This window comes from Capricornis sumatraensis, chromosome 17, assembly GCF_032405125.1.
Source record: "Capricornis sumatraensis isolate serow.1 chromosome 17, serow.2, whole genome shotgun sequence".
Lineage (NCBI taxonomy): Eukaryota > Metazoa > Chordata > Mammalia > Artiodactyla > Bovidae > Capricornis > Capricornis sumatraensis.
This window is the reverse complement of record NC_091085.1, coordinates 42,834,788-42,978,966: the sequence shown is the minus strand read 5'-3', so window position 1 is coordinate 42,978,966 and position 144,179 is coordinate 42,834,788. Positions and strand designations below refer to the sequence as shown.

General features: G+C 39.2%; 1 protein-coding gene across 2 annotated transcripts; it reads right to left on the bottom strand.

Moving 5' to 3' along the window:
* Positions 1–41,875: 41,875 nt before the first annotated feature.
* Positions 41,876–115,295, bottom strand: TRPC3 (transient receptor potential cation channel subfamily C member 3). Of its 2 annotated transcripts, XM_068989992.1 has the most exons (12): positions 115,081–115,295; positions 92,481–93,252; positions 85,825–86,013; positions 76,363–76,527; positions 73,449–73,665; positions 71,497–71,730; positions 68,936–69,200; positions 64,648–64,843; positions 63,214–63,423; positions 59,922–60,005; positions 44,601–44,676; positions 41,876–42,018 (listed from the first exon to the last, which is right to left on the bottom strand). In XM_068989992.1, exons 1-12 carry the CDS (start codon positions 115,293–115,295, stop codon positions 41,876–41,878), a joined length of 2,766 nt encoding a protein of 921 aa, XP_068846093.1. The 2 variants fall into 2 exon arrangements, with proteins under 2 accessions (XP_068846093.1, XP_068846094.1); XM_068989993.1 differs by lacking the exon at positions 59,922–60,005.
* Positions 115,296–144,179: the final 28,884 nt, after the last annotated feature.

Here is a 144,179-nt window from a genome sequence, read left to right as displayed (position 1 = left end):
TCAGCCCTGGGAGTTCTTTGGAAGGAATGATGCTAAAGCTGAAACTCCAGTACTTTGGCCACCTCATGAGAAGAGTTGTCTCATTGGAAAAGACTGATGCTGGGAGGGATTGGGGACAGGAGGAGAAGGGGATGACAGAGGATAAGATGGCTGGATGGCATCACCGACTCGATGGACATGAGTTTGAGTGAACTCCAGGAGTTGGTGATGGACAGGGAGGCCTGGCGTGTTGCAATTCATGGGGTCTCAAAGAGTCGGACACGACTGAGTGACAGAACTGAACTGAATGTCTTTGATTGTGTGATTCACAACAAACTACGGAAAATTCTTAAGGAGATGGGAATGCTAGACAGCTCATCTTTCTCCTATGGGTCAGGAAGCAACAGTTAGAACCAGTTCAAGTTCAATCTTGAATGTTCATTGCAAGGACTGATGCTGAAGAGAGGGAGAGGGTGAGATGATTTGGGAGAATGGCATGGAAACATGTATAATATCATGTAAGAAACAAATCGCCAGTCTAGGTTCGATGCAGGATACAGGATGCTTGGGGCTGGTGCACCGGGATGACCCAGAGAGATGGTAAGGGAAGGGAGGTGGGAGGGGGGTTCAGGATTGGGAACATGTGTACACTCGTGGCAGATTCATGTTGATGTATGGCAAAACCAATACAGTATTGTAAAGTAAAATAAAGTAAAAAATAAATAAATAAAGCTCCAATACTTTGGCCACTTGATGCAAAGAGCCAATTCATTGGAAAAAGCCTCGATGCAGGAAAAAGATTTAAGGCAGAAGAAAAGAACAGCAGAGAATGAGATGATTAAATAGCATCACTGCTGATTCAATGAACATGAATTTGAGCAAACTCCAGAAAATAGTAGAGGACAGAGGAACCTCGCATGCTGCAGTCCAGGGGGTTGCAAAGAACCGGACATGGCTTAACTACTGAACAACAACAACAAAGACTTAAATGATGAATAGAAAGTCATGATATAAACTTTTAGATTATCTCACTGAGGATTTGCTATTCCTGTTCAGATGTGATCTGGAATTTTCTTTTTTGGTCACTGTTAAACTGTGGCAAATGTATTTTTGTCCCCTACACCACAATATTTTTTTTTTAAAGTTCTCCTCTATCTGACTAGAGTGATACTAATTCTGAACTAACAACCATGCTTTGGGGTCATCACAATACTAGAAGAGCTTTAAAGGCAGTATTATGAGCCTTCTAAAAAAAATCCATTCTTCATTTTTCCTTATTATAAGAAACTTGATATTTATAGAGCAGAAAAATAAACAGTTAAAATGTTTGGTTTTTCAAGGTCCTAGAAGGCTAGCTACTTAACATTTTAGGACAATCATTTCTGCTATTATTTGACTGAAAATCTTCTATCCTAACCTAACACTCTTCTATTGTTGGGGAACAATAAGCTCCCTCATTGTTTCCTCACTGATCATGATTTCCCATGTAGTGTGTGACCAAGACATGCAGTCCTGTGCAGGGTAGGGTTTCGTTGAGACATTAAGAGAGGCCAGTTGGCTGACTTCCGTCTGTACACTCTGATCTTTCTCATTTGCCCTCTTCTTGGCTACCTGCCTGGAGGACAGATGGGTTGACCAGAAGGGGAGCAGCCAGATTACAACTGTGAGGGGAAGCAATCATATGCTAAAAATGGTAGAGAAGGATGGATATGTCATTTCTGAACTATTTTCTTTCATAATTACTATTTCACTAGGAAAATAAACCCTCATGTAGGTAAATGAATTAACTTGTATATTTGTTACAATGCAGCCAAATGCATTGACCAACTTGCTCACTATTCTCCACATAGCCTGGCAGATGATAAACAAAGTTTTAAATTTATCAAGTTAGCAATATATCTTAAGGTCCAGGGGTTAAGTATCTGCCTGTCAATACAGGGGACACAAGTTCAATTCCCAGTCCAGGAAGCAACTAAGCCTATGAGCTGAAACTATTGAGCCTGTGCTCCAGAGCCCATGAGCTACAACTACTGAGCCCATATGCTGTAACTACTGAAGCCTGGGTGCCAAGAGCCTGTGCTCCACAATGAGATAAGCCACTGCAATGAGCAGCCTGAGCACCACAACTAAAGCGGAGATCCTGCTCACTGCAACTAGGGAAAGCCCGCGTGCAGCACTGAAGACCCAGCACAGAAAAAATAGATAAATACATATTTTTTAAGTATTAAAAATAATCATATGTCTTATATTGCTCAGATATAATATCACTGCTTGCAGCAAGGAAAGTTTAATCACAGCAGGTAGTTTCAGTATAAAACAAAGTTCTAAATTCTGTAAGAAACACAAACTATATTTAATACATATTAAAGAATTTAAATGCTTCCCTGATAGCTCAGTTGGTAATGAATCCACCTGCAATGCCAGAGACCCTGGCTCAATTCCTGGGTCAGGAAGATCGCTGGAGAAGGGATAGGCTACCCACCCCACTCCAATATTCTTGGGCTTCCCCTGTGGCTCAGCTGGTAGAGTCTATCTGCAGTGTGGGAGACCTGGGTTCAATCCCTGGGGTGGGAAGATCTGCTAGAGGAGGGCATGGCAATCCACTCCAGTATTCTCTGCCTGGAGAATTCCATGGACTCTATAGTCCATGGGGTCACAAAGAATCAGACACGACTAAGAGACTTTCACTTTCACACTCAAGGAATTAAAAGATATCAACTTTAGACAAAATGTCTAGGTAGAAAACACTGTTAATGACCATTTCATGCACAGAAATGAAAACTATATTATGCTTGGTTGGTGCATATTCTTAAGAAAGCTGTTTAAAGTTTCTATCCTTCTGCATCCTCATCTGTAAAATGCTAATAATATTTATATTACCATAATTTCATAATTAAAGCTCAGTAAGTAGTATATGTCAACTTTTTAATATGTTTTCAGACATAGGTATTATTAAACACAGAATATTTGCTAGAGAGCCCAGCTTTGTCCTGGGAGCAGAGGATTAATTTAATTTTTGTACAATTAATCTCTTGCAGGCTGATAAGTCTCCAAGGTGGGAGTTTTTTTCTATAGATGATATTAAAATCTATCTTTATTGAGTGTGCTACTATGAAAAAGAGGCAAGCAAAATATGGGGTATATTTTACCTAACTCTAGAGCTACGCAGAGAAGGGAAATCACGAAGGAAAAAAATAGAGGCTATAGAGAGAAGATCACTTGCTTGAAACTGTAGTATGCTGCATGCTTCCTAAGTTGATTGCCATTTTGCATCCATGCCTGACAGCTTCTAGAGTCTGTAAGGCCCAGAAAATAAACACTACTTTTCTCTTAAGCTCTTATAGGTAGAGTTCTTGGTATGTATATACTTAGTCGCTCAGTGTGTCTGATTCTTTGTGACCCCATGGACTGTGGTCGACCAGGCTTCTTTACCATGGGGATTCTCCAGGCAAGAATAAAACTGGAGTGGGTTGCCATGCCCTCCTCCAGGGGATCTTCCCAAACCCTGGATTGAACCCAAGTCTCCCACATTCAGGCAGATTCTTTTCAGTCTAAGCTGCCAGGGAACCCCAAGAAGATTGGAGTGGGTAGCCTATCCCTTCTCAGGGGATCTTCCCAACCCAGGGATTGGACTGGAATCTCCTGCAATGCAGGCAGATTCTTTACCAGCTGAGCTACTAGGGAAGCCCTTGATGTGTATTAGGAACTGCTCTTTGCATGCACTTACTCAAAATGTAAAATGTAGAAATAAAAACAGAATTCTTTTTTCATTTATTTTTGGGTTTTTTTTTTTTTTTGCAATACTGTATGGATATAGGGATTTTCCACAATATCACTGAAGTCTAATATCTGGCTACACAGTATTCAGAGGCTGTTGTGTTGACAGTTACAGTGATTCTATCTTTCATCTTGATAAACACAAAGTCAGTGAATTTTTAAGCTCAGAAGTTTCTATGGTGTTTTCTGATACCTTCTTACTTGTGCCTCAAGTAGAAGGTCCTCTGCAGGTCCATTTTTAAAAAATATTTTCATTTTATTTGGATAATTGCTTTACAATGTTGTGTTTGTCTCTGCAGTAGAACAATGTGAATCTCATATATATACACATATCTCACCCTTTCACCCCCCATCCCTCCCTTCTATGTTGTCACAGAGCACTGGTCTAGGATCCCTGTATTATACAGCAGCTTCCCACTAGCTATCTGTTTTACACATGGTAGTATATGTATGTATGTGTATATATATATATATATATATATATATATATATATATATATATATATACACACACATGTTAATGCTACTTTCTCAATTCTTACAACCCTCTCCTTCCCATGCTGTGCCCTCAAGTTCATTCTCTATGTCTATGTCTCTATTCCTGCCCTGCAAATAATTTCATCAGTGTTATTTTTTTAGATTTCATCAGTTCAGTTCAGTTCAGTCACTCAGTCGTGTCTGACTCTTTGCGACCCCAGGCCTCCCTATCCATCACCAACTCCTGGAGTTCACTCAAACTTATGTCCATCCAGTCGGTGATGCCATCCAGCCATCTCATCCTCTGTCATCCCCTTCTCCTCCTGCCCCCAATCCCTCCCAGCATCAGAGTCTTTTCCAATGAGTCAGCTCTTCACATGAGGTGGTCAAAGTACTGGAGTTTCAGCTTTAGCATCATTCCTTCTAAAGAACAACCAGGAATGATCTCCTTTAGAATGGACTGGTTGGATCTCCTTGCAGTCCAAGGGACTCTCAAGAGTCTTCTTCAACACCACAATTCAAAAGCATCAATTCTTCGGCAGAGGAACCAGAGATCAAATTGCCAACATCCGCTGGATCATCGAAAAAGCAAGAGAGTTCCAGAAAAATATTTATTTATGCTTTATTGACTATGCCAAAGCCTTTGACTGTGTGGATCACAACAACTGTAAAAAAATCTGAGAGAGATGGGAATACCAGACCACCTGACCTGCCTCTTGAGGAATCTGTATGCAGGTCAGGAAGCAACAGTTAGAACTGGACACGGAACAACAGACTGGTTCCAAATAGGAAAAGGAGTACGTCAAGGCTGTGTTTTGTCACCCTGCTTCTTTAACTTCTATGTGGAGTACGTCATGAGAAATGTTGGGCTAGAGGAAGCAGAAGCTGGAATCAAGATTGCTGGGAGAAATATCAATAACCTCAGATATGCAGATGACACCACCCTTATGGCAGAGTGAAGATAAACTAAAGAGCCTCTTGATGAAAGTGAAAGAGGAGAGTGAAAATGTTAGCTTAAATCTCAACTATTCAAAAAACAAAGATCATGGCATCTGGTCCCATGACTTCTTGGCAAATAAATGGGGAAACAGTGGAGACAGTGGCAGACTTTAATTTTGGGGAGGGGTCCAAAGTCACTGCAGATGGTGACTGCAGCCATGAAGTTAAGAGATACTTACTCCTTAGAAGGAAAGTTACGACCAACTTAGACAGCATATTCAAAAGCAGAGACATTAATTACTTTGCCAACAAACGTTCATCTAGTCAAAGCTATGGTTTTTCCAGTAGTCATGTATGGATGTGAGAGTTGGAATATAAAGAAAGCTGAGCACGGAAGAATACATGCTTTTGAACTGTGTTGTTGGAGAAGGCTTTTGAGAGTCCTTTGGACTTCAAGGAGATCCAACCTGTCCATCCAACACTCAGGAGATCAGTCCTGAGTGTTCATTGGTAGGACTGATGTTGAAGCTGAAACTCCAATACTTTGGCCACCTGATGTGAAGAACTGGCTCATTTGAAAAGACCTTGATGCTGGGAAATATTGAAGGCGGGAGGAGAAGCGGACGACAGAGGATGAGATGGTTGAATGACATCACCGACTCAACGGACAGGAATTAGTGTAAACTCTGGGAGTTGGTGATGGACACAAAGGCCTGGTGTGCTGCAGTCCATGGGGTCACAAAGAGTCAGAAACGACTGAGCAACTGAACTGAACTGAAAGCTGTTTTTATATAGAGGGATCCCCAACCTCTGTATTTAATGCCTGAGTATCTGAGGTGGAACTGATGTAATAATGATGGATATAAAGTGCCCAATAAGTGCTTTAATCACCCCAAAACCATCCTCCACCCATGATCAATAGATAAATTGTCTTCCATGAAACTAGTCCCTACTGCCAGAAAGGTTAGGCACTTCTGTTTATTAAACGGACACTTTAAAAATTTTATAGTTCTGCTCCTCCACTACTTAGCCTGACATGCTCACTTTATCTAGAACAACTGCTTTCTATCTAATAAACAAGCATATTTCGATTCTAAAGAGATGTTTCTTTAGAGAATGAAAGCTGCCATGGATTTAACTAAAGGTAAATCAGAAATCCAGAAGGGCTTTTCCGCTACAAATTTCTCTGTGATGAGAAGACATTAACCTCTAAAATGCATCTCTCTGTTCCTACTGGTATTCTTACCACCCTGGTATAGTCTTCTCCCAAATTCTGCTAGGATTGGTCTATGTGATCAGGAAACTAATAGAAGTGCTAAAGAGTCAGGTTATAAGGACTGTAGGGAGTTCTCTTGTGGATTCCTTGTTTGCTTATGCTCTTATTCTCTCTCTTTCTTTCCTCGGAGACAAGCATCCCCATTGTGTAAGCAACCCATAAAGAGGTCCATACAGCAAGGAATCCAAACACCTTGTGCTCAGACCTCTGAATGAGTTTGGAGAAGATTGGTGCCTTCAGGAGTGTATTGTCCCACAGACAAATTAAGTGTAACACATGACAGACACTGAGTCAGAACCACCCACTAAGTTATGTTGGGATTCTTGAGCCTCAGAGAGTGTGTGAAATAACACACAATTTCCCTAACTGTTAAGGTGATTTGTTACACAATAGATATCAAATACAACATATAGATATGAAAATAGATACGTGTTTATGTATACACATGTGTATATATATATATGCATATATATTTCATTTAACTGACAAATGTTGCTGATTAAATTTTTTAAGTATTCAAAATTAACATTGATTTCAGCGCAACAGTGGAATAATGATATATGCCTTAAAGTAACTTAAAATATAAACACTTACTGCCATCTATTGGTGATTTTAATAACTTCCATGTTTATTTAGTGATGCTTACATTTTTTAGTATGAGCTATATTTGAAATGGGGCTTTCCAGGTGGTTCAGTGGTAAAGAATCCGCCTACCGATGCAGGAGATGCGAGTTTAATCCTGGGCAAGCAAGATCACTTGAAGGAGGAAATGACAACCCACTCTAGTATTCTTGTCTGAAAAATCCCATGGACAGAGGAGCCTGGAGGGCTATAGTACATGGGGTCACAAAGAGTCAGACACGACTGAGCATGCACATAGGTGAAATACACAGATATATATTCAAACTCTTGGATATCAGCTGTTCTATACTGCAGAGTATTTTGTAATTCATATTATCTAGTTAGAGAAAAACTTATCTTAAGAAAAATATAAGTAAGTGTTAGGTTGCTCAGTCGTGTCCAACTTTTGAACCTCGTAGACTGTAGCCCATCAAGCTCCTCTGTCCATGGGATTCTCTAAGCAAGAATACCGGAGTGAGGAGCCATTCCCTTCTCTAGGTGATCTTTCTAACCCAGGGGTTGAACCCAGATCTCCTGCATTGCAGACAGACTCTTTACTGTCTGAGCCACCAGGGAAGCCCCTAAGGACAATATACATTTGTTATAATGCCAAAACTTCTTTAAAAGTCTTTTTTGCTACACATATTTATATTTTAAGTTCAAGTCTCCTTAAAGTGTTTACTTTTATGACTTAATAACTTATTTTATGCCAATAATAAATGCAAATTTATTTTCAACATGGTTTTAGTGTAAAGTGCATTGCATTTTCCCCTTAAGGTTTGATAAGCTGACAATGGCTATGAGTAATGAAGAGCTGGTTCATTAACTAAATTGCATTATTCTAAGCAACTTTTAATTAATGCATTTTTCTATTGAATAAATTGAGATATAATTTATGACTTATGGTATTTATAAATTACTAATAACACAAGTACAAAAATATAAAGTTCACATTAACCATTGAAAAAATACTAGGTAACTCTCAAAACTGAAGATAGTGAAACAGAAAAGCATCAGAACTCCCATTACATTCCATGCCTCAACTGTCTTAAGTAATAGAAATCAATGATCAATTTTCACCAAAATTTCATGCAAAACTCTTATCTTTTAGAATAACTGCTCTGATGGCAACTGTTAAATGTTTATATTTCATAGTATCAAGTTTCTCTCAGCTGCTGTCTTTCTCCACACAATTTATCTTCTATATTTTTTATTCTGTACATTGTTTATCTCATTTTGAATAGTTGCTAAGTGTTTAATAATCATGATAATGAATTCTCAGAAAGAACAAAGCCAGATATAAAGAAGATGATAGATAGATAGCTATTCCTCTTGCTTTTTTGGGTTTCCCTTGTGGCTCAGCTGGTAAAGAATCTGTCTGCAATGTGGAAGACCTGGGTTCAATTCCTGGGTTGGGAAGATCCCCTGGAGAAGGGAAAGGCTACCCACTCCAGTATTCTGGCCTGGATCCCAAAGAGTCAGACATGACTGAGCAACTTTCACTCCACTTTCACTTTTCACTTTCCTCTTGCAATGATTAGAATAAAAATTCTAAAAACAATATTAAGTCCAATTCAAGCAGATTGAATTTTTTCTCTTGTTAGGCTGACTTCTACCTATACATTTGTCTGTCCCAGTAGGCTAGTCACTGTAGATAATTGGTTAGTGTGCTATTTCCAGGCTGAGTAGAACAGTTATGTTACTAAAAGCATTTTTTATAGGCAGTATATTGATATTTGCATAATTTAAGAAAAAATGAATCTTCATTAGTACTTTTTATCTATGTATTTCCTATTCAATATTTTGATCACTTACTTCTGTGTAGATGACAGGAAAAAAAATCTCTTTCATAAGAAAGAATTTGTCTGTATGAGCTTCACATACAGTGCAATGCAGCACATTCATTTTCCTAAAGTCCCTTTTTAGTGCCTAAAATGAGGGAGAGTTAGTGAGGAGAAGGAAATGGTAACCCATTCTAGTATTCTTGCCTGGAGAATCCCATGGACAGAGGAACCTGGTGGGCTGCTGTCCATGGGGTCACACAGAGTCGAACATGACTGAAGCGAGTTAGCATGCATGCATGCATTGGAGAAGGAAATGGCAACCCACTCCAGTATTTTTGCCTGGAGAATCCCAGGGGCAGAAGAGCCTGGTTGGCTGCCGTCTACGGGGTCACACAGAGTCGGACACAACTGAAACAACTTACTAGCAGCAGCAGCAGAGTTAGTGAAGGATATGAAAATGTTGATTGAGAAGAAATTTATGAGGATCCAGTTGACATTATCTTGCTTTTTACTTACACTTTTTGCCAACTAATGGCAATTGTGGCTGAATGAGTCAGAAAGAAATTAGCAAAAACTAGAAGATAATTTCATAATGTACAATGAGCAATTTTCTATGATGGCTCTTTTATAAGTGTGGGATAATACACAAATTTTTCCACAAAGGACACTTCATTCTCCTGTTTATAATTAATTTTGACTTTGTTAACAAATATTCTCTTGCAATTATACTGACCTTACAAATTTGTGTTTGAAAAGCTGGAAGAAATATTTTAACAATAGTTTATTTTGTACTTATCAGTTGCCAAAGAGCACAAATATAGCCATTTTTGATGTGATATTGGTTTTCTAAAATGTCTTATGTTCAAATAAAATGTGAAAATAATTATAATACATATTATTACAAATTATACAAAAGGGTACAAAATTTTATAAAAAGAAATCAATAGAAATATATATACAGTCTACATATTGTATCAGTCTTCATACTTAGTGACTCAACTTGATCAACCACCTTGATACCAGTAATACATCTAATCTTTTAGTTTATTCTAACTATTACTACCATGTACTGTCAACTATTATGTATTTAGAATAAAAAATAATTAAAAATTGATGTTAACTATGGAAATCACAATTCTAATTTGTATTAATTATTTAATTACTAATAGGTCAACCTGTGCCACAAACAAATATCTACACAATGAATGCCTTAGTACATTGAACACATCAGCCATTAATTGCCTAGAACATGATGAGCCTGCTTAATATATTCCAGTAGAAATGGAATCTGGTGTTCTAGGGAAACAGACTAACTATGAAGATGGAGTTACAAGAATCTTTGGCAGCATGGAAGACGTCTTGTGATCATGAAAGCAAAAGCAAAAAAACCTGAAAGAGATGATGGAAAAAAAGAAGACAAGTATAAAATAAACACATTTAGAAAGTGGAGATGAAAGAGAGATGTTCCCAAAACATATTGTTATATGTCTCAATCTGTGAATTCTATGGGGTAAAGACTTGTTAGGTGAGTGAAAGGACCAGAGAATGTCACTGAAACCAGTTTATGGGCTGAGTTCTTGGAAGTGAACTGGTTTCTGGGCACTCACTTGTTCATTCATTTCTCCGTTATTTAATTCAATGAGTATATATTTAGCACTTTTCATATTCTAGAGACAGTTCTAGAGTACACAGTACTGAGTATTCCACAGTGAACAAAATATATATCTGCCCTCCTTGAGTTTGATGTTTGGTTAGGTATTGCTTCTGCGCTGCAAGAGTTTCATTGTCAGGTGTGATTTATGCTTACCTTACAAAGGATATTCGCCCGTGGGGGTGGACTTAGGTGCAGTACCCACTTCTGAATAACAATCCACTCCTGACTGATACTTGAAGATTGGTCTCTAAACTCAGTTAAATTAGTTACAATATTAATTTTTCTTTGAGATTCCTAATAGTATAGCACCTTAGTGTTCTGCTTGTCAATTTAGTTTGGGGTCTCTTTTTGTAACAAGTCACCTTAAGGCAGATTGTTCCCCAAATTAATAAGACTGACATTTTCCCTTTATGAATGTCTCTGTATTACTATAGTTTGCCCTTATTTTTCTCCTGGTAATGACTTTGATCTCAGAACAGATGGTAGCTAGGAGAGGATCAGAAGAATGATGAGCTTCAATATTTTCATAGTTGTCCTGATGGCCCTTGTTACATAAAAACCCCACCCTCACAGTGAAAGAATTTTCACCTTGAGGAAATGAGGAGAGAGACTCTATAGTATAAAGTCTTGGAAAGACCTGGGTGTATAGCTTCCCCAGTTATAGGATTATTCTCCTCTGTTTCTGATTCCCTTGACCTAATGACATGATAGTACTATAGAAAGTCTAAAGATAAAACTTCCAGAATCATCTGGGTATATAGGCTCTTGCCTCTATCTCATAAACCTAAATTTAGTAATACTGACAATATTGAACTTTACCACGAAACAGGTGAGTTATGAAATATACCCAACCTTCTGCTTTTCAACACCCTCCAACACCACCATTTTGTGTTCTGGGTCATGGCTTGCTACAAAGCACCAACCACTTTTCCCCATATGATGTGGGTAAGATGCACTGTCTACTCCTTCTCGGGACTTCCATAAGACTCATGTGACACCCTTGTTTGCCTATGACAAGCCCAAACACAGACCTTTTCCCTTCTGCCTGAACATGCTGACAAGGTCAGACACAGATTGCCAAACTCCCTGTATTCTGATGAACAATTAACTGATATTAGAACTTTTACCTCTGAAACAAAAGAGACACAGAGATGAACATTTCCTATAACTAACCAGGACTTCCTCTTTTTGCAAGGCAATTCCAACTGTAAACCACAACATGTATAATGTCTCTATTCTTCCCATAAACAGTAAGCTGAAACCACCTGCTGATACACTGTCATCTCAGATCTGAGGCGCTCTCTCTATTGCAATAGCCAGAAAGAGATCAAAGTCTTTACCTATTTGATTTTCATCTTTGACATGTATTTAGACCAAGGTCTATTGTCCTGTATCAGCTGTGGATGTTAAAGATAATTTTTAGTGAACATCAATAATCATGTACTACTCCAATAACGATAAGATATGACTAATCCAGTGAGATCATCTGTAACTGCATCTAGGCTGTGCTGTATGTTTATGGCTAGACCCGCTGGCTGCAGAAGGACAAATATACTTCCATTATTTAAACATTATCACCCGGACCCGTGCTTCTTTTAGAATATTACTAATCTCTATATTGGTTATCTTTATATATATATATATATAAAGGTTATATATATATATAGGTTATCTTAATGGTGCTGTTTTTCTTCTACATCCGTCAGATAACCCTTTTTAATTTTAAAAAGAAATCTTGTTTATGCCTGAATTTCACTTCAAACACAGCTACCACAGGGGTTTATCCACCCTCATCCATAGGCAGTATTTAGTGGAAAAACTGACAATAGAGAACTCTCTCCTCATTTTTGCAAATTGCATGAGAAATTGGTTTATCTGGTCTTTAGCAACCTAAGACAAAATACAGAAATGATTTAAGCAACAGGGATACAAAATTGTGAGGTTTTTTTTTCCCTGATAGCACTGAGGCTGTTGACCTGGAACCTGAATTTTTCTGTTGTATTATCATTGAGGCAAACAGAAGTGAGAAACACACTCTAACATATTTACACTCAGCTGTCATCAAGTTTCCACAGAGCACCCTCTCTCCTCTGTGTTAAAGTGTTCTAGGTTCTGAGAGACTGCAGGGAAGGTTTTGGGTGTTCCATCCCCACAACGGACTAGCAGTTTCCCATCCCACACAGTGCCTACATGATTAAGTTTACATAATCATTAAGGAGCTTTTTTTATAACCACTCTTTCTAAAGAGATGGTTTTGAAAGTAAAATGATAAAATATGTGTATTCTATATATAAATAGTGCCTTCCCAGCAAATATTAGTGCTATAGACGCTGCATGCACACACAACATTTTACTTTTACAATCAAAATAATAGCTTTGCTGTCATTAGGTTTGTTTTATCTATGCTTTTAAACATTCCAGGTAGCATGTGTTTTCCTCCACTTTAATGTTCTCCCCAAAAGGTCATTTAATATTAATAAATTATATCCATAGGGCAAAGGGAGAGATATTTCCTTTGAATTATTAGCCCATGTTTATCCAAGTCACATTCAGATGCAGTCCTTTCTACAAGTCATTGACATTTCAGGATAAATGAGATAACACATTTCAATGAATACGGGGAAAGTCAATTCACCAGAGGCTAGAGTGAGGGATTATGGGGAAATTCATTTTCCTTGCCTGTTGCCCTTCATTAACAAAAATGAGAAACTGAGATCATTAAAGAGCTGGTTGAGAATTAAAGAGGAAAATAACACTTACCAATAAAGCAACTCTCAAGGAATAATAATAGGATAAATAATGTAATACTCTGTAGGCCTATTTCTTCTAATTCCTGTTAAAGCACAAATCTTAGCACTGATAATTCTAGGAAGATTTTTAGAAGGACAACTACTAATTGATATTTTAGCTAACATGTCTTTTGAATTCAGGCATATTTGCCTTATATTTTAAAGAACATGTTGAGAAAATATGGTAAAATATACACTGTTTCTCGGGAGGTAAACTCAAGAGAAAGGGCTTTTCAGAATATAACACTACCAATCACTTTTATCTTATAATCTTGTAATATCAACATACAGGGAGAGAGGACTAGTGAATAAAATATGTTTTGTGCCTTCAAGTCACAAGAGAATAACCTGCCTTTCGTCATTTCGTTGAGATCTTGCCCAATAAATTGCAAATCCTCATCCTTTGTTACATTCTTGCAAAGTCTAAAAACAGGATAAAACAACTGAAAGCTTCAGTATTGTTCTAAACCATAAAGCCTAGTGAATTCCTTCTAGTAGCACAGGTCACAATAACAAGATTTGAGTGACAGGTTTTAGAAAACTCTATAAATTAAATTAATAGGCAATTTTAGCTTACTTTTAATGCATGATAATTAATGACAACACTTTATAAGATTAACACTGATCAGTAAATAATTATCATATTCTGCACATCTTATGTGTGTTCTGACATTCATGTTTCAGTATGACAATAAATGATGTTGCTACTCAAATTCCTCAGCATTAATAAATGTATCTAGACATTTTTGAAGTAAAAGTAATGCTTACAAAAGAAACAAATAAAAAGGAGCACATTGCAGATTTAATTAGGATTTGGTAAGTAACTCAAAGAATACCTGTAAATGTATTATTGAGTAGTTTAACAAAAAACTTTAATTAGAGTGAAAGAAGAAAGTGTGTTACTTGGGGCTTCCCTGGTGGCTCAGACAGTAAAGAATCTGCCTGCAATGTGAGAGACCTAGGTTCGATCCCTGGATTGGGAAGATCCCTTACAGAAAGGAATGGCAACCTACTTCAGTATTCTTGACTGGGAAATCCCATGAATGAAGAAAGAATAAGACATTAATTGAAGTCAGAATAAATAGAGTTGTTTTGAATAAGACCTAGTTAATGAAAAAAGTTATAAAAATGCTATTTTTATATAATATACAGAAAGAAGAACCCAAAGTACATCCATTTAAAATTTTTCTATCACTGTCCAGGAAACAGAAAGATAAATAGGTAGTTAAGGACCCAGGAGCTGAGTACTTGAAAATGCCCCAGGAAGAGTTCAGTGCTGTAGATGAACCTATTTCCAGGGCAGAAATAATAGAGATGCAGACACAGAGAATGAACATGTGGACACAGTTGAGGGGAAGCGGAGGGTGGAACAAATTAGGAGGCTAAGACTGACATAGATACTCTACCATGTGTAAAACTGATAGCTAGTGGGGAGCTGCTGTACAGCACAGGGAGCCTAGTTTGGTGCTTTGTGGTGACATAGAGTGGTAGAATGCAGGAGGACGAGGGTGGTCCAAGAGGGAGGGGATATACATATGTGTAAGGATGAGTCGTGAAGAGATACCCCACGCCCAAGGTAAGAGAAACCCAAGTAAGATGGTAGGTGTTGCAAGAGGGCATCAGAGGGCACACACACTGAAACCATACTCACAGAAAACTAGTCAATCTAATCACACTAGGACCACAGCCTTGTCTAACTCAATGAAACCAAGCCATGCCTGCGGAGCAACCCAAGACGGGTGGGTCATGGTGGAGAGGTCTGACAGAATGTGGTCCACTGGAGAAGGGAATGGCAAGCCACTTCAGTATTCTTGCCTTGAGAACCCCATGAACAGTATGAAAAGGCAAAATGATAGGATACCGAAAGAGGAACTCCCCAGGTCATTAGGTGTCCAATATGCTACTGGAGCTCAGTGGAGAAATAACTCCAGAAAGAATGAAGGAATGGAGCCAAAGCAAAAACAATACCCAGTTGTGGATGTGACTGGTGATAAAAGCAAGATCCAATGCTGTAAAGAGCAATATTGCATAGGAACCTGGAATGTCAGGTCCATGAATCAAGGCAAATTGAAGTGGTCAAACAAGAGATGGCAAGGGTGAACATCGACATTCTAGGAATCAGCAAACTAAAATGGACTGGAATGGGTGAATTTAACTCAGATGACCATTATATCTACTACTGCAGGCAGGAATCCCTCAGAAGAAATGGAGTAGCCATAATGGTCAACAAAAGAGTCCAAAATGCAGTACTTGGATGTAATCTCAAAAACGACAGAATGATCTCTGTTCATCTCCAAGGCAAACCATTCAATATCATGGTAATCCAAGTCTATGCCCCAACCAGTAATTCTGAAGAAACTGAAGTTGAACTGTTTTATGAAGACCTACAAGACCTTTTAGAACTAACAGCCAAAAAAGGTGTCCTTTTCATTATAGGAGACTGGAATGCAAAAGTCGTAAGCCAAGAAATACCTGGAGTAACAGGCAAATTTGGCCTAGGAATGCAGAATGAAGCAGGGCAAGGACTAATAGAGTTTTGCCAAGAAAATGCACTGGTCATAGCAAACACCCTCTTCCAACAACACAAGAGAGACTCTACACATGGACCTCACCAGATGGTCAACACCGAAAGCAGATTGATTATATTCTTTTCAGCCAAAGATGGAGAAACTCTATACAGTTAACAAAAACAAGACCAGGAGCTGACTGTGGCTCAGATCATGAACTCTTTATTACCAAATTCAGACTCAAATTGAAGAAAGTAGGGAAAACTGCTAGACCATTCAGGTATGACCTAAATCAAATCCCTTATGATTATACAGTGGAAGTGAGAAATAGATTTAAGGGCCTAGATCTGATAGATAGAGTGCCTGATGAACTATGGAATGAGGTTCGTGACATTGTACAGGAGACAGGGATCAAGACCATCCCCATGGAAAAGAAATGCGAAAAAGCAAAATGGCTGTCTGGGGACGCCTTACAAATAGCTGTGAAAAGAAGAGAGGCGAAAAGCAAAGGAGAAAAGGAAAGATATAAGCATCTGAATGCAGAGTTCCAAAGAATAGCAAGAAGAGATAAGAAAGCCTTCTTCAGCAATCAATCCAAAGAAAGCGAGGAAAACAACAGAATGGGAAAGACTAGAGATCTCTTCAAGAAAACTAAAGATACCAAGGGAACATTTCATGTGCAGATGGGCTCGATAAAGGACAGAAATGGTCTGGACCTAACAGAAGCAGAAGATATTAAGAAGAGGTGGCAAGAATACACAGAAGAACTGTACAAAAAAGATCTTCACGACCCAGATGATCATGATGATGTGATCACTAATCTAGAGCCAAACATCTTGGAAAGTGAAGTCAAGTGGGCCTTAGAAAACATCACTACGAACAAAGCTAGTGGAGGTGATGGAATTCCAGTTGAGCTGTTTCAAATCCTGAAAGATGATGCTGTGAAAGTGCTGCACTCAATATGCCAGCAAGTTTGGAAAACTCAGCAGTGGCCACAGGACTGGAAAAGGTCAGTTTTCATCCCAATTCCAAAGAAAGGCAATGCCAAAGAATGCTCAAACTACCACACAATTGCACTCATCTCACACGCTAGTAAAGTAATGCTCAAAATTCTCCAAGCCAGACTTCAGCAATACGTGAACCATGAACTCCCTGATGTTCAAGCTGGTTTTCAAAAAGGCAGAGGAACCAGAGATCAAATTGCCAACATCTGCTGGATCATGGAAAAAGCAAGAGAGTTCCAGAAAAACATCTATTTCTGCTTTATTGCCTATGCCAAAGCCTTTGACTGTGTGGATCACAAGAAACTGTGGAAAATTCTGAAAGAGATGGGAATACCAGACCACCTGACCTGCCTCTTGAGAAATCTGTATGCAGGTCAGGAAGCAACAGTGAGAACTGGACATGAAACAACAGACTGGTTCCAAATAGGAAAAGGAGTACGTCAAGGCTGTATATTGTCACCCTGCTTATGTAACTTCTATGCAGGGTACATCATGAGAAACGCTGGACTGGAAGAAGCACAAGCTGGAATCAAGATTGCCGGGAGAAATATCAGTCACCTCAGATATGCAGATGACACCACCCTTATGGCAGAAAGTGAAGAAGAGCTAAAAAGCCTCTTGATGAAAGTGAAAGAGGAGAGTAAAAAAGTTGGCTTAAAGCTCAACATTCAGAAAACGAAGATCATGGCAACTGGTCCCATCACTTCATGGGAAATAGATGGGGAAACAGTAGAAACAGTGTCAGACTTTATTGTTTTGGGCTCCAAAATCACTGCAGATGGTGACTGCAGCCATGAAATTAAAAGACACTTACTCCTTGGAAGAAAAGTTATGACCAACCTAGATAGCATATTCAAAAGCAGAGACATTACTTTGCTGACTAAGGTCCACCTAGTCAAGGCTATGGTTTTTCCTGTGGTCATGTATGGATGTGAGAGTTGGACTGTGAAGAAGGCTGAGCGCTGAAGAATTGATGCTTTTGAACTGTGGTGCTGGAGAAGACTCTTGCAAGTCCCTTGGACTGCAAGAAGATCCAACCAGTCTGTTCTGAAGGAGATCAGCCCTGGGATTTCTTTGGAAGGAATGATGGTACAGCTGAAGCTCCAGTACTTTGGCCACCTCATGCGAAGAGTTGACTCATTGGAAAAGACTCTGATGCTGCGAGGGATTGGGGGCAGGAGGAGAAGGGGACGACCGAGGATGAGATGGCTGGATGGCATCATGGACTCGATGGATGTGAGTCTGAGTGAACTCCGGGAGTTGGTGATGGACAGGGAGGCCTGGCGTGCTGTGATTCATGGGGTCTCAAAGAGTTGGACACGACTGAGCGACTGAACTGACTGAAGGATGAGTCACTTCATTGTTCAAGAGAAACTAACACAAAATTGTAAAGCAAATATGTTCTAATTACACATATATATGAGATATATATATATATATATATTTAAAAACCTGGATAGGATTTGTTTTCTCTTCAATTGCCACATCTTTCTGATCACTCCTATCCTCTGAAGTCAAATTTCATGAATACAGAATACATGAATATAGAATGGGTTGTCCCTAATTTGATGTCTTCAAAAGGCATTTCCTGAACATCTAACCTATTATAGGAGAAAGAAATGGCAACCCACTCCAGTATTCTTGCCTGGAGAATCCCAGGGACAGAGGAGCCTGGTGGGCTTCCATCTATGGGGTTGCACAGAGTCAGACATGACTGAAGCGACTTAGCAGCAGCAGCAACCTATTATAAACCAGGTAATGACAAAAAACAAATGGATAAAAATCAAAAATAATTTTGTGATTTCAGGGTTTCTAAATATTAAAATATAAATAATTAGAACTGGCATATATATGTATACATACGAACACATGTGTGCTATACACATGTGTTTATAGCATGTGTATGTGTATTCTCATTAAATCACTGATGATGCACCAAGAAGTATCCAGAGAAGTATATTCGCCTGGAGATTTGTCTGCCTCCCAGAGCGGCAGATTAACCAGCATATTTACTTTTGTAAATTCTTTTAAGTTTTTTGAAAGGTCAATTATGAGAACACATACATGAAATTTTAAAAAACAGAACTGAATTTTTGAATAACAAATGTAGATAATGAGAATAGAGAAATTCCTTTCAGTTTAAGGATGAAGCTCAAGTATTGGTTGTTACATTCAACCCTTAACCAGCTGGATTTTATAGACTGATCCCTAGGACAGAAAGTGTAGCTTCTCAGGTGGTCTGTGCGCAAGTAAAGGAAGTATCTCCACTCTTATTTCTTAAATAAGGAGAAGATGAACAATGCCTTGAACTCAATTAGTCATTATAAACATAAACATGATAGAAATCATTTGAAGTAGTTTCCAAGGTAAATTTCAAAAGTATAAATGCCAATTTAAAAGTGTTTTCTATATAAGAGAGAAGAATGAGGAAAACACAAAGCCAAGTAGATTTAATTTTTTTTAATTAAAAAAAATTTCATTTTAAATTGGAGTATAGTTGATTTACAATGTTATGTTAATTTCAGATGTACAGCAAAGTGATTCAGCCATAAAAATACACATATTAATTCCTTTTCAGATTATTTTCCCATGTAGGTTAATTCAGAATATTAAGTAGAGCTTTATGTACTATATAGTTCCTTGTTGATGATCTATTTTATATATAATTGTGTGTATAACCTAACCCCAGCCTCCTAATTTATCTCTTTCCTCTTAAGTTTCTTTTCTAAGTCTGTGGATCTGATTCTGTTTAATAAATAAGTTCATTTATATATCGTTTATATATATTTCTCAGATCCCACATATAAGTGTATCATATACATCTTTGTCTGATTTATTTCCGTTAGTATGATAATATCTAGATCCATCCATGTAACTGCAAATGGCATTGCTTCATTCTTTTTATGGCTGAGTAATATTCATTGTGTATACTTATACCACATCTTCTTTGTCCATTCCTCTCTTGGTGGACATTTAGGTTGCTCCCTTGTCTTGGCTATTGTAGATAGTGCTTCTGTGAGCATTGGGGTGCATATATCTTTCTGAATTAAGATTTTCTCTGGGTATATATCTAGGAGTGGGATTGCTGGATAACACGGTAGCTCTATTTTTAGTTTTTCAAGGAACTTTCTTACTGTTCTCCATAGTGGATGTACCAACTTACATTGCCACCTACAGTATAGGAGGGTTAACTTTTATCAATATCCACACTAAGATTTATTGTTGGTAGACATTTTGATGACAGCCATTCTGCCAGTGTTAAGTGATACCTCATTTGCAATTGTGATTTGCATTTCTCTTATAATTAGCAATGGTGAACATATTTTCATGTGCCTTTAGGTCGTTTGTATGTCTTCATTTGAGAAATATCTATTTACATCTGCCCATTTTTTGATCAGGATTTTTTTTTCTTTCTTTTTTTTTTTTTTTTGCTTTTTGTTTGTTTGTTTTTGCTATTGAGCTGCATGAGCTCTTTCAGTATTTTAGAGATAAATCCCTTATCCAGTGTATCATTTGCAAATATTCGGTACCATTCTGTGGGGTGTGCTTTTGTTTTATGGTTTTCTTTGCTGTGCAAAAGTTTTTAATTAAGTTCCATTTCTTTATTCTTGTTTTCATTTTAATTACTCTAAGTTGTTGTCATTGTTCAGTCACTAAGTCATGTATGACGTTTTACAACTCCATAGACTGCTGCATACCAGGCTCCTCTGTCCTTCACTATCTCCCAGAGTTTGCTCAAATTCATGTCTATTGAGTCGGTGATATTATCTAATCATCTTATCCTCTGCTGCCCCTTCTCTTTTTATCTTTCCCAGTATCAGGATCTTTTCCAATGAGTTGAATCTTTGCCTCCAGTTGCAAAAATATTGGAGCTTCAATGTGAGTCCTTCCAATGCATATTCAGGGTTGATTTCCTTTGGGACTGACTAGATTGATCTCCTTGAAGTCCAAGGGACTATCAAGAGTATTCTTCAGCATCACAATTCAAAAACATCAGTTCTTCAACACTTATGTGTATGCTTGCCACTTCTTAATCTATTCTGCATCTGTTAGATCCTTACTGCTCCTGTCATTTATTGTGACCATTCTTGCATGAAATTTTCCCTTGATAGCTACAATAAAAAATTATCCTGCCTTTCCCATTCTATTGTTATCCTGTATTTCTTTGCATTGTTCATTTAAGAAAGCCTTCCTAGCTCTCCTTGCTATTCTCTAGAACTCTGCATACAGTTGAGTATATCTTTTACTTTCTCCCTTGATATTTGCTTGTCGTCTTTCCTCAGCTATTTGTAAAGCCTCCTCAGACAACCATTTTGCCTTCTTGAATTTCTTTTTCTTTGAGATAGTTTTGGTCACTTCTTCCTCTACAGTGTTATGAACCTCAATCCATAGTTTTCCAGGAACTCTCTATACAAGATCTAATCCCTTGAATCTATTTGTCACTTTCACTGTATAATTGTAAGGGATTTGATTTAAGTCATACCTGAATGGCCCAGTGATGTTCCCTACTTTCTTCAATATAAGCCTGAATTTTGTAACAAGGAGCTCAAGATCTAAGCCACAGTGAGTCCCAGGTGTTATTTTTGCTGACTATATAGAGCTACTCCACCATCAGCTGCAAGGAATATAATCAATCTGATTTCAGTATTGACCCTCTGGTGATGTCCATGTGTAGAATCATCACTTTTGTTGTTGGAAAATGGCATTTGCTATGATCAACATGTTCTCTTGGCAAGACTCTGTTAGCCTTTGCCCTGTTTCATTTTGTATTCCAAGGCCAAACTTACCTGTTACTCCAGGTATCTCTTGACTTCCTACTTTTGCATTCTAATCCCCTATGTTGAAATAGACATCTTTTTTTGGTGTTAGTTCTAGAAGGCCTTGTAGGTCTTCATAGAACCAGTCAACTTCAGCTTCTTCAGTATTTTTGGTTGGGACATAGACTTAGATTACTGTGATGGTGAATGCATTGCCTTGGAAACCAGTCAAAATTGTGTCATTTTTTTTTAGGTTGCACCCGAATACTGCATTTCAAACTCTTTTGTTGACTATGAGGGCTACCCCACTTCTTCTAAGGGATTATTCCCCACTGTTCAGTTCAGTTCAGTCACTCAGTCGTGTCTGACTCTTTGCAACCCCATGAGTCGCAGCACGCCGGCCTCCCTGTCCATCACCAACTCCTGGAGTTCACTCAGACTCATGTCCAGCGAGTCAGTGATGCCATCCAGCCATCTCATCCTCTGTCATCCCCTCCTCCTCCTGCCCCCAGTCCCTCCCAGAATCAGAGTCTTTTCCAATGAGTCAACTCTTTGCCATCTTGTCCTGGCATTCTGTTTGGTTGGGGGCCTTTGGTTACTGGCTCAATCACATCATTTCAATAGCTTCTTTTCTGTCTGGTATGACAGGATGTTGCAGAATCTTCTTGTACATTTTCTAAAACAAACTTTCAGTCAGTCATTCCCTAAGTTATATTTGGAGACACCACCATTTTTCAAAGGGATGTTCATTGAAACTTAAATGGCATTTTCAGGTGATATAGCTAGTCATATGCTTTAACACACAATATAACATGATTAAACTCAGGATCAGAGTGTGTTACTTATCATTTTCTATTATAATCTTAATTTCCCTTTTCTCATTCCTTAACCTGACTCAAAGAAAAACTACAGATAAGAGAAACATGAGATAACAGAGTTTCTGGTTTGTTTTATTGTATATTACATATACAATAATCTGAGAATAAAAATATTAAAGTTACAACAATATGATTAATGATAAGCATTTCCTTTGCATGTGTATTCAGTTAGAAATATGAGATTAAATAATCTTTGGAATGACTTGTAAATTTTATGTGATATATATATATATGATATGTTTATGTTATATATATATGCTGCTACTGCTACTGCTAAGTCACTTCAATCATGTCCGACTCTGTGCAACCCCATAGACAGCACCCCACCAGGCTTCACCATCCCTGGGACTCTCCAGGCAAGAACACCGGAGTGGGTTGCCATTTCCTTCTCCAATGCACGACACTGAAAAGGGAAAGTGAAGTCACTGAGTCGTGTCCAACTCTCAGCGACCCCATGGACTGAAGCCCACCAGGCTCCTCCATCTATGGGATTTTCCAGGCAAGAGTACTGGAGTGGGGTGCCATTGCCTTCTCTGATATATGATATAGATGATATGATATATATATGTATATGATATGATATGGATACATATGTATATCTCTCAACTTTTATTTTTACTTAAAATATGTAACTAGAGATCTGTATCTGTTAAGAGCAGAGCAAGTTAGTTCATATTTAACTGACTCTCTCAAAAGTGAAAACTATAAATGTTCAATAAATGAATAAAATTATCTGAAAGAAATAAAAGGTAAATAAATGAAGCCATTCTATAACGGAAAACTGATTATTGCTAGACAAGAACGGTGAGTTTGGTTTTCTAAGTGTTTTGGCCTTTAGTCTGAGAATGGGTTACATTTGGCACTTTGGCTAGAGACAGATATTATTTCTTATGTGAAGGAAAGAAGGTATATTTACAGATAACCTCAACACTGAACAATAAGAGGGTACTTTTGTAAAGGAATGAGCTAAGATAAATTGTCCCAAATTCTACTTATAAATTATTTCAAAATTTTCCTTTAGGAGAAAAAAGAAAACTGCTATATTGGTGTCATCCCCCAAATGTCAGCAATATTCACAATGTTCAGAATAAAAGCCAGCATTTCTTGACAAACAAATATACAGAAAAACATAACACACTGCGAAAAGAAAAAATAATCAAGGGAGAACACATCTGAGATGAGGCAAATTAAGCACTGCTTAATTAGTTATTATAGCACTGCTTAGTGATAACACGGAAAAACTGCTAATAACAAATGAAAATATAAGAAATAAGCCTAGAAACATAAACTATAGAAGAAACCAAATGGAAATTACAATATTAAAGAAAAAATATATTTTGAGAATAATGGAATTAATTAACTGTCTAATTGTGATAAAAAGGAAAATCAATAAACTTGGAGAGATATATCAATAGATATTATACAATATAAACGGTGGGAAATGCTTTAAAAGAAATAAATAAAAATTAGGAACTGGTGGGAAAATCTTAGAACATTTAGTGTATATATGATGAGGGTCACAAAAGCGAATTCAGAAAAAATATTTGAAAAAATAATGACATAATTTTTCAAATTTGTTGACAGGTATAAAAGTACTGATTCAAGAAGTACTAAAAAAGAAAAAGAAAAAAAGAAGTACTTGCTTCATGAACAGCAAGAAAGAATATGAAGAAAACCATGCTGAGGCACATTAGTGTCAAACAGTTGAAAGTCAACATATAAATATCTTATAAGAAACCACTGAAAAAGCATATTTTGCATACAGTCAAAAACTATTCAAATGATCACTCACCCACTCACCGTGCTAACGGGAATTATGAAACTCAGAAATGCAGTGGAACAACATCTTTAAATGTTGGAAACAGAAAGGCAAGTGAGAACTCTAAATTGAACAAAAATATCTTTCAAAATTGAAGGCAAAATACATTTTCAGATAATAAAATCTAAGATAATTTGGTGACAGAAATGCTGAAGAAAGTTATGATCATTTTACTTGTAGTTAGATTGCTGTGATTTTATTTTCACAGTTGCTGTTTTCTGTGAAAAATTGTTTATCTTTTATTACTTATTTTTATTATTTATTATATTATTATTCTCTTTACCTGTTATTTATCTTTTATTATTTTTAGATATTTTTCTTGGGTAAAACATTCTATGATTGGTGGAATTCTTAGCAATCTCTGAGCAATATGAATGCTATGGCATGTAAGGCAATTTGTATATTACATCTAATACCAATGGTGAAGTGCTCAGCCCACTCAGCCCCTGAGTGTTAACTCAATAATCTCACCTCAGAGTATGGATCCCTGAACCACACTTGGCAATAAAATAAGATTAGATTTCTTCTAAGCAGTACATTTATTTTGTGAGTGCTCTCAGAAGAGCAGTGAGGGAAATAAAGCAAGGTGAGAGGAGAAAAGCAAGGCAAAAAATGGGATCTCGGTTGGAGACTTTGTTTCCACTTGAAGACTCTGGAGCACAAAATGCACCACTTATTTAGTCTCACCTTGAGGCAAGGGAGTTGGCTTACTACACCATGCCAGTTATTCACTGACTGAGGTTAAAGATGTGGTGTTGCGTCTGGTGTGAATACGATGGGGAAGAACCTCTAGGGAGGATTAGTCAACTATGGATGAAGCATCTGGCTCTTGTATAAAAAAATACAAGCACAGTTTTTTAAGTCTGACTATAAGAAATTATACAGCCTTTCCCTTACAGGCCTCATGGGAGAAAATTGCCCTCCAAATACCACTTTCATATCATCGTGGTAAATGATTAAGTTGACTGTTATTCCATTCTGGTTTATCAGTTTAATGGCCTATTTTGACAGTTGTCAGCTCAGTGCTTTCTACAGTTCAGCTGAGTTTCTGCCAATGAGTACATCCACCAGCTAAATGGAATCTGGGTGAGATGTCTAGGAGCGTCTACATAGCCATTTTCTGCTGTGTTTATTCATTCTGGTTAATGCATCACTTTTGAAATGACTGTTTCTTTTGTCTTCTTAAGTTCTACCATCTCAAATTTACCTGTTAAATAAAGCTAACGTATGTGATTTTCTTTTCTGAAATCATTATTTCTGTGCTACTCCAGGTGAATTCTGCTCTCCACTCTTCCTACCCGGCAGGAGTTTCCCCCAGGAAAAGACCTTCGATGGTTTGTTACAAAAGGTCATGTGATGAAAGGGCTTCCCAGATGGCTCAAGGAGATGTGGTTGAACCCCTGGGTTGGGAAGATCCCTTGGAGCAGGAAATGGCAACCCATTCCAGTATTCTTGTCTGGGAAATCCCACGGACAGAGGGGACTGGCAGGCTACAGTCCATGGGGTCACAAAGAGTCGGACATGACTTAGCATGTGGTGAAGGCTTCTCAACACTCTTCAAAACATTATCAGAACTTCCTACCGACCTGTGAATTCATGTGAGCAAACTCCTCCCACTTTTAGAGTTTATAGACAGATTGTCTTCCCACAATTCCAGTGAAAGCTTGTTGGCTATTTTTTAGCTTTACTGTTTTCAGATTCCCGTTCCTTATTTCAGCTTCCAAATGAATTTTTACATTATGCAAATTTTGTAGCTCTCAGTAATTTGTCTTCACTTTGGAGGTTCTGTGAAACCATATCACTTATCTTTACTGTATATGTCCATAAAGTTTTAGCTTCACTACCTTAGTAATTCCATCAGCTTTAAAGGAGAGATTTTAAAACATTGCATTTTCCCCCAGAATTTCCCTGGTCTTCTGTTTTAGTCCCTGAGGTTTAAAAAAAAATTTTTTATTATTTAGGAGGCCAGTGTTCATAAGTGAATTATCTAAAATTAAAAATCAGTATTTACCACCGACATAATCCTGGGATTGTATGAATATAATAAGTGCAAATACTCCTAAATAAGATTAATATATGGACCTGAATTATTTGTACCTATTCAGTGGAATATATTCTTTATGAAAATGCAATTATTATCTAGTTTTAATCCCAATTCTAGTCCTTGCCCATACACCTAATTTTTAAGAACTAATAATTTTCTTTCTATTCTCCAAATGTTGTCCCAATATCTCTTATCTTCAGACCTTAGCTAAAAGAGAATTAGATTCTCCCTCTGTCTGAAAAATCCTATCCTAGTCTCCCTTTTCCTAAGCTTTCCAGATCTTAGTAGGATCTCAGTTACATTTGAATTTCAAACAAATAAATATATTTTAGTATAAAAATGTTCCATGCGATATTTCACATAAATACATTCTAAAATTTTATTTGTATTTTTTCTGAAATTCTAATTTAACAGGGCATCTGGTATTGTTACTTGCTGAATCTGGCAAGCTTTCCCTTTTTTTTAACCATTGAAAATGCATTAAAGACTCAGCTTAGAAGTCACCCACTCAAAAAGACCTGGTCTGAATTTCAAAGTTGAGTTACAGGTCTCTTTTGTGTGTAACGCTAAATATATATGCAAATATTCAGACAGTGTGTACTGGATGAATCACCAATACATGTTTACACATAATTTTTTTAAACTTAAGATTCTGAATATATGGCCATAATTTAATAAAAAGATAGTACAGTGAGGTCACATATAATATTTTATAAACATGGGATTTAATCTAAATTCAGAGTTTTAAAAATAACCATATTTATTCTTTTATTAAATTAGAAGCATATTTTCTTGTCCCACAGCTGAACATACTCAAAAAAAAAGGCAATTCTCCTCAGTAAGAAAACCAGGATTTTCCAGCCACTGACACATTTTAACATATCCAATACTGATATCACCCATACTGTGTTTTCACGAGTATAAATTCTCATTCACAAGCAGAAAATAGTCATAAACTTCATAACAAGTGGTCTAGAAGCTAAAGCAATGAGAACAAAGGAGTACCACAAATAATCCTTATTGGCAATCTAATTCAATTCCATATTTCTTTGAGTCATCACTGATTTAAGTTTGTTTTCATTTGAATTGGACAACATTTTTCAAACACAGGAGAAAATTTTCAAGGTTCAATGATTCCTTGAAAAGCGAAACATAGCCAATTTTCCCTGAAACCTGATTTTCCACAAGCATACTTTCAGTTGTGCACCTTTTATTGTCAATATATTTATGCACAGATGAAGACAAATGAAGTCATATGTATTTCATGTTAAAAAACAAACAAACAAAAATCAAGCTCCTTCATATATTGAGAAGAAAAGCAATGATTACTGCAATGTCACCTTTAAATTTTGTTTTCCAATCACCTTTTCTGAGTGAATAAAGCCCTGAGCTGTTATAAGTTGCTATATTATATTGTCTGGGGGATTGCCATTGTTCAGCCCCTCAGTCCTCTCAGACACTTTGCAATGCTATGGACTGAAGCGTGCCAAACTTCCATGTCCTTCACCATCTCTAGGAACTTGCTCAAACTCATGTCCATTGGGTAGGTGATGCCATCCAACCATCTTGACCTCCTCTCCTCCTGCCTTCAATCTTTCTCAGAATCAGGGTCTTTTCAAATGAGTCAGTTCTTCTTATCAGGTGGCCAAAGTATTGGAGCTTCAGCTTCAGCATCAGTCCTTCCAGCGAATATTCAGGGTTGATTTCCTTTAGGACTGACTGGTGGGATAAAGTTTCTTAATTGTATTGAAGCTACAATGATATGCTTAGGGGGAAAACAGTAATATTAAATTCTACTAAAGTGTTTCTGAGTTTGATTTCCACTTAATCTTGAATACTGAAAAAGTATTTCTTGGATTAAGGGGAAGGTGGATCTAAAAGGAATTCCAGAATAAGGTATGTTACCATCCATCCCGCCATGGGAAAAATGATACTGTCAAATGCTGAGGAAACCACCACCAAGAGACAAGTACAATGAACAGGAACATCCTCTCTCAGAGAACAAGCTGCTGCCTTTAGGTAGGAATTCTTGGAAGCATTGGAGGTCAAAGATTGATGGTCTTTCAAAAACTTGAGTGAGACAACATTAGGTGTCAAATTCTGATAAGATTGCTGCTGGGCTGGAACTTTGAAGGTGTGTTATGGGACTGGGCCCATTTCTAATTATTTGACTATTTAAAGTAAAAGGCTGTCACTGATTGGTTTGCTTGTAAAAAAAAAACAAACAAACAAAAAAACTTGTCATCAATTGGATTAAAATCCAATATGGGTGAATGCATGATAAATAGTTATAGAATAATTAGTCTTTCCTTAGGGCTGTGGTAATATTTTATTCTGTTTCTTTTTTCAGTTTTGCACAGCCAAAGTCAAAGGAGTCAAGGATTGCCCATGACTTCACTACTATTGTTAAAAGGAGGCTTCAACAACTGCTGACAAATATTTTTCAGTTTGAGCATTAGTCAGCATGATTTCATTCCAATTTTTTCTTTAAATCACTTTTTAAATTTTATTTTTATTTTGGAGTATAATTGATTTACAATGTTGTGTTAATTTTAGGTGTACAACAAAGTGTTTCAGTTATATATATATTCAGATTCTGTTCCCATATGGGTTACTTTTTGAATTATCTATTGAGAAAATACCCAGAAGCATTTAAGATTCTGGACAACAAATTTCAAAGCTCTAAGGCAACCATAATAGAATTATAAGAAAATAATAAAAGATTCTGGGACTATGACCCAAGACTTTGTTTGCCTGACAGAAAGCGAGACCCAAAGGCATCCTGTCTAATATAACTGGGTTTCCATTTCTCTAAACTGACATGTAGACTATTTCACATTACTGGTTCAAATGAATTATTACCAGTAGAATAGACTCTCCTTTGAACAAAAGAATGAAAATCCAAGAAGAATCTATTGTTCATAGCAACTTTAATGAATAAATTCAAATGGTTTGTGCTGCCCTAAAACTTGGGCTGTGCTCTTTGTTCACTATGTCAGCCAAGAGATGGACACGTTCTAAATGACCACTCTCATTAACAAAATTAATACCATTAAATGTTTGTTCCACTAGTGGTAACTTGTATCCCTAGAAAGAGTGATATTAATTTAGATTCTTAATGAAGCATCATCTTCTTAGGGTACTGGAAAGACATTCACTTGAAACAGTCTATTTGCCAGACCAGTATACAATCAGTCATGAGTCTAAGTTTGTCATTGAAAAGTCTGATTTCTGTACAGAGAAGAGAATCCAAAAGGTGGAATGGTTATCTTTTCAGCCACAGTCATCTTATTCCTAGTTGTTGACATGACAAGCATTATTATATCTTTCTTCATTAGTGTATCAACTACCACAAATATTATTATCACTAATGTTAGTATAACTTTCTGACAATTTAGAGAAACACCCACAGATTTCACAAGGCTAAGTCTTTGGGGGGAATTCATCTACTTTAACAAAGACATCATACTGCTGCTGCTGCTGCTGCTAAGTCACTTCAGTTGTGTGACTCTGTGCAACCCCATAGATGGCAGCCCACCAGGCTCCCCCGTCCCTGGGATTCTCCAGGCAAGAATACTGGAGTGGGTTGCCATTTCCTTCTCCAACGCATGAAAGTGAAAAGTGAAAGTGAAGTCACTCAGTCATGTCCAACTCTTCGCGACCCCATGGACTGTAGCCCACCAGGCTCCTCCATTCATGGGATTTTCCAGGCAAGAGTACTGGAGCAAGGTGCTATCACCTTCTCCGAGGACATCATGGACAACATTAATAAAGGCATCTATTTATTATTCATTAGTATATTTATTATTTAAAGTTTCTTTTTTGGGGGGGGTTATATTATTGAATAAAATCTTGCAAACTCCATTTTCTAAAGAAAAAATGAGAGTTATAAATCTGGATCCAACCAGGTTATACAGCCACTCAGTAGTTTAAACATAGAATAGTGAGAGTGAAGTCATTCAGTCATGTTCGACTCTTTGCGACCCCATGGACTGTAGCCTACCAGGCTCCTCCCACCATGGGATTCTCCAGGGAAGAGTACTGTAGTGGGTTGCCATTTCCTTCTCCAGGGGATCTTCCCGACCCAGGGATCGAACTCAGGTATCCCACATTCCAGGCAGACGCTTTAACCTCTGAGCAACCAGGGAAGCAAAGTTTAATATAAATAATTATTCATCAGTAGAATAGAAGAGTAACTGAAAAGACAGACAGATGTTACAAAACATGGTAGGGCTAAAGGAGATTATCAGAATACTGTAACACAGGCCTGTATTACAAGGCATCTGAACTGGAAGTGGTCATTAAAATTGACAAGTAATTGTAACGGGCAGTGTTGTTGGAAACATGGTCATTGTAATTAGGCAGAAATGTGACATCGCCAAGTGCCTGCACACACACCACCACCGTGTCCCACAGGTGCACTGCTCTTGGACTTGTGCAGCAGGGCCAAGGTAAACAAAACAGGAATTGAGACCAGAAACCCTTTCACCAGTAATGTCCTTTCAGCGCCCTCTACTGGACGCAGCCTAACATCAGGCTCACTGTATGGAGGAAATGCCTAGCCAAGTCTATTTTCATAGAGCAGATGATGAAGGGAGAATTGGAGCTGAGAGACAATAAACAGATGGCTACCAGGGAAAAACATATAAAATCTATTCATGTAAATTAGAGTTAAAGACATTGTCAGTTAACGGAGAAAATTATTTTAGAAACCACCTTTCTAGTGAAATACAATAACTAGTTGATCACAAAGTTTTAAGAATTTCAAATACATAAAAGAAAACTAAATTTTAAAAATAGAAAAACTATGCATGGTTTTATAGTTATAAAAATGGAAAATGCAAGAAAATTATTACAATTAGAGAGAGTACAGCAAGTTGTCTAAATTTAAGGTCAATATACACAAAATCTATTGTCTTTCAAAATGTCAGCAAAGATCATCTAGAATTTTACAAAATACAATTTTAAAAAGCAACCAAAAATGTCCCATGTAAATATCGCTCTGGAATAGCTATGAAATTCTTTTATAACAAAAATCATACAACATAAGGAAGTGTAATTAAATGGAAACCTATATCACACTCATACAGAAACATTCTGTATCACTGAAAAGCAGTACTCCTTTCAAATATTTCATAATTTAAATTCATTTCCAATAAACATTACCAAGTGTTTTTCAGAGATCCAGATTCTAAAATATGTGCATATATACATGCACACATTTATGGATGTGTTCTGCTGTGCTGTGCTTATCACTCAGTTGTGTCCAGCTCTTTGTGACCCCATGGAAACTGTAGCCCACCAGGCTCTTCTGCCGCGGGAATTCTCCAGCAAGAGTGCTGGAGTGGGTTTCCATGCCCTCCTCCACAGGATCTTCCCGACCCAGGGATTGAACCCAGGTCTTCTGCATTGCAGGTGGATTCTTGACTGTCTATCATCTGAGCCACCAGGAAAGCCCATGAATACTGGAGTGGGTAGCCTATCCCTGCTACCAGGTAAGTTCCATATGTGTGTGTGTGTGTGTGTGTGTGTGTGTGTGTGTGTATAATTGCTTAGGATAGCCAAGGGAATTATAAAGAGAAACAAGGTAGAAAACTGATGAATCAAATATCAAAACATGAAAATTATTATAACTTAGACACTGTGAGGAATTCACAGAGTTATTTGTACAATGATTTTTAAAAATAGGTCATTGAAACATAGCAATTAGCCCAGATCAGAACTCACACGCACATTTGCAGTGTGGTATTTGGCATGTGCGGCATTACTTGTCAATTGGAAAAGTGAATGTCTTCAATGCATGGTCCATATGGGACAAAAAAAATGAAACTTAATGGTTCATTGCCCTCTACCATGTTATGCTGCTAACAAAAAGTCTGATACTTCTTCATTGATGGCTGCATTCTTCTATCAATATTTATTTTCAGTTTTTTCCTTTAGATAATTCCTTTAGATACTTTCTAAGGCTTACATTGGTGAAAACTCACAAGTATACCTGTAATTGTGATTATTCTAGTTTATCATTGGTTGAGGCTTTTACTGACAATTTATATTTTCCTTGGCTCTGACAATTTGACAGCACTGCGACTTTGATTCTTTTTCCCACTCCATTTTTTCTGTTGCCCTTTTTGGGACCTTTAGTAAATAATCATTAAACTTTCCTTTAGTTTAAGATTAGTCTTCCACTTTTTGATATGTCCGCTTTCTTGTTCTTTATGTTTTGTAGATCCCTTATAATGTCATATACATCCTTTCCGCTGATGGTCTCTTTAAAATTATCTCAATTTCTTCCTTGTTCTCTAGATATTCAATTCTCTATCATTTTGGGCTGAATAATCATCTAAACCTGATAAAAATATGGATTTAATTCCCTATTCTACTGTCTTTATTCATTAAGCAAATATCTATGTAGTAGTGACTGCAATTGTCCAGACATTTTTCTGGGACCTCAGGATACATTAGTACAATATGACATGGTCATTCTCTTCATGAAAGTTAAAAATCTAAACTCCTTAATAATACTGCTACCTCCAGGTTTAATTCCTCAACTTTTTAACTTTGTCTTTCTCTTCTATTCTTTTTGGTTTATTCAGTTTTAAACTTGTTACCAAACCAAACTTGAGTCATTTGCCAGATGCACAGCAAAGCCAGTCTACTGACACCAGCCTGCTGTGCAGAGAAGTGCAGCATTTACTGCGGAGTTTATTGACAAGCAAGGAGAATAGGCAGCTCATGCTCAAAAGACCCAAACTCCAAGATGGCTTCCAGGGAACGGGTTTTAGTGTGAGGGAGAGTGCGGTGGAGTGCATGATCAGCTACTGCTCAGTTCTCTGGTTGATGTTGAGAGTGATGTTTCAGAAATCTCAATCATCAACCTTCTAATTCTAACTAGTCTAGGGTCTACATGCTGGTGGGAAGCATGCAGTTAGCTTCTTCTATCTTGTGGGAGCTGGGCCTTTTTCAAATAACTCAAAGATATGGCTCAGGACATTATCTGTAGCCCTGAAAGAGGGACTGAAAGTTCTTCACTGTTTTATGGTTTAACTATTATTATTTTGTCTTGCTTGACTGTTTTTCATTGTTTCTGTGGTTGCTCACTTCTCTGATTAAATTTTTTTCTTTGAAACTTAGGGAAGGTCTAGGAGGCTAAAACTTTTCTATTAATACAAACAAGATGGGGGAGGGGAGGGCAAAAGACGGGGTTCTGTCTCTGGGAATATCATTCAGGGTCCTGCTCAGTTCCAAACTAAACATTGGATTTTTGTCATATTTGCGATGAAAGAAATTAACTGATTTTCTAGGTGTTGAGTAGATCCATTCCCTGAATCTGACTCATTTTAAAGAAGGAATACAAAATAAGACTCCATGTATGCAGGTAGTAGGAGAGGGCAATGGCACCCCACTCCAGTCCTCTTGCCTGGAAAATCCCATGGATGGAGGAGCCTGGTGGGCTGCAGTCCATGGGGTCGCTAAGAGTCGGACATGACTGAGTGACTTCACTTTCCCTTTTCACTTTCATAAATTGGAGAAGGAAATGGTAACCCACTCCAGTGGTCTTGCCTGGAGAATCCCAGGGACGGGGGAGCCTGGTGGGCTGCCGTCTATGGGGTCGCACAGAGTCGGACACGACTGAAGCAATTTAGCAGCAGCAGCAGCATGCAGGTAGTGCACATCACCTGGTGGGCTTACATTTAGGATTCAAAGACAGAAAATGAAAAGGTAGACTATGTACAGTTTGTAATATCAAGTATGGAGGTCTTATTCTGGGTCACCAAAACCAGCACTAAAATCTATCATTTCCCTCCAAACAAGTGGCTTCATGTTTTAGATAGGACATGCAGGAAGATTATGCAACGATAAAATGAAATATTGCCATTTGTATCAATATGGATAGACATAGAGAATATCATACTAAGTGAAATAGGACAGAGAATGACAAATATCATGATATTACTTATATGTGAATCTAAACAGTAATGCAAATGAATTTATCTACAAAACAAAACATACTCTTGGGTATAGAAAACATAGCTATGAGTTTATCATGAATGACTATTATGTTGAGGTATATTTCCTCTATCACCTCTTTGTTGAGAATTACTATGATGAGGGTATGCTCATCAGATGCTTCTTTCTGCATCTATTAAGATGATCCTATGATTTTTATCCTTCAGTTTGTTAATGTGGAGTATCACATGGATTGATTTTCTGATGTTGATCCTTGCATTCCTAGAAAAAATTCTATTGACCAGGGAATATGATCCTTCTAATGCAGTTTGTTAAAATTTTGTTGAGAATTTTGCTTCCATGTTCATCAGGAATATTAACCAGTAAGTTTCTTCTTTGTAGTATCTTTGTCTAGTTTTTGTATCAGGGTGATGGTGGTCTCATAGAATAAGTTTGAAGTGCTCCCTCTTCACTTTGGGGGGAATCATTTAGGAAGTAAAATGGCAACCCACTCCAGTACCCTTGCCTGGAAAATCCCATGGATGGAGGAGCCTGGTAGGCTACAATGCATGGGGTCACAAAGAGTTGGACACGACTGAGCGACTTCACTTTCAGGAAGTAAAAATGTTAGCTCTTCTTTAAATGTTCTGCACACTTCACCTATGAAACCATCTGGTTGTGAACTTTGACGCTGGTCATAGCAAACACCCTTTTCCAACAAACAGAGATGGCTCTACACATGGCTATCAACAGGTAGTCATGACAAAAAATAATGATAATAATAATAATAATTTTGTTTTTTGCAGCCAGAGCAGGAGAAGCACTATACAGCCAGTAAAACCAAGACCTGGAGTTGCCTATGGCTCAGATCATGAGCTCCTTATTGTAAAATTTAGGCTTAAATTGAAGAAAGTAGGAAAAACCACTGGGCCATTCAGGTATGACCTAAAAGAAAAAATCCCTTATGATAATTCAGTGGAGGTGATGAATACATTCAAGGGATTAGATCTGATGGACAGATTGCCTGAAGAGCTATGGATGGATGTTCATAACATTATATAGGAGGCAATGACCAAAACTGTCTCAAAGAAAAAGAAATACAAGAAGGGGAAGTGGTTATCTGAGGAGGCTTTACAAATAGCTGAGGAAAGAAGATAAGTGAAACGCAAGGGAGATATACCAAATTGAGCCCAGGGATCCAGAGATCAAAAAGAGATAAGAAGCCCTTCTTAAACAATGTAAAGAAATGGAAGAAAATAATAGAATGAGAAAGACTAGGGATCTCTTCAAGAAAATTGGAGATGTCAAGGCAACACTTCAGGCAAGAATAAGCATCATCAAGGACAGAAAAGATAAGAACTAAAAGAAGCATAAAGGATTAAGGTGGCAAGAATATTCAGAAGAACTATACAATAATGATCTTAACAACCAAGATAATCACAATGGTGTGGTCACTCACCAAGAGCTGGACATCCTGGAGGGTGAAGTCAAGCGGATCATAGGAAGCATTAGCATCAACAAAGGTAGTGAAGGTGACAGAATTCTAGCTGAGCTACTTAAAATCCTAAAAGATGATGCTGTTGAAGTGCTGCACTCAATATGCCAGCAAATTTGAGAAACTCAGTAGTGGCCATAAGACTAGACAAGGTCAGTTTTCATTTCAACCCCAAAGAGCAATGCCAAAGGATGTTCAAACTACCATATGACTGCACTCATTTCACATGTTAGCAAAGTTATGCTCAAAATTCTTCAAGCTAGACTTCAGCAGTATATGAACCAAGAACTTCCAGATGTACATGCTAGGTTTCACAGAGCCAGAGGAACCAAAGTTTAGTTGCCAACATTCGTTGCATCAGGGAGAAAGCACAGGAATTCCAGGAAAACATCTACTTCTACTTCATTGACTATGCTAAAGCTTTTGACTGTGTGGATCACAACAAACTGTGGGAAAATTTTCAAGGTACCAGACCACCTGACCTGCCTCCTGAGAAACCTGTACGCAGGTCAAGAAGCAACAGTCAGGACCGGACATGGAACAATTGACCAGTCAAAAGTGAGAAAGGAGTACAACAAGGCTGTATATAGTCACCCTGCTTATTTAACTTATATGCAGAGTAGAATATCATGAAAAATGCTGGGCTGGATGAATCATAAGCTGGGGGAGAAATATCAACAACCTCAGATATGCAGATGATACCACTCAAATGACAGAAAGTGAAGCAGAACCAAAGAGCATCTTGATGAAGGAGAAAGAGGAGAGTGGAAAAACTGGCTTGAAACTCAACATTAAAAAAAAAAACAACTGAGATTTTAGTGTCCAGTCCCATCACTTCATGGTAAATAGGAGGGGGAAAAGTGGAGACAGTGACAGATTTATTTTCTTGCGCTCTGAAATCACTGTGGATGATGACTGCAGGCATGAAATTAGAAGAAGCTTGCTCCTTAGAAAGAAAGCTATGATCAACCTATGCAGCATATTAAAAAGCAGAGATATCACTTTGCCGACAAAGGTCTGTATAGTCAAAACTCTGGTTTTTCCTTTAGTCATGTACTACTGATGTGAGAGTCGGTTCATAAAGAAGGCTGAACGCCAAAGAATCAATGCTTCCAAATTCTTGCGCTGGAGAAGTCTCTTGAGAGTCCTTGAGACTGCAAGAAAATCAAATCAGTCAACCCTAAAGCAAATAAACTCAGAATATTCATTGGAAGGACTGTTGCTGAAGCTGAAGCTTTAATGTTTTGGCCTCCTGATGCAAAGAGCTGACTCAGTGGAAAAGATCCTGATCCTGGGAAATACTGAAGGCGAAAGGAGAAGGGGGTAGCAGATTATGGGATGACTAGACAGCATCACTGAATCAATGGGCGTGAATTTGAGCAAATTCCAAGAGAGAGTGAAGGACAAAGGAGCCTTGTGTTCTACAGTTCATGAGTCACAAATAGTTGGACATGACTTAGCAATGAAACAACAACAAACATTTCAGCTATGAAGCCATCTGGGTTGGAACTTTTATTTTGGAGGGAGTTTGTTTTATATTTTTCGATTCTATTTCATTCCTATTAATTGGTTTGTCAAGATTTTCTGTTTCTCACTCATTCAGTCATGGGAGAGTGTATGTTTCTAAGAATTCATCCATTTCTTTTGTATTTTCCAATTTGTTGGTTTATAACTCTTTATAGCAGTTTTTTTATTACACTTATGTGGTTTCAGCTGTAACCTCTATTTTATTTCTAATTTTATTTATTTGGGTCCTCTCGTTTCCTTATGAGTCTTGTCAAAGGTTCATCAATTTTGTTTCCTTTTTGAAAAAAAGCTCTTAGTTTTGTTGATCTTTTTGATTGTGTTTTTAGTCTCTATATCACAAAATCTATGGCACACAAAAAAGCTATTCTAAAAGAAGCTCTTCTAAGGGAAGCTATTCTGTTCTAATTAAGTTTATAGAAATACAGGATTACACCAAGAAATGAGGAACATCTCAAGTAAACAGCCTAACTTTCCATCTAAAGGAGTTAGAAAATAAGAGCAAACTAAGTGGCTTACAAAACAGAACGTTATTTTCCTACAAGATCTCACAGGCTAGGAGAACAAAATCAAGGTTTCAGCAGGGAGCCGAAGCAGTCCTTGGAGCATGTCTCCGTGGAGCAGCGCACTGGCGCCTTCCCCATGTCATCACGCAGTCTTCCCTCTGTGTTCTCCTCTGTCCCAATCTCTTCCTCCAATAAGGACACCAGTCATGAAGGATAAAGACTCAACCTAGTGACCTAATTTTAACTTAATTATCTCTTTAAAGGTCCTTTCTCCAAAAAGAGTCACATTCTGAAGTACTAGGGGTTAGGACTTCAACAGATGGATCTGGAGATAAGGAGGGGGGGTGCACAATTCATCCCATAACAGAAAGAAATCTGTCTCATCTTAAAAGGAATAGAATGTCCCCCAGCCTGCAGGGGGTGGTCTGTGGGAGGTCAATGGCGGCCTCGCAGAGGACATGTGGGAGAAGGGGGTGGGAGGGGGAAGCAGGGGCTCTGGCGGTTGGAGGGCAACCACCGGATGTCAAAGAAAAAAAAATTATAACAACAACAACAAAAGGAATAGAGGAAGGCACAAAGGAGAAAACAGATATGAAAAATAAAGATTAAACATTTCAGTATGTTACAAAATTTTAAAATACAAAAAAATGGGATAAATGTATGAAGCTAGTATCCTTATAAACTATTCATACAAATATTTTAAAAAGAAACACAATATTTCCAGTAAGAAAAACATGGACAGTTCACAAAGAAGGTGGCAGCTGAACAACCATGTAAAAATGTGTTATCTTCACTTGTAATCAATAATATTAAAGATACTTTTTTTTGCCTTTCAAACGAGAAAAACATTTAAATGATACCACTATATGCTGCAGAGAGAGCATGAGCTCAACTATGATGCTTTAAACTAGTTATAAAACTATTTTCAAAAGCAACTTAGTAGTATGTATCCAAATCTATAAATTATGAAGCTATATTTTTAACTCATAACCCCAATTTTGGATATTTAGTCTATGAAAACCACAAAAAATAGGTTAGAAGCCATACTCAAGGCATTATTTAAAAGAGTCTTAACTATCCACTAATAGGGAAATAATGCATCTGCTTTGTAGGCCATTATGCAGCCATTGAAAGTGATAACAGGGACGAAGCAGGATAGACAATGGTAACAGGGAAGAAGGTAGACAAAGATTTGGTCTCAGCTGGAGTCTGTGCGGTGCTGAGTGCTGTTCTCCTTGTGACTCCATGGACTGGAGCCCGACAGACACCTCTGTCCATGCGGATTCTCCAGGCAAGAAAACTGGAGTGGGTTGCCATGCCCTCCTCCAGGGGATCTTCCCAACCCAGGGATCAAACCCAGGTCTCCCACGTCGCAGGTGGATTCTTTACTCTCTGAGGCACCAGGGAAGCCCTGCTGGAATCTAGCTGTAGCCTAATGCTTTCCAGAGTTCTGAAGTACAACCCACACCAAAAGAGTTGGCCCCACCTTGACACAAGGAAACAGCTTTCCATGCCTTCACAGAAGTTGGTTGGCTACTACCAGACCAGGACAAGGCTTTCTTTCAGCCGATGGCAATTCCCTGGGGAACAGGATAGTTGGGCAGTATTAAGGAGCTGACACTCGGGATCTCAGAGACACACGCACTGGTCCATGAAAAGGGACATGGGCAGAGGGCATCCATGGTACCAGTAGCTAGCATCTACCATGCCTTGGCATCACATCCTTCTCTTGACTCTCACCAAGAAAGTATAAGGAGAGGAAAAATGTGAAATATCAATAACATACTAATCTTACACACGATGTGGGGACCGGAGCCCCTGGGAAGATGACCCAAGAAGAGACCCAAAGGTAACAGACCACCAACACGGACACTTTTGCTTCCGTGTGACATAAATGTTTGTTACATATTATTATTTTCATGTTAGACTGTGATTATAATATAAGCTCCAGGAGGATGGGGATTTTTGTCTGCTATGTACACTTTTTCCCCCTTAAACATTTTTAAACACCTATTAACATTCAATAAGTACTGATTGAATAACTTAATTCTTAAACACTGAAAAAAATGCTAGTTTTACAGAAACACAGTAAATAAAGGAAAAACAACCTATGTTGAGAGTTCTAGAATTGCAAAACTCATGTATTAAAATATTAGATGTATGGACTCACGTGGCATAGATGACATGAGTTTTATCTTCACTCAAGACTCTCAGAATCCTAAACTACCTGAATTTGACACTTTTACATTCAACATCTTTCCACCCTCAGTAAAAAACATTACTTAATATTCCACTCTGTAACTGTAGTCAAAAATATTCACAGTTGGAATTCTAAACAATTCTATACGTAAGACTGAAAGTGTTGCCTACAATGGAAACTTGATATCTTTACTGTTTTCATATAAAGTATAGTAACATATAGCAATGAAAAAATTCAGTATTTTATTCAGTTGAGGCATAATATAAAATACATAAAGTTTTAAAAATGTTTAAGACAAAATACTATTATCATAGCACAAAAGTTAATGAAATATCCTACAATGGTAGCAAAAATGTATAAAGTTCTTTTCTTAATTTAATAAGTCTCCAAAAGTAGAAATTAAAAAATAATCTTTAAAGAGCTTTATGTAGTTCCGTATAATGTTCATTTTTGTCTTCACATCTAGAAAGCCTTCCTGTGTGATGTAGTGACTATTAAAATATTATGTATTTATTTGGCTTTTAGAACCTATAAAACAATCTTTGAGCTATGACCATAATTTGTATTCTGGTATGATTTGATAGGAACAGATGGAAGAGAATCAGGACAGTAATGAGAGATTTAAACCTAGCTGGTAAAAAAAAAAAATACTTTGAGTATTTTATTGTCTATGAAGAGATGAGGGAGCTTACCAGCCTGTATCCCTTTCCTAGTAGTCAAGAGGCCTCAATATTACCAGTGTTCAGCCCACTTATAAGTAAGTCAGATACAGATATATCACAGTCTATTCAGTGTAGCAAGTGAATTGAAATGCCTTGATTAAAACAAAACAAAACAAAATGTCAATCAGCATAAGCAATAATGGCAAGAGATGTCTCAAAGGGTGAAACACACCTCGTGATTCGTGGCCATGCCTTTTCAGGTACACGACCATTGCTCCATTTCTTCCCATAGCATATCCTCCAAAACTCAGAGCGGAGCTAACAGGCAAGATATGAAGTCAGTTGTTGATAACTTATTTAGCATTAAATCATCAGAGCCAGGAATTAGGAGGTTATAACTAACAGTCCTGTATAACCCCCAACTTTAAAAAAATTCACCTCTGCTGACTAAATTCACATTACTGAAAAACAACAAATGAAAATCTAAGACAGTAAGCAAACAGTATAGTAGATAACTTCAGAAAAACCTTTAATGTGTTGCTTTGAACAATTCTACGAAACAAATATGTACTGCAATTATATTTTCTATTAACCCATTATTTCATTATGAAATTCTTCATTCAGGGTTCAAAGGTTCTAGGAGTATCAGTGATGCCAAAAATCTAAGAAAATCTGACTAAGTCATAACTGTTTGCAAAATTTTTTCAGTTTTTTTCAAAAAAAAAAATCTCTTCAGCATTTGGACAAGGGAAGGTATGCTACATAGTGATGGCCTTTTAATTTTTATTTGTATTTTATTGGCAGTTCAGTTGGTTTTGACAACATTTATTGAGCACCTACTATGTACCAGGCACAGTACTAGATGCTGGAAACATGAAGATGAATAAGACATGGTCCCTGTCCCCAAGGAGCCTACAGTCTCTTGGAGGCAAACCAGTAGTGCAAAGACAGAGTTTATTCTAAAACAGACCAAAAAAATGTCAGTAATGTAGTTCATTTGGGGCCTTTAAATACAAGGGCATATCATTGTTTGTAATGTCAAGGCAAACAATTAAAATGAAGACCATTTTCATGTGATAAAACAGTAAAATCATTAAGACCTAACTTTGAAAGATTCACATGATAAAGGTAGTTAATACTTAAAATTTACACCATAGGTTTTCAAGTATTTCATACTAAGAAATATTATTGCCCATAGTTGTGCTATAGTCAAAGCCATAATTCCAGGTTGCTGACTCATTCACATCTCAGCATGCTGGGGCTCAGTTTCTCACTGAGCTTATGAATTAGAATGGCTAATTCTTCAGTTGCTTGGCTCTTGTCCTCCAAAAGTTCATAACGAAGGCTGGAGATATCTTGCTTGATTTCCTTTAATTCACCTATAGTGTTTGTATTAAAAAGCATATGATTGGTCATTTGCTCTTTGGATTTAGAAAAAAAAAAAAGGAGTGAAATTCATACAACATGAATACATTCATCTCATAATGTCTCCGACATAGTTATTTTGGATTTTTTTTTTCCTTTAAAATGTTTAAGAAATGCTTTGCCTTTAAAAATGCACTGACTTTGGAAAAAGCTATAACAGTAGTCCAACTGTGTTTTAAAAGTTTTTTGTCCTGGTTCAACCAATTTTTAACACAAGGTGATTTGTCTGTTGGGGCTTCCCAGGTAGCAGATTTATCTGTTAACTAGTAATCTATAATCAGGATATAATCTATAATCAGGATATCCCCTTCTGTCTTCAGGGAGTTCCTCTGGTTCCCTGAGCGTAAGAGTTGACACTTTTATAGATCATCTCCCATTGCTAGGCTAGAATGGAGTCCTATTAAATTGAAACATTACTAAAAATGAATCAATCTATTTATTAGGCAAATACTCACATGGAAGCAGTATATTTGAGGTCAAGTTTGAAGTACGGGAAAGGAAGGAAAAAGAGTAAGTGTTTTTCTCAGGGAAGCCAATGGTAATGACTATGGAGTCAAGGACACAAACTGTGTGGTACAAGCAATAGTGAAATTAAGAAGCTTAGATGTGATACCACTGGCAAGGTTTACACACACAGAAGACTATAGGAAACTTCTGGCTATTAAAACACAACTGTCCCCATAATTTAGCTTGGCAATATTTTGAGAATGTGTAGATTACAATTAAAAACTGAATTCTCTTGCAAAGAACTAAAATGTAGATAAGTCATTGACCTTGAAAAGTAACCTTTGGAGCATGAACTTATCTTGAATCCAAGAAATGATTCTTCAAATCACTGGCACTGTAACACCATTTTATAATAGAATCACATGTAAAATATACCTTTCATGATATTTCCTGGTATCTTTATGATGCTTTAAAGTATAATCCATATTCTTTGATTATATTTAAAAGACAGAACCTTTTAAGTAATCCTAACTCTTCTTCAAGAATACACACAAAAGTTATTGATTCTTTTCATGGCAAAAAAAAAAAAGTGGAGGTGCTTTTCCTTTCACATATGGCAACAGAGAGGAAATAAACTGATCAAATTTGAAACCAAAAGTCTTCTGTGGAAGAAATGGATTCTCACACCATTTACTATCATAACTGGACCATAAGCTAGTGAGCTTCCTCTTGCCTTCCTACTACCATATCCTTCTTCCTTGTTTTTGAGTTATGGGAAGCCTACACACCAAGTGCTATATTTACCAATACAGGAAACATATTTATTAAATAAGGAGGTTACGTTATATGATACACTCTTTTAGTTAGAACTTCGTCCAAAACTCTAAATTCTCTTTAATTCATTAATTCTTATTAATTCATTTTCCTCTTTTGCGTATAAGGACTTAGAAGATGAGTGCTTTTTTCTGAAGTCATCATGGTGTCCCAATTCCACACTTCACTTAATTATTTTTTTGTTTTGTTTTCAGGGAGGTTATGGCACAACTGATAAGGTCTCTGCTTTCTAAACTAAAAATTTCAATTTCAGTTTCAATTCTGTCTCTGAGACTATTTCTGGTGACCATGATTGGATTTTTTGCTGATTCCCAAACATACATTCTTAGATTTCTGTGCTACAAACACATATGGTATTGACTCAGATTTGCAAGGGATTTCTTGCATTAATCAAGTAATGGCTTCAGAGTTCATCAACAGTTTAGTTTAGCCCTTTCTTAAAAGTATAAGTAGATCTAATAGCATCTCATTGGTGTTGAAAGTTGTAGCTTTCATTATTTTTTTTTTTTTTTAATTTTTGGCTGTGTTGGAAGGCGTGCAGGATCTTAGTTCCTCAACTAGGATTGGAACACTTGCCCCCTGCAGGGAAGCAAGAAGTCCCAACCACAGAACCACCAGGGAATTCCCTGTAGTTTCCATTTTTAGGGCAACTTATTTTTCCCTGACTGATTTCTTTCCAACCATGGCCCTGTGCTTTGGCTTACATCCCAGCACTTGATGAAAGGTTTTATAGTCCAGACAGATGCGAAGCCTAGGATATGCCTGGAAAATAGGTACATTTAAGTAAGGTGCCAAGAAGAAAAGTGAAAAGCAAAAGAGAAACACCATATGACAAAAATGGGTTACAGATTTCTTTCTGGACAACAAGTGAAAATTTTTCTGCAAAAATGTTTGAGCTAACTCTTATTTTACCTGCATCACTGGAAAAATGTTAGCACTCAGCTCACTGAAACAGAACTGAAACTACAGACTACTCATGTTACAGGGAATAAAAACTCCCAGCAAGATGACACACTTTACACTCTAAGAATCAGTTAGAGCACTCTGTAGTGATAAATTGTCTCTGACTAACATTTTAAATAACTGTTTATTTTAAAAGATAGAACTTTAGAAATGAAACATAAGATTTTCCTGTCAATCCTGGAAGAACTCAGTTAACCGAGACTGGATTTTTAAAAGTACCCTTCAATATTAAGTTTTCCACTGTTCATTAAATTAGTTGTAAAAGGATGTTTTTTAAGTTTAAGATGCTTACCTTCATTAACTTCATCATTTTCTTTGTCTACTTGTGCTTTCAAAACATATCGCTTTATAAGTCTTTTCATTATTTGCTGTTGGGCCAAAAAAAAAATTATATCACCAATGATAAATATAAGTAATCTGAATTTTATTTTCCAAAGAGCTTTACATACCAGTAAAGAATTCAGGGAAGAGAAACTGTACTAATGAAAGACTCACCCAGATTTCAGAACTTAATCCCTTTTCACCTGTACTGAGTTTTTCTGCATAATCCACAACACTCCCTTGCCCCACCCTTCACCTCCACCCCCTCACCACCAGCCACACTATTCCAGGAATGCAAGAAGCTTCACAAGAAAAGGTGAGTTGAAAGACTTCAATTCATGATTTCCTTTCATCTAATGATTTCTCTATACAATATTATCATCTATAGACACTACCGTATTTTTTTAAAAATCTATAAACATATGCTCAATACAGAGAATTTGGAGAGTAAAGAGAACAAAAAATAAACAAAACTCATCAATTATTCCACCATCCAAAGATAATCACTGTTATTTTAGTGCATGTTTTTCCAACATCTTTTTTTAAATTTTGTATATAAACTAATTACTATATGTATTATGTTTTCTAAATACCACATATTGTTATATTATGTTTTCCTTTCACAGCAATATATACTGTGAATATATTTCAAATTCAATAAATGCTCTTACAAGATAATTTCTTATGCATATGGAAAAAATTAAATTGGAGCCCTACTTCACAGAAGCACACAAAAGTGGATCCCATGTGCATCTTAAATATGGAAACCAAAGCTTTTAAATCATTTAAAAGAAAGCACAGAAGAACATATTTATAAATTCAGTGCACAACTGGATGTTTCCAAACAAGATTAAAAATTCTAATGGAGTAGAAAAGATTGATAAACTCAACTTCATTACAATTAAAACTTCAGTTTATAAAGATACCAGAAAGAAAGCAAGCTACACTTTGGGAGAAAATATTGATGATACTTACAACCTGTAAAGAATTTGGATCCAAGTTATATGAAGAGCTTTAATAAGAAAAACTCAAATAATCCAACAGGGAAATGGGCAAAAAACAAACAGGCACTTCACTGAAATGGAATTGTGAATGGTCAACAAGCACATGCAACAATCTCAGAATGTTTTCTTTAGGGAAATACAAATTACAGTTAAAAGAGATACAGGGGCGTGGGGGAAAGGAGAGTTGCGTGAAGGCAGTCAAATGGCACAAACTTCCAGTTATAACATAAGTAAGTACTAGGTATGTGATGCACATCACAATAATTAATGCTGCAGTACATTACATATGAAAGTTGGTAAGGGAGTAGATCTGAAGAGTTCTCATCCCAAGAAAAGACACTTTTTTTCTATTTCTTTAATTTTGTATCTATCTGAGATCGTGGATGTTCACTGAACTTACTATGATAATCATTTGATTATGTACATAATTCAAATCATTATGCTGCATACCTTAACCTTATACAGTGCTGTATGTCAATTATATCTCAATAAAGCCAGAAAAAGGAAAAACGTGATACAATTTTTATCTAAAAAGGGAAAAATTAATAGATCTTACAACGCCAAGTGTTGGAAAGGATGTGGATCAATGGAACTTTTGTACTTTACTGGCATGAGTATAAGTAGGTCATTTTGAAAAACAATTCAGCATTATCTTTTTTTTGAAATACAGTTGATGTACAATATGCTACTAGCTTCAGGTGTACAATAAAGTGATTTAATATTGGTTATTAAAAAATGGTTCTCTTTCCCTGTGCCATACAACATATCTTGGCAGCTTATTTTATACATGATAGTTTGTACCTCTTAATCCCCTATCGATTTGTTATTATCTTTAAAAACTGAACACTTGCATATCCTTTTACCCAGAAAGTCCACTTCTTGGTACAGGGCCTAGAGAAACTCTGCCCATGTGGACCAAGAGACAGACATAGACAAGGTTTATAGAAACCTTATCTGAGACACAGAAACCTGGAAACAATCCAAACAAATACCAAATAGACAAATCATGGTATATGACACAATGTAATGCCATTGTGCTCACCAATGAAATTAGTTAGTGAAATTAACGAACCAGAGCCACACACAGCAGTATAGATGAATCTTAGAAGCATAAATGTTGAATACAGAATTCAAGTTACAGACTTCATTAAGTATGAAATTATTCTCATAAAGTTTACTCAATAACAAATCCACATAATGCATTTTTCACATAATAGGGCTTCCCTGGCGGCTCAGTGGCAAAGAGTTAAAGAATCCACCTGCTAATGCAGAGACTCGAGTTCGATCACTGGGTCACGAAGATCCCCTGGAGAAGGAAATGGCAACCCACTCCAGTATTCTTACCTGGAAAATCCCATGGACAGAGGAGCCTGGCGGGCTACAGTCCATGAGGTCGCAAAGAATCAGACACAACTTAGCAACTAAACAACATATATGCAATAAGCCTATATTTGAAAAGAAAACCAAAGCAAGAGGGTGAGAAACCCAAATTTCAGGATACTGATCACCCCTTAGGTAGAGGCAAGGGTGTGGCCTCGGGAGGAGCAGCCGAGCCTATTCGGTTCTCTCTCTCTGGGAGGTGGTGGCTTCCTAGGTAAATGTATAGTTATACGTCATAACTGACTCTGTGTTGCACACATTCTTGTGCATATCTCATAAATCACATTAAAAAGATAATAAAGGAAAAATATCTGAACTGAAATGCAGATATAGTGAGGGTGGCAAATATACCTCAGTTTTAAGACAGTAAAAATTATAAACTGATGTGCCCACTAGATGCCAAGGTCATGTTAAAAGGAGACATGCCGGATAATTCAAAATGTCTGTCTCAAACTGAGAAGGAATCCACGCTATCAAGAAGGAAAAGCCCATTTCATCAGTCATAAAATACACATAGAATGTGTTGAGTTGTGTGGAATCGGAACCTCAGGACAGACTCACGGCTAGGTGGATCTCAGCCAGGACTCATTCATTCACTCACCAAATATTTAGCTCTGTGCCAGGTACCAGGTGGCAAGAATACACAGAAGAACTATACAAAAAAGATCATCATGACCTACATAATTACGATGGTGTGATCATACTCACCGAGAGCCAGACAGCTCATCCTGGAGTATGAAGTCAATTGGGCCTTTGTTCATCACTACAAACAAAGCTAGTGGAGATGATGGAATTCCAGTTGAGACATTTCAAATCCTAAAAGATGATGCTGTGAAAGTGTTGCACTCAATATGCCAGCCAATTTGGAAAACTCAGCAGTGGCCACAGGACTGCAAAATGTCAGTTTTCATTCCAATCCCAAAGAAAGGCAATGCCAAAGAATGTCCAAACTACTGCACAACTGCACTCACCTCACACACTAGCAAAGTAATGCTCAAAATTTTCCAAGCCAGGCTTCAACAGTACGTGAACCATGAACTTCCAGATTTCAAGCAGGATTTAGAAAAGGCAGAGGAATCAGAGATTAAATTGCCAACATCCATTGCATCATCAAAAAAGCAAGAGAGTTCCAGAAAAAACATCTACTTCTGCTTTATTGACTATGCCAAAGCCTTTCACTGTGTATCACAACAAACTGTAGAAAATTCTTAAAGAAATGGGAATACCAGACCACCTGACCTGCCTCCTGAGAAATCTGTACTCAGGTCAAGAAGAAACAATGAGAACTGGACATGGAACAAGAGACTGGTTCCAAATTGGGAAAGGAGTACGTCAAGGCTGTATGCTGTCACCCTACTTATTTAACTTATATGCAGAATATATCATGCAAAATGCCAGGCTGGATGAAGCACAAGCTGAAATCAAGATTGCCAGGAAAAGTATCAATAACCTCAGGTACGCAGATGACCCCATCCTTATGGCAGAAAGTGAAGAGGCACTAAAGAGTCTCTTGATGAAAGTGAAAGAGGAGAGTGAAAAAGTTGGCTTAAACTCAACATTCAGAAAACTAAGATCAAGGCATCCGGTCCCATCACTTCATGGCAAATAGATGGGGAAACAATGAAAACAGTGACAGACTTTATTTTGGAGGGCTCCAAAACCGCTGCAGATTGTGACTGCAGCCATGAAATGAAAAGACACTTGCTCCTTGGAAGAAAAGCTACGACCTACCTAGACAGCATGTTAATAAACAGAGACGTTACTTTGCCAACAAAGGTCCATCTAATCAAAGATACAGTTTTTACAGTAGTCATGTACAGATGTGAGAGTTGGACTATAAAGAAAGCTGAGCACTAAAGAATTGATGCTTTTGAACTGTGGTGTTGGAGAAGACTCTTGAGAGTCTCCTGGACTGTAAGGAGACCCAATCAGTCCATCCTAAAGGAGATCAGTCCTGAATATTCATTGGAAGGACTGATGTTGAAGCTGAAACTACAATATTTTGGCCACCTGATGCAAAGAACTGGCTCATTTGAAAAGACCCTGATGTTGGGAAAGATTGAGGGCAGGAAAAGGGGACAATAGAGGATGAGATGGTTGGATGGCATCACTGACTCGATGGAGGTGAGTTTGAGAAAGCTCCAGGAGTTGGTGATGGCCAGGGAAGCCTGGCATGCTGCATTCCATGGGGTTGCAAAGAGTCGGACATGACTGTGCAACTGAACTGAACTGTGTTTGGTGCCATACTAGACACTGCAGATGCAACAGGGAACATAATCACTGCTCCAATGAAACTTCACCAGAATTCACTATGATGCATCAACATATCAGGGATGTGATTAAGTTTAGGGGACAATGTAGGCATATTCTTATATAAAGAAAAAACAAATGTTTATCAGTTCAAAGCAGCTTCAAAGGCAGTAATACAAATCAATGGGAAAGAAAAGACTACTCAACAAATAGCTCTGGGACAATAGATCATCCTTACAGGGAAGTTAAAAAGATAAGCCATAAGGAAAAGGTTGATAAATCTAACCATATCAAGACAGTTTATAATTTTCATACAAGGAAGGATACCAGATAACATATAATCTTATGTCAAATGGGATTTTTCCTGTTGTCCTAGAACTGCTGATAAACCCAAAACTGACGACAAAGTACCCCATGGTCTAAGACCATGTTGCCACCTGCAGCTGGAGCCAGCTACCTCCCCTCAGAGAATCTCTAGACCAGTTCTGAACCTACCAACTTGCCTGGATTTGAATGTATTTGAATTATTTACAAGCTACGGAACCTTGGTGACAATCCGTGTCGTGGAAATGTTAGAATATCTTATAAAAGGCAATAAAAGTAAATTACATAGAAGGTCCTCAATTAATATAACTATTATTCCTTATTAGCATTTACACTTCTTTTACAAAGTCTTTATTAACCAATAAATAATGCTGGGACTGCAGGCAAGGATCATGAAACTTCTGAGCAATATGTAAAACTATCATTTAAAATATTATCTCTACTAGATTTCCAATGCAGCCTTTAATCAAAGCTAGTATCAAAAATTAAATTGGTCATTAACTGAATCATCTTCTTTCCCTTTTGGTTAAATTGCTAACTAATGCAAGGGAAGTCTATAAATTAACTTCCACATTCCACAGGCCTCCTGGAATTACCCATATATCTCTGTATGAGGCTGTGAGTCACTCTTTAAGGGAGACATTGTAACTTTATTCAGTGGACCATGGATATTCTCTGCCCAGGGTATGGAACTTTGGTGGTAGTTACCTCAAGCATTATCTCCTACAAACAAATTTAGGTTCATTTCTCAGTCCTCCATTAAGACTGGAAGAAGGAATGAGATTTGGATGGTTGGATATTTGCTATGCCTTGCCTTTCCAAAAGGCATCAAAGCTTTTCCTTTTATTTGCATATTTTTTTACTAATTCGAGTTCAGTTAACAATTGGTGGGACTTCCCTGGTGCTCCTGTGGTTAGGAATTCACCTTGCAATACTGGGACATGGGTCTGATCCCTGGTTGGGGAACTAAGATCCCACACACCTTGGAGCAACTAAGTCCACGTGCCGCAACTACTAAGCCTGCATGCCACAACTAGAGAGTCTGTGCGCCGCAACGAAAGATCCCGTATGCTGAAACTAAGACCTGATGCAGCCAAATAAATATTCAAAAAGTCAACTAACAATTGTTAAGTACTCTATCAGACATTTTTACGTTCATCTCCTCATTTACTCCTAGAGAGAAGCCAAAATTGATTGATATCAGCCAAAACTGATTGACATACGTGCATGTATGTCTGTATGCATAGATTCATACATCTATAAAGTATGAATATAAAGTAACAAAATAGGTTTGGACAAACACAAAGAACTTGGAAGTAGAGAGCAGCATTTAGTGGAGGGAAGTGAAGTGAAGTTGCTCAGTTGTGTCCGACTCTTTGCAACCCCATAGACTGTCGCCTACCAAGTTCCTCCATCCATGGGATTTTCCAGGCAAGAGTACTGGAGTGGGTTGCCTTTTCCTTCTCCAGAGGATCTTCCCGACCCAGGGATCGAACCCGGGTCTCCCACATTGTAGGCAGACGCTTTACCATCTGAGCCACCAGGGAAGGGGGAGGGAAAGGACCTTGTAAATCATGTGTTTTTCATTTGTCATACCACTTATTGTGACATACCCTGACATACCATTGTGCAGCCTCTAAATAAATCACAGCGTCTGTGATTCAGACCCTGCTACTTTTTCCAGACAGCTGGTTTAGTCTATTTTGGGACAACTGTAGCTGTTAAAAAATTCCTTTGTATTGAGCCAAAAGTCTGCTTCACTGTACTTTCTTAACTACTGGTCCAAGTTTTGTTCTTTGGAGAAACGGGGAGCAGATCTGCTTCTTCTTCTACTTAATCAACTGTCACTTCCTCTGCATTTCCCTGGGTCCCCATACCATTTTATTTACATCTCACCTATACCATGTGGCCATATCCCAGGGCTGTGTGAAGGTCCATCTACTTTTTTCTTTCCTTCCCTTCCTTTCCATCTCTGTGCTGCCCTTCCATTCCAGTGGAGAGATCGCTGAAGCCATGGATCATATATCTCTATAGTCTTAAAACTTAGGACCATGCATAACAGAGGATATCTTGAATGTGCCGTGAAGCTTAAAACAAGTGCCCCTTTGTGCCATGTGCTTCCAGTAAAAATCAAGCCCTCATGGATCAGACCGTAGACCAGCATGCAGAGTAAAAACAGCCTAAAACTCTCTGGGCCAAGGCTGTTCCCAAGCCAAAGAGGGCTGGGAAAGCAGAACTGCCACAGAAGAGAGAGGAGAGAAGTCACAAGAGCCTACAGCCCAGCTTTTGTGGCGGAATCTTAAAATATACTCCCATTTCTCAAAGTCAAATTAGAATAGCTAAGTAGTTTTAACTTGAATAGCACAGGTATTCACGAGAAGAATTTAATCATAGCTATCTCTCTAAGTCTTTATGTTCTGGAGCTCCAATACTTGGGCCACCTGATGTGAAGAGCCAACTCACTGGAAAGGACCCTGACGCTAGGAAAGATTGAAGGCAGGAGGAGAAGGGGGCAACAGAGGATGAGATGGTTGGATGGTACCACTGACTCACTGGACATGAGTTTGAGCAAGCTCAAGGAGATGGTGAAGGACAGGGAAGCCTGGCGTGCTGCAGTCCATGGGGGTCACAAGGAGTTGGACATGACTTAGTGACTGAACAACAACAAGCCCTCCAAGTCTCTATGCTCTCCAGAAAAATCATTCCCAGTTTCACAAAAAATTTCTTTATATACATAAAAAATTCCAGCAGGTTATTAATAATTAATGTTAATATAAATAATACTGTCCTTGATCAGGGCATTTTTAAACATTTCCTTTGCTGCCCCTTGAGACACATCTGAATGTGAATGCATTTTTGTAGTAATTGTCTTGGAGAAGAAACATTCATTTGAATGTAAAACATGTAAGGTGATGACCTGACTGGTGATGGTCACATGTTTTTTTTGAGCGTGGCTGTGACTATTTTTATTTGTTTATTCTTGGTTACACTGTCTTTGCTGCTGCCTTCAGGCTTTCTCTACTTCTGGTGAGTGGGCTTCTCATTGCAGTGGCTTCTCGTTATGAAGCACGGCCTTAGGGGCATGGGTCTCAGAAATTGTGGCACACAGGCTAAGTTGCTCCGTGGAATCTTCCCGGACCTGGGGTTGAACCCACATCCCCTTCATTGGCAGGCGGATTCTTATCTGGCTGTGACTATTTTTGAAAAAATGTGAAGTCAGATGGCACTGAGCTTTGTTAATACGGTGTGATTAGCTGAGTTCCGTAATGAGAAAGTAACAAAGCATTTCTGTGTATCTTATAAACTAATTATAAAAGTAAATTTTAGAGGTATTTCAAAAATATTCTGATCTGTGATAGAATGACTAGAATTCAGTTCAGTTCAGTCACTCAGTCGTGTCCAACTCTTTGAGATCCCATGAATCACAGCACGCCAGGCCTCCCTGTCCCTCACCAACTCCCGGAGTTCACCCAAACCCACGTCCATCGAGTTGGTGATGCAATCCAGCCATCTCATGCTCGGTTGTCCCCTTCTCCTCCTGCCCCCAATCCCTCCCAGCATCAGAGTCTTTTCCAATGAGTCAACTCTTCGCATGAGGTGGTCAAAGTACTGGAGTTTCAGCTTTAGCATCATTCCTTCCAAAGAACACCCAGGACTGATCTCCTTTAGAATGGACTGGTTGGATCTCCTTGCAGTCCAAGGGACTAAGAGTCTTCTCCAACACCACAGTTCAAAAGCATCAATTGTTTGGCACTCAGCCTTGAACAATATGACTAGAATTAGTGTATTCTAAAAGTCACCCTTTTGAAGGAAAACTCCCCATTTAGCAGATTAAGATCTGGAATTTCCTTAAGGTGAGTCGTATAATCACACTACATGAAACAAAAATTCCTGGTGAAACAAATACACTAGTTATTATCACTCAAGGAGTTCTTAACAGGTAGACTTTATTCTAAATATAGTCAAAACATTTATATGAAGCTTGGTATGTATATAGCTAAGTGAGCTCTCTTCCCTTAGTTTCTCTTTTTTCTACTATCACTTTTGGGGAGCTACAGAAGATTATACTACAGGCAGAGGGAATTCATCTCTGTAGAAAATACAAAAGGTACAGGATTCTGGAGTCTCTAGGGATTTAGCAAGAATCATTTCCCATGAAAGAACAGCAATTTTCAATGTGACAATAAACTCAAGACGTTTCTCCACTTATAATTACTCAAAAGCTATAAGCAAAACAGGAAACAGAAACACTAACTCCTTCATTAATGAGACTCAGAGGAACCCATTCTTTTTTTAGAAAGGTTATGTAAAGGTCAAATGCGGATGTGGAGGCATGCCAAGAGCAGACATTCGTGGCTGAAGACTTCCCCTGACCTTTGATACCAAGTCTTCCAGAAGCTTAGAATATAGGGCTAAAAGGAAAACTGTAAAGAAAAGTTGCATTTGCTAGAAGTACTTTGTCAGTGAGGTGGAGAGTCTGCCATGTGAACAATCATTCAGTGCTATTCTCGACAAGGGAAAATAAAGAATAAATTGAACTCACATACACAACCCTGTGTGTCCATGTGTGCTAAGTTGCATCTGACTCTTTGCAACCACATGAACTGTAAGCCCATCAGGCTCCTCTGTTCATGGGATTCACCAGGCAAGAATAATGGAGTGGGTTGCCATGCTCTTCTCCAGAGGATCCTCCCGACCCAGGGATCAAACCCACATCTCTTATGTCTACCTGCATTGGCAGGTGGGTTCTTCACCATCAGCACCACCTGGGAAGCCCCACACGATCCTGTACCTAAAGGCAAATGCCTATTAGCTTGGGATGGGGTCCTGGAATTCTCTGACCCCACTCCAACTTCCTGAAAGCAGTTAGTCTGCGAGGAACTTACTTCATTCAAGATTGAGTAATAGTAAGAAATCTACAGAATCTCTGTACTAAGACAGTCAAAGAAAAAGGATAAAACAAACAGCAAATAAAGAACACACACTAGAAAGTGTGAAAGAAGAGATGAAAACATATAATGTCATTACTAATATATAATCTTTTAAAAATAGGAGCTGATCCTGTCTTGATCCCAGAGCACAGGAAAAATACAGTCAGCCAAAGGAGGAAATGATATTTTTAAGTTTGAAAATCTCAGGAAGAAGAGGAAGAAAACATTAAAATCATCACAGAAATAAAAGATATATTTGAAGCAGTGCATATGAAGATAGGAATAAAAGACAGGATGAGAAAAAAGGAGCCAAAGGGAGAATGGATAAAAAAAATTTCAAAAGGCATAGAGGAAAAGAGATGCTGCAGGCTTCTGATTGGTCTCTTTGAAGAGACTCAAATAATGGAATGGAAAAAATATTTCAAAATACAGTTCAAGGAAATTATTTAGAAATAAAAGGCATGTACTTGAATGCACAGACTAAAAAGACATACTCCATGCCAGAAAAAATGCATACAGATCCAATCTACGGAACAATCAAGTTGTTGGATTTAAAAGGTAAAGAAAATGTGGGCATTCGTATCAAAATCTCAGGTCAAAGGAAGAAGCATATGAGAAAAACCATCAGGTTGCCTTCAGATTTTCCATACCAACATTCCATTCTCAGAGCAGCAGAGCAACGTAGATAAATACATAGAGAAAATAAAGTCATTATCAAAGAACTTCACAGCTGGTCAATACGAATATACAGAAAGTAGAAAATAATTTAGGACACGAAGTAACTCAGAGAACATAGTTCCCATGAGCTCTTTTTGAAGAAACTGGTGGAAGACAAATGACCTGACAAAGAGATGAACGGAAAATTAAGGCAAAAAGACAACTGGGGAGTACTGACTCTGTTTAACTAAAGGACTAAAACTTAGGCAAATGGGGATTACAATCCTACAAGGTAGTGGAAAGGATCAGAAAATATCCACCTCCCCCCTCCAGGTATACCACTGGAACATAAGAACTTTTTGAGCTGAAGGCAATTAAGAAGCAAAAACACAGAAAGAGCTCTCTGCCTTCCTCCCATCTGCTCAAGCTGCTGCTGCTGCTAAGTCGATTCAGTCGTGTCCGATTCTGTGCGACCCCATAGACAGCAGCCCACCAGGCTCCTCTGTCCCTGGGATTCTCCAGGCAAGAATACTGGAGTGGGCTGCCAAAGAGCAGGACATAAATTTCCCTTCATGAAGGTCTTCCCCCTCCCGCCTCTTTCCCATACCAAGAGGAAGAGAACAACCATCATCACTAGCAACAGACAGGTAGCTCAGAGATGGGTCTGCACAAACACAAACCTCACTCTTCCGTTAATCTCCCCACATATTTACCTTCCCATAATTTACCACCCCTGGGAGCACAAATCTCTCTTCGTCTCGTCACCTCTCCACAAATTCATTGCCCCTTTTAGGATGGTATCTAAGTCCCAAATTCTAACTACCCCTTTGAGTTATTCATAACTGAGTTCTCCCATGTGTTGGCATTTTGCACACATAAATAAAACTATCTTTTTTTCTCCTGTAAACCTGTCTTTTGTCAGTTTAATTCACAGGCCCCAGCTACTGAATCTATGGGGAGAGGAAAGATTTTATGCCCTACCCCTGCAATTCTAATATTTAAGTAGCAAAAGCTGGGAGGAGGAGGGGGGAAATGGTGAAAGATAAATACACTGATTTTTTTCATATTTTAGCTTGAAATTTATAAACCAAGTAACAGATACAGGTATGTGCACAGCACCAAGACAAATAATATAATTCATTTCAGCAGAGACTGCCAATTCTCTTCCCTTGATTTTTAGCTCAGTACATGGAGACTAGGAATTAAGACTCATTTCCCAGCATCTACTGCAGATACGTTGTTTGTGTAACTTTACTGAATCTCCTTAGAGGATCGAGGCATCTTTCTTCTCTATCATTGTCTAACTAAATTTTGAAACGCAGAAATAATAGTCAGAGCTCTGGTAGCTTTCTTGGACCATAAGATCATGTTCAACTGAAAGCCAATCATGACAGGGTAACATGACAGAAACAGCCTGGGTCTGTGACAGTGGCAGATAGATAACAGCCCTGGAAGGGCCACCTCTGGAGTTCTTGAATAGAAGAGGGAAACACATTTCTATGTTCTTTTAGCTTATGCAGTGGTTGGTATTTGGTGGTTTTCTGTGATTTCCACCAGTTAAAATTGCACTCATCTCACACGCTAGCAAAGTAATACTCAAAATAGGCTTCAGCAATACGTGAACCGTGAAATTCCTGATGTTCAAGCTAGTTTTAGAAAAGGCAGAGGAACCAGCGATCAAATTGCCAACATCCGCTGGATTACGGAAAAAGCAAGAGAGTTCCAGAAAAACATCTATGTCTGCTTTATTGACTATGCCAAAGCCTTTGACTGTGTGGATCACAATAAACTGTGGAAAATTCTGAAAGAGATGGGAATACCAGACCACCTGACCTGCCTCTTGAGAAATCTGTATGCAGGTCAGGAAGTAACAGTTAGAACTGGATATGGAACAACAGACTGGTTCCAAATAGGAAAAGGAGTACATCAAGGCTGTATATTGTCACCCTGCTTATTTAACTTACATGCAGAGTACATCATGAGAAACGCTGGGCTGGAAGAAGCACAAGCTGGAATCAAGATTGCCGGGAGAAATATCAATCACCTCAGGTATGCAGATGACACCACCCTTATGGCAGAAAGTGAAGAGGAGCTAAAAAGCCTCTTGATGAAAGTGAAAGAGGAGAGTGAAAAAGTTGGCTTAAAGCTCAACATTCAGAAAACGAAGATCATGGCATCTGGTCCCATCACTCCATGGGAAATAGATGTGGAAACAGTGTGAGACTTTATATTTTTGGGGCTCCAAAATCACTGCAGATGGTGACTGCAGCCATGAAATTAAAAGACGCTTACTCCTTGGAAGAAAAGTTATGACCAACCTAGATAGTATATTCCAAAGCAGAGACATTACTTTCCGACTAAGGTCCATCTAGTCAAGGCTATGTTTTTTCCAGCAGTCATGTATGGATGTGAGAGTTGGACTGTGAAGAAGGCTGAGCGCTGAAGAACTGATGCTTCTGAACTGTGATGTAGGAGAAGACTTGAGAGTCCCTTGGACTGCCAGGAGATCCAACCAGTCCGTTCTGAAGGAAATCAACCCTGGGATTTCTTTGGAAGGAATGATGCTAAAGCTGAAACTCCAGTACTTTGGCCACCTCATCTGAAGAGTTGACTCACTGGAAAAGACTTTGATGCTGGGAGGGATTGGGGGCAGGAGAAGAAGGGGACGACAGAGGATGAGATGGCTGGATGGCATCACTGACTCGACGGACGTGAATCTGAGTGAACTCTGGGAGTTGGTGATGGACAGGGAGGCCTGCTGTGCTGCAATTCATGGGGTTGCAAACAGTCAGACAGACTGAGCGACTGAACTGACTGAACTGAATCGTAATTAATATAACATTCTGAGGAGTACTTTAAAATGATACTGGGCACAGGAATGAAAATCTGACCAAATGGAAAGGTAAAAATATTCTTAAAAAGTAAGACACAACATTATAAAGAAGTCAATTCTTCCTAAGTGAACACCATCCCAATAAAAATATTGATGAATATTTTGCAAACTAGACAATCTGACTCTAAAGTTTAAATAGAAAAATAAGAATAATCAGGAAAATTATGCAAAATAAAAATCTTAAAGTAAGGATATATGTATGTGTTTCTCTATATTCTGTTTTATTCTGTTTTAAACTATAATAATTAAAACAATGTGGTCCTATAGAATACTGAAGTCTGAGAAATAAATCTAAGTATATAAAGGAATTTAGTAAATGATTAAAGTGATATTCCAAATCAATAGAAAATATAGATTATTCAACACACCCAGCTGTATGATCATCTGGGAAAAAAATATATTGGGGTCCCCACCCACACACTGCATAAAAATGTATTCTACACAGGTTAAATGTTATAATTTAAAAACTGAAACAGGAGAGTACCAAGGAAAATGTAGGTAAAAATATTCCCATATGGGAGCAGAGCATTTGAAACAGGACACAAAATCTGAAGCCATAAAAATTTTGTAAAGTTGACCACACATAATTTTCAAAATCTGGGGGGGAAAAAATATATATATATATGTGTGTGTGTGTGTGTGTGTGTGTGTGTGTGTGTGTGTGTGTGTGTGTGTGTGTGTGTGTGTGTGTGTGTGTGTGTGTGTGTGTAGTAAAAAGACACACACAAAAAAACTGGGGAGGTTACTTACTACAGTATTGCTTGTAATAGCTTGTAATGGTTACATTATATTCCATTAAGTCGATGTATTTATCAGTCTTCTACTGATAGAGCAAATACTGGCAATATGATACAAAGAGAGCAAACATTTCTATCAATAGAAGGCTGATAAATTAAATACATCCATATAATGGAATATATTGTAACATTATAAACGGCTTCCCTCATAACTCAGTCAGTAAAATCTGCCTGCAATGCAGGAGACCCAGGTTCAATTCCTGGGTGGGGAAGATCCCCTGGAGAAGGAAATGGCAACTGACTTCAGTGTTTTTGCCTGGAGAATCCCACCGACAGAGGAACCTGGCAGGCTACAGTCCATAGTGTCACAAGAGTCAGAGACAACTTAGCGACTAAACCACCACCATTTACCCAAGTGAGGCTTTGGCAGTCAGTGTGCTAAGCAATTCTGTAGAATATGCCACTTCTGAGAAAATCTTATGAAGAGGACCATACCCTTTAACTGATATTATCATTTATTATAAACTCTTTGATCCTCATTCTTGTGATCTTGTACTCAGCAGCAATCTAAAGCTTTGGTAGTCAAAATGTCAACCAGATGAGAAGGACTATACCCTCTTCTGAGTTAGAAAACAGTGCTGAAATGTCACATTCAATATCACAGTGCAATAAATATTTTGTTAAGTAGTACTGATGCAACAGTGTAGCCTAAGATTCCATTTGAAAAACAGATTATGTGCAGAAATCTACCAGGTTTTTGTACTGTGAGAACATTGTTTTCCTAATATGCCGAATCTCCCACTGCTTTCTCCAGCTCAAGGTACATGAAAGTGACCTTTGGAAAACTGTGGCAACACTTTGCTTTCAATATCACAAACGTACTCTTCTTCTAAAGAAAAGAAAGAAGAAGAACTTGGACTCAGATTTCTAAAGTGCTCTCCAAATAGCATACCATTTTCTCTGTTCTGTTTTGACCTCATAGTACATAGGAAGTGTACACAATTCTACTCACTATTCACACACACACAAGTACATGCAAGCACACACCCAGATAACCAGCACGGAGACATGTGTGGAACTATATTCAGATAAAGATAAATGTTGGTGAATGCTTACCTGATAACGTGTTGGCTGATTGAGAATGCTGTTAAAACTGTGTGATTCAAAAACTCTTGAGTTAGACTGAGTGAAGAGGTTTAACTAGGAAAAAATACAATTAACCTAGTAAATTAGAATACATTTATTTGGAAATCATAAATACAATCTACTTTATTCTCCTTGATAACATTTCTGGAGTCAACATTTCCGAGGGACGTTTTGTGGAAGCTGAGTTGATTTCCAAAGGCAAAAATTAATGTGAATAACGTGCTCACATTTATCAAAATATTGGCAGAATGTCCTGTAAGAAAACTATTGAAAAAATATATTATTTAAAATTTTTCTTGAAAAAACATTTTTTTTTAAGTTGGCTGGTGTTAAACAATTGTTCCTGGGGTCCTTGTATACTTTGTCAAAACGCCTTCATGGATTTGGGAAGAAGGTACATGAACCAACTCCGTCTGCTTGAGCCTGATTCCTCTTCTACATCTGAACAGAAACACACTACATGTTCAGATGGTATCATCTGGCAAAACAGGACCAGAACAACATGTCTTGCTAAGTGTCTTGGTCTTAGACTGTGTCAGTTTCACCACTTTGAACAGAACTGGACTCAAGTATTTGGTTTTCCTTCTAAGATTTAACTTTTGAGTGGATAGAAACAGAAAGCAAGAAGAGAAGCTCCTTACTGTCTACCCTTCATGTACGTGAACAGGGCCTGCATTTTATTTGCAGATATGCTACTACCTATAAAGTGTGATTCAAAGGCAGGTCCCTTTATCCAAAAATACGTACTCACTCCACCACCTGCCTTTCCACCATCATAACTCAGGAAGAGGCGGGATACTAGAGGGGTAGGAAATGGCACTGATAGGCAATGGTTCTCTTGATTTTGTCCTCTTTTCAATAGTGGCAGGAAAAAAACTTCGGGGAACAAAGCTAATTCTATTTTGCCACTAAAAGTCAGTCTGTCGACTAGTAGGGCTTCCCTGGTGTTAATTCTCCTACTTTGCCACTAGAGGGCAGTCTCTGTTGACACGTAGAGCTTCCCTGGTATTAATTCTCCTATTTTGCCACTAGAGGTCAGTCTCTGACTGTTGACTGGGGTTAGCTGTAAAAGATTGATTTCTTGAGTCTCTTCCCTGTCTTCTAAAAAAGAAAAACAGAAACATAATTTCTCCAATTTTTTTTACCTAAACCCAGGACACAGAAATTATCTATGATGATTAATAAGATTAAAGAGATAAAGGCAGCTCCATGTACAACTTAAAAAATATAATCAAAATGGCAGTTTTTAACCTGTTATGGGGAAATGGGGAGGCTAAGCAGCATGGCTCCTGAGAAATCTGTGCTCAACCTTCCTTCTGTCTCCAGCAACTGCCCTGAGGAAAGCTATTCTTCCTGCCAGTGGTACCATGCAGGCAGGAGAGGACACTCTGAACAGAGAATATCATCTGTTCCCCTCACATCCCTGCAAGCAAGCTGCTTTAAAGCAAACAAACAAACAGGGGTCTAGGTGGCCACATGCCATCTGAATGTGCTCTCTTCAGCCTCTTCGTGTTTCGCCCCTTCTGCATTATGACAATATGAGGAATGAAGTCAGTGAAAGTCAGAAGTTAGTGAAATCAGTTGCGTACAGAAAGAAAACTTGAAGGTGTGACATGCTAGAGCTGAGTTCCCATGCTTGAACAACTTCCTTTTCAAATAATAAAGCCTCAGAGAATAACAGTCAAATCCCCAGAGTAACAAAGTCCATTTCAGCAGTAGCAAGAGTCACCCAGGATGGCAATTAGAGCCCAACTCCTTTAAGAGACCAGCTAAGCTGCAGCCAAAGGCGTGGCCTGTGGGGAGGGTGAAGGGCAGAAACCAAGCCAGAGCCTCAGCTTCTGAGCAGGAGGTAGCCAGGTCCAGCAGAAAGAGCTAGATTTTGATGCTGGAAAACAGGAACTGCACAACTGCCCTACACTGGCGAGCCCCTGTGACCTTGCACGACTGAGTTATTATAATGACTTCAGCTGTCTTATCTATAAAATGGGAGTAATAATAATACCTACCTTAGAGCGTTGCATGAGGTTCAAATGTACGGCAAAGCACTTTGTCAACTGTGAATGAGGAAGGGCACTGATATCTGTTGAGGCTGAAATTCTGTACATCTCATAGCATCCTCACAGTAATGCTATGAAGTTTTCTTTTTCAGGTGAGACTATTACGGTTCTGAGTGATGAAATGAGTTGTCCATGTTACTTTCTAATAAGCCAGAATTCAAACCCAGGTCTGATGCCAAGGCTCTCTTCCTTACATTATGCTGCTGTTCACTGTATACAATGAGGTATTATTTGAAGCCACAGCCAATCACTGTCATGCAACTTAATATCCTTAAGAGCCCATATTCAGGTCAGACAAAGAAGGTTTAAAAGGCTACATTCTTAAAGAGTAAGATGAAGGGTATTACAAACCTCGGAAATGCACATCGCTTTTAAAAAGTAAGACATTAAATTGTGCTAATCCCATCTTTACCCTCAGCATCAACTGAAAAAAAAATATACACTTTATGGAGGTAACACTGCTATCTTGAGGGCTCCCAGGCTATTATAGCTACAGACCATTTTCACAGCTTTCAGGCGAAATTGTTCTTTAACCCCATACATTTGGTCTTATCTGCTTCACCACCTATTATTTGAGGTTCTGCCCATATCTTTCTGTCTCCTATGCCAATTCTATCTCTGAAAATAAAGTTCATGATAATAAAGTGCTAGTGTGAAACTCATCTTTGTTAAAATTAAAGTATGACTCAACCAGGACAACTCAAATACAAGCCGTTCTTGATTATTTATAAAAGGGAGTTTTAATGGTTAATATATGAGGGTGTTCTAAGGCTGCATCAACTTTATGATATTAAAGGAAAAAAAGATTATTTAGCTCAATAATGGATTTCTACAAATAAGAAGAATATGGTGGTGGTGAACTATCTATACAACCAACAGAAAAATTTAAGACTAGAAATATGTAACTTAGAATAACAGTTGAGAAGCATGGAAAACACAGAAACAAATATTTTCTGACAGTAACTTTTAACAAGTTAAAGAAGTTTTTTGTTTGTTTTTATTTTGGTAGTTTACATGAAATTCTGACTGAAAACAGAGCATAGACTAAGTGACTTCTTGGAACGTTATGAATATTTTAAGTATTAGTCTATGAAGGACTGTGGAATGGACAGTTACTTTTAACATCTTCTAAGTTCACGTACCAGACAAACATCAAAAGACAAGGAGCATTTATCTTCAGGTCTCAGTAAGCTTTTGATACCTACCCTGGACTTTGAGTTACCAATTCCCATTTCTATATCCTTCTGTAGTCTTCTCCTTCTGCATTTGGAAAAGTTAATGATCCGCATGATGAAATAAACAAATGACTTTGGACTAGGAACCAGACTGAAGGGTGGAGGTAATGTTTTCCCATCATCAAAGTAAGATAACCAAAGTTTCGAGCGAGCAAACTTCCATTCTACATCACTGTCATCCTGTGTCACAAAAATAGAAAAAAATATGACAACTGATTTTAAATACTAAAGATTCTAGTAATTTATTCCAGTAGGGCCTTACAATGAACCTACATTATGCTTTGAAACAGAAAAAGTGGTATATGTACATTTATCTGCATATAATCTCTATTGGGCTATATAATATTCCAAGCATCACTCTCACGATACTTTTTTCTAAATTTTTCTCTTCCATATTCCTCTGTCTGTACCCACTGAAATTTAACCAGAATTTTCTGTCTCCCATTCAAAAATAAAAATAAAACAAAGCAAAAAGCACAAGAAAAATTCAGAGTCAAGGAAGGATGAAAAGATTAATTTTTCTCCCCCCACCCAATTCTGCATATTCAACAATATTTCCCCACTTTCCTTCCTCATCCACACCCATCCAAGCCAGACTGTAGATATATCATACTATACTCCAAGAGCAAAGGAGATAAATGGCAGTATTCAAATGAACTGCACTTTGGAGTTATGTGTCTTCAAATGTCACATAAGACCCTCAGTGGCCTATTCCTGTCTTACAGCGCCTTTCGTTCTCAGTGCTGCCCCCTGGTGGTGGGCATAACCATTCTAACCGGTAGACAGGTGGAGAGAAGAAATGGAGAGCTGGTCCATGGGTGGAAGAAGTTGGCTCAGTCATTTCATCCTGCCCAGTCCACCATTACCACACTGAAGCAGGTGTTCAGAGCACCACAGTTTTCATCTCTGGAGGATCTAACTTCTTTGAGAACACTAACTTACATATTTCTGAAACACAGAGGCTCAGTGGACTTAACAAACAGCAAAGTACTAAAAAGATACGGTACGCTAAACTGGAGGAGATCAGAAAACATACACAGTGATGAAGAAAGGTACCAAATCAAGCGCAATCCAAAGCAAAAATAGATTTTTAGAATACTAAAAAGTCTGACTGCACCAAGACCATCATTAACGTTTGACAGACGTCTACTAAGTCCTCTACCATGATCTTTCAGATGGTTCTGAGAGAAGGCAGCATAAGGGTAAACTCCGCTGTGCTCCTAGAAGACACTGGAAGGTGCATTACCACCAATCCAGACGGAAACCACAGAGAAGGGTCCTGCTTGGTGTGAAGCCTCTTTGTAGACAAGGGCAGGATGTCCACCACAGGACACAAAAGCAGATGCGGTGTGCTAGTAGAATGAATTGGTAAGGACAGACACTGTGGGTAGAAAGCAGGCTTACCTCAATCTCTTGATATGAGCTATTAATCATAGCAATGAGCATGTTGAGTAAAACAACGACCATAGTTACATTATATATTCCATATAGAACATATCCTATATTCTCTATGAATTTGTGATCATACTTGAGCACAACAGAAGTGACTTCAGACAATCCAAATATTGACCAAAACAAAGTCTTGAAACTTTCTTCTACACTGTTGAAAGAATAAGGTACACGGTAAATAAATGAACAGTTTTCAGTGTGAAAAAGTCAAAAGTAAAAATAAGTTATGGTCTGAATATTGAACAGATATAAAACTCTATTGTAAAATATTATCATAATACCCCAAGTATAATTATTTGGGGCTTCCCTGGTGGCTCAGTGGTAAAGAATCCGCCTGCCAATGCATAAGACACGAGTTTGATCCCTGGGTCAGGAAGATCCTCTGGAGGCAGAAATGGCAACCCACTCTGGTATTCTTGCCTGGAAAATCCCATAGACAGAGGAACTTGGTGGGCTACAGTCCATGGGGTCACAAAAGAGTCGAAAGTGACCTAGTGACTGAAAAATAACAATTATTTTATTATGATACCTAAGAGAAATTTTTCTCTCAACTTTTTAGAAACTGGTGATTAAATGATGCTGATGCCTAGTTTTTCCAGGAGTTATTATCAAGAGAAAATTTTCTGAGCTTGGCAGGTGAAAACAGAAGTAATGTCCTGATACCCATTCCTTTCTCCTAAAAGGATGGAAGTTTGGGGTTTGATTTTGCAGGTGGTTTAGAATTTCAAATCAGGTTTTTTGGAACAGAACAAAATAGGGATTAAAATTATATATCCACTTCAAAAAAATTATGTACAAACATATTCCTTGCAACATGGCAGTAGGGAAGAATGAAAACTACCAAAATATCCATCAACAGGAAAGTGGATAAAGAATTCTGGTACATCCACAAACAGCTATGCAGCCACTGGGGGAAAAACAGATCTAGCTTCATGTGTTTATATAAAATGATATCCAAGATATATTATTAGTGAAAAAATGACATGCAGCAAGTCTGAAATAGTTCACCATTTAAATAAAAAGAAGGGTATACAAATACTTATATTCTTGTTTACGTAAAAAATACCTCTGAAAGCATTCGAAAGAAATCACTGCCTCTGGACCTAAAGTGAAAGTGTTAGTTGCTCAGTTGTATCTGATTCTTTGCAACCCCACGGACTGTAGCCCATCAGGCTCCTCTGTCCATGGGTTTCTCCAGGCAAGAATATTGGAGTGGGTTGCCATTTCCTTCTCCAGTGGATCTTCCTGACTCAGGGATGAAACCTGGGTCTCCTGCTTTGCAGGTAGATTCTTTACCATCTGAGCCACCAATTACTCCTCTGCACCTAAGGAGAACTAAGAAACTGGGATCCAAGGCTGAGGAAGGAAACAGGCGGTAGATACTGCTCTACGTAGATTTTTCACCACAAGAATATATCATCTACCTAAAAACTATACTTCAGTAGAAGTGAAGAGACGGCAACAAAATTAAGGGTTCTGATTCTTTTCTCTTAATTTATATAATCTACTTCCTGATTCTTCCAACACAGCAATTAGCAAGTAAGCCCTCACATGCTTGGATCCCTTAAATGAACCTTGCCTGAATTTGGCTGGTTTTGTCATATACCCAAGCAGTAATCACTGATCTGTGAACTATAAGAATCATCCTTAAACAACTATACATGTAGAATTTCATTAAAAAGGAGAGTTCAAAAGTAAGTCCCCTTTTTGAAGAAATATGTATGGAAATAAATTTTAAAATTTACAAATTTTAAAATTTGTTAGATTCTAAATAACAATTTTATAATTTTGTGGGGTTTAATGCCATCTTATTGATTCATTCATTCAACAAACATTGATGGAGCACCTGGTATGTTTTAGTAATCGTATTAGACCCTGGGGGCAGAGGGTTGAGTAGAAAGTTTTCTATTCCTGTAGAGTTACTCTCGATTATGAAACATTTGATGGTGAAAACTAAGAAAAGCTATAGTCTCTTTTTCCCTGCCATGAACTTAACAACATCACAACATGCCCCCACCCCTTCTCTTGGTCCTTTGCAAACCTTCTCGCCTCTGACACTGGGAATATAGATTCCCAAGAATCCATACATGTGCGGAGAGGGGGAGCGTGAAAAGGAGAGGACACAGGCAGCTCCTGGCTCCTACTATGGGCAAGAGCCTTTGTACAAATCATCTTCCATGTCCTCCCAATGGCCTGACTCAAACCTTCTTGTGCTCATTTTAAAAACAAGGAAACTAACACTGAGAAATGTGAAGGTAATTAATCAAAAGACCACAGCTAGAAAAGAGCAGGCGTTGCATTCGCATCCAGGTCTGCCTGATTTCCAGCCCGTGTTCCTTCCACTCTACCGTGTGGCCAGGCCCTCACACGGAGCGGTGATGCCAAGTGTCGTGTATACAGTGAGTCCTCCCACAGGCCCAAGGGGTGCCACTTGTGCGGGACCTCTCTGGTCCTTTCCCGTATGGGTTCAAACGGAACTTGCTTTTCATTACAATAAAGTGAGTTTCAGTTCTCTTTCACCCCTATTATCGGCTCTATAATAACTACTTGGAAAAATTAATTCCAAAACCATTTAGATGCCTGGAAGGGCTTGACACTCTCTCTTAGTTTACAGGAAAGTCAATGAAGGCCTAGCTCATTTCCCGCTGTGGCACTCCAGGGGACAGAGGGTACAAAGGCAGGCAGGGGAGATTCCTGGTCTCCTCACCTGGAAGGACCACAGTGCAGACAGACGGCGTGCCTTCCTGACCACTGCACAGCAACAGGTGAGACAGGGTCTGGCAATGTGGACGTCTCCATGCTGAGGGAACTTACAGGGACAATACTAAGAGGAGTGAGTGCAGGGTGACTTCATGGAAAAGGTGAGCCTGCAGTGCGGACGCTGTAGGACCAAAGGAAGGAGGCGGTGCTACTCTACAGCGGGCTGCACAGCATCAGCTGTAACTTCTTCTTCCTCAACTCCCTGCACTGATTACTGACACACGAAAATAAAAGCCAACGCTCCTTGTTTTAGAAATAACAGGAATGGGTACAAAATGATGAAACTAAATTTAATGTCATAAATAACGTAAGAAATATCCAGTATTAAACATTTGCTACCCAATTCTCTTAAAATAGAGAGTTTCATCTAGGATTTTACCAAATTTTGATCTATTCTGTGATCAAACATTCTCTAAACTCAAAGAAATGTAATCTCACACAAGTACTGTTTCTGCTTTTGTTTTGTTTTTTTCCCCATCCCTTTTTTTTTTTTTTTTTTGAGGTAGAGTTGATGTACAACATTACATAAGTTTCAGGTGTACAGCACAGTGATTCATGATTTTTAAAGGATATGTTCCATTTATAGTTATGATGGAATATTGGCAATGTTCTCTGTGTTGGTCAGTACATCCTTAAGCCTATCTTACTCCCAGCAGCTAGGACGTCCTACTCCCACGCCCCTACACCGCCCCCTAACCGGTTTGTTGTTGTTATATTCACTAGTTTGCTCTATTTTTTAGATTCCACATATAAGTGCTATCATACAGTTTGTCTTTCTCTGTCTGACTTATTTTACTTAATGACTCCAAGTCCACCCACATTGTTGCAAATGACAAAATTTCATTCTTTCTTATGCCTGAGTAGTATTTTTTAATACAAATTTATTTATTTTAATTGGAGTTTAATTACTTTATACTATTGTATTGGTTTTGCCACACATCAACATGAATCCGCCGCAGGTATACACGTGTTCCCCATCCTGAACCCCCCTCCCTCCTCCCTCCCCGTACCATCCCTCTGGGTCGTCTCAGTGCACCAGCCACACACACACACCCCACTTCTCTATCCATTCATCTGTGGATGGAGACTTAGGTTGCTTCTGTATCTTGGAAATTGTAAATAATGACTCTATGAACATTGGGATGCACGTATCTTTCTGAATTAGTGTTTTTGTTTCTTTCAGCTATATACCCAGGAGTGGCACTGCTGAGTCATACGGCAATTCCACTTTTTTAAAGAAACCTCTATATTGTTTTCCATAGTGGCTGCACCAATTTACGTTCCCACCAACAGTGCACGAGGGTTCCCTTTATTCCATATACTGGCCAGCATTTGCTATTTGAGGCACTAACTGTTTTTAATGGATTTGTCATACTCTTAAAAGCATCTTCATTACAATTATTGAAAACAATTTTTTTTACTTCATCTAAACTTGTTAGCATTTCTGTTAATCATACTTTTTTTAGTAAAATGTTTTACTTACGTGGTAAAAGCAGCATTGACTTTAGCCCCAAGGTAGTAAGAATACAATATGAACATGCCAATCATAAAGGCAAGAAACACCATAATAAAGAGGACCATGAACTTGAATATGTCCTTTACAGTCCTTCCCAGAGAGATCTGCAAGGGGCCGAAGCTCTCATTCGCTGGGAGGATATAGGCGATTCGAGAAAAGCTGAGCACAACAGCTATGGCATAGAGGCCTTCAGATATGATCTGAGGGTCAGAAGGGAGCCATTTATCTCTGGCTACAAGAAGAGAGAGAGAGATTAAAAATGGAACTTTCTATTCACGGCTAACTACACAAAATACCTTAAACAGGATCTGACTTGTAGGTAGGTGGTTATTATCTCAGTTGAAACTACTCCACGTTTAATTAACTGTCCAGACACTATTTTTCATATTAAACTAGAAACACATGAATTGTACATTCATGTGGTTTCTTTTAACGGATGAAACACTATTAGAAAGATACAAAACAGACTTCACGTTGAGCAGAAACAGAATGAAGTACAAAAGATGAAAAAAAGAGCTGAAAATGCTTCATTAAGTTCACATTGTGTCCATGATGACAAAACAACTGATTTGATTGGTTTGTCCCCCCAGTTACCAGGTTTATCGACCAGGCATTTTATCATGCTATAGGCTCAGTTGGCACACATGTTCTTTTCCATATTTCATGGGGAAACTAGTTCATCTAACAGCTTATACAAGTAAAATATCATATTACAAAAAGTGAGAATGTCACTGAATCACAGTAGTGCTGTCAGCATCATGTCTAAGCAACATAGCTGGTCCCTGGAACGTATACAATGCTACTGAAGTGCAAAAATCTTGGAGACACATTCTAAATGAGGACCCCCAACACGCTTTTCAAGGTCACTTCCATAAGTTCACAGCAGACAACTGGATACTCATTTCTCTGGAAGATCACCTAAACACTGTGTGGTTAATTCTGTGCAAACTGGGTCACTCCCAGAAGGAAGGTGCATTGCACAAACTTCTGACAACAACAAAAATGAACACTTATTGGATGTTTAATACGTAGCAGACACTATGCTTTCAATGATCTTATGGATTTGAGGTAGTCACTCTCTTCTTAAAGATACAGAAATCAAGGCTTAGGTTAAAAACGTGATCAAAATCATCATAAGGAGTGAAGCCTAATTCACAGATTCCCCTTCACAGTCATAAACACACATGAGTAAATTTAAATAAAGAGGTACTGAACTAGTCATGATATCTGTTACACACAAATACAATCCAAGCTAATTCCTTAATTATAAATGGTATTCATTTATTCATTTGATCTGGCTTCACTGGTATATAAAAACCTTTGCTTGGTGACAATAAGAGATAATGTGTTTACATTTCACAGTCTGTAAAACATTAATATCTTCATTTATTTATTTATGTATTTAAAACCTTTTAATTTTACACTGGAGTATAAAAGCCAACAGTGTTGTGACAGTTCCAGGAGGTCAGCAAAGGGATGCAGAAATACATCGACACGCATCCATTCTCCCCCCAACTCCCCTCCCCTCTAGGCTGCCACATAACATTGAACAGAGTGCCCTGTGCTATACAGAATGTCCTTGTTGGTCATGCATACACCTTCATCTTAGAGCAGGCACCCAGTCTTCTTCAACAATGTTAACATGCTGCTGGTATGCATCACGATGTACTTATAAAGAGTCATTCCTCACAGTCAGAATGCATTGAAACTCTACGCCTAACTTTCCTTATCTGTAAAATGAGGCTTATATACTAACTGCTAAAGTCTTTTCCAGGTTTAAGATTTTGCAGCTATATGAAAATTAGCTCATCGCAGCTCCCCAGTTAGGCCTTAAGGGAAGGGAGGCTAACACTGTTTTACATCGGTGTGCAGTGGGCAGGGATGGCATCAGTGTCTGTGCAAACGGAAGGTCCCTGGGTATCTCCCTGCTCTCATAACCTAGAGAAGGCTGGCAGGAACCCCACCCCATGGTGTCCTGAGAAGCACAACATCCTCCCCAGCAATTCTGCTGGTTCTGCGAAGCTTACATGCTCGTCGTCACTTTAGCTCCTATTTCCTGCCTCTGCTGAATTTTTGCGCATTTCTGTTACAGCAGTTTTTAGCACTTTTTATTATTTTATCTCCTCTAACCCAAGCTCTCAGGGACTCATCTTTCACATTAAGCAGTTTATCAAGCTATTTTCTCCCCCTCATTACGACAATTCCATGTCCTAAGAATATTTAAGAGTAACTATGTTCTTTGGCTTAAAGGTGATTTTCTTCCACCTTGAAATACCTCCTTTTTCTAGATGTGAAAACTGAGGCACAGAGAAGTAAATTAATTTGAACAAGGTCACACAGCAAGGGAGAGTCAGTGTCTTGATATGAATCCAGTTTTATACAGCTCTAAAGTTCATGCTGTCTCCACTCTCTATATACTTTCAACATGCATTTCATATTAAACATACTCTTCAGGGGCATTTCCTTCCAAGATGTGGTTCCAATACCTTCTCCTGAGACATAAGAGGACTCTGCGCCTGATAACTTACCGTAAGTGAAATACTGTATCTCTGGTGGTAGCGTAACTTCACTGAGGTCACTCTCTTGAACATAACTGTCCACATACTGTTGTGCCTTTGTTGCCTGAAGGAAAGCCAGGAATCTGGCCGTGAAAGCAGCAATGAAGATGGAGAGCATGCCAAAGTCCAGGACGTTCCACAACTGCAAAATGTACTCCCTGGGCCCTTCCAGCCAGAGCTCCTTGCACTCAGACCACATCATTCCTGCCAGAACACACACGTTACAGACAAGAGTTTATATCTTGGATTGAGACGCTAAGAGTCCCCACCTATAAAATGCCCCGTGTGTAAAGCATGCCATTAAGTACCATAAAGCACTGACCTGACTATAGCCCATAGAAGTGCTGGGCAGAGTTACATGAAAGAAACTTTGACTAAAGGAATGATTCACTCCACCAAGTTAGATTTTGGTGAAATATAGTTATAAATGTGGCACCAGAAACGGTGCTACGCTTATGGGGGTAGGGAAGGAGGGAGGGAGGGAAATAAGAAAGGGTCTTCAAGTCAAATGATTTTGCCCCATGAAACACACGGAGGAAAGGAGAAAATTCATCTTTATAAAATGACAATGGTTAATTATCAAATAATGGTGATTACTGGAGAAATAAGCCCTTAAATGAGAAACCTACTATACACTTTTAACAAGAACAGTTTTCCAATCATCCAGGAACACTTCCCTCATTCCTCTACCCTCTTGTCTCATCTCAGCTTCATGATGAAAAGGTGAGGAATTCTTGGAAAATTAAGCAGGAGGCCCTAGGGCATTATGAAGAAACTGAAAGCAGAAAATATTCTGGGGAAAGAGGACAAAATATTTCAATTTAACAACTGTTTCCAGATGGCGCCAGTGGTAAAGAACCTGCCTACCAATGCAGGAGGCGTAAGAGATGAGGGTTTGATCCTTGGGTCAGGAAGATCCTCTGGAGAAAGGTATTATTCTTGCCTGGAGAATCCCATGGACAGAGGAGCCTACCAGTCCATAGGGTGGCAGAGAGTCGGACATGACTGAAGCAACTTAGCACACACACATGCCTGACTACGTAAGGGGAAAATACTATAGAGTTTTTAAAAGAAATGTAGTGGCTCAAAATAAAATTCATAAAACAATTACTTGACCCAGGTGAAGACCATAGGAGTTAATGAGAGGAGAAGCAACCCATTAATTCAGGAATTGAGATGATACCAAGAAGCATGCTGGGTGAAATAATACACAAAACTGACTTTGGATTCGTGATCAATCAATAATATGGTTTCAATCTCCATTTTTTAATCATATTGCTTAAAATGTTTACTTTAACATAGCTGCTGTTCAAAATGAGCTATTGTGGGACTTCTCTGGAGGTACAGTGGTTAAGATTCTGTTCTTCCAATGCTGGAGGCACAGCTTTGATCTCTGGTCAGGAAAGTAAGATCCCACATGCCTCACAGTTCAGCCAACAAAAAACAAAGAAAAAAAAAATCCCCAAATGGGCTATTGTGAGGTGAAGTAACAAACATTCCTAAAATGGAAACTCTCCTTAAAAAAAACTCTGAAACTAAAGCAATAAATGTTCTTTAGTCATCATTTAATGGCCACTAAGTTATTGCAAAACTACTTCAATTAAATGCTTGATCATCACAGTGAGTCACATTTTAAAAATTGCATTTTATTCAATAATTGAAGTTGGATTCTAAAACATGATATTAATATTAATGCATTTATAATTAGGCTCATGTTACTCATAAAATTTGTGTTTAGTGGTAAGGGATATCCGTCGGCATCATCAAGCTGCCAAATTATTCCATTACTTGCTATTCTCTTTATCGTACAATAGTGATGTTGTCACCATATAACATACCATAGAATTTTAAATAGAAAATGGCAATCATGATATAGATGCTATTTTTGGTAGAAATTAGAATACTCAAAATAAAAGGCTTACCAAGAACCCAGACCATAATGAGCATTTCAGTCCAAGTGAACTGTGTGGTTTTCACCCTGAAGATCTGTTTGGGATAGTCAATAACAGTGATGTTTGGCAATGTGGTGATTCCTTCAAATCTGTCTGAGGCGTTGAAAACAAGCAGGCCCAGGAAGATGATGAAAGAAGCAGCGTGTGCTACAAACTTCATAAAAGGACTTCGCAGAACCTTCCCCAGCTGTAATGAGGCCAAAAACAAAACAATCCAAAACCTTTAACTTTAGAAAATCTGGCTTCCACTTATGAAAGCTACTATATACATAGGATTTTTTTTAAAAAGTGAAGTGAGAACACTCAAAATTCTGCTTTTGTTCTGAAGAGCTAGCTACAAATTGTGAAAATTACTCCTTTTAGGGGATGTTTCCTTTAAGAATAATTTAAGAAGTCTTCAAACTGCATTGTTTCTAAATATCCAATTTGTCTTAGGATGTACTTCAGTCACAGATGCATTTCTGGAAATTACAAGGCATATACTTGTTATTCTTATTTTTATGTGAAAGACTATGCAGTGTCAAGGCTTTTAGAATCTAGAAAAAGAAACTGCAAATTTGTAATGTGTGTATTTTTTTGTAACTGAAATGTTATGAAGAGTTTGTAGACTCATTCATTTATAATTGAAATGTCATGATGTGTTTGTAGCACATTACAAACCCTTTGAAGATAAAAAATACTTATTACCATGAAAGTAAATTTTTGTTCTCACTTCTAAATATTCCAAAATCAATTTGTACTCTGTACAATATAAAAAGGCAAAAAATATTATAACCAATATAAATACTTTATCTGTTACTATCCAATAAAACAGAGAGATACCCAGTAATTAAAACCTCTAAGTAGGTTAACTTAATTAAAAGTCATCCCTGGTTTTGGAAAATCATATAACCAGTGAAACAGCATTTTTAAAACTCACTTTATAATGATTTTAAGGTAACTCTTTTAAAATCCCCTGTGACATAATGTCCTTAAGAGCTCTGTGTTCTACTGGAAGTAAAAAACAATTCCTCTGTTCCAAGGGTTTCTGCAGTCTAAGGATTAGGTACATTTGGTAGATTCATCAAATAAGTTCTCTATTCTCAGACCCTACTTTCCAACTCAGTGTGTGACCTTAAAAAGCACCAAGGTTCACACTTAAAAGGCTGTAACTTCAAACAAATGTTTTTGTATATCCAGAATCTTAATTTGATGTCAACAAATAACCAAAGAATGTCAAGCATTTCTGGGATTGGACATGAATGCACACAGACAAATGTCACATTTTCCATATTAGACATAGAAAAATAAACCACACATTTACATATCACTGTGCTGTTCCGCAGCTGCAGAGGGGGCATGTCCGGGTAGTTTATCCACAGCACAAAGTGATTTGCAGGGAGCTGCCAAGTCTCTTTTCCTCTAAAGGCTGATCTTTGAAAATGTTAAGTAACATGAAAAAAAAAGCAGTCTGCCTATCTTAAAAATGGGATACATGTGGAGAATTCTTACTATACCATCTTTTCACCACAGGATAAGTGGTGTATGGCAGGTATAAATGCGGGCTCCAGGAACAAATGAATTCCCTCCTTTCCTTTCTCTGTTGGGCAGAGTCCACACATCCTTAGCTAAGAGAAAAAAGAATGGACTTCAAGATACCTACATCAAACCCAATATGTTTTAACTGAGTGAGTGGCCCTAAGAGATACATACAAATAAACCCGACCTTTCCAATTCATTTCCCCCGGAAAGGGGACGTTATTTGAATGGGATACGATTTTTGCTTTAAATGCACGCTCTCTCCTTATCTATAAAGTTTTTAGTATTTCATGATTTTGTATTATCAGAATCATGATTCAAAACAAAGGAACTTAGTTGAGTGATCAAAACTGATCAAAATGACAACCTTTCTGCCTTAAACTACATGGGCAGCTCAATGATGAAGTGAGATGGATGAATATTCTCACATATATGGGCCTGAAGCAGGACTCTGTGGGGGAAGACAGTTAGAGAGATGACGGATTTCCAGGGTCACTCTTGAGTGGCCTTGATTCATTTGGCCTGAAACTGCCTCCATTTAAACAAAACCAGATTTGGGAATATAAAAACAGGATTAGAGGATCTCAGAACTGCTGCCTCTCCCTGGCAGTGCCCTTCATTAACGGAACACGGATTCTGTTAGCGTGACTCCTATTCCTGCCCACATCTTCTTTAAGGGATCTCTTAGGCACAATTAAATGGACTGTATACTGGCCAAGTTGAGAGGGGGATAAAGGTCGTGAACAAAAATGATTCAAACAAAACTAAGAAGATAGAGAATCTAAAAAAATCCAAAAGCCCCCAGACCCCAATTCTACACTTTTTTTTGGAATCTCCTAGGGGAACAAAGGGCTTGGGGAACCTGGTATGCGCTCTCTTGAAGACTTTGGATGATACCACTGTTCACAACCATGTTTCACACACTCGGTCTCAGATCTTTTTCACAGGTTCAACCAAGCTGCCTTTTCAGTTTTCAAGTTAACTGTCTCTTGGAACCACCGCAGTAGGGCGGTTCCTCTTCCGTAGGCCAGCCTGGTGGACTATTTATTAAGCCGGCAAATAGGACACGATTGCTCCTTCACAGAAGCAGCTTTTCCTCCTCCCTATCATTGTGGCCGGAGATTTTTATCTTAAAAGCCTAAGTATTATATGCCTGTGAATAGGACCTATCCCACCAGGACCAAATCCTTTTTCATCCCTTATTAGAACTAATCCAGTCATTAAAAAGCAGAATTGATGCTCTTGAGTCAATTAACATTCAGCTGCAAAACTGATAAGAGCCTTAAGCAGGAAGCTTTTTCCTTTTTCATCCTCAAAGGACATGGTACACCAACCACAGAGGAAACAGGGGTGGAAAAGCCGGTACCCTGCTGCAAGGTGCGATCCAGTAGCCGATGGCAAGAAACGGAAGGCCCAAGGCCACAACCAGCACCACCAGACACTTGATAGCTACCGTCTGTTCCCGCAGGCCTGAGAGGTTCTCGTACCAGATTGTCAAGAGCTGCTGCTGGCAGTTGGGGTGAGCCACGAACTGTTGGTCGGGACAGGGAGAGAGGAAGAGAGAGAGGTAGGTTACCATGTCATTGTCAACAGTCCAGCTACTCTAAAGCAGGTGCATCCTAGAGATATTAGTGCATATCTTTCCAGAATATAGGCATTGGAAGGTTCTGGCAATATTCTTTATCTGCCCTCTGTTTTTCAAACTTGCTTCAGAACTATTACATGAACTAGAGTGGAAACACAAATGATGTTGTTCGTCGTCATAATTCTTTCTGATAGAAACTCTCCATATTCACTGGAATATGGGTGACATGTGCTTTTCTTTGTGGAAACATGTCCCATCTTGCTGTCTGCCAGCTTACTTGTATTCAGTTCAAACTGGAAAAGAAATCGTTATTTGGTTTATTGGACCCTATGGCTAAACAAGAAATGTGTTTTTGTTTTGCGCGTGCACACGTGCATGCTCAGTCCTGTCTGACTCTTTGTGACCCCAGGGATCATAGCCTGCCAGGCTCCTCTGTCCATGTGATTTTCCAGGCAAGAATACTGAAGTGGGCTGCCATTTCCTCCTGCAGGGGGTCTTCCCACCCAGAGATGGAACTTTTGTCTCCTGCATCCCCTGCACTGGCAGGCAGGTCCTTTACCACTGTGCCACCTGGGAAGCTGGATTTATCGTTTCATGAGCAACTCCTCAACTGCTACATCTATGAAAAATGTAGACATGATGTGTCCTATGTGTATGTATGTTCCACCATAGCAAATATGCAAAAGATCTGCAAAAAGCCAATGAATTTCCAAATATTATGCTTAATCCACATTTGCTGTGCTTTATTCAAGGAGCAGGATGTATCTGTAAAAAGGTCCCTATGTCAAAAGGTGCCCATTTGTTGGATATGCCTTTCTTTAAAAGGCCAGGTGTACTTGCCCAAGCTTGGGAATTATTCAGGGTCACTCACAATTCAACTATGAGTGTTGATATATTTTTTAAAAAGAGTGCTTAGCAACACAAAAATCAAAGAATCACTATCTTCTATATAAATGCAATAAACAACAAAGAACCTGTTAGGAAGTACTCGTGAAATGCGAAATGTTTTTGCAAATTCTGAGATGCAAAGGAAGCAGCTGCAGTTCCTCCTAGGCATAGCATTCAACTCTAATCAAGTTCCAGGAAATTATCGGAATGCTTTTTAGTAACTCTAGGCAATTCTTCTAGTTACTTGGGTATTTATCAATAGCATACCTACAAGGAAATAAACAGGTCTTCACTCAGTGCTGTATAGTTTCCAATCAGCTGTTCTAATTTTAAAACAAGAAGAGAAAAAAAATAATAAAACCTCTTCCCCTAGGGTGGGCGGTAAAGGTACAATTTTCCCCAAATCCCCACTCTTTCTCCCAGTGTGCACCCGCCCTCCGGGAGATCCACTGACTTTGCTATGACAGCTGCCAACACTGTGCGGAGGTGGTGAGGATGAATTTACAAATATCAGGTTTGACATTCATAACTGAATTTTTCCCCCAATAACACAAACTAGTAGGATTGGGGAGGTTGAAACTACTAAGAATAAGGTCCAGTTTTTTTCTTTATTGCTTGATGAGTTCAATGCAAAGGGGCATATTTTATCTTGTAAGTTCCTTTCAATTCAGTTATAGAAATCCCAGATCCAGAGGCTCACAGGTTATTGCCAGCTTCTAAGCATATATTAGATCTTCTTCCCAAATTCAAGATTCAAGAATTCTTTCAAAGTTCTAATTTTTGAAAACAGTATTTCAAGACCAATGCAGCCATTATTTAAACTCATGATGAAATATAATCAAAGTTGAAGGCTTCCTGGGGGTCTGTGTAACAATTTCCTGGGATTCTTGCTGAGAATTTCTCCAGATTTCTACTTGTGCTCTGTACTCTACTGGACCGTTATATTCCTGCTTTACCCCCTCCTTCTCTGTTAAAAATCCTCATCTCCTCCATGGTTCTTAAATGCCTGTCTCATTCATTAATTCATTTTATTCTTTACAATGTCATAAATCCTTCATAGGTGCCAGGCGGGTGTTCAGTATTTGGTACAAGATGAAAAGGGAGCATCTGTGTTTCAGTAAGTCATAAATGGTCCCTGCTCTAGGGTACACAATAAGCTCTACATAAATGTGAAAAAGTTATTAGAACAGAGACTTGGAGTCCATGTACTTGCCAAGATAAACAATCAGCATTTAAAACAGTCTTAATTTTGGATTTTGGTCCAAATGTCTTGGGGTCTGGATGATCCCAAGTGGGATAGATGTAAATAAAAGGCAGTCCCGTGACTCCAGCCAGGCAGCTTAGAAATGGGATGGTACGTTCAGAGAAATCTACAGGTGGAGAATACAATGTCATCAAACCAGATTAACACTTGGGAAGTCAACATGCACTTTTTTTCTTTTTTTAATAGGTCAAGGTTTCTATAAAACAGAAAATCCACGTGAAGTTAAAAGACACTTGCACATGTGTTCATATGAAACTGATGGACACATTTCCCTTTTGTGAGTTTCCAGCTTTTCTTTCTTAGGTTTCAAACTCCTGAGTACAGAAATATTAATGTTATAGCATGGCTCCCTCTTCTTGCTCTCCATCCTTGAGCTAATCTTTACATTTAAATCTGTAAATGCTTTATGGCATTAATTATACTGTACAAGGTTTACAAAGCTCTAAAGACTTGGTGGAAATCAATCGTTTACACATGGCCTTATGGAAAGATCAATCTTTGACCTGGTGTGACTTGTACATTACAATGCAAACACTTAATATATGTTAAATACTAGCGAAAATCATGGTGTTCGTACTTCATTTATTATGCTTTAAAATTCAGCTTAAAATTAAGCTTTAAAATTCAGCTTAATTCAGGTGTATCTCATAGTACTAACTCTACCTTTTTATTTCTTTTTAAAAAATTTTATTGGAGTATAGCTGACTTACAATGCTGCATACATTTCAGGTGTACAGCAAAGTTAATCAGTTATACATATACCAATTTTTTCTTTTAGAGTCTTTTAAAAAATAATCTTATTTAGTTATTTATTTTTTGGCTGTGCTGGGTCTTTGTCGCTATGTGGGCCTTTCATTAATTGTGGTGAGTAGGGGTACTCTTTAGTTGCAATGCATGGGTTACTCATTGCATGTGGCTTCTCTTGTTGCGGAGCACAGGCTTCAGGACTTCAGGCCCATTAGTTGTGGCTCCTGGGCTCCAGAACACAGACTCATTAGTTGTGGCACACAGACTTAGTTGCTCCGCATCATGTGGGATTTTCCAGACCAGGAATCAAACCCATGTCTCCTATATTGGCAAGCAGATTCTTTACCACTGAGCCACCAGGGAAGCCTTTTCTTAGGTTCGTTTCCCATATAGGCCATTACAGAGTACTGAGTAGAGTTCCCTGTGCAGCAGTTTCTTATTAGTTATTAATATCTATTTAATATATAGTAGTGTGTATATGTCAGTCCCAATCTCCCAATTTATCCCTTCCCCCTCTTATCCCTGATAACCATAATCTTGTTTTCTACACCGGTGATTGAAATCATAATACAGCACCATACGGCATCTGTTGTTTCCTTTTAATCCACGGAAAGAAGTCACAGTTTCCTTCGATGATTTAAAATCCTAATACAAGCACACAAGGAACAGTTTTTAAAAGAAAATAAAACCAATATAATAGTAGTAAGTGAGGGCAAAGAAGCTAATCCCCTTAGGAGATGAGTTTTGCTGTTTTCAATGACTTCAAAATAGAGCAGCAACCTTTATCTCTTAAAACTGTTTTACCTCCTAAAAAACCTCTTTGTGCTGCCACACCAGTCATAGCAAGCTGAATAAAATTTGTATGCAGTTTCCTAACTTCAGTGGACCAATAAATTGAAACCATTACAGAAATAATACCCTTCTTTGAGGTTTTCTGATTTAAAGGGAAAATGCTTGACATACAAGAAAAATCTGTCTTTCAGTGGAATAAAACTACTGGGGCATAGAGAACAAACTTTATTCCCTGCCAAATAACTGATAGATTATAAACTGAGCCACCAATAGGGGCAGCTGATAAATTTCAACTTAAATAAAATTCACATTACACTGTCTTCTTTATCAAATTAGCTTTTCCAAGAACTATATTCACGGGAATACTGTTGTACAGAAACATGGTAGGAACACTCTGTTTTTGTTTTTATTGCTGAAGCCACAGTTTATAATATTTAAAAGCAAATATTCTTGTGAACAGAAACTAGGTCATTCAGTTTTTTAAAGTTCTTTGAATTGTGAAGAACTCTGCTGTACAGTAGAGACTGGCACAACATTGTAAATCAACCATGCTTCAAAAATATAAAAATTTTAAAAATCCTGAAAACTTATACTGTACATGTTTTCTATATTTCAAACCTACTAAGTACAAAATGCTGCTACCAGAAGCTAACCCGCTGTTACCTCTCCGTGCCTGGGCACACACCTGGCAGAGGTCTTACATGCAGAACCCATTCCCGCTCTGGTCAGCACATTCAGCCCAAAGTCTCTGTAGCGGATTTACCACTCTTTCATTGCATTGCTCAATTTCTGGACTTTCTTTGCACATTTTCTGCAAATACAGTGGATAATTTTAGGTGTCTATGTTGCTGCATATCTCTTTTCTAGATGATCTTTCCATAGTTAAACCTAATCTCACTGTTGGAGGAAATAGAGGAAGGAGGAAGAACTCAGGAAAGTTCTCGTCTTTCTCAAGAGCTTGATTTTCCAGATTCAATGATCCATCAAGTTCTGGTATCCTTTATCTTTGTCACAGGCTTCCTTACAGTAGACAAGGCTCACCTGAGGTAGGTAGGACTCCTGTTATTTCCATGGGTGGGTATGGATTGATATTAATCCACAAGTCAGAGGACAGAGGTACAGTCATAATTAGAGTTTGGGACTTCTGGGGGGCAAATAATCCATCACTCTAACTGGAAAACAACGAATGCTTTTGCCTAAAAGTTACTTTTCTTGTACTTATTTTCAAAACAACAAATTTCACCCTCCACTCTGTTCCATTCTCTTTTGTAGAATAATGTGTGTAACTACAAACAGTAACAACATTTACTATCTTTTAGTTGTATGATTTACCTTAGAGACCCCTCAGAAGTAACTCAGAGATGAATAATCTCCAACATCCACTCCCTCTTAGAGAATGTCTTATTGTTTGTCCCCCATCAGTACTATATGATTGCTCATTTCACTAAAAGCACTGAGAATTGCAATTTTTTATAATTTTTAATTTTTTAATAATGTGAGTGAGGGCAGATGGTATTTATATGATAATATGCATCTCATATTACTAGAGGGTTTGAAATTTTTAAATACATTTGTTAGCCATTTGAATTTTCCTTTCTGTGAATTACCTACCTATACAAGCTTTTGCTTATTTTTCTATAGACCTCTGGAAATTTTCCCTATAAATTTGTTTGTGCACTTTGGTTATTAACAGTATCATTCCCAGGATTTCCCTGCTGGTCCACTGGTTAAGAATCTGCCTGCCAATGCAGGGGACATGAGCTCAATCCCTGATCTGGGAAGATCCCCATGCCTCAGAGCAACTAAGCCCCCGTGCTACAACTACTGAACTCATGCCTTCCAGGGCTGATGCTCTGCAAAAAGGGAGGCCTGAGCACCACAACTAGAGAGTAGCCCCTGCTTGTGGCAACTAGAGAAAGCCTACATGCAGCAATGAAGACCCAGTGTGGCCAAAAATAAATAAACAATTTTTTTAAAGAGAAAGGAATGACCTGTTTAAAAAAAAAAAAAAAGAATATCAATCCTGTCTCTCTAAGTTATAGTATAGGAAAAAATTTTCCTAGCTCGCCCTTTACCTTTTTTTATGATCTTTTTGAGGTACAGAGGTTTTAAGTTACATATGGTCAAATAATTTATATTTTTGTTTTCTATTTTTTCTACTGCTTTTATACTGAAAAAATCTTTTCTCACATAAACGTTAAACTCATGTTCAGACTTCAATTCAGATCTTTTGTGTTTTCATTTTCTTGATTAACTGTCATTGAGTCTCTAAGGCCTGGGTGAACTCATAGTGATTCCTAGGGAAGACCTGAGCCCTGGGAACTCTGAGCTTAGAAAGAACTCAATAGACCTAGAATCACAATTGGAAGCAGAAATTGGAAAGATGATAGAAGAGACATCTTGAGTTTCTTGCTGCTGCTGCTGCTAAGTTGCTCCAGTCGTGTCTGACTCTGTGCGACCCCATAGACGGCAGCCCACCAGGCTCCGCCATCCCCGGGATTCTCCAGGCAAGAACACTGGAGTGGCTTGCCATTTCCTTCTCCAATGCATGAAAGTGAAAAGTGAAAGTGAAGTCGCTCAGTCTTAGCGACCCCATGGACTGCAGCCTACCAGGCTCCTCCATCCATGGGATTTTCCAGGCAAGAGTACTGGAGTGGGTTGCCATTGCCTTCTCCGTGAGTTTCTTAGGGGAATCTAAATAATTTAGCATTATATAAAACTGGTTTCGTTGATGGAATTATGGACTGATTTGAATAATTTGAATAATTTGAATAATTATGGACTGATGTTTATTACAAGGGGAAAAATTTCAGAACAAAGTATTTTGAAATCCCAATGCCATGCATGTAGCTATGCTCTATTTCAGTGCCATAAAGTGTAGGGTTCATGAATATTACAACCCAAGAGGTTATTTCACTAGGGGACTAGAAAGGAGATGATGGGAAAAGGAAGTAGCAGAAGTGGATGGAAGTATTTTTGTTCCTTGCTAGATGGAGATGGGTGAGTGTTGAGTGAAGAATGAAGGAAGCTTCAGAGAGAAAGAGGATCTGGGGCTTTGGGGGGGCATTCCAGAATAAAGTTCTTATATACATTTATTGGGTGAAGATTCCAAATAAAAGATTTTAACTAATACTCATTTTATAGCATAAAATAGACAAAACCAGAAGTACATGCAAAGTCCTAAATCTCCTTTCAGTTCCAGATACATTTTGCTGTTGTTTTCTGGTGGTTAACTGACAGGAAATTTATTATTAACTGACACCTCATACATTGTAACCCTACACATCAATTCATTTAAAATTAACATGCAAGAAGACATTCACTCTGGAAGACAGCTTGGTTAACAGAAGCACATCTGTAGATGAGCTGTCTCTGCTAATATGACACTTTGAAAGCAATGACAAAGAACCAGCGACAACTGAAATCAATTCTCTCCTCTCAGGAGCTAAAGGCAAGAGATGCCTGTTGCAACGTCTGTGAATAAATGTCTAGTTTTCTAAAAACAGTTTAATATCAATCTTATTCAAAGCTATCTTTTTCTTCCAGTACAGCAAAATGTCAACTAGCATGCTTGCTCTGAGAGGGGCCAGTTAAGCCAATTCAATTTCCTTGTTACTGACAATTTCTTGAAAAGTTATTTTACACCAACATTTAATGAGAATCTTCACATTTCACTTCTTATTAAGTAGAGGGGAGATCTGTCATTAATTGATGACTATAATTTTGTGAACACAATGTGGAAGTTCTCTACATTATGGTAGAACTGTGTGTACACACACACATACACTCTCTCTCTCACACACACACACACACACACACAGATTCCCCCATGCTCACCTGCTGCTAGGGTGCAAACACTGCCCTAGGTTCCCCTGGTCAGAGGCGTATGTACATACCTCTGATTTGGAAGGAGCCTTTTACAACAGGCAGGACTCAGGAAGTCCTTTCTGTTGGTAGGGAGCTGACCCTCTGCAGCAGAGGCAGAATTGTTCTGTTTGGGTCATAGAAACCTCCTTACCAGGTCAGTTCTGGGCCTGGCTCTAAGCAAGGTTTCTGCAAGCACAGCTTAGATAATCTTGCTCTTCCACCTCTCAAAGATTCTGTGAGCTTGCTAATATTTCTTACTCAATTCTTTTATGTTTAAATTGGCTATAACCTACCACTAAGGACCAAACCAGCACAATAAACATGAAATGTCTTTGGTAACTAAGAACTGAACTGAAGCATCATCATTCTTATTTATTTATTTTGACTGTGACAGGTTTTAGTTGTGGATCTAGTTCCAAAACCAGGGATTGAACTTGAGTCCCCTGAATTGGGAGCACAAAGTTTTAGCCACTGCACCATCAGGGAAGTCTCAAGGGTCATCATTCTGAGAATGAATTTTCAAATGCAGAAATGTGATTAGCTAATAATTCCTGAGCAATCACCAGGTATTAACACTATGTCTGCACCAATTACTTGACTTGCATTAGCTCACGTAATCCTTAAAACAACTGAAATAGTAGTTGTCTCCGCTACAAATAAGCAGAATGAGGTTTAGATTGATCAAGAGGTTTGTCCTGTCACACAGAGAAGACAAATCAGGACTTGAACTCTTGCAAGTTAGCTCTAGGGTCTGCCCTCTTAAACACCACACTACACTGCAGGAACAAGAGAAGATTCCACTATACATAGATTGACCAATTCATGAAACTAGATCTGCTCCTGACAATAACTTACTTTTTCATGATTTAAAGTACAAAAATTCAAGTTATGTAAAATATGCATAAATGATTAGATTCTGAATGGCTGAGATTTTTATTATAAGTAAAACAACATAACTATAATTGATATGAATTATTTAAAGCGCCACACAACTAGCAAATACACACATGTAACAGTTCTATCTGAAATACCCAGAGTAAAAAATGTAAGTATAATTTTTTTTGGCAACTGCGTAAAATTCCATGTGTGATCTTAGACATGTCATTTAAGTCTGGTGAACCTCAATGTCCTTATAGAATAGAAGTCTCATCATCAAACACCTATTTCATAGATGAGATGGATAATCACAAAGGCTTGTCACAAGGTTAACACTAGAACCTATGTAACAGTGCCTTACAAAAATGCATACAAGTAACAGATTTTATTATCATTAACCACATTGCTATGAGCAGTTTACAAAGTTCTTTTGCATATCTTAATCCACTGAAATCCCACCAAAACCCTGATATAAGTAAGCGGTATTATTCTCCTTTTATATGAGGAAAATGAAATTTAAAGAAGTTTCATGATTTATCCAAGATCCGACAATGGATAAAAAGTGGAAAAGACTGGAGCTAGGTACTTGACTCACAAGTTCACGATGATACCATTTAATCTGTTTCATAAAGGAAAACAATCTTTTTGTCAATAACATCTATTTTTATTATTTACAAACCTCTCCTAGGATTATGGCATAGTTTTGGGTCACAAAGAGTCGGACATGACTGAGCGACTGAACTGAACTGAACGGAACTGATATTACATGCTTATTCCAGTATGGAGCTGGATGAAAGTAGGCCACTCACCTTTTTGACTTCATACTTAATGGCAAGTTTGACCCGACTCAGTGAAGCTTTATGCCTGTGCATCTCCAGAGGATCTGCAGATTCCAGGTCTCCATTCAGAATGGCTTCTACCTCTTCTGAGTCTCTGCAAAGATCCAGCACACCCACCACAAAGTCTTTGCATTGCATGGAGAGCTTCCGATAGTCATTCTAAGAAGAAGATGATTAGAGTTTAATGCAGAGAATGTGCTTTAGTTCAGTGGAAAGTGTTCAGGGGTTTTGTAAATTAGAAAAAGTCTACCTAACTCTGGGCAGGAAGTTTTAGCCCCCAGGTAGATGCAAGGTTTGTTGAGATAGATACCAGCTGAATTTGCTTCCACCTCCCTGCTTAGCCAGGACCTAATACATATAAGACAGTTCTGAAAATGGTGTGCAAGTAAGTGACTGGTTTTCATTAAGAAATAGTGGCTAAATGCTTAATGCTGAAAGGCCAAAGTATCAAAGAGAGTTGCATCTCTCTTGTAGAGATAGACAGTAGTTTTCTTAAAGCCAAAACAAAGCCATTTCTATGATGAAAATTCCTTAAGTGGCAATCTGACACAGAAAACTGACTATACATGAAAATAACCTGTCTGGTTTACTATCCACTGCCTTTTTGGAGACAGTGCTTTTCAAACTGTAGTCCTCAGGGAAGCAGCCTCAGTAGCACCTGGACATGTGCTGCTACTGCTGCTAAGTCGCTTCAGTCGTGTCCGACTCTGTGCGACCCCATAGATGGCAGCCCACCAGGCTCCCCCGTCCCTGGGACTCTCCAGGCAAGAACACTGGAGTGGGTGGCCATTTCCTTTAGAAACATAAACTCTCAGACCCCGCCGAAGACATCCTGATTAGAAACTGACGTTGAGGGGCAGCAATGTGTTAACACACTCTCCCAGTGTTTCTGACACACATTGGTGTTTGAGAATGACAGTTTACAGTGAAAGCAAAGAGGAGGGTAGGTGCCAACACAGAGGGTATTTTTTTCTTGTTTGTCTGAAGGGCACATTATCATGTCCTGTAGAAGTAGAAGGAGAGAAATGTCTGATTATATGTAATTGAATTCTCAAGGGTTGCAGAATATCAATACCTGAGAGAAAATTTTTCAGGCCACTGGAACTAACACCTTGCTAAAAATAATCTGTGAATCTTTAATTTCATTAGCATATTTATATAGTGCCATGGACTGGTAGAAGGCATTTGTCAGAATTCCTTGCTACCTTCTGAATGGAGCTCTATTTCCAGTCCACTGGTTCCAATCCAGGCATTAATGACCATCTCTCAGGAAAATGCCTAACTTCTGCAACCTCCAGCTCCACTTCTACAACTTTCACTAAAATCAGGGAAATTAATCAGATAATCTAGTTTGGTACACTTGAGGAAAATAGAATTCCTCATTTCAACATGTCCTGAGATACTGTACATGTCTGATAACTGGGTAACATTTAGGATGGCAGAATTTCTAGGTTTCCAAATATCATACTTTAAATATTTAAATCATCTTCATACAACCTGAAAAATTTCCATTTTTCCCCTTAAGTAATTAACTTGATTTGATGTGCAAAAATCACTGCACCAACTAAAATAAACAAGAAGAGGAAAGACTGTTTAAAGGCTACACAGACTAGAATAGTTTCCATTTCAGATATCAGAAATTCAGATAAAGAAGAGTTGCAGTTAATCCTTTTCCCCTCTAAAGGGAACAAATAAAATGAATAAAAACTTCAGTCTTTGGTTTCCATTCAAGTTTGGTACCATGCAACTGATAAAATTAATAAAATGTTCAATCTCTGGTTTCTATGCAGAGTGTCAGTTAAATATCCATCTGCCTTCCATTCCTGGAAGACTAATGAAATATTTTATTATAGCACCCAGAAGAAGTATTAAATCCATGTCTGTTTCCATATAAAGCTCCCCTTTTAGTACATTTTTTAAATGAAATTTCCTTCTGTTACTCGTCAGTTCAGACTGTTCTATAAGATTTGATACGACACAGGATGGCCAATTCTCCATTGATCAGAAGTAAAAAAAGACTTTTTTCTCTTCTCGAATAAAACATAGAAACAACTTCTGCAGTAATACCCAAATAATAACTCATTATCTTTGAAATTATAACCTGTAAATTATCTGATATTAAAGAAAGCTTTGTGTTTTTTTCACATCCACTAAAAGATCAGTCAGGAAGCAAAAAACAAGTAAGTAAGTTGCAACGACAACACTTTGTTTTCATAACAATTTAATCATTTCCTCCTGGAAGAAGTCTGCTACCCAAGTACAGAAAATAATCAGAGCTGGAGGTAATGGCGATTTCTTCTATTGGGCTTACAGAATACCATTTCGCCATATGCAGAGCTCCCAGGGAACTCTGGCAGCTGACTCTGTCAGTTCTACCATGAGGTCCTGTCTCTCACTACTTCACAACTCAGACCTTTTGTCTGGTTCAAATTTTCTAATGATTTTCTCTAAAATTAGTTTTGCTTGATTATCTTTATTGTGTGACTTTTCCATTACCATGGTCCTCCTCAAATTTACCAGATGGGTCTGCAGCCCACTTTACAGAGCAGAAGGCCTGCTCTAGCCAGAGGAAGAACAATGAAGCCTGGGCCTCGTCACCACCTGTCTACAGGTTTCAGCAGGTTTTTAACGTTCATGGTTTAATCCCTTTTTATTCTTAACAGGAAAACTGAAATTCAACTCTCAGCAGGTTTGCTCCTGTCAGATCCTTTCCCTAATAATAAAAGAGGCAGGACAGTGTAGTGGTTAAAAGGATAAATCTGAAACCAGACTTCCTGGATTTGCATACTGGTTCTGCCACTTCCTGACTTCCCTGGTGGCTCAGACGGTAAAGCGTCTGCCTACGATGCGGGAGACCCGAGTTCAATCCCTGGGTCAGAAAGATCTCCTGGAGAAGGAAATGGCAACCCACTCTGGTATTCTTGCCTGGAGAATCCCATGGACGGAGAAGCTTGGTAGGCTACAGTCCATGGGGTAGCAAAGAGTTGAACACAGCTGAGCGACTTCACTTCACTTCCTTCACTTCACTTCTACCACTTTCTAGCTGTGTGACCTTACAGAAGGTGAGAACTCTCTGATGAGAATAAGCCTATCTATTATTGCTATTGGGCTCCCCTACTGGCTCAGGTAAAGACTCTGCCTGCAGTGTGGGAGACTTGGGTTCAATCCCTGGGTTGGGAAAATCCACTAGAGCAGGGCACGGCAACCCACTCCAGTATTCTTGCCTAGAAAATCCCATGAACAGAGGAGCCTGGCAGGCTACAGTCAATGGGGTCGCAAAGAGTCAGACATGACTGAGCAACTTAGCACAGCACAGCAAATTATTGCTGCTATGAGGATTAAATGCTCTGAGTGTGCTTGGTACACATCAACTACAGAATTGCCTCCATGTACAGCATGTTACATAGAAGAGCTAGAACTGGGACTCAAGGCACCCAAATCTAGGCTTAGCAGATGGTATGTTGGCTATTGTCTTTGTTTTCTCACTTGTAAAATGAGAGGTCTGTATAGGTGGATGATTCCTAGAGTATTTTCCTGCTATCAAATGCTACCTTGCTTTGGGACTACATCCATTTTCCTCCTTACTGTCCTACTGTGATATAACTTGAAATTGTTTTTCTACTTTACAAAAGGAAAATCTGAGGCACAGGGAAAGCACAATGCCTTTTTTTTTTAAGTGCATCATTGATTCAGAATTAGGAAATTTCAGCTTAATAAATGGCTAGCTTCCTAGCCACTGACATTTGGAAGATGAGACATGGAGCTCAGCCTCTCCAATACTCTGTTTCTCAGAATAGCTTCAGACAGCATTTGCACATTGAAAATACTTCTTTAATAACCTGTCACCAAGCTGTCCTCCATTCATCTATCTAAATCTATATCCTAGAATGTCCAAACTTGGGATAATGACCTTCATATGTTTTTGGCATCATGCTGCCTATACTCTTCAAGGACCTTTGAAGACTGCACGATAGCTGAGAACCTTCTCTGAGGCACCTAAGTGACGGCAGTCTGAGGGATGAGATACTGGGTCTTAGAGGCCACTGATAAGATGAATACTCATATGCATTTGAAATGGAAAAAAAAATCATGTCTTTCTCACTAGGGAATGTATTTTTTTTTTTTTTCGGGGCTAGTACTTTAAGCTCAAAGTCTTTACAGAAAGAATATAATGAACACCATGGAATAGGGCAGATTAAGTGACCCTGACTTAGAAAGAAGCTTCACTTTCTGCACTTTCAAGGGAGGCAGTCTCCGGGTCAGTGCTGTGAAAGCACTATTTTTTCTATCTAAATTCCTGACAGATGGACATGAGTGTGGGGTGAGATGGCAAAGTGATGAAAAGCAGACAGATAAGAAAAGTAAAGCATAAAAATAAGAAAAGGATAACAAGGACAAGTGAATATGTGAATGAAAAGGAACATTTAGTCAGGAGAGAGAGACCTGTAGTCCTTTGAGATCATAACTTACAAAGACCTGTCTGTATTTTGCCTCTGAAATGGTTACACTACACAAACACCTTCCACATAATTCAGTAAAAAGGAACCATGAGATTTTGATGAGTTTTGCATATCCTTAGATAGCTGGCAGCTGTATGGATGCTTTCCTAAACTCAGTTGTGCTTTCTCCTCTTTTTGCCTCTTCATTTGTAATCATTTCCCACCTTTGAAAGGTTATCAGAGGTGACTTTTTATGTTAGGGTAAAGGAGATTTCATGTATTATCAATATGGGTTTTAGTTGGTATCAAGGGGAGAACTGTGAATAACAAATTTTCTTAACATTATTTCACTGAGGCTACTTCTCTGGGCAGAATTACATATGTCACCATCTTCTGTTAATTATTGAAACATAATCTAGGAAAATATTTTCAGAATTTCTTATACAGACTTTCAGTACATACCAAGCAAAATGCATAAAAACAAGGTTTGAATGACCCTTGGAATAGTAAAATAATAAATTTAGAATTATACTTTTTATGATAAGTGAAAGTGTTAGTCACTTAGTCCTGTCTGACTGTTTGCAACCCCATGGGCTGTAGCCCACCAGCCTCCTCTAATCATGGGATTCTCCAGGCAAGAATACTGGCGTGGGTAGCCATTCCCTTCTCCAGGGGATCTTCCCCACTCAGGGATCAAAGTCGGGTCTTCTGCATTTCAAGCAAATTCTTTACCATCTGAGCCACCAGGGAAGCCCATACTTTTTATTACTATGATGAAATAAAGTGACATTTAGACTTTTATCTGAACGTGCTTCTATTCTTTTCAAACAGAACTGGAAGTTAGGAATTTGCTCTACCTGAGTTCTGTGAAAAATAAAAATAAAAATTCATTTTAGGTATAAGGAAATAAATCTTTTCAAATACCACATAAGGAATCTTTTCAAAGGGAGTAGATAGATACAGGTGATACTTATTTTCTTCTTTGTATTTTCCCACATTTTCCAAATTTTTACAATAAATATGCACAGCCTTCATATTAGGAAGAATCTAATGGAATAACAAATAAAATTATACTAAGGCCAGATCTCCACCAGCACAAGATGAGTGTTAATGGATGTCGAGGAAATCTGGTATATATGGAAGGGAAAATCCCCACAAAACTTTCCTACCATTTTCTTTCAACTAGTTAACTTGAATTATATTGCTAGTTGCATTTGTGTGACTCTCAATAAGTATGAAAAACTGCAGTAAAACCTAAAAAACAGAATAGTCACTTTTTCTGTGATCTGACACCATAACATTATTAAAAAAAAAAAAAAAAAAAGATTAACTCAGCATCCAAAAACTAATTCACGGAAGTGATGCCTAAAATCATCCTCTTTGGTGGATAAGAGGAATCAAGAGCCTGCTAGAAAACAGTCTTACTTTCACCAGATCTACAAAGTCTCCTCCTGCCCTAGATTTAATAGGCAGAACCAATGCATAGGAAAATGTAACAATTAAAAAACGCTCCACTATTAATGTATAGTTTTCAATAAAAATAAATAATACTGTTGACTGGAGATGATGTCCAGAAAAAAGTTCACTCATAAAAAAAATCTACTAAAGCAAACTACTTTTTTGTCTTTACATTTCTGGGTTGACCTAATGGCCACAGCTCACCACTCTGAATATTGTTGATTTCATTTGTGGATTTCAGTTGCAGCCACTTTTGTCATAAATAAAATGACTTTAGTCATTCATTTAAAATTTTATATTAGTCACTTGACTTTTAAATAAAGGGATATACAAATGCTTCGGCCAATAAACAGTGCATACAAAACTATTTCTATATTGGGTGCCACCATACAACTAACTACAAAAGAGGAAGAACTGGAAAGGAAGATCATAACCAAATCCCTCCTTCATCAAAAGAGAAGTCTCGTGTACTATTTAACACCTATCCGGAACGCAGAGTAGCACAATCATTTCAGCTCTCTGATCCAGTATATACCCACTCCGAAAACAAATGTATCACAGCACTGGGCTGAGAAGAGAAAAATGATCAGATCATTTCTGAACGACGCTCCCAATCCCTTGAGATTTTAGATCCACTGGACAAAACTAATTTGGGAGCAGACTGCAGAAGGCACCTCGCCGGGAAGTGGAAGAGCTCGCGGAGCAGCCGCGGTGGAGAGCACAGCTTACCTTGAACTCCTTCTCTATGTTGGCCAGTTTGGCCAGCTCATTGCTGAGCTCCAGGGCAGTGAGCACAGGGTCCTCGCTAGACAAGGACAGATAAGCTGGACTGGCCAGCCCCTTGTAGGCATTGATCCTTGAGCGCGAGTGGCTGAAAGAGTCGTGCCTCTGCTTCTCCGTGCAGTCCCCGCACTTGCAGAAATAGTCATGCGGCCGCTCGATCCTGGCGCCCTTCATCAGCAGCATATGCACCACCTCGTACTTTTGGCAATGCGCCGCCAGGATGATGGGGGTGATGTCCGGGGAGAAGCGTGTGCCGTCCTCGTCGTAAGCGTAAAAGTCGTCGTCCTGCAGCTCCTGCTCGCAGGGGCTCAGGGTTAGGCGCTTGCTGGCCGCGAACCCAGGGTGGTTGAGGATGGCCTCCACGATGCGCACGTAGCCCTTGCTGATGGCGAGCAGCAGGGCGTCGCCGATGCGTGCCAAGTTCTCCTTCTTGAGCAGCAGCTCGGTCACCTCCAGGTGCTCATTGCCCACCGCCAGCTGCAGCGCGTTCTGGCCCATGTAGTCCACGCAGTTGACGTTCAGCGTCTTGGACTCCTCCAGCATCTTGCGCACCACCGGGATGTTGCCATACTCGGCGGCGTCGAGGAAGCGCTCCTCCTCCGCAGTGAGGCTGGTACCCCGGTCGTTGAACATGAAGGCCGGTCCCCGGACGGCTTGGCGCCGGCCCTTCTCCCGCATCACTGTCTTGCGCCTCAGGGATGGGCTTTCCTCCATTGACCTAATCAGCAGCAGCAACAACAAAACCCCAGCTGTTGAATATTAGGGCATATTGCTTCTTCCCACATATCGCGCCATTTCTGGCGTACAGGTCACACACACGGCAGATCTGTGGCCTGAGGACAGCCAGGTCAGATGCTAAGCCTGAAGTTTACACCTGAACCTAATAAGGGCTGCTAGAACCCAGAAAGCAGAAGAAACCCTTCAGAACAAGAGTTCTTGTTCCGCAGAGCATCCATCACCACCCTCTTTGGCACCAGGGACCCGTTTTGTGGAAGGCAATTTTTCCGCCAAGGTGGAGGGGATGGTTTCTGGATGATTCAAGCACATTACATCTATTGTGCACTTTATGGCTCACCTAATGCCCTGGCCGATCTGACCCGAGGTTGGGGACCCCTGCCACAGAGAATGACATTCATAAGAAATAATAACATAAACGATTTCCAGGTCTCCCTTTGTGACCCTGGTAAAGACAGGACTCATCATACCTGTGGGAATAAAGTTAACTGCTGCTTTAAAAAGTCTTGAAAATAGGGGCAAACAGGTACTTGGCACCAAAGCACTAGGCTTGAAGGCTAAAGATATTAAATTTTTCAAGAATTAGGCCAGAACAATCCTCTCAAGTCATTGCATATTTTTAACTAAATAAGATCATTGACACACACGCACAAAGTCCAGTATTTAGGCCAAGTACTATCTTTCAGGATCTTAAGATTTTCTATCTTTTCTATTACGGGTATCCCAACCTACTCCCCCACCCTCCAAAAAACTTAACAAAATTCTTTTCTTTTTTTTTTTTCAATGACACAGACAAGATGTAGCAATTATAACATGAGAATTCAGTCGATTTATTTTTTGAAAATGATTGTGCCTTTGTAACAGGAGTTGTTTAATGACCTATATTATGTAGGTCTCTTTGAACTAAAAGGATATATAGTATGATTTATGGTTTAAAAAATCACAAGTAGTACTTTATGAATAAGGCAGTGTTAGTCACTCAGTTGTATCCAACTCTTCGCTACCCCATGGACGTAGCCCAACAGGCTCCTCTGTCCATGAAATTCTCCAGGCAAGACTACTGGAGTGGGTAGCCATCCCTTTCTCCAGGGGATCTTCCCCAATCCAGGGACTGAACCCCAGTCTTCTGCATTGCAGGCAGATTCTTTACCATCTGAGCCACCAGGAATAAAGCAACAGGGCACCAACTGTGTATCCAGAACAACGTGCAGAGATCCTAACACCTACCATGTTAGTTAAGATTTAGCTGCATTATAAAAGTCATGTCATTAATTGATGTGTACAGCAATTTGAGTTCATTTTTTAATTTCTGTGATGCTGGGTAAATAATTTCATTTCCTTGTGGTCCCTTACCCCAGATGTAAAATGGAAATTTATAAAAGGCTCCCGATTTTCATCAAGAGCTCATGAATAAAAAGCATATGGGGAAGTTTTGACTCTCTAAAAATGATGCTAAACAAGCAATATAATTTTTAACATTGTGATTATTTTTAATATTTCAACGGCTATTGTTATAAGTACACATCTGCACCTTAATCCAGTTCTAACATTCTTAATGTTTGAAATGATTAAGGTAACTTCATTTAAAAAAATCTGTGATTTTCGTCTTTTGTATGAATTAAAGGTACCAGTTAAATTATTTTCACATTACTGACCTTTGAATAAGAATAAATAAGAGTTACAAGTTAAAAGTGAACAGCTGGGGGGGAAATGCTTTCCTTGTGTAATGCATATTCCAGAAATACCTTCTACCCATTAGCATTCACATAGTCAGGGGTTGAAAACTAACTTGAGAAGACATTGGCCTCCCCCGGGGTCTGGAAATGGACGTTAAGGAGCATCTCTAGCTGGTGAATTCAGAGGTGGGTACTAGCATTCACTCAGTTCTGAGCTCTGTGGGCCTCAAACTAAGAAACGAGCACTGGAGCTGCTGGCAGAGACTTCCCAGATAGAGACCAAAGAAATGTGGCCAGGCAAACCTACAGAAGTAAGGAAACCAAAGATGTTCCTGGATAAGCTTGTAAACTTGTCCAAGGGCAGGGGTGCTGTGACTGACCCCTCGTTCTAACTGCTCAACTAGTGTCAGGGGGTTAACTTTAGAAAACTAAATATATACACAATCATATATATACACATACACATGTACCCATACACACATCTGTTTGTGGGAGTTTCTAGAAAGCAATACAAGAAGCCTTTCATTGTATTTATACCTGGGGCTCTGGGGAGTAGAACTAAGGAGACACAGGAGAAGGGAGAGTTTACTTTTAACTTATACCCTTTTACACATTTTGAATAGTTTTAACCATAGTTGAATATTTTTATTAAAAATAAAATTTATGCTTAAATTTAAAAATATCTTCATCCCTTACTTGACAAAATTTTAAAAAATATAAGTACATACCAGCAATCATTATAATGCTTCAGAAGCTAAATAAATGCCATAAGTTTTTGTTGTTCAGTCCCTAAGTCGACAGTGTCTGACTCTTTGTGACCCCGTGGGCTGCAGCACACCAGGCTCCTCTGTCCGTGGGATTTCCCAGGCAATAATACTGGAGTCGGTTGACATTTCCTTCTCCAGGAGATCCTCCAGACCTAGGGACCGAACCCTCATCTCCTGCATTGGCAGGTGGGCTTTTTACCACTGAGCCACGAGGGTAGCCCAAATGCTGTATGTTTGACCACTATTAGTAGGTGTGATGTGTAAGCATAGTGGAGTGAGGTGTGTAAACTATGTGGTGCGTGTGGGAAATCAATATTTTACTATTAAACTGGCACTCTTCAAATGGCTAGAATTTCCATCTTGTATAAATGATGAGTTTTGTGCTTACCATTGATAATATATTGACATTATTCATGACTACAGAATATATATGTAGAATATGTTAAGTCTGTGGAATTCCAATCTGTCCCAGATGGGTTATCTTTGGGGAAATAAACTCATTATTAAAGTGTCACATCTGATTAGAATGGGGTTTTTTACCTAATGATTGCTACCCACAAAAAGAATCACTCATAAAACCCTACCTTTTCTCCCCAAAGACAGTGATCTGAAAATACCAGAAAATTGTCTTTCAAAATTTTTTTCTTTGCATTTCTTAGCGAAGTTTTTTCCCTAGTATCTCTTCTTCTTTTGGAACCTAAACCTCCATTTTGTGCATTTAAGCCAAAATGTGGGGTTTTAATACTATACAACACAAGTCACATGAGTCATTTTGATTTTGTCTTTAAAAGATTCTAACACTGAGTTAAGTGTGAAGTAAAATTTTTCAGCTGTAACAAATTATACTGCTATTTCAAAATAAAAGTACTGACAATGCTACTTGTTTGTGAATCCACCTAAGAAGTGTCTTTTTTAAACCTTTCCTTACAGTATTAAGATATGCTTCATTAATCCGGACTAATAAAATGATATGAGTCACAATCAATTCCCCCACAATGTATAAACGTGGCCCAAATCTCAGATGGTCTTGACAAAGCATCTCCTCCAGGATGAGAAGTAAAGAAGGGGTAAGAGTGAATGGGAGAGGATGTCTAACTTTAGTAATGCTAACAATAAAATCATTTTGCCAGACATATTTTTACCTTTAAATCCCCATGCAATGGATCGATTCATCTAGCACCGCAAGGGTACATCGGATAGGGCCTTCCTTCTGGTAAGAGCTTTGGAGAACCACTGACCTAAATCAATTGCCCTACAAGCACCAGGTGCAATTTCCTTCATAGCTGATACAGATGGCTGGTAACATTAGATTGCTATGGACTGAACTGTGTGCCCCTACACATCCACATGTTGAAGATGTAACCCCAATGCAGGCTTCCCTGGGGGCTGAGTGTCTGAACCTTCCTGCCAATGCAGGAGATGATTCCTGAGGTGAGAAGATCCCCTGAAGAAGGAAATGTCAACCCACGCCAGTATTCTTGTCTGGGAAATCCCATGGACAGAGGAGCCTGGCAGGCTACTGTCCATGGAGTTGCAAAGAGTTGGACACAACTTAGCGACTGCTGCTGCTAAGTCGCTTCAGTCTTGTCTGACTCTGTGCGACCCCATAGATAGCAGCCTACCAGGCTCCACCGTCCCTGGGATTCTCCAGGCAAGAACACTGGAGTGGGTTGCCATTTCTTTCTCCAATGCATGAAAGTGAAAAGTGAAAGTGAAGGCATTCAGTCGTGTCCGACTCTTCGCGACCCCATGGACTGCAGCCTACCAGGCTCCTCCGTCCATGGGATTTGCCAGGCAAGAGTACTGGAGTGGGGTGCCACTGCCTTCTCCGCAACTTAGCGACTAAACAACAACAAAACCCCCAATATGGTATCTGGAGATTAGGTCTTTGGGAGGTGATCTGGGATAAGGCTATGAACATAGAACCCTCACAATGGAATCAGTGCCCTAAGCAATTAGAGAGTTTGTTTCCGGCTTCACCCTCTCCTTGTGAGGACATGTGAGATGGCAGCCATCTGCAAGAACCTGACCATACTGGTACCATGATCTCAGACTTCTGGCTTCCAGAACTGTGAGAAAATACGTTTGTGTTGTTTAAGCCGCCCACTCTGTGGTACTTAGTTATGACAGCCTAAGCTGAGTAAAACACTGACCATGTATCTTAAGGCAAAAAGATTTTTTTTCATGGTTTATGAAACAAACTTTGGGTCCTTAGTAATTGTCCAAACACTCAAGCAGATAAAAAGTTCTTCCTAAGAAGTATTTTTCCACACCCAAAGACAATCTTTTGCTCCATTCTACTTAGCGGCAAAAATACAGGCAACACTCAGTTTTCACAACTTTGTCATCCACTCCTCTGATTTATAATGGTAGGACATGAAGCCCACCTGCCTAAGATTACTTGGAGAACCTATTAAAATGCAGATTGCTGGATCCCATTCAAGGTGAACTAAATCAGAATCTCTCAGGGGTGGGGCCCTGCAATATGGGTGGAGGCTGGAATATGTATATTAAATGAGCATCCTTTGCAATTCCTATACACACTGAAGGTTGGAAACTTCCAGTATGAAAACAACATAGCTATCCCGGATCAGTGATCCCAGACGAGGAGGCCTGTAAACACTTGTCACACTAGTCCTGCCAAAAGCCAAGTTGGAATAACATGTTTGAGCAGTGCCAGGTAAGGGACAACAGCCTTACATTCGTTTAGATTCTCTGTCCTTTATTACCACTTAAAACCTGATCTTCCTGTACCAGGTCCTTCCTTTCAGTTCTCATTGACAACACTAGCCTCCACATCATGGCTGGATAATTACAACAGCTTTCCAGCAGAGATGGCATGAGAGAAGGCGACTAAACTTGACTGAGTACCTGGTGTATGTGCTTGTCTGTCATGCACTATCATCTTTACTTCTCCTAACATTGCTATGAAGCAGCTATTATTTTCCCCCATTTCATAAATAAGAAAACTTATTAAAGAGTTCAAAAGAAATTGGGCTCAAAAGAAATTGGCCAAGATAAGACAGAGAGTAACATCCAAGACTGGCATCCAACCTAGGGCCCAGTCTGACTCCTGTTCTCTCTCTCCTGCTGCTTCTGATTTCCTCTTTGTACCCCACAGCCACGCCCAGTAGCTGGTGCTGCTTCAATTCTGCTTTTACCATCACACTTCTCTTAAAAACAAAACATAAAAACAAACGAGGTCCTCCACCTGGTTTTCCAGGATGTCGACAGCCTGCCCCACTCTCCCTAACCGACCTTCTTTTCCCTTGCTCCTCAGAGTCATTCTTCACTGTTCTACAAACATATTATATTGCTTATTTCTGTACTATCAAGGGTAGTAAGTGTATTATTCTGCTTATTTTGGTTCTATCAATGGTATTTCTATACCATCAAGGATAGTCTTTGAAAAATTAGCAAAGTGTTTTTCTCTTTTGTAAGATCTTTTTACAAGATCTTGGCCCTGGTTAACTCGGGACATCTTGCTTCAGCCTTGGAGGTAAAATGTGGAGTATAGAGTTGGGTGGGTTTAGGGGAAAATAAGATCAACATAGGAGGAGTGCACAGAGAGAGAGAGAGTAAGGTTATTTTTTTTTTTTTTTGCAAGAAAAATGGGATTTTGCGAGCAGAATCTGGGAAAAAGGAAATTGTCTTGAGGAAGGATTTGCTTAGTTCCTTTATGTCTCTAATTAATTCTGACAGAACCTGATCCCTGACGGCTCTCATCACGTAGACAGGATAGTTCTCCCACTTTTATCAGTAAACCCACGATGCTTACTGTCCTGGGAGAAGAAAGAAATAACAGAAAGTCAGAGCCAAGATGTGGTCCAATAAAGTGAGGAACCACTGAGGTGGCGGGGCGAGGGGTGATTCGTGACCCGCTTGTTTGATCTGGATATCAGAACAGTCCTGCCTGGTTACGTAGGGCGTGGTTTGGGCTTTCTCAAGTCACCCTCAGCTTCCATGTAGTTTGGACCCTGCACTGAGGGCCAGGGAGCCTGCACCAAGACTAGAGATGACCGCTGGTGCTGTAAGACAATGTTGCAGCTGTTATGAGAGCTCTGTACCCCCAGGAGCTGAGCTGCAACCACATACGCCAGAGAGCACGTGCAGGTGGCAAAGGCGAGTCAGCCAAGATCAAGTCACTGCCACTGATAAAGCAGCACCCAAACAGATAATGAACACTGCCTAGAAACCAAAAGAGTCAGAGAATCCCACCCTTTCGCCCCTCCAAGGGACACATAAACTCCCCTCCGCCAAAGGCCAGATGCTCCTGAGAAGAGCAGGGGAAGGAGTGGCTTTCCAAGAACATGAGCAATCTTACCCAAGTAAACAAACTTACTATATAGAATCAAACTAAGATGAATGAAACTGGCCTCACAGCATCTCTCCTGAGTGCCCTGAACCAGGGATGGTCATGCGGACCAGAAAGAGACTGCAAGGAGACTGCAGGGAGGAATCCATAGGCAAAGGTCCCTTAGAAACCAGCTCACAGCCAGGAAGACACTGTCCTAGTTGACTACATCCCTGTGATAATGTAGGGCAAGCCCTCCCTTCTTATTAACTTACATAATTGCTTAATTAACTGCTTAATTTATTGATTGCTTAATTCACTTGTTGAATGAGAATACATGTCTGTTTAGCAGGCAAAAAACAAAACAGAATTTGAAAAACTAATTTAACCCATAGAGTGAACATCTGGTCACCTTTCTCCCCTCGTCAGCAGGTGGGACGCTCGGGAAAGGTCTGCTCGGCGAGCTACATGTTGCTGCCCATCCAAGTTGTTCTGCTGTCTTGTTCCTGCTACACTTGCCTCGGGGATGTTCCTTTTCTTTCCATCCTGGGCATACTCTTATTTTGGCCCTTCACCAGTTCAAACCCCTCCTATCTTCTGTGGTCCAGCTTGCATCACACCTCTGAAAACAGAGGGTAAAACTTCACAGGATTAATAACTAGAAGACCTGCAAGGTTCTGTCCACTTTGGAACCTTCCTGAAACTATTCTGGACCATTGTAGCCTGACCGTTTGTACTATAGCTAATCTGCCCATAAACCTATACATGTTTTGCCCCTCTCCTGGATTTTGTCTCCTGTGATATTCATGTCCCCTGAGTTTGATTGAGAATAAATACCCTATACTTCCTATTTTTTCACACTTCTTAGCCACCTCTATAGTGCCTGATATAGCACATTATATGTTCAGAAATACTTGTCAGCTGATGCTAATTCTACAGATAAAGTGACTCACTCAGAATGTTAGCTTCCTTAAGGTCACTGAAAGACAAATGAGAGTGCAGAGGTTCCTCAGTAGTGTTTCTCTACTTTACCATGGTGTCTCTAGGGAACAAGAAAAATGAATAACAAGTTGCAAATCAAAACAGCTCTATTAAAACACATGCTTAGGAACTTCCCTGGTGGTCCAGTGGTTAAGACTTTGCCTTCCAAAGCAAGGGGTGTGGGTTTGATCCCTGGTTATGGAGTTTAGATCCCATGTGCATTGTGGCCTAACCCTCTGCACCCTGCAAACCCATAAAAACCAGAAACAATATTGTAACAAATACAATAAAGATTTAAAAAACGGTCTACATCCCCCAAAAAAAATTCTTAGAAAAGTATGTGCTTAGCTTATGTGTTGGAAAACTTTGGTTCTATGAAAACAGTTTCTGAAATGGCTCTTCGGATTTAATCACAAATTCTTTAGCACTCAGCAACAAATGACTACCAGTAAAGAAGTCACTTCAAACCTTTTATTTAGATGATGTTAAGAATTAACCAGCTACTCAATCCATCTAGCAAAGTAAACACCATCACCAATGTGAGCTAAAGCAGCAAGAGTAACAGTCAAATTGCTTTAACTATTTAGTTCACCACAGTGAAGAAGCAGAAGGTGCCCACTGGCTAGGTTCCAGTCTGTCCTTCTGTGAAGGGCAAAAAAAAAAAAAAAGGCAGAAGGAGCCTTGGAAGATAAGTAGTGAGAAAAGCACAGAGGAGGGGGGACAAGTGTTAGAGAGCAAGCACCATGTTAGTTCTCGTATTGGGGATGGTGATAATTGCAAGTAGTAATGAAGGTGGGAAGCAGCAGGCACTGACAAAGGACAAGACAGTCAGAGATGAAAAGTCAAAAAATAGACAAACCCCACAGTCCCCCTGGCACGCGGCACCTGTCAGTCAACGCAGCTGCCCCTGGAGACACCTGACAGCTACACTCTATGCCTACATGTGAGTGTGTCTGGAAAAAGGAAAGGGCATCTGACAGCCTCAATAATGTCATCAAAAACAAAGCGTTTTGAAAATCTCTTACTCTGTGTATTGAGGAGGCAAAGAACTAGAGGGGGGGACGCTCTGAACTTGAGTCGCCCCAAGGGCACCAGCGTGCAAGGCTGGAGGAAAGGGGCCCAATCAGCTCGACTGTCTCGTGTAGGGGGACAGCACTGTGGGTGCTGCCATGCCTGCACCACCTCCTGCTCAGCCTGCATCTACTGGCACCAAGTGCGGCTCAACAGCTCGTTGTCCCGGAAGCAACCAAACCAGCAAGATGAGGCACTCCATTTCAAAACAGGAAAGCATCACTTCCATGTCTAAAGGTTCCCACCCCAGAGAACAGTTAACATGTAGAGATTCCAGCACTTACAAGTCGGGAGAGATATTTGAGTCTCCACAGTAATTAATCCCTGAGAGTTTCTGTTGGCCAGTGTTATCTTCAGAATTCTCCATGTATCATTTTAATAAATCTATTAGACATCTGACTAATTTTGGTACATGTCCTAGGGACTAAGTCGGAGACAAGAAGCTTTGTTGCAGGGAAGCTCCCATCTCTGCTCTTTATCACTTTCCCTGTCCTCTCAGGAAAGCTCCCTGTCCTCTCAAGGCCCACTGACCCTTGAGCAGCCGAGACCAGAAAAGAGAAAAACCATTTAAGAGTGTGCTCCTCCCTCTAATGGTCCACTGGGAGCAGGGGTAAGGACCCCTAACCACTGCCTGCAGGAGTTCTTGGTGATTCTTCTTAAACATACGTGCCCCCCCAAACATTCAAGTAAATGCCTTCTAGAAATTAGATGTTTCTATTTCCAGGAACCACATTTTGTGTGTAACTCCACTGACTATTGAGTCGCTTTCTGACTGTCTGCTTTCATGCCGGTCTCCTCAACAATAACTGTAACATATTAATGATTCAGGAGAAAAACTGTCTCTGTATTTCGGTAGGCCTGGCTGTTAGTACATGACTGATGAATATCTGTCTGTTGGAGACATAGATAGATGTGTGCTTAAATCAGTATTTAAGACTGAAGGCTTTGAAAGTGGACATTCTTCAGATTAAAGGACACCCTTGGTCACACGAAATAACGTGTGGAAGCAGTGGTGGGAGGGGATTTGGAGTAATTCTTCTATAAAAAAGAACACTGAAAGCTTCACCATAAACTAATTATCAGGAATAAAGTAGTATGAACAATCATTCTTCTTTAAAAGCAGATTTCTGCTTAATCACGCTTAATCCTTAATTACACTGCAAAAAGTAACTGATGAATCTTATAGTTCTTAATTTTAATCTTACATAAAGTTATGTTTTGTCAGGATAATCTGAGGGCAAACAGAGGATGCATCTTAGAATTAATGAGCTCTTATAGTTAATGATTAAGCTTATCTTCAAAACCAAACTCATTAGTTAAACTCAATATTTTCTAAGACAAATTATTATTATTTCGGGAAGATTAGTGACAATGAAATTAGACGTGAAATACAAACTCAGTCTATAACTGAACAAGAATTGAGACAATAATGAACTCAATAATAAAATAAAAAACCTCTACTGGCCCGAGAAGTTTATATTTGTCTATTTATATTAGTCACTATCAGTTATATACATATAAACCTCTAATGTTATTAAAAACAAAAAGATCTTGTTTTCTATCATTATCATCCATATCCGAAGTCAAAAGTCTGAGGTTTTTAGATTTCGCCCCCATCTCATCACCCTGAGATCTAGTTTTCAACAGAGAATCCATATACATCACTCCTATTTGACAAAATATATGCAGAAATGCAAAACTGGTGTAAAATATTTTGTACTCTCATGCACTTTCCTCAACAGGTCATGTACCTGTGGACATTTAATTCTCATTTTTTAAAAAAGGTTTATTCTAGGGCTAAATTCATACTGTCACCTATTATTTGAATACTGCAAAGAAAAGGGAGTTTTCTTTTGAACAGGGACATTTTTTTTTTACTAGAAAAGTGTAGACAAATATCCCCAACATAGATGTTAAATTTTTTTTAAAAATGCTATAACAATCCGAATTAATCTCACAAAGTCACTTCTGAGCCCTTATCCATAAGTGTAAAGTTGGCAGCCATAATTCCCAACTCCGGACCTTCTGTCTCAGGCCAGATTCCTCTGTGCACACCCTCCCCAGGCCACTCATCTGGCTCCCCTGCCAGACTGACTCTGTAGTGTTGACTGCCTGATGAGGGCAATCTCAACCCTGAGCCAGGAAGTTGAAAGCATACCTTCCTATCTAGAGCACAGAGCTCTGCAAAAACAAGTGTTTTCCTCCCATTACATTTCCTATGAAGTTTTATAAGGATAAAACATGAACAGACATTTGCTACCCTAGCACAGTAATGAACAATTCCTAAAGTTCTAACCTAGTGTTCAGATGATGTCCAGGATCCTTTCACCTCCTTGATATTAAGAATAGAGAACACTATCAATGGTATTTGGCAGGGGGTCAACTGTTCCTCGAGATATTCTTATCTCCTCTCTCCCTGCCCCTGCCCCATTCTGAATTCTCCTACTCAGCTTACAAACTTTCTCCAGTTGATCTGCCATCAGTAGTCAAATTGAAATGATGAATTAATTGAATCTCATAAATGAGTTAATACTTAATTTCCTGTGTTGCTCCTCCTAGGAGTAAATGCATCTCAAATTTCTCTGAGGAAGAGAAAAATGCTTAACCCAAACAAGCCCACAGTGTCAACAATACAGGAAAGGGAACTGGGGATGTCAAAAGGCCGGGGACTGCTGGAATTCAATGTTAACCTTCAGTTTCAGTTTTTTAACTTGTTTAAGAAGATGCCAGACTAGATGAAATCCTTTTTGACTCAGACATTCTTTTCTTCTTCAAAACACTGTACATCCAGTTAAATTTGGGAAGTGTGGTTCTAAGATGATTTCAGGTGGAGCACTTCAGATGATTGACAAATCACACTATAAAGGTTACTGTCTACTCCATTTGTCTAACAAGATCAGTCATAATTAGTTTTAAAAATTAATTAATCTTCCTTCTTCCATCTTGGTCCTGTTAATAATTTTGTCTTCACTTAGGCTTAAAATGAACACCTGAAACACAACTGTAGGGATATTTGCTTTCAAGATGATGGAATAAAGGCCTTTCTCACCCCTTCACCTCTTGAAAATTACCCCCCTAAACAACACAGATAACAAAAAACACAAATTTCATCTTCCATGAGATCAGAAGTACTACAATATATGAAAAAGACATAAGTCAGAAAAATGGTGAGTGATTTGACAGAGAGAAGGAAGGTCCAACCAGAGTGCTTATAACAAAAAGCAAGCTGGTCCACCCAATACCAGAAAAGACTTGGAAATTAAAGTCAAAAGAAATCCCACAAGAGACAAGGCAGGAGCCTAAAATGGAGGAATGAGTTAAAATTTTGTATAAGTGGTACATAGTAACCCTGCCCCTAGATTGCTGACCTCCAACTGATATGATTAAGTGACAATCTTCCCACATCCCCATAAGAAATAGAATATATCAAATCTCTGGAGAAATAGTAACAGAGATTCTCTAAATGTGGAGATACCAGGCCCAGGGGAGGCTAGGACCCAAGAAGAGGGGGATCCCTGGCCAGTTCAAGAATATTAACAGCCAGGTTTATTATCTCCTAATCAATAACCTCAGATATGTACTCTTGCCTGGAAAATCCCATGGACGGAGGAGCCTGGTACGCTGCAGTCCATGGGGTCACTAAGAGTCGGACACGACTGAGAGATTTCACTTTCACTTTCATGCATTGGAGAAGGAAACGGCAACCCATTCCAGTATTCTTGCCTAGAGAATTCCAGGGATGGGAGAGCCCGGTGGGCTGCCGTCTATGGGGTCACACAGAGTCGGACACGACTGACGCAACTTAGCAGCAACAGCAGCATGCAGATGACACCACCCTTATGGCAGAAAGTGAAGAGGAACTAAAAAGCCTCTTGATGAAAGGGAAAGAGGAGAGTGAAAAAGTTGGCTTAAAGCTCAACATTCAGAAAATGAAGATCATGGCATCCAGTCCCATCACTTCATGGGAAATAGATGCGGAAACAGTGGAAACAGTGTCAGACTTCATTTTTTTTGGCTCCAAAATCACTGCAGATGGTGACTGCAGCCATGAAATTAAAAGACACTTACTCTTTGGAAGAAAAGTAATGACCAACCTAGATAGCATATTCAAAAGCAGAGACATTACTTTGCCGAATAAGGTCCATCTAGTCAAGGCTATGGTTTTTCCTGTGGTCATGTATGGATGTGAGGAGTTGGACTGTGTAGAAAGCTGAGCACCAAAGAATTGCTGCTTTTGAACTGTGGTGTTGGAGAAGACTCTTGAGAGTCCCTTGGACTGCAAGGAGATCCAACCAGTCCATTCTGAAGGAGATCAGCCCTGGGATTTCTTTGGAAGGAATGATGCTAAACCTGAAACTCCAGTACTTTGGCCACCTCATGCAAAGAGTTGACTCATTGGAAAAGACTCTGATGCTGGGAGGGATTGGGGGCAGGAGAAGAAGGGGACGACAGAGGATGAGATGGCTGGATGGCATCACAGACTCGATGTACGTGAGTCTGAGTGAACTCTGGGAGTTGGTGATGGACAGGGAGGCCTGGCGTGCTGCGATTCATGGGGTCGCAAAGAGTCGGACACGACTGAGTGACTGAACTGAACTGAATCCTTTTTGCCTTGAGAAATTTTTTTAAAAAGAAATATTTCATCTCTGAAATAAGAGAGAATGCTATAACAAAGAAATACTCATTAGACAAAAAGAGCTCTTAGAGATTAAAAATATGATAGATAAAATTGAAAAAAAAAACAGTGAAAGTTGGAAAATATAGTCAAGGAAATATCTCACAAAGAACAGAAAAGATAATCACTGGAAAATATGGTAGAAGAGATACAAAAACTAGGGGATTAGTCTAGGAGATCCAAAGTCCAAATAACAGAAATTCCAGAAAGAAAGAAGAAATATGAAAATAGTGCATAGGAATAATAAAAGGAATAATACAAGAAAACCTCTCCAAACCAAAGGGCATAATATCCAAATACTGAAAGGGTTCATCAATGAAGCATTCACTGAATTGAGAAAGACTCGTATCAAGGCATCGTTTAGACATTTCAGAACAACACTAGTGAACAGCTCAATCTAAAAGCTTCCTGACGGGAAAAAAAAAAAAAAAAAAGGATTAAAAATGACAAACAAACCAAGCCAGAGGCTTTTAGAAGGGATGTCTCCAGAAAAAACACACAGAGACTAAAGGATTTAGCTGAAGAGGAAAGAACAAGATAGAGAAAATACGCCAAGAAAAACAACTAATTATAAAAGAAAAGAAATGTAATTATACTGTACTACTTGACTCTGCAGTGAATAATAATTACATGATCATAATGATGAATTATTAACCACAGATTGTGATAAATCATGTGATGGAGGATGGGGGAGAATAAAAGTTGTGAGTGAGATTTTCACCTGAGAATACTGATGCTATCTAAAACACATGAATAACAAGAATGCGGTACTTGAAGGAGTTGTAAGTGTAATGAAACGGAGGGGACAGGAAGAAAAAAGGAAAAAAAACTGGGGACTGTCATGGGCTTGCTGTTGATCTTATAAGCCTTTTTTTTTTTTTTTAGCATTAAGTTTTAAAACTGTATTCATGCATTACTTTGATACTATACAAAAATAATTTTGGACTTCCCAGGTGGCGCTAGTGGAGATACAAGAGAGGGGAGTTTGATCCCTGGGTCAGGAAGATACCCTGGAGACGGAAATGGCAACCACTCCAGTTTTTTTGGCTGCAGAATCCCACGGACAGAGGAGCCTGGCTGGCAGTCCATAGGGTCACAAAGAGTCTGACACGTCTGAAGTGAAGTAAGCAAGTAAGCAAGAATAATTTACAAAAAAACAGCAAAATGACTCTATATTATACACAGTGAAATTACTACTCTATGGGATAAACTAAAAATACAACTCAAAATTTCAGATTATTAAAGGTCTCAAGTCTAATATTCATTGGAAGGACTGATGCTTGAAGCTGAAGCTCCAATACTTTGGCTACCTGATACAAAGAGCCAACTCACTGGAAAAGACGCTGATGCTGGGAAAGATTAAAGGCTGGAGATGGGGACCACAGAGAATCTGAGATGGTTGGATGGCATCACTGATTCAATGGACATTAGTCTGAGCAAGCTCCAGGAGATGGTGAAGGACAGAGAAGCCTGGCATGCTACAGCCCATGGGGTTACAAAGAGTAGGACATGACTGATCGACTGAACAACAACAAATCTAATGTTGTGCTGTGCTGTTCTTGAATATCATAACTGAAGAGAAACCTGCCTCTTCCTTAACAATGCTAGTCCAACTTTGGTCCTTAAAGTCCAAATTTCTCTCTCTGGAGATTCTACAGTGACTTGGCAAATCTCTGATTTCCACTGCAGTGGTGGGAAGGACATTCTACTTCCAGTCAGGAACCCAAGCCAACAGGTACAACATTGTTCTCAATCCCACAGCAAAGCTAAGCCTAGGTTTAAAGACTGTCACGGGCCAGCACCACAGAAACTAACATTCAAGTAGATAATCTGAGTTACAAGGCACTGTGTGATCATCTTCAAATCTCCTATCAGACAAAGTTGAGCATCAGACACTCTGGTATTTTTTAAATCTCCTAATCACCCTGTGGCTTTATTTTATATAATTTTCAAAATAAAAATTGCATATATTTATGGTGTATAATAATAGAATTTGATATACATACACAGTGGGCCCTTGAACAACATGGGTTTGAACTGCGCAGGTCCATTTGTACACATTTTTTTAAAAAGTATATTGGAAAACGATTTGGAGATTTGTGACAATGTGGAAAAAAAAAAACTCTGCTGAACTCTGTAGCTTGGAAATACTGAAAAAACTAAGAAAAAGTTAGGTATGTCATGAAAGCATAAGATGTATATAAATACTAGTCTATCCCTTAAGTGGGCATAAGGTGAGTGATATTTAATTAAAATATGCTTAAATAATTAAATAATATACTTTCAATATGTTTAATAAAAATAATTTTAATTTTGTTACTACCTTATAACTCTGCTTTCAAAGAATTACATTATCATATAGTATGCCCCTGTCTCTCTCCCTTCCTCTCTTCCAATTGGAGAAACTGCAACAACCTATCACCACAGGTAAGTGGTTTTAAAAAAAAAATCATGTTTCCAATACTGTATTATGAAGATGGCACAGTAATATTGTATGCCATAAAAATTTTGCAATGGTTCATTCTTTAGCCAACAGGCGGGCTACTGTGAAGCAGCCGTATCAATTATATTAGGCTACCCTAAAAGCAAGCACACTGCTGCTTCTTTGTTATCAATGCAGGAATCATTACACCTGCAAATAAATATGAATTTTTTTCACATTATTTTTTCACTTTTGATATCCAGTGTTAGTAATACATAGAACGTCTACAGTATTTTGTATCATATAAGACAACACTGTTGTAGGTACTGATAGATGATTAATTTTGTAAACAGATGACATAAGCATGGTGTCAATACATACAGTGCAATACTGTAAATGTAAATTTTCCTTATGATTTAAAAAAATAATTTATTTTTAATTGAAGTATAATTGCTTTATAATTTTGTGTTTGTTTCTACCATATAACAACATGAATCAGCCACAGATACACATAAGTCCCCTTCCTCTTGAACCTCCCTCCCACCTCCAACCCCATCTCAACTCTCTAGGTTACCACAAAGTGTAACCCTGGATCATACAGTAAATTTCCACTGGCTATCTAATTTTACACATGGTAATGTATATGTTTCAATGCTACTCTCTCAATTCGTCCCACCCTTTCCTTCCCCACCTGTGTCCACAAATCTGTTCCCTATGTCTGTGGCTCCACTGCTGCCCTGCAAGTAGGTTTATCGGTACCACCTTTCTATTAACAGATTCCATATATTTGCATTAATATACAATATTTGTCTTTCTCTGATTTATTTCACACTGCATAATAGGCTCTTCCTTGATAACATCTTCTTGCTCTAACTCACACTACTGAAGAATGCGTGCGTGTGTGTGTGTTCAGTGACTCAGTCATGTCCAACTTTGGTGACCCCAGGGACTGTAGCCCTCCAGACTCCTCTGTCCATGGAATTTTTCAGGCAAGAAATCTAGAGTGGGTTACCCATTTCCTTCTCCAGGGGATCTTCCTGACCCAGGGATTGAACTAGCATCTCCTGCATTGTCAGGCAGATTCTTTACCACTGCAGCATCTATTGAAGAATACAATTATATAATAAAAAAAACATACAAAATATGTATATTTTGTATACATAAACAATGTCTATGTTATCTGCAAGGCTCTGGTCAACAGCAGGCTATGCTAAGTTTCAGGGGGAGTCAAAAGTTATACGTGGATTTTAGACTGGCCAGGGCAGGAGGCTAGTGCTCCTAACCTCTGTGTTATTCAAGAGTCAACTGTACAATAGAGAAATGATTACTACAGGCAAGGTAATTAACACATCTAGCTCCTCACATAGTTATCTTTGGGGTGTGTATTAATGCGAAACCCTGAAATCTACCCTCTTAGCAAATAGCCAAAATACGGAAACAAAGTATCATAGACTATGAATGGAAAAAGAAACAGTGGTATATATGTATGCAATGCAGTATTATTTTGCCTCAACAAAGGAGATACTGCAATTTATGACATGGGTGAACCTGGAAGACATTAGGCTAAGTGAAATAAGCCAGGCACAGGAAAAAAAAAAACCTGCATGACCCCATTTATATGTGGAATCTTAAAAGTCAAATACATAGACGCAGAGAGTAGAACCATAGTTACCAAGGGCTGGAAGGTGGGAAAATTGGGGAGATGTTGGTCAAAGGGTACAAAGTTGCAGTTATGCAGGACGAATAAGCCTGGAGATCTTATGCAGAGTGTGGGGACTATAGTTAATAATACTCTATAGAATACAGATGCTCTGTAATTGATTTACTAATTAATCTTTAGAAACTGACTTGACTTTACTATGTATCAATTTCCTCATTTGCCAAATGATAAAACCTGCTTTAAAGAGGTGTGATTCAAGTTAATTCATATAAATGACAGCATGAGGTATTACATAAATACAAATTACGGCTTTTATTATGACAAATTTTTGGCAGCACGTCAAGAAAAACTAAACAGAATCTTTTCTTCTTATTTTTTTTTAGGTATGTTCATTGCTTTTTTTTTTTTTTTTTTGGTCTAGCTGCTTGCAAGTCTTACTTCTCAGACCAGGAATTTAACTAGGGCCACAGCAGTGAAAGCACTGAGTCCTAACCACTGGACCACCAAGGAATTCCCCAAAATCTTCTCTTGCAGAAGCCTTTTCTCTTAAAGATAACGATGCTGAGAAATCTAATGGTTTTGTGCATGTACAAAAAAGTGTAAAGTGTAAGGGATGAGTCTTCTTACTAAACGTAAACTCACAAAGTTTCTCTCTGTCTCTCTCTTTTTTTTTTTAATTGGCCAAGCTATTCAGCTTGTTCCCCAACTAGGTACCGAACACTGGCCCTTGACAGTAAATCCTAACCACTGGGCCGCTAGGTAATTCCCACAAAGTTTCTCTCTTGATTTACCAAGTGTTCGCCAACTGTGGGTCAATTCTTCCCTTTTCATTTTACTTTTAAACTTTTTATTTTATATTGGAGTATACCTGATTAACAATAGCTGTGATAGTTTCAGGTGGACAACAAAGGACCTTAACCTTACTATTCTTCCCTTTTCCTGAAACTCTCGGCAGCCTTGCTTTTGCACCACCTGCTGCTTCATCTTTTTCTGTATCTTTTGCTTGCTACTCTTTCTTTCTGCCCCTCTAAACAAAGAAATTTCCCTCAGAAAACTAACTCAGGCTTCCTTTGTTTTTCTCTTCGCACTCCTTCCTTTACACAACTTGAAAACAATTCCCATCAGACAGCAGACCCTCAAATTCTCTCAAGCTTTAAACTTGCATTCCTTTCTTCCTGTTTGATATGTATTTGAAAATTATCTGAAAAGTCAGATCATTTAGTTTCTTTTTTTTCAACAATGACATCATGATCTTATTCATCCACATCAAAATCACAAAGTCACCTCTGACCCTGCTTTCTCTTTAAATGCCTCATGGATAGGCAAATTCCCATAGATTCTTTCTGGGTATCCCCACTTCCTATCTCTCCCCATTCCATCCCACCAGTCCTACACTATCACAGATCCTAATCTCAGCCTGGAAAGCTACAGTAGTTTTTTAAGGTATTTACTTACATTCTGCCAATTGCCACTTCAATCCATCCCCTTCTCAGAGTGACTTGGATCAAACCTTTGCTGCTCTGAAACAATCAATGACTCCCTATTGCCTCTCCTTGACATACAAGATCCTGTACATGAATGCCCCAAACTAACACATCCAGCTAAATCTCACTGCTCTCTTACACACAATCTATGTTTCAATAAAACTTAATATTCCCTGGACATGCCGGGCACTTTGGAATAGGGGTGGAGTGGGGTGGGGTGCTTGAATTAACTGCCCACTCTCTTTCTGCCTCTGATCTTATTTACCTTTTCAGGCTCATAAAAGGTTTTCTTGATTTCTCCATAATCTTATTTTGTCCATTTCCTCTTGGCACTTGACTCTGCAGAGCTCTCTCCTTGTATGTATGTATTTATGCACTCATTCTACTCTAATAGCATAATTATTTATCCCGGCTTCATTTCCACCTCTCCCTTACGAGATTTTAAACTCCTTGAGTGCAGTAAAGTTGTCATACTCATCTTTGTGGCTTGCTGTACCTAGTCTGAACTTTGCACATGTAAATGTTTAAGGAATGTCTTCAGATTAAAACTCACAAGAACTGACTTCAAATGCTTTTGGACTTTATTAAATATTTTTTAAAACTTTCAGACTGAATTAATCATGCAAACAGTATACTCCTTGATCCTAGGTTTGCAAACAATTGGGAAAAGGGAAGTCTTGGCTTGAATCAATGGCTCTATCAACAATTTTATCAAAGGATAATTTAAAAAAAAAACTCTTGCTAGTGATATAGCAGATGACACTATTCCCCCTGATTCAGTCTATTTAAAATTCCCAAATGGAATACTGGAGCACGGAGTAGTGAAATGAGCAAAAGGGTTATGTCAAGGAATCTTTTTGGTAAAAGTGGGATTCTACCCTCAGCATCCCTCTGACTGTTAAATTTGGCTGTTCTATTCTGCCTACTGAAAATGACCCTGGGGCTTTGACAGACTGGATATCCTTCTCCAATTCCGTCCTGGGGCTGTGTTCACTGTCTGAGCTATTAAACTGTGGCCATATTCCACTCAAAGTTGGAATAAACAGATAATCTCTGCTACAAATATCAAGTTAGTCTCTGCTATTACCAAGTTACAGGCCTGGAAAAAACATGAAGAGCTTGCGGCTCTACCTTCAGAAGGAACGTTTATTAATACGTATCTCCGTCACATGACAGTCTTTTCAGCCGCTTTACAAAGTAAATATACAACAACATTTACCTGTTGAGTTATGTAAAGTCAGCAGATAGCCAAGAAAGATGTTCTATTATCAGTTAGAGCGCAAGTCTACATTAGAATTTGTGCTAGCGCTTTGTGTGATTGACCTCAAGCTTCAGAAAGCAAAGTGTATAATCTTTGCTTCACCCTACTTTCTCAGATAAGCGCGCTCTGGTGTCCCATTTAGTGTGGATTTAAGACAAAAGAAAAATAATTAAAGAATCAAGAAACTGAGTTGGGTTCTAAAAACCAGACTGGCAAAAGGGAATATGGACAATGTCTTAAAACCTTAGGGAGGCGGGGAAGCGAGCTGGCCGGGGCTTTAATCTCAAAGGACCTACCTTCCCTCCATTTCCTGGGCCATTTCCACTCCAGGCTAATCTTCAGCAATACCTGAACCACGTTGGGATGCGTCGCTCATTTAAAATCAGAAACCTTTCCCAGCCACTGAGTTCTCCTTTTAATTAGGCCGGTCCAGCCGAGTTAGGAGCGGACACTGACCAGCTCAGCCTTGCACACTATCCTGCCGGGTCGAGGTCGCCCCACAGGCTTCACACCGTAGCTGTGTGCAGCTCGCGGTCAGCAGGGGGCGCTGCGGAACCTCCGTCCCTTGCCCGGCCCAAGCGGTTAGTGCCGCCCGCAAAGACTGGCCCCAAGGTCTCTACCTATCTGTGCGCTCTTCCTAAAAAGACAGTAAACCCTGCTAAACGTCCAAGGTACGTGACAAAAGAAACAGAGAGCATGCACCCTATAAAACTAACCACTCTCTTCTTCATCCTCTCTGCGTCTCAGAGAGGCTGTTTCCAAGATTTGGAAATTAAGAAAAGTTGTTGTTGCTCAGGCATTAAAGCGCGGACCTCTACCTTCCTTTAAAAAAGGAACAGTTACTGACCCTGAGCCGCCTGGGAACTCCAAGTAGCTCTAAGGCGGTTCCCGCGGCGCCCCGCGCTCACTCTCCCCCGGGAGACCCGCCGGGCTTCGGCTCCAGGTTAGCCCCGACTGTGAATGGACGGTCGGGAAAAAAGGCGTCCGGGCAGACCTTCCACCCACACACTATACCACACACCGTCCGCTCCCTTCTCCCCACGGCCGGAAGCGTCGGAAGAGACTCAGGTTCCCGGGGTGGCTCCACGCTGAACGCCGGGGCCTAAGCACACCGTCCCCTTCTCTGACCTGCCGGGGGCAGTTCGGGGACCCCGGGGAACATTTTCCGCGAGGCCCCCAGACCACTGGCGGCTGTGCGCGCATCCTCGGTTGGAGGAGAGCTGGCGTCTGCTTACTGGACAGCGTGTCTGGCGTCCGTTGTTTCCATCCGCGGGGCTGGTCCGTGCGCTGGAGCCGGGACAGAGACCCCAGCCACGCCTTCGGGCGTCCCCGGAGTCCCACAGAGCAGGACCAAGAGAGGCGAGACCCCGGCCTAGGTCTACCGCCCACCCGAGTTGCCCCGAATAGGACTGCCACGGAGGGTGGACTTTGGAGGTCCGGGGCATAGCGCGGGGCGGCCAGGGGCGCGCCTGCCCGCCCCCCCGCCCGAGGCACGGGCCGCGGGCCAGCCGGGTACTTACATGTCGGGCCCCGGCGAGAAGGGCGGCGGGCAGTAGGCGCGCGGTCCCCGCTGCGGGGGCGCCGAGCGCGGCTCTAGTCCCCCGTTGACGCCCCTCCAGCCCCGCCGGCGGCGCTGCGGCTCCGCGCCTTCGTCCTCGCCCTCCTCCTCCTCCTCCTCCGGCGCGGGGAAGGTCACCCTCGCTTGCTCCTTGCACTTCCTGACCTTGCTGGACATCGCGCCGGCCGCGGTCCGAGCGCGAGGATGCCGGCCGCCGGCCTCGGTCTCCACCGCCGCCGAGGCGCGTTCTCCCCGCGGCGCCTTTTCCCCACCTCCAGCGGGCCCCTGGCTGCCCCGGGCGGGGAGGCAGGAAGAGAGACCCGCGCAGCCGAAGACCGAGCAGTTAGAGGCGGGAACCAACGCCGGGTCGCCGGCGCGCACCTTCAAACCGCGGGGGCAGCAGCCGCGCCCGTGGCCGCGAGGAGGAAGCTCTGGGCCGAGCGGGGCGCGAGTGCTGGGGAACGCTCTCCTGCCCCGCGGCGCCTGCGGCTGCGGTGCCTCCTCCGCGCCCGTCTCCTGTCTCCGACAGCATCACTTGCTAGGACAGTACCGTGGCTGAGGGCGAAGGAAGAGAGGGGGAGGGAGGAAGGGAGGGAGGGAGAGGAGGGCAAGAATCAATTCCTTATCAGACAGCGAGAACTGGAGAGGAAAGCCGACATCAGCAGGCAGGGCATAAAGAAATCAGAGAAACTTCCCTCCCTAATCTCTCCTTTCTCTCCCAAAAGAGCCCTGTTCCCTTTAGACATACAGGTTTCCCAAGGAAGGGGAAAAGGAAATCGTCTGGCTTGTTAATTTTCCTGCAGTTGTATTTACCCTAGTCAGCTTTATATTTCTCTGAAGAGGCACATTTGTTCGTTGTGTTATTCACCCTAAAACTTAGTTGAACCTACTGAGGTTTTAGTACATTCCCCTGAGTGCTAAGAATGGTAATGTTTTAATCGTGCAGAATGCTTCAGGTAAGTTTTTTGTTTGTTTGTTTTTTAATGAATCTCAAAACATCTAACAAGATTTATATACTTTCCAAGAAATATTTTCTGAAAAAAACTAAAAGTATCCTTTTTAAAACGTAAAAATTGCCTTTAAAAAGATTCAAGAACAGTATTTCTTCTGGGAGAAAAAGCCTCGTGGGATTTTAGGCAGAAGGAATTTTAAGGATCAAGAAATTTATCCCTTTAGAAATAAGAAATATTATTTTAGAATATTATTAGAATTATATAAAATTAATATTACTAGATTATTATTATATAGAATTAATATTATTAAATAATATAGAAGAGTATTATTTTAGAAATAAGAAAACTGAGCCCTAGTGAGACTGAATAAACTACTCAAGATAGGTAATAGAAGACTCAGAGCTAGGCAAGTGTATTTTCCAAAGCTTTCTAGTGCCTCAAATAAACACTTTCCAGCAAGTCCAACTTAGAAGAATCACAAATGTACCAGATATGCTATGATGAAATGATACTCATTTTTACCTGTATCCAATTACACTATATTTTTTGAAGAAAGCTTATTCTCAAATTTAAACAAAATACAAGGAAATTTAGCTCTTTTGAATTATAGTTTTAAAGAGTAAATAATATATTGTGTGTTTTATTAAGATGATAACGTCTGTATGTTTAAGGAAGCAATGGTATTTATATTTATTTATACATCTGGTACAGAAAAAGTAAATCCTGCCTAGTGTCTTACAGCTGGAAGCACCTTTCCCATACTAGCACATATAGAAGTAGAAGTGTTAAAATCGTCATAGTGCAAGTTTCCAGACCCCTGCAGTATTTCTAAAGCAGGACTGCTTTCTGTACCCCCAAACCACTGCTTCAGTTAAGGCTTTATCATCCTCCCTGCCATCCAGTATTTCTGCAGCCCACCTTTTCCCAAAACCATTTCATTCTCCAGGCTACTAGAGAGATCATGCTCAGAGCAAGTCTGATCATGACTTTTCACTGTAAAAATCTCTGGTGGCTTCCCACTGCTTTCAGGTTAAAATCCAAATTTGGCATACCCAACTCTTTGTTCAGTTCAGTTCAGTTCAGTCGCTCAGTCGTGTCCGACTCTTTGCAACCCCATGAATCGCAGCACACCAGGCCTCCCTGTCCATCACCAACTCCCGGAGTTCACTCAGACTCACGTCCATCAAGTCAGTGATGCCATCCAGCCATCTCATCCTCTGTCGTCCCCCTCTCCTCCTGCCCCCAATCCCTCCCAGCATCAGAGTCTTTTCCAATGAGTCAGCTCTTTGCATGAGGTGGCCAAAGTACTGGAATTTCAGCTTTAGCATCATTCCTTCCAAAGAAATTCCAGGACTGATCTCCTTCAGAATGGACTGGTTGGATCTCCTTGCAGTCCAAGGGACTCTCAAGAGTCTTCTCCAACACCACAATTCAAAAGCATCAATTCTTCAGCGCTCATCTTTCTTCACAGTCCAACTCTCACATCCATACATGACCACTGGAAAAACCATAGCTTTGACTAGACGGACCTTTGTTGGCAAAGTGATGTTTCTGCTTTTGAATATGCTATCTAGGTTGGTCCTAACTTTTCTTCCAAGGAGTAAGCATCTTTTAATTTGATGGCTGCAGTCACCATCTGCAGTGATTTTGGAGCCCCCCAAAATAAAGTCTGACACTGTTTCCACTGTTTCCCCAACTATTTCCCATGGAGTGATGGGACCAGATGCCATGATCTTCGTTTTCTGAATGTTGAGCTTTAAGCCAACTTTTTCACTCTCCTCTTTCACTTTCATCAAGAGGCTTTTTAGTTCCTCTTCACTTTCTGCCATAAGGGTGGTGTCATCTGCGTATCTGAGGTTATTGATATTTCTCCCTGGTCTGACCCTAATCTTTCAGTCTCTCCTCCCAGCCTCCCTCATATCATCCTAACTTCAGTTATCCTGACCTTCTCACTCATCACCTGACACTCTAGCCACTTTCCTATTTCCTACCTTTGTCTGTGGTATTCCTGTCATTAAAACGTCTCTCTCCCCTCATCTACTTGGCACACTTTTACTTTTTACTAAAGACTTAGACTAGGTATGGCATCCTATTTGATACCCCTCCTGCCTTCCAGTGAAGTTCCCATAGCCCTTGGCACATTGTCATACTACAGTCTTACCAACAGTGATAGCACATTGAAATTAACTCCTTATATGCCTGTCTACTTTTAAGACTGTGAATTCTGGAGGATGGTTTGGGGTCTTATTTACTCTTGAGCTTCTTGAGAGTTCCTCTTTTTTCCCTTGCATTTAGCTCAGTACCTGATGCACAGAACAAGCTCAAAAATGTTTGTTGAATGAATTCAGAAGGTCTATAGGTTCTTTATAATTATGTTAGCAAGTGTCTGAACTGCTTTTAAGAGGCTCTGGATTGAAGCACTGTGGGAGTGCTAGAGTCACAAGGGTTTACTCTTAGTATGGTATTAGTTTGCCAGGGCTATCACGACTGTAAGAGTGGCTTAAACAACAGAAATGTGTTTTCTGACAGTTCTGTAACCTGGAAGTCTGAGATCAAGATGTTGTCAGCGTTGGTTTCTTCTGAGACCTCTCTCCTTGACTGTCTTCTTCCCGAGTGTTCACTTGGCCTTACTGTCTGTGTCCTGATCTCCTCTTCTTAAAAGTACACAAGTCAGACTGCATTAGACCCCATTGTAATGACCTTATTTTTAGCTTAGTTACCTCTTTAAAGATTTGTAATCAATTATAGTCAAACTCTGAGGTATGGTAGTTAGGATTTCAACATATAAATGAGGGATGGGGACACAAGTCAGCATATAAGACAAACCATCTCCCCTGGGCTGAGGGAATTGTTCCATCCAGAGTCTGCCAACATTTTTATCCTTAAGAAGTACATTCATGAGATTAATGAAAACCCAGGGGAGAGGAAATCTAAAAGAAAGTAGGTTCTTAGAAGAGAGAGAAAATATGGACCTCCTTGGCATAAACCAGCTTTGTCTTTTTCATTCGCTTCTTCTGTAAAAGAGGATCTGCCACTGTATATAAGTTGTTGGCTGTCTGTGTACTCATGAAATCATACATTCGAAATCCAATACTCCTTTGGAAAACAACAATGACAAAATCAGTATTCAATATTCACGAAATCAACTGTTGAGGCAAGTTATTTTCAAGTAGAGATGGTCACTAAGGCAGAGAAGAAGCTAAGAAATGCTATACCGTCGATAAAATCTGTTTTGCACTTGATGGAAGGCTTTGTTCTCTGTCTATCTCCTCTCTCTCCCTCGGTCTTCTTCCAGGGTTGTCTGTAACACACCTACTAAGAAGGCCCTGTTGAGCAGTAATTCTTGCATCTTGGGATTAAGGTTAGACTTAGCAATTTTCTCAGGGGAGGAAGAGCATGGACAAAGTTATAATATTCCAAACAGTGCACATTTTTTCCCTCCTTAAGAATAGACATTCTCTTATAAGTGGATTTTGCTTTGCTTTAAAGAAAAATAGACTTTTTTTTCAAAAAAGTTTTAGATTCACAGCAAAAAGGAGTGCAAAGTATAAAAAGTTCTCTTATACCTCCCACCCTGACACTTGCATCTTTCTGTGTTAGTTGCTTAGTCATGTCCGACTCTACAACCGCATGGACTGTAGCCCACCAGTCTCCTTTGTCCATGGAATTTCCAGGCAAGAATACTGGAGTGGGTAGCCATTTCCTCCTCCAGGGGATCTTCCTGACCCAGGGATTAAACCCAGGTCCCTTGCATTGCAGGAAGATTCTTTACCATCTGAGACACCAGGGAAGCCTTGACACTTGCATAGCCTCCCGCAATATTAACACTGTTCACCAGAGTATTACAGTTGCTACAACTGATGAACCTACAGTTACACATTTTTATCATCAAGAGTCCATAGTTTGCATTAGAGTTTACTTTTTGTATTGTATATTCTATAGATTTAGACAAATTTATGATGACATATTGATATATCCATCACACAGAGTATTTTCACTGCCCTAAAAATCCTCTATGCTTTACCTGTTCATCCCACCCTTGCACCTAACCCTTGACAACCACTGATTGTTTTATTGTCTCTATCAGTTCAGTTCAGTTCAGTCACTCAGTCATGTCTGACTCTTTGTGACCCCATGAATCGCAGCACGCCAGGCCTCCCTATCCATCACCAACTCCCGGAGTTCACTCAGACTCACGTCCATCGAGTCCGTGATGCCATCCAGCCATCTCATCCTCTGTCGTCCCCTTCTCCTGCCCCCAATCCCTCCCAGCATCAGAGTCTTTTCCAATGAGCCAACTCTTCATATGAGGTGGCCAAAGTACTAGAGTTTCAGCTTTAGCATCATTCCTTCCAAAGAACACCCAGGACTGATCTCCTTTAGAATGGACTGGTTGGATCTCCTTGCAGTCCAAGGGACTCTCAAGAGTCTTCTCCAATAGCACAGTTCAAAAGCATCAATTCTTTGATGCTCAACTTTCTTCATAGTCCAACTGTCACATCCATACATGACTACTGGAAAAACCATAGCATTGACTAGACGGACCTTTGTTGGCAAAGTGATGTCTCTATAGTTTGCCTTTTCCAGAATACAGTATGGTTGGAATTATACCTTTGTATGTGTATGTAGCCTTTTCAGATTGGCTTTTTTTCACTTAGATTAAAATTCTGCCATGTCCTTTCATGGCTTGAATGTTCATTTATTTTTAGCACTGAGTAATATTTTGTTATCTAAATGCACCACAGTTTCTTTATCCATTCACCTATTGAAAGACATCTTGGTTGCTTCAAAATTTTGGCACTGATGAACAAAGCTGCTATAAACAAGTATGTGCAGGTTTGTGTATAATAAGTTTTCAACTCCTTTGGGTAAATATCAAACAGTGCAACTACTGGAAATGGTAAAAGTATGTTTAGTTTTGTAAGAAACCTCCAAACTATCTTTAAAAATGACCACATCATTTTGCATTTTCACCAGCAGTAAATGAAAGTTCCTGTTGCTCCACATCCTTGCCAGCGTTTGGTGTTGTCAATGTTTTGGGTTTCGGCCATTCTAAAAGGTAAGTAGTGGTAGATCATTGTTTTCGTTTGAATTTCCCTGATGCGGTACGGTATGCAACATCTTTTCATGTGCCATCTGTATATCTTCTTTAGTGAGGTGTCTGTTAAGATCTTTGGCCCATTTTTAGTCTTGTTTGTTTGTTTTCTTATCATTGAATTTTGAGTGTTCTTTGTATATTATGGATAACAGTCTGTTATCAGATATGTCTTTTGCAAATACAGTAGCCTTCTCTTATTTGCAGTTTCACTTTCCATGATTTGAAAATATTAAATGGAAAATTCCAGAAAACGAAGTTTTGAATCGGAAGCTTTTCTGAGTAGCGTGATGAACTCTTCCACGACCCCACTCAGGACGTGGTCTGTTCCTTCATCCCGCTGATTCTGTTAGTCTATTAAGAGCCATCTCAGTTATCAGATCCACGGTTGTGGTCTCGCAGTGCTTGAGCTCAAGTAATCCTTATTTTACTTGATAAACACCTCAAAACACAAGAGTAGTGGTTCTGGCAATTTGAATATGCCAAAGAGAAACCATAAAGTGCTTCCTTGAGGTGAAAAAGTGAAAGTTTTCAATCTGAGAAAAAAAATCGTATGCCGCGTTTGGTAAGATATACGGTAAGACTGAATCTTCTCTTCATGAAATTTTGAGGAAGGAAACAGAAATCTAGTTTTACTGTCACATTTCAAACTGCAAAAGTTATGGCCACAGTGCATAAGTGCTCAGTTAGGATGGAAAAAGCATTACATTTGTACAATAAGCTATTTTGGGAAAACTTCAACAATAATAAAATAGAATGATTATAACAATATTCTGTGATAAAAGTTATGTAAATATTGTACAATAAGCTCCACATTTATATAACTTTTATCACAGAATATTGTTATAATCATTCTATTTTATTAGTTATTGTTGGTAATCTCTTACTGTTCCTCATTTATATATTAAACTTTACTATAGGTACGCATATGTAAGAAAAGACTTAGGGCTGGGTACTATCCGTGATTTCAAACATCCATATCCCTCAAGGATAAGGGGGAACTACTGTATTTTCTCCCAGTCTGTGGCTTGTCTTTTCAGGCTCTTGATTCTTTGCTTTTTACAGGAAATATAAGTCATTAATTTTTCTTAGCAGCATAAACTTATAATATGGGAATGCTACATATGAAGATAATTGAACCTGAAAAAAGAGTATCACTGAACGTATGACGCGGTAGTTGGTACTCTCATGACTTTTACGCAGAATCAGCAGTGTTCTATTAACAGTGTATCACTAATGCTTGCAGCCTAGCAGGTCTCAGGGAGTTTCCTACCTTAAAACATTTGTCTTGAAAATTTGTTCATGGGTCACAAGTTTGGAACTCCAAATTTGCTTGATCATAAATATAAGGTTTAAGTGATGATTGTATATTTTAAACAGTTCACAAATGCTTACTTAACTTAAACTGGTTTCAATGACAGTATAGAGAGATATCTAAGAACATATACTCTGGGCCAGAGGCCTGGAGTCAAATCCTATGTCTGCTACTCTGTGGCTTTAGGAAAGCAACCTTACCTCTCTGAGCTTCAGTTTCTTCCTCTGTAAAATGAAGATAGAATCATAGTGCCTATTTTATAAGGATGCTATAAAGATTCTAATGTTAATTGCAAAACTTACACAAAAGATATTGTGTAAGAATCATATACTATTAGTTCACTATTGGATTGAAGTCTGAAGTCTGGGTCCTAAGGCAAGGAGCTGCCATGTCTGATTTAGATACCTCACTATATAAAAGCATTTACTAAATCGTGTAATTGTACTTAGTAAATAGCATTTACTAAATTGCATAACCGTTGACTTGCTTGTCTGTCTCCCCTACTGCTAAGCTCTATTGAAGGCAGGGACAGTGTCTTATCTGACACTGTTACACTGTGTAATCATAAACCTGGAAACAGCAAGTGTTCAATAAGTGCTAACTAGTAATAGCAGCAGAGTGACAGTTGCAGCAGCAGATATTCAGAAAATATTTATGGAATGAAAATCCAGGTATGAGGAGGAGAAGGGAGAGAATGTCCTCTGCTTTGGGCACAGTGCCAACTTCAAATAAAAACTGGGAATGGGCAAAATTCCTCTTTGGTATCTTCCTCGTCTTTTTTTCCTCCAACCTTATGATGCCTGCCTTGTCTGGCACCTATGTGATTTTGTGGCAACCTCAGTGATTTTATATGGTTTGAATTATCCCACAATGTTATCTCTCTGGCCTGCTATACCCCAAAAGTGCTTCAACCTTTACAATCATCCTTCTATCCCCTGCCAGTCAAAATTATTCTTGCTTCAGGGCAACCAATCTCAGCGAGCTGTTAAAGGGAAAGTGTCTTATACAAATTCATGCTAATGTGTGTGAACAGTTGAGAATCTTTAATCCTCCAAGAAATTTAAGTTTTTCAAAAATTGCAATGAATATCCATTTAGTGGAATTATTAGCTGTGTATTAAAGTGAAGTGAAATGAATATACTTTTTTAGAGGGATGGGACGGGGTGAGAAACTGCCAAGGAGTAGGCTGGTGAAGGAGGAAGTTCCCTACAGGGTTTCTGACTTTTATCTTCCCTGTTACTAAAGTTACTATTCCCAAACGTTTTACATTTGCACCCCCGCCAAAGCCTTTTCATCAGGATCTTCCCACTGCACTCTCAAGAAAGGGTGAAGTTTGAGGGAAGTGAAAGTGTAGTCGCTCAGTCATGTCCGACTCTCTGTGATCCCATGGACTGTTAGCCTGCCAGGCTCCTCTGTCCGTGGAATTTTCCAGGCAAGAATGCTGGAGTAGGTTTCCATTCCCTTCTCCAGGGGATCTTCCTGACCCAGGAATCGAACCCAGCTCTCCTGCACTGCAGGTAGATTCTTTACCGTCTGAGTCACTAGGGAGCAATTTGAGGAGGGAGTGGAAAATGGACTAAGAGGCACAGCTAGAGACTTTGTAGTAGTGGTGGTGGTTCAGTTGCTAAGTCATATCTGACTCTCTGTGATCCCAAGGACTGCATCCTGCCAGGCTTCTCTGTCCATTGTCTTCTCCAGGCAAGAATATTGGAGTAGGCTGCCATTTCTTTCTCCAAGGGATCTTCCCAAGCCAAGGATCGAAGCTGCTTTGGCAGGAGGGGTCTTTACCACTGATCTGCCTGGGAAGCCTCCTAGACTTTATGTATGTATAGCCTCAATCTTGAGAAAATAGGGACAGAAATGTGTTATTGTTGGAAGACAATTCTCCATGAATGCCTCCTATTTCTATACATCTTGCAAGCAGACACAGAGTCTGCCTTTGTTCTGGAATATCTTTGCAAGGGTGTTTGTAAAAGGCCAACAGCTTTGGAAGGCAGAGATAGTGTCCCTTTATGGATAAAGAGTAGGTTTGTTTACTGTACAGTATAATAAAGATGATGCTCCCACTGGGCAAAGGGCAAACAGGCTTACTGATCAGTATAAAAGATTTGGTTGCCCAGATATGGAGTTCCTCTCAAGTAATGCAACCCATTGCATGTACAGGAATCATCTGGCCCCCTTCCTGTCACTTTGTGGGCGTTGACACTCTGGAAACTGGCACAAATGCTGATGCTCCAGCTACTGTTATTGCTGTGAGCAAAAACCGTCCTTTGTTTCTGGTCCAAGAGTTTTGTGCCTTCTGCCAGCATCCATGAAACTGTGATTGACCAAATTGTTAGCTTGCAAATAGTATAATATCTCAGAGTTCTTGACAATTATTATATTTTACAGATAAAAAAATCCACAGTCCTCCCCAGAGCAGTAATCTCCAAGAGTAAATTAGGTTCTGAAAGAGGTTGGAATAACTTTCCCATGGGAATAAATGCATTAACTTATTAATTAATTTTTCAATGTTTGCTAATGATTTTTTATGTGAAATCAGTACTGAAGGAAAGCAATACCCTCTACTTAGTAAGATACAGACTTGATGAGTGCTTACAGTTTTGTGTTGACAGTCTGAGGAGTGCCTTGACACTGCTACTCAGCCAACACTGCTACTCAGCCAACACTGCTACTCAAGGCTTAGAATGCTGTTTTGTTTGAGACTTGAGGAGAGGTGAGGGTGAATACTTAGCTTTCACTTCCTTGACCTCTATCTGCATGTACATGCAGAAATCAAATCTGTCCAGCCTCTATTTTTGGCATGGGCAAGAACAACTCTGCTTCATCCTAATCCTTATGATTCCTACCCACCCCCTTCCAAAGCCTATTTAAAGATATGTTCCTCAAAGTTATATTTGTCCTTCCTTGAGGGAAGAAAAAAGTACTGATCACTTTCAAGTGGGAAACGCAGTAACGTGTCTAAGTCACCTGTCAGATAGGGAGGTTGAGAACATAGGGTAGTTCAAGTTTTCCAGTCATAGTATTTTCACCATTAGTGAAATGAGCTAAGTAGTCATTTCTTATTCATATTATTCTTTGCAGAGTGAGTCCTTAGAACACAGTAAAAATGGTGATTAGAACTAACGTGCAATTTTCTTTCCTTTTCTTACTCATATACTTTTTCATGTCTAATTTATTCTGTGCGACATGCACATCACTCTCAGGCTGCAAATGCAATCCCATTCTAAGGTCTAAATTATTCAGTAATAGAATTAGGATTAAGTTGTCAGTCTCCTTATTACCAGTTAGCTTCCTTTGTTTGGTTTAAAAGCATAAGTATCTACTCACCACCAGTGGAAGACAAGAGACTTGACTTTTGGACACTAAGTCAGATCTAACTAGGTATGGATTTAGGGAAGGGGAAGTGGGTCTCACTTAAACATTCTGCCTGTGTAAAGGACATGTTTCCCCTTTGCTTTAAACCAGGCCCTTACTCCTCTACCCCATTTAGCTGTCCCTAATCTTCAGATGTAATTCCTTTATCTTGTAACTCAACTTAGGCAAAGTTTGCATGCCTGCACGTGTGCCAGATGGCTTCAGTCATGTTTGACTCTTTGCGGCCCCATGGACTGTGGCCTGCCAGTCTCTTCTACCCATGGGATTCTCCAGGCAAGAAAACTGGAGTGGGTTGCCCTCCTCCAGCGGATCTTCCCAACCCAGGGTCTCTTAGGTCTCCTGAATTGGCAAGCGGGTTCTTTACCGCTATTGCCACCTGGGAAGCCCAGGCAAAGAGTTAAGAAAATACAAAAGGAAAGAGAAATAGAAGAGAAGACTTATAAACTTTTCTACTTCTTTCTCTTTATATTCACCTAGAATAATTTATCTTGAAAATATCTGAAATATCCACATTTATGAGATTCTCAGTGGACTCATTTTAATGCAAATTTTAATTAAAAATTAAAGTTACAAGATAGTCACATAGCAACATAAAACATAGCTAAATTATTAATGCTTTTAATATAATATTCTATTCAATAGAATGTCTTTAAGTACTTTAGGGATAGAGGAAATGGAGGATATTATACTGTCTAAAAAATCATGAACTATGGATTTGAAATATATCTGAAAGAACATCTAGTCTGATCACCTTATAGTACTTGAATCCCTCTGTGCTATCCTGGCTAAATGTTTGAATATATATATTAATGTCTTTATAATGTCAACAGTTTTATCCACTTGCCTCTGTAGAGCAATAGATCCTTTTTTTTTTTTTTTTAGTGCAATAAATCCTTTCTTAGAGTTTCAGATGCTGGGGGAAATTGTGTAGCATATGTCATTTAAAAAAAATTAATATATTTTTAATTGGAAGATAATTGCTTTTCAATATTGTGTTGGTTTCTGCTGTACAACAATGTGAATCAGTCATGGCTTTATATATATATCCCCTCCTTCCAGAGCCTCCCTCCCAACTCCCTATCCCACCCCTCTATATCGTCACAGATCACCAGGCTGGGCTTCCTGTGTTATATAGCAACTTCCCACTGTTTGTCTATTTTATACATAATAGTGTATATATGTCAATGATACTTTGTCAGTTTGTCCCACCCCAGCTTCTGCTATGTGCACAAGTCCATTCTCTACATCTGCGTCTCCATTCCTTCCATGCAATAGGTTGTGTGGTTTACATCTTAATCAATGAGTCAAGGGTGTCCCAGGTGGTGCTAGAGGTAAAGAACCTAGCTACCAATGCAGGAGACTTATAAGAGAGGCAAGTTTGATCCCTGGGTCAGGAAGATCCCCTGGAAAAGGAAATGGCAACCCACTCCAGTGTCTTGCCTGGAGAATCCCGTGGACAGAGGAGCCCTGTGGGCTATAGTCCATGGGACTGCAAGAGTCGGACATGACAGAAGCGACTTAGCACATGCGCACACAATGAATCAAATCTGTGAGTAACTGCCCTTATAAGGAAGGTTGTTGAATCTCTTTGCAACAGAATAAATGTTCAAAGGGAGAGTTTTAAGTGATGCCTATGAGGGTTCCTGGGAAGAAATGTTGTTCAATACCACCCGCAAGGACTAGAAAAGTCCAACTGGACATGTACAGTCAAATGGGGACAACTGAGTCTCCACTGAAAGTTTGGGCTTTTAAAATGTAAGCGTTGGATACAACCTGATCTGAACTTCTTAGGATTGTGAATTGGAGGTGGAAATGGAGAGCAATTATAGGATCCGTGTGTGTGTGTGTGTGTGTGTGTGTGTGCTTAGTCACTCGACGTGTCTGACTCTTTTCGATCCCCTGGACTATAGCCCACCAGGTTCCTCTGTCCATGGAATTTTCCAGGGAAGAATACTGGAGCGGGTTGCCATTTCCTACTCCAGGGGATCTTCCAGATTCAGGGATCGAGCCCTGTAAGGATCTACATTATTGTAAACCAAAGAGAAGACAGATTATAGTTTTTGCATACACTAGATTTCAGTTTGACTATAGATCAGGAAAAATAATTGAAAGTGAAAATCAATTGAAAATATAATTGAAAATGAAAGCTTTGAAGCTTGGCTTAAATTTGATTTCTCCTGGAAAGGGAGCTTTGTTGGCAATCCTGTGAAGGTTCCACTTGCTGCAGGGTCCAGGTACAATAACAAAAGAGCTGTTATCTGTATCAAACAATTCCTGCACACTGAAGTGTTCCTCATAAATGTTAGACCTTAGTCTCAGCTACTGAACTGCAAAAAGGAGTCACTTCTTTGGGATGTTTTGTTTGTTTCATGTGGACTCTTTTCTCTGCTCAACTGTTTAGCTAGCAGCTTCAAATTCTGAAATCCCAGGGGAGAAGGAGGCTTCTCACACATCCAAAAGAACACAGGCTCGCAGACCGTAAATGGCTTCAATTTTCATGTAAAGCCAGTTTAGTGAATCATAGGTGGATTCTTACCAAAAATGCATTGATGGGCCTATGCCATCAATAACACCTTATTTAAAAATAATCAGCTTATCCTTGGCTAGATATATTATGTATAGTGTAGCCAAAAACATTAGAACATCAACAAAGACACCTTTGGAGGTAATTCAGGAAAAACCCAATATCCACAACTGAACTGATTTCAGAAGGAATAATAAAAGCTTGTAATATGGGGTGAACCTCAATAGAATGATGAGCTTAAATTAAACCCTCAAGCAAAGAAAAGTGAGATGTCCACGACTTAAAACCCTTCAAAGTTTCCTCATTGACTCCAGATAATGTCCTTTACTTCACACTTAAGACTCTTGATGATCTGGCCCTTGCCTATCTTTCTGGCCTTATTTTCTACTCTCCTCCCTTTGAGACTTTGTGTATGTGTTCCCTCTGCCTAGATTATATCCATTCAAAAAGGTTAATTAGCATTATTGTCCCCCCAACTATATGTCCCTCCTTGAATGTCTGCCTGGCAAACCCTTCAGCTTTCAGAACTCAAAAGTCCCCTCCTCCTTGAAGTTTTGTTCCTCAAGGCAAGTTAATAACCATATTCTTACCCTTTTAAATCGTGCCACCACTGTACTTTGCACACAATCTGGTGCAGACTTGTACACAACCCTGGTAGAACCATACAGCAACTTCTTTTTGAGAGAGTAAAAAAAATTACACAAGTGAACATATTCTAATTGTTGGACGTTTTTGCCTTTTCAGAAATAACTATAGTAGACAGTTAGGGACATATTTTTTCCAAATTTTTTTTCTATATACTTATACACCAGATAGGCAATTTAGTGTACTTAAAAACACAGACCTTGGAGCCAAGGTGTTTAGGAGAAAACTCAAGCTCTACCCCATAACATTTTGGGGTTCTTGTGCAAATTACTTACACTGTCTGTGTCTCAGTTTCCTTATCTACAGAATAGTAATAATGATAATTCATAGCTGATTGAGTTAATACATAAAGCACTTAGAATAGTGCCCTGCACGTAGTATACTCTTTAAAGTGTTTGCTGTATATGTTATACAAGTATTGGTTTTTATGATTTTTTAAAATTATATAGAGGAAGTTATACTATGCTTACTGTTCTGCAGCTTTTAACTTTGCTTAACTATCTACCCTATATTATAATATGAATTTACTATATACTGATGCTAGGAAAGACATACGGCAGAAGGAGAAGGGGGCAACAGAGGATGAGATGGTTGGATGGCAACACCAACTCAATGGACATGAGTTTGAGCAAACTCCAGGAGATGGTAAAACATAGGGAAACCTGGCGTGCTGCAATCCATGAGGTCACAAAGAGTCAGACATGACTGAGTGACTGAACAACAACAAATTTAACCATTGATTATATGTTTTATTTATTTATTTTTTGCTTTTCTGGGTCTTGGTTACAGTATGTCAGATCTAGTTCCCCTGATCAGGGTTGGAACCTGGGCTCCATGCATTTTGAGTGTGGAGTCCTAGCCACTAAACCACCAGGGAAGTCCCTAAGATAGAGTTTTACCCACACGTAAGTCTACCTGGAGTATTCCTTTTCAATTATGTCCTAAACTTACCATTGATTATTTAATTTGCTTCTAAGTCAATTGCTACATGTCAATATTTTGCAGGAAAATTCCTAAAATTTTTGAGTGAAAGTATATACTCACTTTTTTTTTACTTAGATATTATGGAATTTCCCTATAAAGAGTCTGTAGTCAGTTTTTAAATTCCCATTTGCAGTCCTGACAAGCAGGGGTCAAAGGTGAGTCTAGTACACATTCAGTAAGACACATCTCCCAGGTCACACAGCCTCGTCAGTAGGTGTCAAGAAGGCTTGGAAATAGGGTTTCTCTGGTCCCTTATCTCTAACACTTGAGGTCATAAATGAGCCCTGAATATACTGCAGACCTTCTTTCCCTGCCCCTCACATACACAGCCTTCCTAGGACCCCACTATCTGCCTTGAGTCCACTAGGACTGTCTCCTTTGTCTAAGTGTTTTTGTCACTCACCATAAGAAACTCCATATTCCAGGTCACCCCTTCTGTCTCACCAACCCTGCTCATTTCTACTTCTAACACCCTGTCTCTCACACACCCTTCACAAAAGTATTGAATCACATTAAATCAAGACCGTAAATATCAAATGGGCTCTTTGGTTGTCTGACCATCGCAATGTGGAAGACACTGGGGGATGGAGGTAAGTAGAAATATGTGAAAAGTTATGTCTTACATTGGGGAAGGGTAACTGTATGGATTAAGTCTATAAGGTGATGAAAAATAGACATTTAAATATGCATTATTGGGACTTCCCTGGTTGCTCAGTGGTTAACAACCTACCTGCCAACATAGGAGACACCAGTTCAAACCCTGGTCTTGGAGGATCCTACATGCCATGAACAGCTGGGCCAGTTGGCCACAACTATCTCTCTAGCCTGTGCTCTGGAGCCTGGCACCTACAACAACTGAAGCCCACATGCCCAAGAGCACTGCTCGGCAACAAGACAAGTCTCTGCAATGAGAAGCCTGTGCATCACGCTAGAGTGTAGCCCCCACTCACTGCAGCTAGAGAAAGCCCACGTGCAGCAACAAAGACCCAGCACAGCCAAAATAAATAAATAAAACTTAAATATTCGTTATTTATGAGCAACCCTGAAGGTTCAGTGGTAAAGAATTTACCTGCAGTGCAGAAGAAGCAGGTTTGATCCCTGGGTTGGGAAGATCCCCTGGAGAAGGAAATGGCACACACTCCAGTATTCTTGTCTGGGAAATCCTATGGAAAGAGTGTCCTGGTGGGCCACAGTTCTTGGGATTGCAAAAGAGTTGGAGACAGCTTAGCAAATAAAGAACAACAACAAAAAAACCTGCTGTTTTTACAAATCGTTCTCCCTTCCAGGTATTAACTCTTGAGGACTGTATTTATTCATTCTTTAGTTCTAGCAACCTATTGCTCACTAAATGCTTGGGAAATCATTTCTGACCAGAACATTCCTTTGTTATAAGTAATGATATAAATTAATACAGATGGTGGTGGGGATGGAAGTGATGGTGATGATGTGGGTCTAGACACTTTGTAATGTATTTTATCTAAACATATTCCGCTCAGAACTTTGATAGTTTTTATGTCCTTATTAAGCAACAACTGGTTGTAATTACAGGGATAGGTTTACAATTTTAATTCTGAGAATATTGTGAATTCTTTAGTCCTAGATTCTTTGTGAATTTCTTCATCCCATTGCTTAATTCCATTTTGTTTCTTTTCCTCTTGATACTTTTTTAAATTTTATTTTACTTTACGATACTATATTGGTTTTGCTATACATCAACGGGTGTACCTTCTTTTATTACCCTTTTACTTATTGGTCCTTATTTAAGGTATAAAGCTACTTCAGGTGCAACAGATCAAATTGGATAAAAGACTGATAATCTTAGTAATAATCCATTCCCTTAAAGCCTTTTTTATTAATAATTTGATGTTTTATCTACTATTGAAATTTTGGATTAAAAAAAGATCACCAGCTATTAGTAGGGCTAACCAGTGAAAAGAAGTAGAAACAAATAGTCCATGCACTGATTCCTTTAAATGGCATATTCTGAGATATTTTAAAGTTTTTTTCATCCATCTGTATTGATGATAGTTATTTTTTAGAAATCTGACGTTGGCCTGTGATAGATGGTCTCGTTACACTGAGAATTAAATAAGTATGTAATTATAAACTAGAATTTTAGGCTTTAAAAAAAGCAATATAGATTTTTACATGTGACACAAGTTAAGACTGAAATTGAGCAATGATCATTTATTAATTCATTCAGCATTTATATAATTTATATAGAATGCATTTATTTTCAAACTTTCCTAAATTAGCTAGAATTCTTCTCATATTTCTTTTTTAGTAACTCACTAAGATACAGAAAATTGTGCAGAAAATAAATGCAGGGCCTTTTGTTTGCTCCATTGTTAAATGATTTAAGGCTTTGATTATCTAAAGTCACTGTGTACCCTAAAAATAGAAATTAGTCACTTTATCAAGGCTTTCTTTTTTTCTTGAAAAATCTTAGTATTTTATATCTTAGCCACACTTCAAAACTCAAGAGGTTAGTAATTTTCCTACATGAAAATGTAATGTATGTAATACATGATTATACAAACCCATTTTATTTCTTAATTCCATTCCTTGTCTCTTTTAAATTAAATGTCCTGGCTGGTCAGAGCTTATCAACCAGTCACTTGATTAATTGTTAATTGCTGTGTGTATTTGATATGATATGAACATGGATAATCACAGTAGAATAATTTATGATGGAAAAAATGAGAGACAATAAGATTTTGGCAAAGTAATTGAGGTGCCCCCATAAAATGGAATACTATATTGGCACAAAAGTCATATTATAAAAGAATGTTTATTGATGGGAAAAAAGTTCTATACTATTAAGTAAAAACTGTGGACCATTGAATTTTATGTGTAGCTTTATACAGTTTTTTTTTCTCTTACAAACCAATATAGGAAAAAGACTAAGAATTTTCAGTTATTTCTAAGGGCAGAAGAGGTGTAGGGAAAAGACTGAAGATCAGTAAAGTGAAATCGCATTTAAAATAGAGTTGGGAAACCCTGAACGAGCTCTCAGGATCCTCTCACAGCTCACTCTACATTCCTGGGCAGGAAGAAGCTTATTTTACTACCCTAGCAGGAAAAAAGTGGAGAAGGCAATGGCAACCCACTCCGGTACTCTTGCCTGGAAAATCCCATGGATGGAGGAGCCTGGTAGGTTGCAGTCCATGATGTCACTAAGAGTCGGACACGACTGAGCGACTTCTCTTTCACTTTTCACTTTCATGCATTGGAGAAGGAAATGGCAACCCACTCCAGTATTCTTGCCTGGAGAATCCCAGGGACAGGGGAGCCTGGTGGGCTGCTGTCTATGGGGTCGACTAAAGCGACTTAGCAGCAGCAGCAGGAAAAAGGAAGATTTTTTTTTTTTCCTTGCTCAGCAACAGCCCAGCCAATGAGAACTGCAACTTCTCAGTTAATGGGCAGCTGTTACCACCTGACCTGTCCACCGTTGAATTTCCACCAATGGACTTTCAGGTCAAAGTGGCCTCTCCCAACTCTCCCCCAGCCCTTTTTTTTCTTTCCTCTATAAAGTAACATTCCCCTCCTTTGTTGTCTGAACTGGCCTACAGTTTGCCATAGTTTGCATGTCCTGAATTATAATTTCTCTGTCATTTCCAAAATCATTTTGCTAGTAAAATAACTGATTGTTTTATTTTTAAAATTGACAGAGTGTTTAAGATTTGTGATGACTCTTAAATTTTTCCTTAGCTTTTCTGTGTTTTTCAAAATTTCTCCAATGACCATGTGTTATTTCTAAGTAGAAAAAAAAAGTTAACCGAATTGCTCAAAATCAATTTTTGTTTAATTTCCATGTTTTTGTTCAGTCACTCAGTCGTGTCCAACTCTTTGTGACCTCCTGGACTGCAGCATGCCAGCCTTCCCTGTCCTTCACTATCTCCTAGAGTTTCCTCAAACTCATATCCCATAGAGTCAGTGATGGCATCCAACCCCTTGTCCTGCCTTCAATCTTTCCCAGCATCAGGGTATTTTCCAGTGAGTCAGCTCTTCACATCAGGTGGCCAAAGTATTGGAGCTTCAGCTTCACCATCAGTCCTTCCAATGAATATTCAGGATTGATTTCCTTTATGATTGACTGGTTTGATCTCCTTTCAGTCCAGAGGGGAGCCTTATCCAACACCACAATTCAAAAGCATCAATTCTTCAATGCTCAGCCTTATCCAAACCAGTACTTATTGAATACCCAACCTAGTGCCAGACGTTATAGGAAGATATTTTTAAAAGATATTTTATCTGGCCATCAAGTAGTTACCAGCTATGTTTTAGAAGGATTGGACATAAAAAATTTTAATGTTAAAAAATCAGTATGGTTTAAATAACAAGTCATGCCAGGAATAGAAGGAGAATAAGCACATATGATTAATTATATTGACAGTTATTGCTACAGGAAGAATCACGTCTCTGCTTAACATCTCTGTGTTTAATCTGATACATCATGAATCTAACCAATTCATGCTTTTCTCTTTCCTATTTGTGTATAAACCTAGTTGTGCATCACAGATGACCTCATCATTTGTGAATTACCTCTTCTTGAATTCAATTCCAGGGATGTTTAGCAAAGCACAATTCTGAAACCTCCTAGTTCTTTGACTGCAAGGCACTCAGTGACACGTGAGAACTTTACGAGGTAGAGTTGTCATTTCAATCTCTACCCTTTAGTCTGAGATTTCAATTTGGATATAGCACTTAAAACTTTCTTCCTTCTCTATTGTCTGAGTGTATTAAAAGACAATGAGGAAAATAGTCTTTTTTTTTTTTCAGATGAGGTCAGGTTGCAATTTTAGTTTATTTAAAAAAAAATTTTAACCTTTATTGGAGTATAGTTAATTTACAATGTTGTGTTAGTTTCAGGTGTACAGCAAAGTGAATCAGTATACCCTGGTAACCATTAATTTGATTTCTATGTCTGTGAAAATTCATATATATTTACTCTGGAGCTCTTGACATATTTTCTGGGCTATGGAAGGGAGGGTACAGTAAGTTAATTCATCATTTAGTCAAAGGCTAGTTCGTGAGAAGGGTGTAGAAATGTACTAGTGCCAAAGCACAATGCTGCATGTTAGTCAGGAAGCGGGAAATCAAGTGAGTTGAACTGAGGACTCTAAATGTATTTCCAATAAGGACCCTAACCTTGTTTATCTCCCTCAGTATTTAACCATGTTTGTTAACTCTTCCAATAGGAAAGATTGGGAATGAATTATTGTCATTCAGAGAAGCTAATTCCACTGTAAGGAAATATATTACTTAGTACCAAAAGAAAATTAGTGTTCTTACCTATAATAATGGAAAATATTGGTTTAAATTTCCCTAAATGTTACCTATGGGGTAGGTAAGACAAGTAATTATGAAGTCACATTTTTCTGTTACATTTTATATATATGTGTGTGTGTGTGTATATATATATATATATATTTTTTTTTTTTTTTCACAGAATCCCTGCCAGAGTGATTCTCAAAACCCTGCATGAGGGTGTGTATTTTCCCCCAGAGGGGACTTAAGCATAGGATAAATTTAAAAAGTGATACAGTAAAAATGATAGCAGGGTCTTAATGATATTTCTTCATGCCTGGTAAGTGAGAAAAATGCAAGGATAAATAGGTCCCAATAGCACTTGTGAGTTATATTTACCTAGTGAAAATTTATTTTTTTCCTCCTTATTATGGATTTCTTATTCCTTCTTTCCATCTTATTGTCTTACAATAATTTACATACACGTTTGAAGTTAGATTTCCATAGCTACCACTGAAGAGTGACTGAGTCTTTTCTCACTGACTTAACAAATGCAAAAGTTTAAAAAGCCTGTTGTCTGAGAACAAAGCAAATACAGTAGCCCAAAGGAAAAAAACAGTTGCCTCCTTCTTGAAAGATAACTTTTCAACAGCTCCTTAAAAACCTAAAAATTATTTATTTGAATTTACATAACCATAACTAAATGAATGCTATTTTCTCAAGTAATGTATTTTGTGTAAAATTTTTTGCATAACTACTTCTCCAAAATACTGGAACATTGTTTCTCTGAAATAGAAATCATTTCTAAAGGATGACTTCTGAACATTGCACTCACTCTTGCAAAACTATAAGCCTGTTAAAACACATAAATTGCTCATTCAAGTGATTGCATTATCATTTTCCTAAGATAATATTCACTGAGTATTTTTATATACCTGAAGCTAGAAATTCTGCTTATGCTGATGCTCTGTTCCATACTGATGGAACAGAGATAGAATTTCTTCTGAGTAAGCCATTTATTACCCTCCCCCCCAGAAGCTACTGTTTACATTATTAACTTTATATGAAGTAAATTTAGGATTTTTAAAAAAGGAAATGAGAGTTGCTTTTTTTCTGCTGCTTTTGGCCAAGCTCAATATTCTTAATGTTATATTTCACCTGAAAATTTTGAAGTTCTGAATAATTTTTTAGGCTTTAAATTTCCAAAGGACAAAAAAACTAGAAAGGGGAGACTATGACCCTTCCAAGGGTCCACTCTGCCTCACAGAGATCAGAGCAGTAAACACAATAGTGAGAATTGAAGGGCTTGGGAGGAAAAGCACCCTGCCTCCATACAGGGGAAACACTAGAGCTGAGGTCTTCATCTCCTTGCTCAGCACCCTCATTTTGCACATAAAGAGAATGTGATTTAAATGGGCCTGCTGACTTCCTGAAGGTCACTCAGCCGGCCAACTCCCTTAGAAACCTGCACTGCCCTTCATCACCGTCCCAGTCACTTGAATAAGTAGGCCCTAAGTTATTTGTCTTGATTTCCTGTGAGCTGAGCATTTCTCTTAAAAGCATGCTTTTGAAAATGTGTTAAGAAATTGGCAGTCTGATAGTGGAGAGCCATTCAGAGTATCTAGTCTGCCATGGTTTCCCATTCCCTTCTCTAGAAATATATTTCCTCCAGAAATAAAGGAAAACAATGGAATGGGAAAGACTAGAGATCGCTTCAAGAAAATTAGAGATACCAAGGGACATTTCATGCAAAGATGGGCACAATAAAGGACAGAAATGGTATGAACCTAACAGAAGCAGAAGATATTAAGAAGAGGTGGCAAGAATACACAGAAGAACTGAACAAAAAAAGGTCTTCAAGACCCAGATAACCACAATGGTGTGATCACTCACCTAGAGCCAGACATCCTGGAATGTGAAGTCAAGTGGGCCTTAGAAAGCATCACTATGAACAAAGCTCGTGGAGGTGATGGAATTCCCATTGAGCTATTTCAAATCCTGGAAGATGATGCTGTGAAAGTGCTGCACTCAATATGCCAACAAATTTGGAAAACTCAGCAGTGGCCACAGGACTGGAAAAGGTCAGTTTTCATTCCAATCCCAAAGAAAGGCAATGCCAAAGAATGCTCAAACTACTGCACAATTGCACTCATCTCACACGCTAATAGAGTAATGCTCAAAATTCTCCAAGCCAGGCTTCAGCAATATGTGAACTGTGAAATTCCAGATGTTCAAGCTGGTTTTAGAAAAGGCAGAGAAACCAGAGATCAAGTTCCAGAAAAACATCTCTTTCTGCTTTATTGACCAAACCAAAGCCTTTGACTGTGTGGATCACAATAAACTGCGGAAAATTCTGAAAGAGATGGGAATACCAGACCACCTGACCTGCCTTTTGAGAAACCTGTATACAGGTCAGGAAGCAACAGTTAGAACTGGACATAGAACAGGCTGGTTCCAAATAGGAAAAGGAGTATGTAAAGGCTGTATATTGTCCGCCTGCTTATTTAACTTATATGCACAGTACATCACGAGAAATGCTGGGCTGGAAGAAGCACAGGCTGGAATCAAGATTGCCGGGAGAAATATCAATAACCTCAGATATGCAGAAGACACCACCCTGATGGCAAAAAGTGAAGAACTAAAGAGCCTGTTGGTGAAAGTGAAAGAGGAGAGTGAAAAAGTTGGCTTAAAACTCAACATTCAGAAAACTAAGAGCATGGCATCCAGCGCCATCACTTCATGGCAAATAGATGGGGAAACAATGGAAACAGTGACACACTTTACTTTGGGGGGCTTCAAAATCACTGTAGATGGTGACTGCAGCCATGAAATTAAAAGACACTTACTTCTTGGAAGAAAAGTTATGACCAACCTAGACAGCATATTAAAAAGCAGAGACATTACTTGGTCAACAAAGGTCCATCTCGTCAAGGTGATGGTTTTTTCCAGTAGTCATGCATGGATGTGAGAGTTGGACTATAAAGAAAGCTGAGTGCCAAAGAATTGATGCTTTTGAACTGTGGTGTTGAAGAAGACTCTTTGAGAGTCCCTTGGACTGCAAGGAGATCCAACCAGTCCATCCTAAAGGAGATCAATCTTGAGTGTTCATTGGAATGACTGATGTTGAAGCTGAAACTCCCAATACTTTGGCCACCTCATGAGAAAAACCGACTTATTGGGAAAGACCCTGATGCTGAGAAAGATTGAGGGTAGGAGGAGAAGGGAACAACAGAGGATGAGATGGTTGGATGGTATCACCGACTCAATGGACATGAGTTTGGATAAACTCTGGGAGTTGTTGATGGACAGGGAGGCCTGGCATGCTGTGGTTCATGGGGTCGCAAACAGTCAGACATGATTGAGTGACTGAACTGAACTGAGTCTGCCATGGTGCCAGGACTGAACTCGGCCCCGAGTCACCTTTGCATTTCCCACCCTGCTCCTTTTCACTCACTCAGCATGCCTCCCTCACCACACTGGTTGCTTGGCCTGACCACACCTAATGCCTCAATGCCTTTGTCTGTGCTCCTCTACTCTTGAGAAATGAACTTGTTTATGTATCTTTCTGTCTGGAGAAGTTCTGTTTTTAAGCCTAAGTAATGGATCTAGTCAGTAAGTGCTCTTTCCCTTCCCTGTTCCTCCTTGATTAAAGGTACAGATCAAGGTTGTAAGAAAACTGGGGTAAGAATTTAGATCATCTGACTTGCAGGCCATTTAGCTTCCCGCTCATTCCTTTCAGCCAAGCTCTAAGGCCTGTCAGCTTCTTCATGGAGCTTACTTCCAGTCTCTTAGTCACAGAAATAGAGTTCCCTTCACGATGGGTGCTGAGTATGCTCTTGGCTGATTACAGATCAAGAAAGTTCCCTTCTATGATGCTCCTTTGCCCTCAGGATAAGTCCACCTGCTTGACATAACCAGAAAGGCTTCCATTGGCCTCTCCAGCCTTTATGTGTGCTCTTCCCTTAAATGCCCAGATCCAGTCATACTGACTTAATCTCAGGTGGTCTGTTATCTCTGCATTCACAGCAACTCTTCATCCTTCACCAAGCAAATTCGTACCCACAAACACATTGTGTTTGCTTCAGCTGACATATCATCCTTCTTGGCAAGCCTTTCCCAACCTTGGATTTGATGCCTCATATCATAGAAACTATCCTAACACTGTATAATGATGGGCTATGGACTTATGACCCTGGAGAAGGAAATGGCAACCCATTCCAGTATTCTTGCCTGGAGAATTCCATGGATAGAGGAGCCTGGTGGGCTACAGTCCATGGGGTCACAAGGAGTCGGACACGACTGAGTGACTAACACATACACACACACGGACTTATGAATCCTCCGCTCAGCTATGAAGCCCTTGAATCTGGAGTAGGCTTTGTTTGCCTCAATATCTGTAATACTTGCACAGCACTTCATGCTGTAATTTCATTTTTAAATGTTTACCTTTTTAATTGAAGTAAAACAGGCATCTCAAAAAGCACATAAATCATATATTCACAGCTGGATGGATTTTTACAAATTAAAGTCATGCTGTGTAACTAGCAGAAATCAAGAAACAGAACATTATCCCTCGAATTCCTCTTCATGCCCCTTTCCAGACTTTGCCCCTCTGATTTCTAACACAAAAGAATGTTGCCTGAACTTTATATAAATGGGATCATACAGTACATATCCTTTTGTGTCTGTCTTCTTTCTCTCACTATTGTTTGTAAGATTCTAAAAGCTTTTTTTAAAGAAATAAGTAATATTGCAGTATCTAAGATTTTAATCAATGTGTATGAGACGTTTTCTGTATCACCAGTTCAGAAAGAAAGCAGCTATTAAGAGGCATGCACGAAATTTCTCTCTAGAGGATGCCTGCTCAGCATTCTTTACTGTCATTCCTAACAGAACCCACTTTTCTTCCTGTGCCCCATGCAACCAATATGCATATGGAGGGGTGAGACTGATTGGTTATCTTGTCCATGATTGGCTGAGGAGTGAGAGTCCCCATTTTGACCAATAAGACCTGAAGGGTGGTTTTCTGGGGCTCCTGGGAAACTTTTTGCCCACTTCTCCAGGAATGTTTGCAGAAGTGACCCAGAAACTCTTTCTGGATGTTGTGTGTAGGTGTGAGACTCAGACTTCTAAGGATACCCATCACCAGGCTTGAGGATGAAGTCAGTATGAAGAGAAAGATAGTACCAAGAATCACTAGGAAACAGGGCTATCTACAGGATTAAGTCATCCTTCACCCTACCCCACCTCTTAAGTTTGCAGATCTGTCAATCAGCAAATCTCATGATAGTTTAATCCAATAGAGGTTTTTCTTATTTGTTCATTTTGGGGTTTTTTGATACTTAAAACTAAGGGCATTTTAACCAATATATCTCCTAAAGGCTTGGATGCTTACCGCAAGGCACATTTACCTGAATGGAGAGTGATGTGAAGCTTTGTTCATGATAATGAGATGCAAGTCAGGCAGCAAGAGGAGGCTGCCTGACTCGCATGGGATGGAGGCTCTAGCTAGAGCATGGGGCTGAGAAGGAAGCCCTTCAGGAACAAGCTATTCTGGCACTGCCCATGTTACCCTGGGCAAAGACTCTAGGGCTACAATGCTGTAGACTTGAGGAGTCAAGTAACCAAAGTACAGCAACGTTCTGAGTGGTCAGAGAAAGAGGAAGCTGTGTATGCCTGAAGGTAGAGAGGCTTTTCCTTCCGTCCCTCCTGTGGAGGAAACAATGGCAAAGGAATAACAGTCGTGTAATCCTAGGTGGCCCAAGGAAATTTCTTTCTTTCTCTTTTTGAGGCGGGGGGGGGGGGGGAGGGGGGGTGGTGTCCACATCACATGTGAGGCATGCAGGATCTTAGTTCTCTGACCAGGGGTCGAGCCCACACCCACTGCAGTGGAAGCATGAAGTCTTAACCAGTGGACCGCTAGGGAAGCCTCCAAGGGAGCTTCTTCAGAGGATGGTAGTATGTGTCCAAGAAGGTTTCTCAAATAATGGACATGAACTGTGGCACAGGTATGACACCACTCTCTTGGTGTTTTTCCAACAGTGTAGTTGACAATGAGAGCAAAAAGAGTGAAAGGAAAGGGCCTCTTGGCTTATAAACACATTTTCTGTTTTTCTGGCCCCCTCCCCTGGAGATGGTCTACTGAAGAAGGGAATGGCAAACCACTTCAGCATTCTTGCCTTGAGAACCCCATGAACAGTATGAAAAGGCAAAAAGATATGACATTGAAAGGTGAACTCCTCAGAAGGACAGGGATGCCTGGTGTGCTGCAGTCCATGGGGTTGCTCAGAGTTGGACACGACTGAGTAACTGAACAACAGCAAGCCCTGGAGATGAGAGTAATTGATATTGCCCACGGGATCTTATACAGCGCGCCTAGGGGTGCTGGAGTCACCAAGGAGGGGCAGCTCTCCCATAGGAAGGATATTCTGTAAAATAGAGCCTCAGAGTAACTTAAGCTGAAAATGAGAACTAGTTCTTCCACTCAGGCTGGGGATGTGGGTTAGATTGGTCCCATTTACATGGAGATATTAGGGAGATGTTGTGAATAAGGTGGCATCAGATTTGGCCCAAGAAGGAGAGAGAGCATTTACACTAGTGATAAGGAAGATGTTTCAGTTAAAGGGAACTGAAAGTGCAAAAGCAGAAGGGCAGGAAGAGAAGAGTAGGTAAAGGACAGAGGAGATGAATTTGACTTTGCCAGAGTACCTGTGAGAGTGGGGAGGGCTGAGGAGGGTGGGCAAGAGAAATGGTGTCAAGAAGGAGAAGTGTTGTGCATGTCTCAGAAGTGTGAATCTTACCCTGTAGGTAATGGAGAACAAGGAAAGAATTTTAAACATGTCAGTATCAAACATAACACTGAAGTGTGTCTCAAGATGATTAAATCAGAATGGACAGGAAAGGGAAAGACAGGAACTGGGGAGACCCAATTAGAACCTAAAGCAAAAGAATAGAGGAAAAGGAAGTGAATTAGGGTGGTGGTTATAGACTGTAGAAAAATGGGAGGATTTACAGAGGTAAGCTTGACAGGAGTCAATATCTGATTGGCTGTGAGTATTGCAACAATAAGAAGAACTGGATCTTGTCACAAAACCTGGCCCCAAAAGTTGATAAGTTTTTCACACCATGTTACATTTTCCCCATAACCATTTTGCTAGTGAAATGATTCCCAGTTTACAAGCTATTTGTGACAAAATGAAACAAACGAAAAACACGAAAAACAGTGATGAAGTGCTACATGTGAAAAGAATTTGACCAAAACAGATTTTTCTGTCCCATGTGGTTAACAGTTGTACTGCTTTTGAGCAAGCGCAATTGTGCGTTCCAGTGATGGTAATGGAAAGAAAAGTGTGTTTAGAGCCCCTTGCTGTCCTTCTGACTCACTGTCCAAACCTGCCAGAGCTCAGCTGCTGATTGCCACTCAATTAAGGATGCATTTTTCATAGTTTTTCAGAATCTAGTTTATTGGCTAGAGTGCATTCATTTTCTAAGCAGGAAAACTGAGCTTGGAACTTGAGGATAAAGCATAATTGTGTTTATTATTAAAGAGAAGGAATTGTGAATGCATTTTTTTAAGGGAAGGATGCCAAAAAGCTTTCTTGATGATGATGGAGGTAACAATACCTTTTAAAGGAGTGTTTTTCAAAGAATGACTTTGATACCTCTCTCCCTGAAGGAAGACCGCAGCCTCTTTATCATAGGGCCTAGTGTCATGATCACACCAGATGCTTGGTAAATATCTATAAGATAAATAGCAGAAAAGACTGCAGCAAAAAGAGAAGGCCTGAGATGGGAGAAAATACTAAGCAGTGATGGAGTTCTAAAGCTTTATGCCAGGACAGCCCTCTCACAGTCAAATAATAGACCTTCAGAGAAGAAAATAAAGAGAGAAGGGTATTTGCTCCTGAAAACTATTTGGTTCGCTCTTAAGATTTAACTTAAGAGTTGGGATTAAGTTTAGAGGGAAATCTCAGTTCTAGAGATTCTAAACAGACTTAGGTTACTCATATCCTTTAATAATGTTAGATTCAAGGACATCATGGGGACTTATGAAAAATCCCCAAGGCCCATTGCTTCTTCCTCAAGAAGAGTCTAGAGCTCACAATGTTTACTTAATCACGACTTTGGATGTTTAATAGACTATTTAGTCTCTCAGATTTACCTTGATTTGTGTAATCTAGAGATCTAATTTTTATGGCATATAATTGAATGACTAGCTATCCTCAAGAGATAATCTTGAATATCTGAGTTATATTTTACTTTGTAGTCAATCCTGAAGAGCATCAGAAAAGGAAAAGCAGTAGTGTTTAATGCAGAGCAATTAGTAACATGTAATAAACATGAAAGGGCTTCCCTGGTGGCTCAGTGGTAAAGAACCCATATGCAGGAACCCAATGCAGGAAGATATGAGTTCAATCCCTGGGTAAAGAAGATCCCCTGGAGGAGGGAATGGCCACCCACTCCAGTATTCTTTCCTGGAGAATCCCATGGGCAGAGGAGCCTGGCGGGCTACAGTCCATGGGGTCACAAAAGAGTCAGACACAACTTAGAAACTACACGACAACAACAGCAATAAAAATGAAACGCATTAAGTAGCAAGAAGATAGTATCCCCCAAACAATCCTTCCAATTCTATCAATTGCTGAATATTTTCCAAAAGAAAATGGAAATATAAGGATTCTATTTTAATTGCACAACAAGGGGGAAAGTGCTCAAATGCCAAAAGAACATGTTGAAAAGCAGATGGATTTTGAACCAAAACATGAAGGTAATATCCTGCCTTTGGAAATTCTGTGTCTCCACTGTGATTTAAAGTGTTGTAGCTTACAGTAATCATCTTGGCAAAAACCAAAAAATGAATAAGAAGTCTGAGTAATTATCATGAATCTGCATTTCAAGCTGTAAGGGAAAAAGACAC

Excerpts from the sequence above, each read along its gene's own strand:
- TRPC3 (XM_068989992.1), bottom strand. The coding sequence starts at position 115,295 with ATGTCCAGCAAGGTCAGGAAGTGCAAGGAGCAAGCGAGGGTGACCTTC. Across the intron at positions 76,528-85,824 it reads TTAAGTATGAAGTCAAAAAG|TTCGTGGCTCACCCCAACTG; the intron begins GTGAGTGGCCTA and ends CCCGACCAACAG. Across the intron at positions 73,666-76,362 it reads GGATCGCACCTTGCAGCAGG|CTGGGGAAGGTTCTGCGAAG; the intron begins GTACCGGCTTTT and ends GCCTCATTACAG.